Source organism: Histomonas meleagridis (assembly GCF_020186115.1).
Source record: "Histomonas meleagridis strain 2922-C6/04-10x chromosome Unknown contig_36, whole genome shotgun sequence".
Taxonomy (NCBI): domain Eukaryota; phylum Parabasalia; order Tritrichomonadida; family Dientamoebidae; genus Histomonas; species Histomonas meleagridis.
The window spans coordinates 238,569-380,899 of NW_027150879.1; the positions used below are offsets into that span (position 1 = coordinate 238,569).

Genomic DNA, 142,331 nt, shown 5'->3' on the forward strand with positions numbered 1-142,331 from the left:
GCGCGTTATTTGAGCGTGATGATTGATATATAATTATTGCTTTTTGTAATTGTTCATTTAAATCAAGTTTTGATTTTAATAATGAACTTGTTGATTTGCGTGAGAAATGAACATAGATATGAAGGAGCGAATAACGTAGTGATACATAACTTGTTGGAATTAATGTAAATAATTTTTGAATTTGTTTTGCTGATTCTTCAGATTTACCAGAATCATCTAAAATACATCCATGAAGTATGGAAAGTGAAATGTAAAGTCGTAACGTTGAATCAAATTTATTCGTAAGATGTGTTTCAAGTAATTGTATTGCAATGGATGTAATAGGAGATAAATGATGACGTTGTTCTTTGATAAAAAAAGGAAAAGCTATTTGATAAAGAATAAAAGATGCACGAAGAGAAAGTGGATTATATAGAGAATTTGATTGAATTAATTTCATTGCTCGATATAAAAAATCAATGGATTTTAAAATGCACTCAGTTGCTGGAACACCTCTTTGTGACTTTGATCGATGATAACAAATAAGAGATTGACAAATTAAAGCTCTTATTTGAAATTGATTTATTGGTTCTTGGAGTCGATTATACATTAATACCATATTTTCTGCTTTATCGATAATATGTTTTTGAATTGGTTGTGGTAATTCAAAAAATCGTTCTGCTAATAATATATAAAGATCAGATCCATAAGAATTTCCATTTGAACTTAATTTATTATATGTATTAAGTAAAGTTTGTTCATTGAGTTTAGTACTTTCTGTCAATAAAAACCTTATAGATTGTTCCATAACAGAAAGTATTAAATTTCTTGTAACGTATAAAAGTGACAACCTGTTACGAACGTTTAAAATTAGAAATGAATGAACAAGAAGAAATTAATCATCTCATTCATCAAAATAGAAAATTAAAAGCAAAAATCATTGAACAAGCCTATGAATATAAAGAAGAAAAAGCAAGATTAAAAGCAATTAATAAATCGCTTAGGGAAGAATATGAAAGATTGCAAATTAGAAACCAAGAAACCATTGAAGAACTTACATCTAGAATAGCAGCACTTGAAAGTGAACTTAATAGAACACAATACGAAACAAATTACATAACTTCAAGTGGAAGTTTTAACTACAATAGAAAAATTTCTTTTGCTGAACTAGAAGCAGAAGGTGCAAGGCTAGCAGAAGAGACAAACAGAATTATTCGTATGTGTTCAACTCCAAATACATCATATGATTTTTATACCACAACTCCTACAAAACCAAGAATTCACCGAACTCATGCACCATCAATTCCCTCTTATCCACAATCTGCCAAAAAGATTTCAAAGCATCGGAAAAAGAAGAGATTAAATGATCATTTCATTGAACCAAATAATGAAAAAATCAAAACACAACCACCAAAACTCCAATCAGATCTCAGCAGCACATCAAAATATAGCACATCTAGTATCCCTATATCTCCTAGGAAACATGATTCTTCGGTCTTACATGAAAAAAGGGATGCTCAAACACCCACAAAACATCGAAAGCTAAAAACGCAGCCCAAAGAGGAAAATTATAAGGTAGAAGAAACAAAGAAACAAATTAAATCCGACCCAGAAAAAATCGACATGAAACCAATTCAAAAAGAAATAACCGAATTGAAAAAACCGATTCAAAAATGTGAAAAACCAGAAAAACCTATTCAAAAAAATGAGAAACCGGAAAAACCGATTCAAAAAGAGCAGCCTTCCCAGAAACAAGAACTCAAAGACAGCACAGTTAAGAGCGTTGTGAGTTTCGAGACTTCTTCACAAAATGATCCATTTGACCCATTGAAAATATCATTCGAAGAAAACAGCACTATAGAAAAAGAAAAATCTGATATCCCAACTCGAAGCAATCCACCTCCGGCAGAAACAGTTCAAGCTCAAAGCAGTGGATGGGGCTCAGAGTTTGATGGTGGAAGCATCGATATGAATCTTGATTTTCAAGAAAGCATCATTGGTGAACCTAAAAAAGCGGATGAAAAGCTTGAAGAACGGGCTAAGCCCAAAGAGGAAGATAAAAAGATTGAGGTTTCTGATCACGAAAATGATAAAAAAGAAACTCCGAATTTTACTTTCAATGATGAAGAACATAGTTCATTTGAAATTAACCCGGACGATATTGTTTTCGATTTTGGAGATGGCGTTGATCCATTTGAATAAAGCAAGAATTAATTTTTGTGTAAAAACAGAAAACATTTTGAGTGGTGTGTTCATTGAAAAAGTACTGCAACGTCTTTTCATTTTTTTGGAAAATGGGACAAAACCAAAGTCAGGCTCCAGTCCAAAATAAAAAGCCTTCTTCGAAACAAACGAAGGAAAGCACACCACGGAAAGATCCAGAAATGCGTTTAAGTGCAGAATATATCAAAAGTCTTCAAAATCTTGAACAACGAATTTTTGAATTAAATGAAGAAAATGTTGAACAAATTGCGGATGGTGTCATGGAATTATTTAGTGATAAGTTCCCATGTACATCCAATCTTATTGTTTGTAAATTAATATTTTCATCTTTTGTTACTCAAAAACTTGATTTTAATCTTTATTTCAGATTAATAAAAACAATTGATTCAAAAGAACAAGACATAATAAAAACGAATTATAAATTACTTGATATATTTACATGGTATTTACTTCATTCTGAGACACAAGAATCTTATTATTTACTTGAAATGTTAATTGAACAACGATTACTTGATCCAAAATTTGTTAAGAATAAAAAGTCATTACATTTTGCACATTATAAAACGAGAGAAGAAATTAATATCTTAAAAGATAATGCACCATTTCATGAACAATTCTTTTCTGTTTATGACGATCTTTCACATGATAATTGGAAAATGCATTTACAATTTATTCATGAAGGAACTAATCCATTAGAAATTGCTAAAATTATTCGTAAAGATGACGTCGCAAAACTCAAAGAAATGGCCGAATTTAACTTCGATCAAAATCAAATAATTGAACCTTCACTTTATGAAAGATGTTCTTTTATTAATAAAACATATGAAAAAATAACATTAATGGATTACGCCGCATTTTTCGGCGCAATCGAATGTTTTAAATTTTTAATGGAATGTGATTGTAACTTAGAAAACTCAGCAAAATATGCTGTAGCTGGTGGACATCATGAAATTGTTCGACTTTGTGAAAAAGGTCATGCAACATTTAAAGATACTTATGAGACAGCAATTGAATTTCATCAAAATAATATTTTTCATTATTTATATCAAAATCAAATTATTAAAGTTGGCGATTTAACTCAATTAGGAAAGAAATGTATTCAAAGCGGAAATTATACAATTTTGGAGTTTTTAATTCAAGAAGGAATGAAAGTTGATGATTCAATAATTGTTGAATTAATAAAAGCTGGAAATTTGTTCTTACTTGATCAAGGTCTTAGTTCAAAGCATTTCCCTAAAAATGCTATAGTTTTAGCAACAAAATCAGGAAATATTGAACTTGTTAAATATCTTATTGGGAAATATAGTTTTGATATCAATGAAACAGATATTTAATTTTTTTGATTTTATGTTTATTGATTTGTTTTAGTGTTTAAATATATTTTTTGGAATTTATTTAAATATTTTAAAACTGCACTTATTTATGCATCTGAAAATGATCTTTTCGAAATTGTCGAATTACTTTTAGAACAAAAAGAAATCAACATTAATGCAAAAAGTATTTCTATGGTTTTATTTAATGTTTATTTAAACTTTTTTATGTTTTAATGAATTATTTGGAATTTATTTCTATTTAATGAATCATCAATTTATTTTGCAAGTGCAAATGGAAATATTGAAAACGTCGAAATGTTACTTAAACAAAATGGTATTGACGTAAGTCAAAGTACTGTTTACTTTTTTTATCTAATATTCATTAAAATAATTTAATGTTTTAACGTAATTTTTGGTATTTATTTAATTTGTTTTGGTCACCACTTATGAGGGCATCTGAAAATGGACATTATGATGCAGTTAAATTACTTCTTAAACAAGGTGATGTTGACTATAATGCTATAAATATTTTTTTGTTCTATTTAATATTTATTTTAATATTTTAAAGTTCAAATTTTATATTTGGTATTTCTTTAAGTTATTTGAATCTGCACTTTTACTTGCATGTAAATTTGGATATAAAAAAATTGTTAAATTACTTCTTTCACAAAATGAAATTTATGTAAATCCACAAGATATTAATTTAGTATAATTGCTGTTTATCACAGTTTCATGATATTTCATTTTAGTATATGGAAATTATTTAAAAAATATATGACACCGCTTATGTATGCATCTCAATCAGGTTTCAAAAAGATCGCCAATAAACTTCTTAAAAGAAAAGATATTGATATAAATGAATCAAATGTCTTTCTTTTTTATTTAAAGATTATTTTAATCACTTTATGTTTTAAACAAATATTTGGTATTTGTCACAATTTTTTGAAACAGCATTAATGTTAGCAGCATCATTTAATAGCGTTGAAATTGCTGGATCACTTCTTGAAAAAGATAACATCGATTTCAATGCTAAAGATATTTTTTAAATAATTTTGATGTTCATATTTTTAAGTTGAAATTTCATAAATTCATTTGAAAATTATTTTTAATGTTTAGAACAGCTCTTATTTGTGCAGCTCAATATGGGCATGCTGAGATTTTTAAACTACTTCTTCAACAAAATGGAATTGATATTAATGTTCAAAATATTATAAAATTATATTTAAAATTTGATTTAAAGATTTCATGTTTTAAAATTCATTTTGGTAATTATATAAATTATTTTATACACCACTTATTTTAGCAGCTGCTGATAATTATATTGATGTCATGGAATTACTTCTTCCGCAACATGGAATTGAAATAAATACTCAAAATGTTTAATATATTTATAAGAAATATGTTTTCTTAATTTTGGATTTAATAATTTTATTTGGAACTTATTTTATATTTTTGAAACAGCTATAATATGTGCAACTAGAAATAATCGCGTTGATGCTGTTAGATTACTTCTTGAACAAGAAGATATTGATTTTAATTCTAATGATATAATTTTAAGTTATTTAATGATGATTTTAATTATTTAGAATTTTTTGATTGAGTTTGGAATTTAATATAATGTCATAATACCTCAATTTTAATTGCTGCTAAAAATAATTGTGAAGAAATAGTTAAATTACTTGTCCAGAAAAAAGGACTTGATATCACTGTGAAAAATGTTCAAACATTTCATTCGACGTTTTTTATACTCATTTGAAATATATTAAGAAAATTTGGTGTTAATTTAAGAGTTTTAAAGTAGCAATGTCTTATGCAGTTGCAAATGAAAATGAAGAAATCATTGATTTACTCAAGGGAGTTGATTAAATAGCTAAAAGAAGAAGTTAAAATTCTCTCAATAAAAATTCAATCAAAAATTTTTTCACATTCTCATGAAAAGTAAATAGAAAAAACACATATTCTTTAAATATATACAAAGTACATTATCTTCTATGATTTGTAACAGAGGATTTTGATTGATATTTCTTCACATTTGCTATTATATCGTTTAGAAGTGGAAGCACTGGAAAAGGACATTGATATTTTGAACAATTGTCTTTCATTATTTCACTGAATAATGAATATGCTTCTTTAGCAGATTTTCTTCCACCAACTTTATTAATATTTATTACTGCATTATGAAATATTGCAATTAATCTTACATCTCTGTTATTGTTGTTTTGTATATGTTTTTCATCAGTTACTTCTTTTGCTCTTTCCTTTTCAGCACGAAAAGATTCTGACATTTGCAAAAGTTCTAATCGTTGCTGATCAATTAATTTACTTCTTGATTCAATAAAGTTTTCTTCAATTTTATTTAATCGCTCCTCGACATTCTTTTGAGCGATTGTTCTTGATAAATCTTTTAATTCCAATGCCTTTTCATAGTTACCTAAAATTGCTTCTTTTTTAGCTGATTCAAGAATTTTAAGTTGTTGAGGAACTCCTCTTTTATTTTGCTTCATTTTATTTTCTGTATATTCCTCTTCAAGTGCAGAGAGAGATTCAAGATGCTTTTTTTGAATCAATTGGAATTTTTTATGGTATTTTAATTTGATATCTTGCAAATTTTGTTGATAATATTTTTCTATTTCTTTTGTATTTTCAATGTGATTCTGAAGGTGTTTTTCAAGCTCGTCTTCAAAGGCATCATAAATACGACTAATTTCTTCTCTTTTTTCAAATAAATGAATTTCTTGAATTCTTTTGTCAATTCTTTTAACTTCATCAAAATTAAATCTGTCTAGTTCTTTTTTCCTTTTTGTTCTAAGTTGAGCAATTTCTTCATTCTGTTCTCTTGATTTCATTTTGTTTGTAAATATCTGTATATCTTAACGTACAGATGGCCGTTTATTAATTTTGTTTTTTGTTTTTGTTCTTAACAAGCCAGACAATATCAACTTCTTCAGTAAAACTAATATCAACATGGGTGCATTTGATTAAAGTATCATATAATGCACATTTTTAGTTCAAGTAATAAATATTATCAATTTATTTCGAACTCAATCATTTTAACAATAAAGAAACCACCCAATGTTCTATCACAACCAAAAAATACTTATCTTTTTTCCCAAAAAACAAACATAAAACAAAAACAATATATTTATTAAAGATCTTTAAAATAATTCTAAATCGCAAAATAATAGAAAAAAGCTCTCAAGCCGCTTTCATATTTATCGCCCACAACAGTTCTAAAGTTTGGGTTATAATTATAATTTAAATGATCCACAACCATTGACACTAATCCCGCTTGAGAAGAAGTGAATCTAAATATGTAATCCACTTCATCAGTGACGTAATAAGCTCTCATCAATGACCTCATTGCAGCCATCAATGAAAATGTTGATCGATAAGTTCCGATCATTTTATCGCACATCATAACACAACACATATCGCATATAGCATCAGATTTTTTCCCATCTGCGACTTTGGTCACATCAGATAAAAACATTCTATTCGAATATTTTTGCTGAAAAAGTGAAATGAAATCTGATTTCGTAGTGGTCAAAAAAATATATGGTTTATCATTAAGAATATAATCATCTAAAAATGGAAACAAAACATTAACAAGCTGCTTCCCATCGCTAATGAAGGATGTAGTCGCATAATGATATCGAATGTGAATTCCAAAAACTTTAACGGTTTTTGGCACTTTTTTAAACTGTTTCTTGACATATTCGAGAACCCAATCAGCAAAATACATAATACGATTCTGAAGGAAGTAAATAAAATGAACACCAAAATGGGTGCGAACAAATTCATTGAAATATGGATCTGTTAAGAGAAAATGTGGATATATGTAAGCTTGTTTTAAAGGCTTTTTAAGAGTCTTAAGCATGGTAAAATTGGTCTTAGGCCAATTCTCAAGAGTGTATATGTTTTTGGACTTGCGCTTATAATTTTTTGGAATTTGATGAACTTGAAATGACTCTGAAAATAGTAACCCTTCATTTGTAAGGTTGACTCTGCAAAAAATGGAACGATTAAGTGCAACAGCAACAATGGCACCGGTTGTTGCATGCAATAGGACATTGCCTAATCCACAAAACATTGAAATATCGACTATCCTATCATCCATAAATGGAATGTCCTTAACTGTTTGTTCCCATAAACGGACTGTGTCATATGCATTTAATAGCTGAGAGCAACTAATTTCGCTTTTTGGTGAGTTGCATGTATGATAATTTCTTTTCCATGTTGGCAAATGAAAATATTCTGTAGCTTCTTCGATTTTTGTACTTGTAGTTTTGAATGAGATATTTGGATGCGGAATAAAAAAAGAAGCAAAAAAAGGAATAAGTTGCAACTTATCAAGTGAACGTTTATTTGGCCGATCAATTTCGAAAGAAATAAAAAATTTTTATTAAAAACGATAGTAAATTCACATATGTAAAGTATTTAATATTGTTGTCTGTTGTGGATATCCCTTAAGAAAGTTTATGGAGAAGTTTTTAATATTTTTGTTTCTAAATAATTTAAAACAATGTCAGGACATATTTTTTTCAATAATGTCGAATGAACATCAGATGTGTTGGAAGAATCTTTTAACTTTACAGTATAGACCCAGCCTTTAGGAGTTTTTTGAGATTTGATGATTTTTTCAATATTATCACCTGGCTTCTTTATTGGTTTAGGAGGAGTTAGCTTGAATAATGTACTGGATCTTAAAGGAGCTCTCTGTGAAGGTGTTGGTGCTAGCGCTGGCTCTTGCGGAGGCATTTTTGGTGGCAATACATTTTGTTTTTCTTTCTTTTTTTTTAAATATTCTTTAACTAATTCTGGACAATTTAAATTTTTTTCATCTTCCCAAGTATTTTCTGAATCAGGATACCCTTTCCACTTTAATAAAAATTGTCTCCGCCTATGAACAATTCGATCATTAACAATAGCTTCGACTTCATATTCTTCTGCTGATTCTTCTTCATAATTATCATAATTTTCGCTTTCACTGCTACTAGAAATGCTTTTATCGCTATCATCATTATCTTCCTTTCCTGAATTTTCCAAAGATGAAAGAAAAGAGAGAAACTCCATTTACTAAACGGCTTTCTAAGTAAACTATACAAATCCACAGGTACCTAAAAAATTTTTTAGCATGCATCACCAATATCACATGTGCTAATTAATTTTATGTCATCATATGTAATCAGATCAAAATGACAAATCGAAAAATCAAGATTAAGGTAAAATTATATTTTTGAAGTTAATTAAGATAATCAATTTCCTACGAGTTACATATAAATTTTTATAACTGGCTGCATCCCATTACTGTTGTATTTACCATGACCAGCATATTAGATAAGTTATTTAATGTTTCTATATAATTTTTCTTTTTAATAAATTGAATTTCATGCCAATTATACTATACTGCGTTTTTTGTTATCTAGAGGTATTCACCTATAAATGTATATTACTCAAGCTAATAGCGATTAACTAGAAAATTTTTATTTGGTCGTCAAAAAATGTTGAGCTTAAGTACTGAAAAATCGGCCATCGTAATTTGAAAAGTTGTCAGGTGCCGAACGTTCGATATTTTCATTTCAAGAGGGCTAAACTGAAAGATTGCTTCAAACATCATTAAGCAAGTTTATACAATAAATCATGCAAATGTATAAAAGGCTTTATCAAGAATTTTGTTTTCACTAATTTGGTGATTTTGATTTTAATTATGCATAAAAAAAAAAAAAGAAACTATATCAAAAGAATCACAGTAATGTTCAATTACAAATTAATCGGAATAAAAACGATTTTTATCATTTTTTTAGCTTGAACAACACAGACTAAGAACATTTTGTTTGTCAAGTAAAGTATTTAATATTGAAAATTTGTCATTATTGTTGACAAAAAGTGGCATTCTCATGATCCATGATGAAGAAGAACCAATAAACAAAAAAGCAGAAAATTATACGATTGTAGAACTAAACTACTCCCTTTGCATAGGCAATGACTTTATCCTTTACGATAGCTTTTTTTGTGATGGATCTTGCTTTGTGAAGGAATATTTGACAGTATCATCTGACAACGAAAATTTTCAACGGGAGTATAGTATTTTTACAGAGTGTCATTCTAAATACATTCCAAGATCTTTAATGCCGCCTATTGTAGAGAATGGAAAATTATATCTTGTTTTTGAAAGAACATCAGATAATATTAGTTGCATAAGCCTACAGTCTTTGATTCAGAATTGCTCCTGTTTAAGTTCACAAGAAGCATCAAATATAATTTCACAGATTTTTGATGTCATTCGACTACTTGACAGATTCAACATCCACTTTACCAAGTTCAGCTTAGATGACATAGCTTACAATCAAACAGGGCAATACATATTAATATTCAATTTTTTAAATACAATTGAATCTAATGATCCAGAAATTAAAACCAAGGAGCTTAGGTCATTAGCTGAGTTCATTAAGAAGATCATTCCTTGGGTCGAAGACAATTGCCTTTTTCTAACATCAAATGAAAAGGCTATTATTGATTTGTATCATTCTTTGATCGAAAACCCTGAGAAGGTTCTCGAAGAGGAGATGGACCTCAAACTGCAGCGGTACGAGTCACTCTCTGATATATTGGATCAACTTTCCGTTGATGCGCTCTCATAAATATTTGTTGTTCTTATTTGCTTTTTTATTATTTTCAGCAGATGAAATTAATTAACTGTTTCCCTCTAATGAATGGAACAATTTTTTTGGATTAAAATCAATTTTTTTTGTGTGCATGAAGAAGGCATCCAATGCCTTGAAAAACCTTTAGACAGGACATCCTCTAAAAACAACAATCATCACAACACCTAATGTACCCACAAAAACATATTTCTTATAAAAAAATTCACAAGATAATTTATATAAAATCAGCTAGATTCAATTTTTAATTTATGTAGATAAAAATATTAAAAAAATTATGTCTTCTGAAATTTTAGAACGATTAATTAGAGTTATTGCTCACCAATCTGGTTTTTGTTCTAGTATTCACTAGAATGTTGTCATTCAATTTTTTGTTATCGTTTCTATACTTTACGTAGTATTTGTATACTTCACTCAGAATGTCAAATAGGTAAAAACGACGGTTATTTGTCACTTTAGAGTCAATAGTTTTAGGTAGGTATATATACCCCGGCCCGGCTCCCTTTTGGGTTTTCGGGATCAATCCCGATCGCATTATATACCTACCGTTATAAGATCTCAATTTTTTTACAGAGATAGATCTCAGAGTAAAAAAAAAAAAAAACATTCGAAATTCGATATTACTTAGGACATTTTCGGATGCCTATCTTTTATGGAATCGAATAATAATATATTATTTTATTTTATATACTTAGTATATGAATGTTCGATAGGACTATTTTCTGAAGATATTAACAGTATTCTTGATAGAATTGGCGTTCAAATACGTTTATCTTTCTGCATTTTTGACAAAATGAAAATATCTTTTATTTGACATCATTATCACCATATTTATATTAGATATATTGAACATTTTTATATACGAAAATAAATTTGTTTAACAAGATTTATCGAGTAATAATTGAAAATAAATTCTGAATAAAAATTTTACAATTCACAATATATGTTTTACACATATCGTCATTGAAATAACAATTATCAACGAAACAGCACGAATTTGATAGAAAAATATTAATTAGCCTCTATATAATTTTCACATCATGTTGGCCATTTTCCTTTCAAGATGCCCAATCGTTTTATATCATTAATCATAAAATTCAAGATTTAAAAAATCGAATTTTTTTACAGTCAAGCATCTTTTATATTCTATGTTGTAAAATGTCGTATTTATACATTATTTTGAAATATGTATACCCAGATATATACCTCGTGTCAAAGATTTAGAGGCTTTAACAAAAACAATTATAAATGGTGAAGATCCTAATATAGGATCAGCTCTTGGAATGTCTTTAAGGACAATTAGAAGAAGAACTCATCAAATTATGGAGAATAATTTTAATTGTCCACCAATTTTAAATAAAGGTCCTCATCATATAATCATTCCTCCTGAGATGTATGAATCTATATGTAAAAGAAAACAGCGCATCAACACTTCTCGAAATCAAAAATGCTTTATTAGAACACTTTGAAATACCAAATGATCAAATATCTATATCTACAATTTACTGTCATTTGGATGGAAATTTTGTTTCTTATAAAAAGCTTCGTTATGTTTCTGTAAATGCAAATACATCAGAAATAATTAAAACAGCTATTAAATTATATAAATCAAGCGACAAATTTATCAGAAAGTATTCAACAAATTTACATTGATGAATCAAATTTTACAATCTTGACAAGAAGAAATATGGGAAGATCTAATATAGGAAGAAGAGCAGTTCAATCATCATTAATTGGTAAATGTAGAATAATCAAAATTTTAGCAGTTGTTATATATTATCATTGGGAGATACATTGCATCAGCAAAGCCTGATAAAAAGTAAATCTAAGATTAATAAAATTCCAGTGACATTTTGATATTTGTAATTACTAGTTTTCGTATATGCTATGACAAGTACATTTATCTTTTCATATTTTTGGCAAAATATCTTTTCTTTTTAAGATGTTATAGCTATGTTGTTGGTCTGACTCACTTTTTCATTTTATATATTTGAAATAAAACATAAATATATTTATATAAAGATGGAATTACAGAAAAATTTTAATGTAAAAAGAAAAAAAAATTATTATTCTTTATAAATTTAGAGCATAAATAAATTTTATCAGGAAATGCCGAGTCTTATACGTTTTCTCTGCATTAACAAACACCGTGTGCTCTTGCCCCTTACCCTAAAAAGTTTTCGGTTTACTTGTATATATAAAAATTGAAAGTGTTAATGTACATTAAATAGATAAGGTTAACAAATGCTCATTAGAATAAAAAACCATTATATTGTTAATGTTAACTTTTATGAATAATTAATGGTTTCAATATTTTATAAAATATCTTTAGCATTAATATCAATTCCTTCTTGTTCAAGAAGTAATTTAACTATTTCTGTATGACCATCTCTAGATGCTAAAATAAGTGCTGTATTAAATAATTTAAATAAATTCCAAATATTATTTTGAAATATCAAATTATTAAAATAAATATCAAATAAAACAAATAAATATCTTTAGCATTAATATTAATTCCTTCTTGTTCAAGAAGTAATTGAACTATTTCTGTATTATCATTCCAAGATGCATTAATAAGTGCTGTTCCAAATAATTTAAATAATTTTCAAATATTACTTTGAAATAACAAACTATTAAAATAAATTATAAATAAAACAAATAAATATCTTTAGCATTAATATCAATTCCTTCTTGTTCAAGAAGTAATTTAACTATTTCTGTATGACCTTTTGAAGATGCTATCATAAATGCTGTTTTAAATAATATAAATAATTTCCAAATATTATTTTGAATTTCCAAATTATTAAAATAAATATCAAATAAAACAAATAAATATCTTTAGCATTAATATTAATTCCTTCTTGTTCAAGAAGTAATTGAACTATTTCTGTATTATCATTCCAAGATGCATTAATAAGTGCTGTTCCAAATAATTTAAATAATTTTCAAATATTACTTTGAAATAACAAACTATTAAAATAAATTATAAATAAAACAAATAAATATCTTTAGCATTAATATCAATTCCTTCTTGTTCAAGAAGTAATTTAACTATTTCTGTATGACCTTTTGAAGATGCTAACATAAGTGCTGTATAAAATATTTTAAATAATTTCCAAATATTATTTTGAAATATTAAATTATTAAAATAAATATCAAATATAACAAATAAATATCTTTAACATTAATATCAATTCCTTCTTGTTTTAAATCGTATTCAACAAGTTCAATATTTCTTGATCCTGCTGAAAATACCAATATATCATGCGGAATTGAATGCTCTTTAAGAAAATATTCAACTAAAAAAATATTTCCAATCATTGCTGCTTCATTAATAATATCATTATTGATTTCCATTCCTTCTTTAAGTAAAAATGAGAATATTTCGGAGTTATGATATAAAATACAAAGATTTCCTAATTTTTCTAAATTATTAATTTCTTTTAATTTATTATCATAAAAATATTTAAAAATATCATTACGATGAAATTCAATTGCAGTTTCATATGCATTATCAAATGATGAATGATTTTGTTCACATAAATGAATGATTTCAAGGTTTCCGCCTGCAATTGCATATTTACCTGTATTTTTTAAATTTGCACCATTCATAAGTAAATATTTAAAACATTTAACTGAAGAAAAAAATGCTGCATAATCAATTAATGAAACATAATCTTCATCAATGAATGAACATATTTCATAGAGTGATGGTTTAATTTTTTGATTAAAATCAAAATTTGTTTGCGATGATATTTCTTGAAGTTTTTCTATTTCATCATTTCGAATTATTTTTGATATTTCATTTGGATTATGTCCTTCTCTAATTAATTTCTTATGTAATTCCCAATCATTCTTTGAAAGTTCTTCATAATTTACAAAATCATGTTCCCTTAAATAGATTGTTAATTTATCTTTAGACATATAATGTACAAAATAAGCACTCTGATTGTTTTTTACAATATTTGGTTCAAGAAAATTATGTTCAATCATAGCTTCAAGAAGATAAGATGATTCATCTGTATTTTTATTATTAAGAAATTGCCCAAATATATCAAATATATTGGATTTGATTTTATTACTCTCTTCAAATGCTCTTATTTCTTTTGTAATATTCAAAAATATATTTGCATTATTATTTTTAATTACAAAGGAATAATATATCATTTGAAGAATAATTAAATCATAAGATAAAGGATGGATTTCATCAAAATTATTGATTATTAAACCTAAAGTTTTAGTGAAATTTTCATCATTCAAACCAAAAATTGCTTGATTTATTGATAGAAGTGTTTCCCAGTTACAATTTTTTGGATTCATATTTAACAAATTCATTAGAGACCGTTTTTCCATGATCGGTTGTTCCCTCTCAATCGTCGGAGGACGCTTACTGCTTGCCAACAACAAGAACGATACAGTAAACTTTTCTAATTGCTTGTCAACTAATGAATAAGTAAAGTTTCGATTTCCATATCCTGTCCGTATGACTGGATTTAGTGTACAACTACCATATCTTTCATTCCTTTGCATGGAAAGTAAAAACATCATATGATGAAGGCTGTGATCCCACCACGAAATATTTCGAACAAAGAATGATCAATCACTTAATAGCGAAGATAAGAAACTTGATGTTACCTTGATAAAGTCGTTGCTACGAATAAAGTCAAGATAAAAAAATGTTATAATTTGTCCAAAACTAAATTTGTTCGTATTCAGATCTTTGAACTATTTTCGAACCAACCAATGTTTATTGGAGGCGCTTTCGTAAAATGGTTCAAAAAGCAAATGATGATCCACATCGAGCTGATGTTTACAATACTTCATCCAATTTCGATAAACGTCGCTTTCATAATCTATCTCCCACACATTCTCTTTGTACACTGTGTTGACTCATTGTGGTTCCAACGCGAACTCACAAAAGGAAAAGCTGCTGTCCAAGGCTACAGGTTACAATTTCTCATCATATTTCCTATAATATAATTATGGAATGCTTTCCTTTTTAATCGATAAAGATAATAAAAATATAGAGGAACTTATTTCATCTATTAAGACGGGGAATGTGTTTTTGTTTAAATATTTTATAAAAAATAATACAGATTAAATGTTTTAAGTTTGATTTTAAATTCAAGAAATAAAGAACTTTTTAAATATATTTATATTGATTATAAGTAATGATGATAATTCATTAATTTATATTTAGTTTTATATCAATAATTTGTTGCTGTTTTATTTAATTATTTTATTTCCAAATTATAAATAATTGGATAGACTGAACTATACCCGGAAAAAATACACGAGCAAACATTCGCTGTACATGGACGAGAGCTATCAGTATCACGAACTGCAGCTATTGCAATATATATTGTTCCGCAAAGAGGACGTCTTCCATGAATTTGCACAGTGGCAATATGGACAACCCATGTATATTGACAATCCCTTATATGGGATTTAAAAATATTACATCATATGTACTTGAAATTACATGGAAATTTTGTATGCCTTTCACGCTTCTCAAACAGGAAAATATAGATATCATATTACATATACATGTACATTTAGTGGTCAAAATAAAGCAACAAAGCGTCAATCACCCAAATGTGAAAAACGTTTTTAGCTAAAGAATCTTGTTTTTTACATTCTCCTAACATCGATCCGAACTATGTACACACACATATATATTCTTCTCCATAAAATGATGGGGTGTCACCTTCGCGAAGCCAAATTATTTATTTATTTATTTAAAATTTATATGTTTATATTTATTATTTATAAAGGACTATATTAATAACCCCGCACTAATATGCCTTATATATAAACATTTTTTTATTCATTTATTTAAATAAATAATTTTTAACGATTAATATATATAAACAATTATTTAATAAATTATAAATCCTATATAATATTATAATATGACGTAAAATCATATAAAAGGGCTATTCGAAAAACGCTGTCCTTAAACGTCCTTGAAAACGTTAGAAATTTATGGGATGAAAGTATTAGAACAATTAAAGAAAAAAACATCCCGAGAAAATACTAAATTAAATATAACATATTTACAAAATGCATCAAAAGAAATTATACCTAATTCAGCAAAAATAGAAATAGAAAAAAGATCTGAAGAATTATTAGTTATTTATTCAAAAAGAAAAATAACACCAGAAGCCCTTATAGATATTAGCTCAGTATCATTTTTTATTCCTAAAGAAAAAGATATTTCAGAAACAATTTTTAATTTTTTAAATAATATAAAATCAATCATAAATAATCAAAGTGATGACTTTGAAACAATTGAACAAGGAGAAACGTATGATTTGTTTAAAAATTTTTCAATAAATATTCCATTTTGTAATAAAATGATGCAAACAAATTTTTTTGACATTTATAATTTTTCCATTTTCCACAAAGGAAAACCAATATCCAATTCATTGTTTCGAATGCTTCGTAGGTGTATTAAATATTCACAAATTCCAATCAATAATGTATTAGCCAAAGGAATATTTGATAAAATTGATAAGATTGGTTCTAATGAACACTTGCACCTTGTCACTACTTTAATGCGAAAAACCACAGAGAAACCTGATTTCAAGAAATTCAATACAATAATTCGCATTACTAATAATTGTAATATTTACATCAAACTATTTTCATTAAACAAAGTTGAAGCCATAAATTCATTTCGTGACTTATGTGACAAATATATTTCGAGTGAAATGTTAAAATTTACGATTTCGAATCCAAATCTTATTGAAGAAAACACAATTCCAATAACCCTTTTAGAGAAATATATAAATACTTTTACTGATAAAGAGCAAAAAGTTTTATTATCCAAAATAAAATATAAAGATTTATATCATTTAAAGCATAAAATTAACAAAATCGAATATAATGATTCCAACAAAACGAACAATAATTACTTAAAAGAATTAAACATAAATATAATTTTAGGCTTTAAAGAATGTTTTAAACAAATTATTGTTAACATATTAAATAATTATTGTGTTGATTCTCTTTCATATATAGCTAATGGTGGACCATATAAAGAACTTGATGAAATAATTTTAAAGAACTTTACGAATTCTTTATTATATAAAAAATATAATGATGATGAACAACTAATAAAAATTATGTTTGGGATACCACAAAACCATATGTTTAATGATTATAATTATGATATTAAAATTCCATCAATTTTTTGTTTTTTAAAAGATTATAACATATTAAATTTTGGTGTACAATATAAAATATCGAAATATCTTTTTGATAATAAATTAATTGATTATAACTCCGATATTTTTAATGTTCTAGGAAGATTTTATATGAATAGAAAATCTGCATTTAATATAATTAATATTCCGGAAATTTTATATAATTTGATTAATGAAAAATATCCGAATTTTGATTTTTTTCAATTTCATTTTAATCAAAATCAATCATATGTTGTAATAAATGAAAAACAATTTAATTTTTTATTTTATTATGATGAATGTAAACAAAACGAAAAAACAAATTTAGTTTGTATTGATGATAAATTGTTTATTAATCTTGAAGAAAACAAAATCATCATTGATTATATATATAATCAAACATTACCACCAAAAGTTTATCAATGTACTCCTAAAAAATGGCATAAAATTTCAATAAATATTAACAACGAAAATGTAATCATTAAATTTGATTATGAAAATGATCATGTTATTAAAATAGGGAAAACAAATTCAGTAATTATTGGATCAAAAAGTCAAAATCCAAGAACTTCTTATCTTATAAAGTTTAATGATTTAATAAAATATAATTTAGGTAATGGAATTACAAAAATCGAATATAAAGGAATTTTATATCATTTGAAATATATTAATGGTATTCCAAATATATTAAAAAATGTTTTGGATACACAAAGTAAAATTGATTTTTATCATTATTTTGTCTTTATTATTAATGGAATATGTAATTATCACCCGAATTATATCGATAAATTGTTGCCTTATTTAAGAATATTATTAATACAAAAAATCGAATTTGTAAATGAAAATGTTTTAAATTTGATTTTTTCGTTAATTGAAAAAAATGGTTTTAATTGGAAATCATTTAAAATCATTTTTATTAATTATGAATTATGGCAAATGTTAAACGAAAATCTTCAAAACATTATATTTCAATATATTTTTTATAATTTGAATAATTTTAATACTGAAATATTAATATCAACTTCATTAATACATTTTCTATTTGATCTAAAAACAAATTTTAATATAAATAATCCAATTCTATTCCAAATATTGGAAAATTTATTCCAAAATAATAACGAGTTAATAAAGAAATCATTTTTAATTCATATTTTTGATACAAACAAAAAATCAGAAGAAATAATACAACACTTAATTGAAAACAATGAAAATTTTTTAGAAGTAATTCCATTAAATTTGTTAATGTTTTTATCCCAAAAATATTCAACAAAATATTTACAAATTTATTCGACTAATTTCGTAAATGGTAAATGTTATATCAATTTTAAAACTCTTAAAGAAAACATTCCATATTTTACTAAGTATTTAATTAATGATATAAATTTATGGAAATTTTTGTTTTCGATTTTAACAAATGATAATTCGATTGATTTATATCAAACAAATTTCCAAATATATAAAATTCGTAATCCTGAAACTTTACATACGATATTTCCTTTAATTTGTTATCTTTATCAAAACAAAAACTCTAAAAACACATTAAAACTAAGAATATTAAATTTAACTTATTATTTAATTGAGAATTCTAAAATTAGTTTAGAACAATTCCAAGATGATATAATATTTTTATCATATTTTGGAATTCCGAATAATATTTATGAACAAAAAAATAAAATCGAATTAAAACTTTTCGGTGATGAATTAATATTTAATACATTTCAAACAAATGATTTGTTTTTTGGTTATTCTACAAATAAATATTTAACAATATATCAATCTGAAATATCAAACATTAATAACATTAATAATAATAATGAAAATAATGACTTAATAAACCATAAAATTGATCCGATTTTACATGAATTTGTTATTAAAATCGTAAATTTGTATTTATGTCAAGTTGATTCTAATAAAATTTCAGAAACATTAAAAAAGTTTTTAGTTTGGAATTTAGATACAAACGATGAAATATTTTCTATTGTAAACAGAAATATAATTTTAAACTTTATTAAAGTTAAAACACCAATCATTGAAACACTTGGATTTATTCGAATTACTTGTAAAACAAATATTTGGGATGGAAATCATTATCTTTTATTTAATCAATTATGTTTATCATTAAAAGATTTTGATTTAGAGTCAAATTCATATGCAGTTACATATATTCGTTCGATATTTAAACGAATTCTTACATATACAAATGATTTTAACTCAATGAACATTATAACATTTTCGAATTTAGTGTTTAATCCAATTTTTTTAATCAATTGGAGTTATTTTATACATTTATGTAATGCTTTTTTAAGAGATAATTTCAAAAAACTTTCATATGATTGTCGTCAAAGTATATGGATCTCATTATTTATGAACATGAATGAGAAAATTGTAAATTCATTAAATAAAAACATCAAAAAGAATTTATATAAAAACCCTGTTCAAGAATTTATTGATATTGCTTATGTTTCATTATTTTATTCAGATATACCACAGAACAAAAATCGATTTTTTAAATGGTTTAAAGATATAATTGATAAGAAAATTAAAATGAACTTAAATAAACAAAAAGATTGTACACAAATATTTTTACAAGGACGAAATTCCACAATAAAACAAATAAATTATCAAATTAATAACTTAAATTATATGAATGAATTAATACATAAATTAAATATGTTTTGGTTTAAAGAAAGATATAACTTAATACAATTAAATAATGAAAAAGATTCATATGAATTGGCAATGTTAATACCTTTTAATGTATCAAAGAATTATGAATTTGTTTCTTCTGTTCATCCGATTTCAATTCCTTCAATTCAAGTTCCTTATTATAATGTATTAAATAACTTACAAACAAAAAATATTTATTATAAAGTAAATGATACGAAAATTCCACAAAATTTACCGAATTTTATTTCGAAATATTTTTATGTATTAAAAGAGAAAAATAAATTTTTAGAATTTAAATTACTTTGTAAAAGTAATATCGAAAAATTATTAAACATTTCATTAATATATGGAAACATTCAAATTAATTCTGTTTTAATTATAACTAAAGATAATTATTATATATTAACTGAATCAAAATCTCTTGAAGAAACTTTAATATTAACTGAAAAATCAAGTAATTTATTAATTAAAGATTTCATGAATCAATGTACATCAAAATATTATGGAAATGTTACAATGTTTTTCGGTCATTTAGTTTTAATTTTTAACAAATTCGATGTTTTATTCTCATTAAAAAGATTATATTATGATAAACCTGCTTTAGAGCTATGGTTTATTCAAGGCTATTCATTATTCTTTTATTATAATAATAATGAAACTATTGAAATTAAACCTTTTTCAAAAACATTTCCAAAAATCGAATCGAATTTTTCTTTATCTTTTTCGAATAAGTTTTGTAATGTTTTAAATATTAATGAGTTTAAAAATTTGTGGATTAATAATGAGATTTCTTCGTTTTTATATATTTTGATTTGTAATATTTCCTCTGATCGAAGTTTTTCTAATTTAATACAATATCCGATAATGCCATGGGTTGATTTTGATAGAAAAATTAATAAACATATTGGAGAACAATTCTCTTCAAAACGTAAAAGAAAAAACATTTATGGAAACAAATTTTATTCAACGTTTTATATTGTTTCACGTTATTTATATCGAATTCATCCATTCGATTTATTTTATAATATCATTAATGAAAATAATAATAAAGATATATTTAACTCATTTGAAACCGATTGGGATATGTTAAAAGATAAAAATAATATAAATTCACTTGAAGAATTAATACCAGAAATGTATTTAATTCCTGAAATTTATGTAAATGTTAATAAACAAAAATTAAATAATTCGAAAATTAAATTAATAGAAAACGTTAAAATTCCAGCCAATTTCACATCACATTTCCAACTAACTTTTTATTTAAGAGATAAACTTGAAAAAACATTTTTATTAAATCAATGGATAGATTTAATATTTGGGTGTAAATCAGGAAATAAAAAAGATCCAAATAATGTTTATAATTCATTTCATCCATGTTGTTATGGATTTGATTTTAATGGGATAAATAATAAATTTGAATATGCAAAAATAAATGGAATAATTCCAACTCAATTATTTACTGAAGAACATCCCACATTAAATAAAACTAATAATTATTTAATAAATACAAACAATAATAATATTTCATATCAATTATTAATGTCATTTCATTCTAAATCAAATGATACAACATTTATATCTGATAATTATATTTATGGGTTAAAAGATAATTTTGAAATTTTTAAGAGTTTTAATACTGATATAATTAAAGCGAAAATTGGTAATTTTATTTATGAATTTAATTCATTTGATAAATGTTGTTTTTCGAATGATAAATTATTATTTGCTGGTGCATTACAATGTGGAATTATTATAATATATTCGGTAATATTTAATGAAACATTACAAATTAAATCATTTAATTATTTAAATACTTGTTTTATGCCTTATGAATTTTATTCATTTACATTTCTGACTTTAAATAAATGTATAATTTCAAGTCATTTAAACATTGTTGGAATCGCTTATGATAAATATTTATTCATTTTTCATGTTTCAAGTTCGAATTTTATTCGGAAAATCAATTTTTATAATAAATGTAATAATATTATAATTAATGATTCATATAATTTAATCGTTGGAGTTGGTTTAAAGTTTATTCATATGTTTACTATTAATGGAACAGAAATTTTATTACAAAAATTTCAAAACGAAATTATTTCTGTTGATATATCCGAAAATGATAAAATGTTTTATTTAGTTTTCGGTGATTTAAATGGTAATGTTTCATTTTGGAATTACGATTTTGAAGCAAATGAATTTATATATGTGAAAGAAATTAATTTGTTTAAACATGTATCAATAATAGCTGTGAAGTTATTAAATATGGGAAAAAGTTTATATGCATTAAATAGTAAAAACGTTGCCGTGTTTTGTAATATTGACGGAAATGGTGAATCAATCGCTACAAAAATGAGTTCTTATGCTTGCGCTATATGCGGAATTAAAACTCCAAAATATGTATGTAAATGTTGTGGACTTTGCGTATGCAAAAATTGTTGCAATGCAAAGGATAATACAAAAATTAGATGTGTTAAATGTTTAAAAGAGAAAAACAAAAAATAAACATTTGTATATAATAAAATTTTATTGCGAAATTGTTTTTGAATAAAATTTATAAGAATTTGTTAGTAATTTAAATTTCTACAATAGTATTTGCAAATATGGAGCGATATTTCCACATTTTTAATAAACTCATCAAATTATTTTGCAAAAATGTGCCGAATCAATATTAATGCCAACACAAGCAAAATCATTTTTAAGATAAAATAAATAATAATTTTTTAACTTTTCATTTAATAGATGAATCTTAAATTTTAAAAAAGGTTAAATCTTGCTTTTTTATTTTCAAAAGCTGACCAAACTTCCAAATCCTCTCAATTTGGTGAAAAATACGATTAAAATGGATTCTAAAAGTGAAATGTCATAACGGATGGAAACTTCGGTACAATTGAATTTTTTGACCGAAACACCTTTTGAATACCTTCCGATCACATATTTGAATGCAACCGCTTTGATCACACTTCACTTTTGTCAATGGAAACAGAAGCACAAGAACAACTTCTTTCGATTGAAGAAGCCTTAAAGGCACGTCACAGTGTTAGAAATTATACTGGTGTTTGGTCTGAAGATAAGCAAAAAATTGTTCAACAAATTGTTGATGAAGTAAATCAAATTCAAGCACCTTATGGTACTGATGCTTCAGTTGGACTTCATGGTCCTGGTATTGGACGTCTTGGCTTTATTTCCAATGAAAGTGGTTGGCTTTTAATTAAAATACCAAAAGATAAAGTTAATACGCCAGATTACAACAAATATTTAATTGATGCTTCCTTTAGAGCACACATTGCCGTTATGAAGCTTACTCAACATAAAATTGGTACAGTATGGATTGGAGGAACATTTAATGAAGGACTTGCTGAGCAATCAAATCCTGACTTCCAAATTCCAGTTGTTGTTGCCTATGGTATTGAAGCTGGAGAAAAGAGATATCGAGATTATTTTATTGGTTTTTTGTCCGGACCAAAGAGGAAACCATTTGATACCTTCTTTTATGATGTAAAAGCAGGTAAAATGATGAAAGAAGAAGAAGCAGGAAATCAACATGATTTCTTAATGTATCTTCGTCAATGTCCAACATCCATGAATAATCAACCGATGAGGTTAAATGTCAAAGAAAATTATGAGTATGAATTATTTGATGCTTCAGGAAAATCCTATGTTGATATGGGAATTTATTTAGCATGTGCATATTTCTTTTCTGAAGGCAAAATCAAAATATTTACAGAACCAAGTGATGCAACATTTTCAACTGGAGGAAAATATGTCTGCAAGTTTACATTAGAACCTTCAGTTTTTCATTAAAAAATTCGAATTTCAAAACGTTTTGTCCACAAAATGTTGTAACGAATAAAATAAATTGTTTCATTGAAAAACTTCTATCGTCAAACTGAAAGCACAATAAATCTTTCAATTTTGTAAGGTTGTTTTGAGGTCAAAAACTTTAAACCAAAAAAATCGAGCCCAAGTTTTTGATAATTTTACGGCGTAAAGTATACAAATATACCGGCTAAGTGCAAAACGAACAAAAAACAGTTTTCACAATACCCGCGCTCGAGCGTCACTTTTATCAACCTCAAATGTCTCAAGAAGATGAAAGGAAGCCTCTAATAGGACTTAAGGCTTCGTTAACATTTTTTGAAAGTTCCTCAACAGACGAAGATGTATTTGGAGACGATGATGCATCAGGAAGTCAAACATGTACATTATCACTTCGACCTTGTTTAATTGAAACTCCAAAAACATTATCACCAAAGCAAAGTAAACAAAATCCTAATGAAATTACATCATTTGACGAAGCTTTACCAAAAATAACTACTTTATTATCAAATCTTCAAGATTATACTATACCAAAACCTTTTACTGGAGAGATGGATTTTGTTCCTGAACATGTAACATCTAAATCATTAGCAAGAAAACTACTTTCATTTATTAAGAAAACTAAGCCAGACATTAATTTTCGAAGTGAAAATCCTAATATTATAGCACAAATAAATATAGTTCGTTATTCACAAGGTGATAAAATTGATTTAAAAGAATTTGTTAATGAAAATTTAGATTCAAGAGTATTATCATTAATTTATTTCATACTTTCAAAAACAGATAATCAAAACAGATCATTATATTATTCCATTGAGAGTGCCACAGAGTTTATTAAATCTCCAGATGTAGCACCAATATCTACATTATTTCCAGATTTTAATTTCATTACAATTATCCATAAAATTGCAGTAAATCTTATAGGTTTATTTCCACATAATCCTATATTAGAATCCGTCATCAATAAGTTATCTAAATATGATTCTAGTGCTCGAGATTTATTTAATTTAATATCAGATTCAGATGATGACGATGATTTTGATTTTGATTCATCATCCTTTTTTGAATCCATTCAAGAAATGCAACAACGTCCACCGCCATTATTATTCCAATTAATTGGCGAAAATATTACGAATCCATTAGAAATAGGTCAACAATCAGTTTCAACATTATTTACTGTAACAGTCACAGAGCCACCATATACTATTTCATATTTACTTAGTGATGGTTCATATCAGATGACACCAAATCAATTTTTAGATTGGATATCGCAATTATATGACACATCAAAGAACGATAAAGCGTCAAAACACCGATCGACCAAAATTGACAGAGGTCTGTTCAGAAACATCGTTCATAGTTTATCATTTATTCAAGGGACAGAAACTGATGAACCATCATCTAGTTCATTAGCAGAAGTAACATCTGAGACGTTAATTTCATTATTTCGATATTCTCAAGAAGCTAATCAAATCATCTCATTATTACCACAATCATTACCAAGTGAATTATTTCCGATATATTATCCATTATTTCAAATTGTTAATCTTACCACATTAAAGCCGTATAAGAAAGGTTTTTTATATCCACAAATCATTGAAAATGAATTTGAAGCACATCATTCATTAAAGAATTCTGATTCAAATCGATTACAAAAATGTATTAATAAAATGCTTGAAAACATTAATATCAACAAAATCAAGACCAAAGAAATTATACCTTTAACAAAGAAACGGATTTTTTCATCTGATGAAAAATGGGACCAAAATATTATTGAAGCATTAACATTATCAGACATCTTAATTATAAATTATGGTCGCTCCCCATTAACATATGAAGTGTTTAACACCCAAATAATCATAAAATTACCATTTAATATTCAAACGTTAAAAGAAACAATTTATTATCTCTATACGAAACATATTTATCCACCATATATATTATTTCGATTATCATTTTCATTAGCGTTAAGTTTACTTGAATTTAATCCACGACTTTCATGTGGTTTTTTATTTGAAGGATTATATATCTTAAATCAATATATCCCTGAGATATGTCAAGGCGAATTTTGTCGAAGTTCATTTTTATTATTTGCGGAGACATTAGAGAAGATTGATTGTTATTATTATTCATCATTATTATTTGATATTTATTTCATTAGTAATCCAGATGACATAAAATTTAGTAATTCGATCGCACAAATATGTCAAAGACATCGTGACATGACACGCGCAGTATTTCATTATACGCAATCGATGAAATCATTTGTATATAATGATAAATATGATGAAGCATTATATATTTCACATTTGATTACAAACATTTATGATGAATATTCATTGTTCTTAAGTTCAATTAGTTTATTATCATTTTTATTACAACGTTCATATAAAATACCAATTTCAAGAAAGATCGAAATGAATAATGATAATAAATTACAAAATAGAACTTTACCGGTAATTAAGAATGATATTAAAGTTTGTAATTTTGAACCTCAATCTTCATCGATTAATACAATGTTAACAGCAATTTATTTAGTCGATTTATTTATTAAGAAACATTACTTTAAATTAGCAAATTCTTTATTAAAGAACTTAAAGTTATCGACAAATAATTTAACATTTATTAAAATCATTGAATATTCAATATCGAAACGTTATTATTATAAAAATAAAATTAATAAATTTTTCATGTCATTACCATTAATCGAAATTAAACAAAGGAAAAATATAATAAATTCGAAAGTGTCAATGTTAACAGCTTCAAATTTTGATACTTCAATTGCTACAATTAAATTATTAATTAATATCTTTAATTCATATGAAGCATTTCGACATTCGTTATATTTCTCGGAATATTTAATACAATGCATTTCCAAAATCCATTTAAAAGATATTGGGTATGCATTGTTATATCGAAGTAAGTCATTAGAAATTGGATACAATCGAATTTACTCAATAACATTTCCATTTTCATGGCATATTAAAAGTATTCCATTTATGAATTTTATACCGAATTATAAGAACAAAATTATATTTAATACATCAAATGATTACATATCAGAACTTTTATCAACATTAAAAATTACAATTGATACATTTGATAAAGTCGGATATTTACATAAAACTATTGAAGCGACATTAATGTATTTGAATGTGTTAATGCATTATTTCATTGATCCTTTATATTTAATTGATGAAAAAATAAATGTCGAAGATATCGAAATAAAAAATATAAATTTATCAGTGATTATAAATGGAATTGACTTCCAAAACATTGATAATTATCAAACTTTAACATTAACAAAGAATAACTTTGAAGATCATCTTACTTCGATTATTAAAAACTTGGAAATTTTGGTGTCAAAGTTAATGATACCGATACAGATTATATTCATTCAAATTCTATCGGCGAAGTTATATTTGTATCAAAACAAAATCGAAAATTTTAAAACAAAATTTGAATTCTCATTCAATAACCTACAGAAATATTTCATTTGTACGAATTACTTCGTTTCGCGTAATCTATCGTTGAACATTCTAAAATTATTTCAAAAAATTTTAGAAAATATGTGTCAAACATTATTATTTTATAATGATAATAAATTCATTAATTCTTATTTAATAATATTTGATTGGTTTAATGATATCCAAGTCATGATAAATAATAAAATTCGGGTCACTGAAAACGAGTCACAAACTATGATTAATTCTTCTTTAGATGTATCAAATTATGCTTTAACGAATTTGTCATCATTAAAATTTCCAAATTTCTTTACGACGTTAACAAAAAGTGGACTGAAGCTATCGACAACCGAAAATGTCGAAGAAAATTCAATACTCACAAACCTTAAGAAAATTAAATCGAACGTACGATTATTTGAGACTCAAAAAATCAAAGAGGATGAAGTGTTAGATATTAATCGAGAGTTATGTAAATCGATTGAAAACATCGCAGAGAGTCGACGACAAAAGTCAGAAATTAAATTACCGAACAAGTTTACATTTGAAGATATCATAAATTCAAATAAGCGAAATGAGAATTTAATATTAATATATCGAATCTTTGACTCATTATACATATATATACCTAATTTAGGGTATAAGAAACGAATTATCTTGAAACCTAATTCGAACAAATACACATTTAACATCAAAGATAAAACATATAAAACGTCATCGAATATATTTCCAGGCCAATTCATTGAAGTTATCTCATTATTAATCCAAAACAATAAGAAATCCAAAACGATAATTAATGAAAATCATAAAATTATCTTTGAAGCTATTGGTAATGTATTATTTGATGATATTATTAATACGCACTTTAACCAATGGAAAATGATCAAAGATAACAATGAGAAAATCTTTGGCAAATCGAACAAAGGAAATTTAATCTCATTAAATATCGAAGAAAAGCCATTACTCTTCAACACGAGTATTGATATCATTGGTCTTCCATTCGAACTAATGTTTCCACGTCATTGTATCTTTCGCTGTTACAAATATTCGAATTTATTATTACATACTGAACCACATAACAAAACACCGAAGTTAACAATCTTTAAAGTCAAAGGCGAAATTGAAGAATTAAAGCAAAGTTCAACGCAACGAAGTTATGATTCCATTAATACCTTCATTAAATCATTAGGTGGTTCAATGACGTCGATCATATTAAGTATCAAAAACAATCAACGAAAGTATTGCGATATATTTCCATTATTTCTCACGAAGAAGAAACATGAAAACGCGTTTTACTTAAACAAATATTCGTTCTGTGACATAATCGATACACAAAATAAAGTGAAAATCAAAATGAAGAAAATGTCAATTTACTTGTTCACGTACGGAGATATGTGCGAAATGCCACAAATGATCGACGAGTTAATGCGATTGTGCCACGCGTCGTTGTTCTTGTTCGTGCCGTCGATGTACATGAAGACGGCGTTGAAGAAAATGAAGGAAATGTTCGAAAGAAATAAAGTAAGAGGAGAATACATAAGGAATAATAAGGAGAGGAAGGAAATAGAGATACATATGGAAATGTTTAAGTCGCCGGTTGTGTTCTATGGGCTCATTAAGGAAACACTCGTCAGAGAGCTAAATTGCCCAATTCCGTTCTTCGTAACGATGCATTAAATTTGTGTTTTATAGATAAAATATATGTAAAAACGAAATTTTAAAGAAGAAAAATGTATAAATGTAATGGAATTTGTATTATGAAATAATAATTAAATATGAAATAGTGATTATGTATTATGAAATAGTGGTTATGTATTATGAAATAGTGATTATGTATTATGAAATAGTGATTATGTATTATGAAATAGTGGTTATGTATTATGAAATAGTGGTTATGTATTATGAAATAGTGATTATGTATTATGAAATAGTGATTATGTATTATGAAATAGTGATTATGCAAATATTGAAAATACTTGAGATAAGGCTAATAAGAGAAACTATTTTCACATCTAGAATTTATGTTTTATATTTTAAAAATTAAATTTATATATATATAAGATATGATAAGAAACGAAAATATTAAAAATTCACTTGGTACTCTCTGCGTTAATTTACTATAAGAGCTCCTTCATATCAAAGAAATGAAAATATTAAATTTTTATCAGTTAGTTAGTTTTCAAAAGAAATTCATTCTACCGATAGAACGATACATTCAGAAATGCATTTGAAAAAGTTCTTAACGTAAACCAAAAGTGACTCGGGTGCACCCAATGAACTGTAGCTACAAAGGAAACAAAAAAAGCAAAAAACAAAAATTCTCTGAGTTATTACAAAAAGGTGATGAATCTGAAAATTGTAATAACTTACTACTTGAAAAAATTTCAGACATATTCAATCAAGTCCAAATATCAATACAAAATCAAGATGAAGAAAGTTATGTAAATTTATGTCATGACTTGCACAACTCTCTCAAATACCAAGACGAAAAAATATTTCAGTATATTATCAGAAATAACTTTCACGAAATTATCCTCTCACAACTATTTGAAAATAAATCTATAAATGTGTTAATTGGCTCGGCTGAAGCACTAGCCAGCCTTCTATCATCTCCGTCTCCTATATTCACTCAATTATTACTTCAAAATCAAGCTTTTCTTCAATTAATGAATGAGATTCTTCCTGATCCAGAAATTGTTCCCAACTTGAAGTCAATGCTTTTGGTTATATTTGGTTTGATGATATCTGATTTAACAAAATTAGGAATTAAATTTTCTAATGTTTTCCCTTCTGTTAGTATTGACTGTTTAGATGCTATCTATAACATTTATGGAGGTAAGTGCGCTCAATCTTTAGTATTTGCATGTCAATCTATATATAAAAATTTGGATTATGACCAAAAACACATAATTATTTTTTTCCTAATGGACATTTATTCACGACCTGAATCATTTTATCTTGTTCCTTCTTACTTATTGAATTTACTTATTGACATTGTTGATAATTATTCAGATCATGCATATCAAATTTTAACAAAAAACAAGTTTCTTTTTAACACTGTGTTTCAAAAGTATCTAACCATTACCCTTCAAGCAGAACCCGAAAGAGTCGACAAGAAAAACGAAAAAACATTAAAACTTTCAATGCGACTTATTAATAAATGCTACAAGAAGATACCTCGAATTCGTGAAGCAATTTGCATGAATTTACCTGTTGATAATCTTGTAAATATTTTGTTCAATTCAAGACAAGAAAAAAACCAAATTTTGGCAATAAAATTGATAGAAATTAAAAATGACAGCATCCTCCCAGAAAAGTGGCTAATACACTACCTCGACGATAAGAAAATTGTAATTGTTTTGATCCACGTTTTCCAAGAAGGTTCTTATCGGATCAAAGTTGCTTCATTAGGTATTTTGAAGACGATCCTTTCACACTTAGATCCTACGCCAATTCCTCTTTTAGAAAATGATTTCATTTCATCTCTTTGTGATTTAATTGGTGATGATCAACCAAAATTGACAAAACATATCATCGAATTTCTTTCAATTGCAGCAAACAAAGTTGCGATAGAAATGGTTCCAGAGCTTATGGAACTGTTTAATGAAGATTATCTACATGATAAAATTGAAATGTATGCGCAATCGACTGAAAATGACGAAATTGCTAGCCTTGCAAATGAACTTCTCACAGATATACGAAGTTTGCAAGAATGTTTGGAATAATGTATTTTTTGAACTTAATAAAATAAATCTATTCTAAAAGAAATTGTTTATCTATTTTTTATTTTATAAAATGTTATTCAAACAATTATTTCCCAATATCAAAACTTTAATAAATAATTTAAATTATATAACCTGTTTCAAGAAAATGATAATGCTTTTTGAAATTACACAAAATTAAAATAGTTTTATTAATCAGAAACATCATCATTTAATGTATCTTTCTCATAGTGTAACCCATCAATCGCAGGCTTCAAAGGCACAAAAGGGATTAACCAAAACAAAATATATTTCCTCGGTCCGAATATTTCTTCCCAATTATTCAAACAGCCTCTATTATAAAATCCCAATTTTCTATGTTTTATCTTATCTAGCGTGAGATCGTTTTTGGAGATTTGCATTACTTGTGATACAAGTTGATTCAAAAACAAAAAGCAAAAGAAGCCAGAGGAGCCGAGATAAAAAATCTCTTCCAAAACTCTATAGCGATGAATTTTAAGAAGAGTCACAGAACAAACAGAAAGAAAAACTAAAAGAAGATAAACACCAAGATATAGTATGGAATTAAAGAAGTAACGGTGAGTATAAAGACCTATAAATTGGTCAATATAACAACAATAATGATCACCACGAATAACAAAATATCCAACTCGTTGCGAAAAACAAACACGTGGATGTCTGGGAAGCGATCGGGCAAAGGAAATTTGTTCTTCATCAAGTGCTATACCACTTCGTAATTCATCAGTTGAAAATGAAACTTTGTTAGTAACTGGATAATAAAATGGTAAGTACCCAGGATTTGTGATAACTGTTTTAAAGAGACTAAAAAGACCTAAAATAAATGTGATTAAAACAGGATATAAATACCAATGATAATTTGGAGAAAAATAAATAAAAGCATGTTGATACCAGAGATAATACGAAAAAGTTAACAAAAAATAAAGTGGGAATGTTGGAAAAATGGTAAGAACAATATGTTTAAAACGTGGTATACGATCGTAATCTGCATGCCATATGTTTTTAGAAATACTCTTCCATTTTGTAAGGTGAGGAACACCTTTTTCTTGAAGATTATTTGCAAGAAATGGCTCTGTTTCTTGGTGGTCTGTTTGTTCCTCCATTTGGAAGAAACGATATATGTAAACGTATGAAAATCGCAAAGCTTCAAAATTAGAAAAACAGACATGATAGCTTACTGAATAATGATTAAGCCCATCAAGAATTGGAAATATTAAAAAGAAATATTTTCAATGCTAAAATTGATTTGTCAAGATATTAAAAATAAATACTTATTTATTTCAGTTGTCTTGGTTACTGCGATTTTGATAATGATTTCCATTTTTGTTATATCCACCACGGCCTCTTCTTTGTTCATTATATCCACCACGACCTCTCATTTGATGACCACCGCCTCTCGCTTGATAACCACCACCGCGACCTCGATGCCCGTAATCAGAAGAACGTTCTTTGTCAGGTTTAGGTGTTCTTCTTCTTTCTTTAACATATTGGGTAACATCATTTGGCATCAATAGATACTTTACGTTCTGACCTTTGATCATTGCCTTTGACAACGTGATTTCTTTTTGGTCAATTATTTGAAGTTTAGATACAGATGAAAGATAAAGATTCATATGGTTATCACAATTTATGAGAACTCCTGTATAAAGATCCCCGTTCTTTGTTCCCACTTGGACGAGATTATTTAGAGAAGCCTTTAAGTAATCTATTGGAAACATTTAAATTTAAATTTGCGCCATTCGAACAAACATAGCCAAATCAAACGGTCGTGAAATACTTAACGGTCTCCTTTCAATTCAAACTCAAAAAAAAACGTTAATTTAAAAAACATTCTTTCTGAATAAAACGCAAATATTTATTGCTATTTATGCATTAAATTCGTTTGATGGGTACATTTCAAATGGATATTTCCCATCAGAATTTTTTTGTGATTTTGTGGAACAATCTGTATTAGTTTCAAGCCAATTAACAAGATCTTTTCGGTTTTCATAACATGCCAAGTGGATCGGTAGATTTCCTTCATTATCCGTATAATCAAAAGGTGCATCATTTTCCTTTAACATTTGTAATAATTCAATTGAACATTTTGGATTGCATATAGCTCTATGAATTGGTGTTGATCCAACAATATCTTTTTTCCAACTTACTATTCCATTTTGAAGAAACAAATCAATGACTTGAGTGTGACATTTTGATACAGCATAAAAAAATGCATTCCGTTTTTCCTTTGTTTCTAAATTAGCCTTTGCCCCAGCTTGAAGAAGAGCATCTGCAATTTGAGCAAAACCAGCTGAAGCAGCTGTGATCAAAGGAGTCCAACCATTTTCATCTGCTTGATTCACATCATCACCCATCGCAATTCGTTCATTTACTTCTTTGAGATCTCCTTTCATTACAGCCCAATGTAAAGGTGTTCTTTCGTCTGTTTCTCCCATTTTTAAAATATTAATTTAAAATTGGTCGGAGAAATGTGATGTGAAATTATGATGAAATGTGTAAAAAAAAAATTCATTTTTATCGATATAATGAAAGTTAAATTTCTTCTCTTGGATCTGGTGCTTTGCCCTCTCTTAGTACGTTTGGATCAAGCCCTTCTGCTTCCATGTTCTTGGCAAGTGACATTATTGGAACACCAATGTCCTTAAGCCTGAACCAACGTGCATAAAGTGGATCATTCCTTGGTGAATAAGGAGCATTTTCTTCTGCATTAGGTGTGGATTCTGTTTGTGTTTCTTCACCTTGTGGAGCTTCGCCTTCTGTTTGAGGTGGTGGAGGTGCAGGTGGAGGTGGTGTTCCACTTTCAGCTTGAGGTTCTTCTTGTGGAACAGGAGGTGCAGCTGGTTCAATTCTTTGTCCTGGTGTGAAATTGAGGTCTTCTACGGATTGGAGTTTCTTTTCTAAAATAGCTGTGAGGATTTCTACGTTGTTAATTCTTTCTGAAACTTCTAAAAGTTTCAAATCACAAATATTGGAAAACCTATTTAAAAAATCAACCGTCCTTTCGGCAAACTGATTGACACTTGCTATTATACGAGCATGCCCAATGGAATCAGCGTTTGAATAGTCAATTGGATCGTCCATTTTGCCTAGAATAATAAAACCGCTTTCTTAACCAATGAAATAACCGTCGCATTGTTTCGAAGACCGTTTATTAAAAAAAAAATCGAATTCTAATTTAAAACATTCTATTTATTAACAGTAACATATGTTTTTACTTCTTATTTAACTTTTGCTTTAATAAATCCACTATTTGTTGATTATCTGTAATTTCAAAATTTTCATCAATTTCAATTTCTTTTTGTTCAATAAGTAATTTAACAATATCTATGTATTTACCTTTACAGGCCTTATATAATGCTGAATGAATTTTTTTGAAGAAATCCCTTTAATTATTTTAAAACTTCAAATAAAACATGTGAATACATAACAATATCAAAAAACATTTTTAGCGTTTATATCTATTCCTTCTTTTTGAAGAAGTAATTGAACAACTTCTTTTTTACCATTTCGTGCTGCGAGTATTAAAGCAGTATTAAATTAATTAAATAAATTCCAAAAAGTTATCAAAATAAACTTGAATATAAATTAACAAATGTTTTTTGCATTTATATCGATTTTTTCTTGATTAAGAAGAATTTTTACTATATCAACATGACCATATTGTGCTGCGACCATCAAAGGAGAATGAATTTGACTTAACAAACACCAAATTAAAAATCAAAATATGAAATATAAAAAATAATCATTATGAATAATAATATTAATATTTGAAAGATTAATATCAGTTCCTGGCTTTTGAACAAGTGATAAAACAATATCTAAATTCCTATTTTTACATGAATGCATTAATGGAGTCCAAAATAATTTAAATAAATTCCAAATGATATATATTAACCCAAAATAATTTTAAAATACATTATATAAAACATAAAAAACATCTCTTACGTTTACATCAATGTTATCTTGTTCAAGAAGAAATTTGACAAGTTCTGTGTGACTTTTTTCACATGCAAACATAAGTGCTGTTTGAAACTATTTAAAGAAATTCTTAAAAATGAGAATTTGACGCAAAAATACTTATAAAAAAATATCTTTTGAATTTATTTCAATGCAATTTTCTAAAAGGAATTTAACAATTTCTACTTTACCATATTTTGATGCAGCTACGAATATTTTCCAAACATAAAAAAATCTAAAAAAATATTTTCAAAATCTAAATCATTTTCTTCTTTCTTTAGAATTGGCTCAATAATTTTTACGTTTTCCATCCTTTCATACCCTAAAAAATGCTTTATAAGGAAAATATTTCCAACCATTGCTGATTTTTCAAGAATGAAATCATTTATTTCTATTCCTTCTTCTTCTAAAAACAAGAAAATGGAAAAATCACAATATTCGATACAACTCATTAATAAATCTGTATAATCTTCAATTTTAATGATTTTGTTTTCATAAATATAATGAAAGATATCATTTCGATGATATTCAATAGAGACTTCATATGCTTTTTCAAATGCTGCCTGATTTTGTATACATAAATGAAATATTTCGAGATTGCCGCCTGCAATTGCAAATTTTCCTGTGTTTTTGATGTTTGAGCCGTTCATTAACAAAAACTTAAAACATTTAACTGCAGAAAAAAATGCTGCATAATCAATTAACGAAACATTGTTTTTGTTAACAAATGTATATCTTTCATAAAGTGATGGTGCAATTGTTTGGTTAAAATTAAAATTTGTTTGTGCAGATATTTTTTGAAGTTTCTCGATTTCATCATTTCGAATTATTTTCGCAAGTTCATTTGGATTAACTCCTTCTTTAATTAATTTCTTATGAAGTTCCCAATCATTCTTTGATAGCTCTTCAAAATTAGAATTAAAATCTTTACTAAATTTAATGAGTTTTAAATTTTCAATTTGTTTTTTGGGATTTAAATGAGAAAAATATAATGTTCTTTTAGTTTTAATGAAACTTGTATCAATTAATTCTTTCTCAAGCATTTTTTCAAGTAAATAATTTGATTCATCTGAATTTAAGTTATGAATATATTTGCAAAAATTTCCAAATAATTTTGTATTACTTTTTAGAACTTCTTCTTCTTTCATATCAATAGCTATTAAAAAATTAAAATATATATTCGGATCTCCCATTCGAGAAACAAAAGAAGAATATATCATCCTAATTAATAACAAATTAAATGATAATGGAAAATTTATATCAAAAAAATCCATTGTTGCTTGAACTGATGCTGTAATTGTATTCAGATTTAAATTGATTATTATTTCCTCTAATTTTTGTAAGATATGGAGATAAGGCTTAGGACGTAGAAAAAAATTTTCCAAAGCAGACATTTCTTCAAAAGCGGTATCAAAAACTGACAAAATTAATTTTATTTAGCTTTTAAAGCAAAAAAACTTATAATTTGAACTTACTGAACCATAACATAAGTTTATAAATTTCTAATTGTTATGTAAAAAAACATTTTTATAATTTAATTAGTATTTGCATTTTGCATTATATAAGGAATAATAAACTATGAAAATATGAGGGGAAAAAATATAATATTAATGAGGTTATTTTATAAATATGAAAGACACAAAATTTTTGTATTGATTATCATTAAAATTTCTTTTTTATTCGAATATATCAAAAATATTGATGGAAAAAAGAAAAAAAGTCAGAAAAATTTATTTAAGCAACAAAATATTGAATAATAGATATTAATAATTTATTATCTTTATTATTATTGTTCTGTTTCTTTCTCTAAATAATATTTTGCAACAACACTTGGTGTTTCCATAAGTTTTTGCAAATCAATTTTAGTAATCATACCTTTCTGATAACAAACATATGCGCAACCTTCATTAATATCAATATGATCTACGTAAAGCGGACAATATCCAGGAGGAGTGATTGATCCGTCGTCGCTTGTCTGTAGAAGTGATGGAAATTGTCGAAATGATTTTGTCCAAATATCGATAAGATTTGGATTAAACTGAAAATCAAATGTGAAAGATGGATCTGTTTGTGATGAAGAATCAACAAGTTGTGTTTCTCCATTTGTCCAATAACTCATAATTTGATTTGAATTTTCTGGTATATCAAGTAAAGAGCCTTTAACCCAAACACATTTTTTATTTGACATTTGAACTCTATATAAAATTTCATCATCCTCCTCTATAATTCGATGAGATAAAATATGGAAAACATGTTCATCTTCCATTTTTTAAAAAGATAATGCAAACAAAGATAGTCAAATATATTTTGAAGTGACATAAATTATTGAAAGGAATTAATTGACATAACACAAAAAATGGCTGAAGAAGCAGTTTCTTATGTAATTGAGAAACTCTTAAGACCTATTGGAATTGATCTTTCGCCAAAAGTTTTTTATGAAGCTTCTCTAAATAATGATGAATATGTTAATGAAATGAAGACTTCATTATACACTTTTCTTGCACATTTATTCATTGCTAATCGACAAGATGCAAAAAACTGGATAAGGAAATGTACAATCCCTCAAGCCGAAGAAGTTTTAAGACTTTATGGGTTTGATCCATTTTTATTTGATCTTGAAAATTCATCACAACATTTATTAGTTACAATTTGTTGGCTTATATGGCGTTCAGATCTCTTTCAAAAATTATATGATCCATTAATTCCACAAAATGATGTATATCTTCCACCATATGGAATTTTCTGTAATGATGGTGAAGAAATTCAACAAAAACCTTTACGTTCTCCACCCAGTAATCCAGATGAATTAACACTTGGAATTCAACGTTTAATTGGGAAAATATCATATCAATTACAAGTTCTTAGTGATTTAGAAATGACTCGTGAAACACTTCATTGGAAGATCCGCTCTATTGATCCCGACACTTCACTTTATGCTCTTAGTCTCAAAGCTAAACCAAGTATATTAAATGCTCATACTGAAGCCTTACGAAAAGCCATTCAAAACTCTGACAAAATCAAAGAGATTGCACGTATTGAACAACTTTTTTGGCGTTGGGCCTTTTCTGTTGTTGATAATTTAATTGTTGAAAGTGATCGATTTGATGAAACTCGATCAATTCCAATTGATTGGTATCCTCCATTTACTACTTCTCCATATACTCGCCATAACAAAGGAGTAGATGATCTACAATTCGCGATGAACGAAATGAAACAGAAGCTGCAAAAGTGCCGCGTCAAATTTGGAAACAAAAAAATTAACGAAAAACAAAGCGGACTCAATGGAAGACAAATCGATCTAATTAAAAGAGAAATTGATGACCTGATGGAGAAGCTTGAGAGAACAGAAGAAGTAAAGGAAGAAGTTCAAGAAGAAAAATCCATAAATTTAATTCCGGAACTTCCTTTCAAAGAATTTAGTGATACAAAGCTACAAAGAATTATTGCAAAGTCACAACAAAAGAGTGCTGATATTGCAAAAAAAGCATGTCCCGAAATAGCATCTATTGTCAATGAGATATGTACAGAACTTAACTTGCAACCACACGGATGGAAATGCGACAACAGTCCAAAAGTCAAAGAATGAAAAACATTTCATCGAAATTTGTGTGTAAAAACTTTCTAATTATTTTCAAATATATTTACAATACGAATTTATGGGAAAAATAACATTTAAGCAGCAATAACAAATCTTATGAAATCAAATACTAAAAGAGACATCCTCAAAATAATATAAGAAAAATAATATTTTTCGATAATCTGTAAGCATAATAAATATAATGAAAATAGATATGTAAAGTGATACACAAATTCAGTACAATAACACATATGTAAAGTGATACACAAATTCAGTACACAAACACATATGTAAAGTGATGCACAAATTCAGTACACAAACACATATGTAAAGTGATACACAAATTCAGTACAATAACACATATGTAAAGTGATACACAAATTCAGTACAATAACACATATGTAAAGTGATACACAAATTCAGTACAATAACACATATGTAAAGTGATACACAAATTCAGTACAATAACACATATGTAAAGTGATGCACAAATTCAGTACAATAACACATATGTAAAGTGATACACAAATTCAGTACAATAACACATATGTAAAGTGATGCACAAATTCAGTACACAAACACATATGTAAAGTGATGCACAAATTCAGTACAATAACACATATGTAAAGTGATACACAAATTCAGTACACAAACACATATGTAAAGTGATACACAAATTCAGTACAATAACACATATGTAAAGTGATACACAAATTCAGTACAATAACACATATGTAAAGTGATACACAAATTCAGTACAATAACACATATGTAAAGTGATGCACAAATTCAGTACAATAACACATATGTAAAGTGATACACAAATTCAGTACAATAACACATATGTAAAGTGATACACAAATTCAGTACAATAACACATATGTAAAGTGATGCACAAATTCAGTACAATAACACATATGTAAAGTGATACACAAATTCAGTACAATAACACATATGTAAAGTGATGCACAAATTCAGTACACAAACACATATGTAAAGTGATGCACAAATTCAGTACAATAACACATATGTAAAGTGATACACAAATTCAGTACACAAACACATATGTAAAGTGATACACAAATTCAGTACAATAACACATATGTAAAAGTGATACACAAATTCAGTACAATAACACATATGTAAAGTGATACACAAATTCAGTACAATAACACATATGTAAAGTGATGCACAAATTCAGTACAATAACACATATGTAAAGTGATACACAAATTCAGTACAATAACACATATGTAAAGTGATACACAAATTCAGTACAATAACACATATGTAAAGTGATACACAAATTCAGTACAATAACACATATGTAAAGTGATACACAAATTCAGTACAATAACACATATGTAAAGTGATGCACAAATTCAGTACACAAACACATATGTAAAGTGATACACAAATTCAGTACAATAACACATATGTAAAGTGATACACAAATTCAGTACAATAACACATATGTAAAGTGATACACAAATTCAGTACAATAACACATATGTAAAGTGATACACAAATTCAGTACAATAACACATATGTAAAGTGATACACAAATTCAGTACAATAACACATATGTAAAGTGATGCACAAATTCAGTACAATAACACATATGTAAAGTGATACACAAATTCAGTACAATAACACATATGTAAAGTGATACACAAATTCAGTACAATAACACATATGTAAAGTGATACACAAATTCAGTACAATAACACATATGTAAAGTGATGCACAAATTCAGTACACAAACACATATGTAAAGTGATACACAAATTCAGTACACAAACACATATGTAAAGTGATACACAAATTCAGTACAATAACACATATGTAAAGTGATACACAAATTCAGTACACAAACACATATGTAAAGTGATGCACAAATTCAGTACAATAACACATATGTAAAGTGATACACAAATTCAGTACAATAACACATATGTAAAGTGATACACAAATTCAGTACAATAACACATATGTAAAGTGATACACAAATTCAGTACAATAACACATATGTAAAGTGATGCACAAATTCAGTACAATAACACATATGTAAAGTGATACACAAATTCAGTACAATAACACATATGTAAAGTGATACACAAATTCAGTACAATAACACATATGTAAAGTGATGCACAAATTCAGTACACAAACACATATGTAAAGTGATACACAAATTCAGTACAATAACACATATGTAAAGTGATACACAAATTCAGTACAATAACACATATGTAAAGTGATGCACAAATTCAGTACACAAACACATATGTAAAGTGATGCACAAATTCAGTACAATAACACATATGTAAAGTGATACACAAATTCAGTACAATAACACATATGTAAAGTGATGCACAAATTCAGTACACAAACACGTAAATATTTAAATGGTCGCTCATAGCCAGATTTTCAAAGGAAAACGATTAACAAGCAAAGTATTTTTCCAAGAGTTTATTTCATATGTTAGTCATACCTTTTTATAAAGAAAGAGCTTCATCATCAAGTGTAAACTCTTGTTTTTGTGTAGCTCCGCCTTTGTTTTCAGCTTGCATTTCAAGTGCCTTCTTTCTGTTTCTAAAGAATGTAATTAATATAACAGCTACGCATGCAACTACAACAACTACAGTCACAACAATAATAACAATCTCAGTAGTACCAAGACCGCTGCTTTCTGGTGGATGCCATTCAGAATCATCGTATGTGGGTGCAAATGAATATTCATATAATGTTACTGTGGCGTAGTATTCGTGAATTGTGTAATTATAGACTGTAACGTAATTAGAATTAGAAATTGTCTCTGTAATAAATGATCCAACGATTTCAGATGAATATACTAATGATACTGTGGTATATGGCACAACTGTCAATGTCCAATTTATAGGTTGTGATGCTGTGAAATTGTTTGTAGGTTCGAATGTGTTTGATACTGTGAATGAATCTGTTGCTGGTATGCACTCGGACATAGAGCCTCTGTGAACTGGCATGCCATAAAATGTTTCGCCTTGGTAATCACCCAAGCATTGAACGGTGGTTGTTATTAAATTCGTAAATGCTTGTGTACCAAAAGAAGGTTCTGTTGTACCATAATAAAACAGACATCTAACTGCTGTGCACATATAAAATGCATAATCGCTAATAGTTTTGACATTGGATCCGATGTAAAGAACACTCATGTAAGCGCAACTATCAAATGCATGTTGACCAATGGTTTCGACTGCATTAGGAATTGTTATATTGATGAATTGTGCAGAATGAAACGCATATTCTTCAATAGTTTTTAGTGCGACACCACCAGTAAATTGTGTTACATTAATGTTTCCTTCGAATGCATAATGTTTAATTGTTGTAACAGTCTCTGGAATAAAACATTCGCCAGCTTTAGATCCTGGATATGAAATAATTTCTGTTCGACCACTGTTATAAAGAACACCATCGTTTTTATAATTACAATAACCAGCACATCCTGAATCAACAGTAATTGACTGTAATTTTGGTGTGTTTGCAAATGCACAATCGCCAATTGTTGTTGTTGTGTTCGAGATATGAATGGATGTTAAAGAAGTGCAGCCTTGAAATGCTTTATCGCCGATTGATGTGAGTTTGTTTCCAATTGTACATGTTGTTAAATTTGAACAGAGATAAAATGCATTTTCGGAAATTATTTGAACATTTGTAAGATCAATCGATTGTAATTCCGTACAACTATTAAAAGCATATTTTCCAACTGATTGAACGTTTTGTCCAATATTTAGTGTTTTAAGTGCTGAACACGAAGCAAATGCACTGTTACCAATGGATTGAAGTTGAGGGAATGAAAGTTCTGTAAGTGAACTGCAGCTACCAAATGCATAGTCTTGAATTTCAGTTATTGAATCATCTATCTTAAGTTGAGATAACGAAGAACATCCATTGAAATAGCTCATGGGAATTGAGGTGATAGTACTTGGGAAATTAGCTGTTCTTAATTGTGTACATCCTTCAAATACACTATCTTCAACTGAATCAACAGATGATGGAAAAATAATTTCGGTTATTGCTGAATATGCGAATGCATAACTACCAACAGTTGTTAATGCATTCCCATTAATTGTGAATTGAGTAAGCCTCTCACAATAACTGAATGAATAGGTTAAAATTGATTGTACACTTGAAGGAATTGAAATTGATGTGATTGCAGTGTATTCAAATGCATGACCTCTAATCCTTTCAATTCCTGATCCTAGCGTAACTGAAGACAATGATGTACAATGGCTAAAAGCGAATTGGTCAATTAAATTAACTGAATCAGGAATTGTAATACTTTGCAATGAGATACAATATTGAAATGTGTATTCTAGAATTTGAACTAATACTTGATTCATTGTAATAGTTTGTAATCTTTCACAATGTTCAAATGCATTGGTTCCTAAATATGTTATCTCAGAAGGCATTGTAAATGAAGATATAGAAGTGTATGAAAATGCTTGAAGTTGAATCTCATCCACTTGATCAGGTAACGTTATGCTTTGTAGGCTTGTGCACGAGTAAAATGCTTGGCTGCCAACTAATGTAATTGTTGAAGGAATATTTATTGTTGTGAGATTGGAACAATAAGTGAAACAACTTGTTGGAATTGATGAAATGGTGATGCCATCGCCAAATTTAACAGTTTTTAAATTGGTACATGTACCAAAAGCAGTTGATCCTATTGAAATAGTATTCTTTGGAATAGTCACATCTGTCAATGAGGAACACTGGTCAAATGCATTCGAGTCAAGTACAAGTTCTGTATCAGTTGGTAAGGTGATGGATTGAAGTGAATTGCATGATTGAAACCCACAAATTGCGATTGTAGTTAATCCAGTACCGAATTCCACATTTTTTAATTTGTAGCAATTTCGAAAAGCATTACCTTCAATTGTTTCAACTGTGTTAGATAATTTCACGGATTCAATTAATTGTGCTCCATCAAATTGACCGTTTGGAATAGAGGTAACACTATCTCCAGTGACCTCGAGGACAATTACTTGATGTTTAATAGATGATATGTATTCGAAATCTTCTTGAAGTTTTATAGTAAGTTTTCCTGTTTCATTCTCCCATTGCTCTTCCCAATCAAACCCAAACGAGTTCTGAAAGAGTGCGAAGACAAAAGCCAAAAAGACCATCCTTAACGAAAATATGTATGTGATCTCAATTCTCAAATTTTTCACAATTTTTCAAGTAAAGTTGTCAAAAGCAATATTTATTCTGAAAAACTTGTGGTTCTAAGTGAACATCGGTAAGGCCGCTTAGAAGTCTGATGTAAATCATTTAATTTTATGATTATTTCATTCAATTTTAACCATAGTATATTTAAATCAAAGTTTTTGATCCAGCACGGTCCTTCAGCTGTTTTTTTTTTTCGGTTATTTATCCGGAACATTATAATATTATTTTGACACCGTGCTAGTAACGCGAATCAATGTATGTTATTCTTTATCGATTTGTCAAAGTCAAATTTTGAATAATTTCAAAATTATTTTTTGATTGGCTATTTAACATTAAACTTTCATTTGCCTCCCCAAAGGCGAGAGAAAAATCTACACCAAACTTTTTTTTTTTCATAAAGATTGATTACACAAGCGCGACTGTAAAACTGTAAATGTTGTGAATTGCCGATAAGTATTCAAATATTACGGTTATTATCGGGACCCTGTACTCATCTATTCTAATTAGGCGGTGAATCATAATGATAGAAATACATCTAAAAAACATATCTTTTTCCATGTACGAGAGAATACATTAATATAATATGAGGGATTCAACAGAAAAAATAAATCGAATTTGATATCGAATTATAATTCATTAATTTAATTCAATTTAGAAATTTGTTTACTTCCTCGTTTGATTGTCAGCATATTTTTATACATAAAAAATATTTTCGCTAGTATGATCTTATATAAATATACACACAAAGCATATTTTGTTCTAATGAAAGTATGCATTCACATGTGTTTCGGTAAGCATTCATTTGTGTTGGTGTTATAGCATTTGTTAAATAATTATAAATAATTAATTTTGTTATATATAATCATGTGATTTTATTAATTCATTTTACAAATGTGTGATTGCTTTAGATCTTATATTATAATGATAAATTTATTTTATGCTTGCATTTACACTTAATTGGGACATAAAATTAATGTTAAGAAAAGACCTACAGTTTTTAATAAAATACTCCAAAAATCCAATTGTTATTTTTATGATCTATGAATTTTTGAGAAATTTGATTGTTTCCCAACGTTGTGAAATACAAAATTGTGAAAACATTGGAAACCATTTATTCTTTATGACTGAAATTTGTTCAACACTCCGTAAGAGATTTTCCAAACAAGAAGACAAGATCTTGAAACATGCTGTTGATGAGCAAGGCCTACAAAATTGGGATGAAATTGCACAATTTTTACCAGGAAGAACTGGAAGACAATGTAGAGATCGTTATAATAACTATCTTTTTAAGGAAATCAGTGGAAAGCCATGGTCTCCTGAAGAAGATGAAATCATACGCCAAAAATATCAAATATATGGTTCACACTGGGTGAAGATATCACAATTTTTAGATGGAAGATCGGGAAATAATGTAAAAAATAGATGGTATAAATATTTATCAAAACATGATCCAAATAATGTAAAAAGTTCAAATGAGCGTAGGTTTCAGAACATTACCAAAGAGAAAGAACAACACCAAATCCCAAATTCAAAGCAAACGAATGCTTCTGGAATGCAATGGGATAGAACATTGAATGAGGAAGATTTACTCTTTGACCTTATTCAGGATACATGTGATTGGAATAAAGAGAAACAAAATTGTTTTCAAGAAAATTGGTTTTATTGATTTTAATAAAATATGATAGTTTGCATGGCCAATTGTTTGTTTAATAAAGAAGTAAAATTTTTAATGAAACGCATTTGTCTAAACAACATAAGAAAAATATATTTATATATAATTTCAAATCTAATCCTAAAGTTTTCAGATTATATAATAAATTTGAGTGAAAAACACATAACTAAAAAACTGATGATTTCATTTCATGCAATGTTTTTATAAATTATGTTATTTAATGGATTAATTGTAAAATGTTTTTTATGAATGATAATTGTAAAAATGTGTTCCCACATTTGTTCTATTTATAGTAAATTGATAAACCTTTGGCTTTAATACTTTGATAATTATTACACTAGGAAAAAAAATGGAAAAGCTATATTATATAAAAAGAATAATTATATAAATATTTTTTTATAATTAAATAATATTATAAAAACAACAGTTTAACAACGCATTTTAATAATGTTAGATATATCTTAAAATTTTCAAACAAATCATATTTAATATTAAATCTTTTAACCAAATGCAAATTGGTGTTGAAAATAAATTAGCTAACCCCGTGAACAATAGTAAATTTTTTATTATTTACAAAGCAAAAATTAAACAAATTGTCGCACTCGAATCTTGTTTCTGGTAAAAATTAATTCAGAACATTAAAAAAATACATTTAATTTTATGAGAAAACATCGTAATTTAAACATCAGAAATTGTACCCTCCTGCGGCCAGTACGACGTGTAGCAAATAAACCAACTTTCTGACCTGGATGAGCTTTACGTGAAGCAGTTGATTGCTTGCCGATATGTTGATGTAGGCCACCACCATATGGGTGATCAACAACTGGCAATGCCTTCCTATTTGCAGCATACCTGTTTTGAGGAGTGGCTTTTCAAGATAGCAACCACTAGATACAAGGCATGCGCTGCAATTACTGGAAACAACGACTTTACGTCCTGAAAGAAGTTGAACACGTGCGTAGCCATCGTCATTGCGTGTGACAACACGTCACCAATCGCCAGAACATCGACTTACGACCACCATCATCTGGATGATTCTCAACATTGCAAACCTCAAAACCTTCTGGGATCTGTCCGAGTGGGAAAATATTAGCAACGTGGAGGGGGGCTGTGGAACCAACACGGATTAATTGACCAGAATGAATTCCTTGTGGCGCAATCAACAAGATGCTTTTCAAGACCTGCCTTTCTGGATATTTGAAATAATAATTGTGCTAATGGAGCTCCTCTACCAGGATGATGAATAATGTCTTTAACAATACCAACAATTTGAAATGATCTTTGGAGCATATGTAAGTGGTATCAACTTTGGAGCGCCTTTCTTGTGGTGTGTATGGGGGCGCTTGTTTCGTAGCTAATTTCCAAATTAGTGTTTCTTCCTTGAAACTCAAATTAAATAAACCATTTGACAAGAAAGTTATAACTCTCAAGAATAAATTTATTGTTGCGTAAATGATTATGATTTCTATTTTTTGTGTTGTACATAATAAAATATTTCATAAAAAAATATCTATCGAATCAACAATACATGACTTTATTGAAATGAAGAAAATAGGTCAGTAAATTGTTTCAACGTCAGGAAGTCGAGTTCAGTTCCATAAAATGCATATATGGCATCAATGAATTCACCAACATCAAATGGAAGATTCGTTTCCTGATAAACTCTGCAAAGAGCAGAAAGTCTAAGATTTGTATTAGGGCAATTTGGTGGATTTCTTGAGAGCATAGAATTCCACCTTTGTGTTATTGTATTTCCAAACTTTTTTGATAAAATCGCAATAAACTTTGAAAGAAGGAATTCTTGACGTTCGGTAAGTTTGTTAACTTTTGGAGGATTTTCATAGCATGGAAAATCATCATTAATGAATTTTTTCCATTGAATCCTATTAATAACAATATCATCTTTAACTCCATATGGGGCCAATATGTTTTCCAAAGAAGCTGCAGGAATTAATTCTTTTTCACAAAATCTTTCAAGATCGTCAATTGTTATATATTCGTCATCATATTCTTTATCTTTGCATATTATGTTAAATATTGCATCTGGTTGAAGTCCAGGAAATTCGTGGCAAATTACATTTCTTAATTTTTTGCGGAGGTTTATTGTTGCTGGAGTAAACATTTGATGAAATTTTAACGTCTTTTAAACGTTCGCTATAAAAAAATTTCTGAAACAGAATGCACGAAATTTCTCTAATTATTAATCGTAAATAATAAAAGCAGAGAGAATAGTAGCGACAATACATTGGTTTACCAAGTTTTAATTATTTTTAGAATGATGATACAAATTTACCAATTGACAATTGTCTTAGATTAAAATTACCAAGACATAATACTCAAGGCTTCTTTTAGATCAAAATAAGAATTGAAGTCTTTTTGTGGAGATCTTTTAGTATTCTATTTTTGAATTACAGATTTGCAATGTGAATATAAAAATATTTTCCACAATTACTTAATGATTTTAAAGCTTTATTATACATATGAAAATAAAACTTAATTTAGGAATTAAATTCAGTAACCTTATTTTCGTGAGAAACCAGGAGGTGTCTTTGGCGCTGGATTACTTTGTTGTGAGTTCGCTGCTGCAGCTCTTAAATGTGGTGGTACATATGCAGACGGAGGAGCTTTTGGTTTTGTCGGAGCTGCAATCTTTGGAAGAGGCAATGGATTCTTTAACCCAACCCATTCACACTGAGTCAGTTCGTTCATCTTTAAAGAGAAAACAATTTGACTCATGTGATTGAAAATTCGAATCTCATTAGATACCATCATCTTTGGATACAAAACTGCAGACAAAATCAGCCTTCCACAAGGGCTCCAATCCCATTCACTTGTACATTGTGCCCTACCGTCAGAAATCTTTTGACGAGTTTGTGTATCGAACACTTGAAATTCACCAGTGAAGTTACCAAACCCACCAATGGCTATCAGGCTATTCGTAGGTGAAAATCGAATCGAATTATACGAGAATTGCCCGATTTCAAGTTGTGACCCAATCTTGTCGAAATTAACCGTAACCGCCGGGGGAACATCACCGGCTATCGTCACGAATCGGTCGCCTGTCTGAGAGTATTGGACTGCGTGGACAGGTCCGGATTTTTTGAGGTTGAGCCTTTGTTGTCCTTGAACGTTCAGATAATATGCAAAGGTTTCACCAAAATATGAATCGTTGCTTATATTCTTAGTTCCAATTGCAATGGCTGAACTGCCATTGGGGCTGATGGTGATTGTAAATGTTTCTCCAACCATTACTGGACGGTATGAAAGATGGCGATTAAAATTAGGGTATTCAAAAATTTTCATCTTTTTGGCTTCGCCTGATTTATCATCATAAACAACAGCAAACCTTGTAACTCCTCTATTACAACTGAAGCTTGCTGCCAATAGGTTTGGTAATTCAATGTTTTGGGTTTCTTCGTTTCCATCTGGAAGAGTTTTGATGAATCTAATGCCACCTGAGTATGTGGAAGCAAACAAAAGTTCATCATCAGACCAATATAATTCTGGTATCTTAGAATGAGAATAGTTGAAAGATCTGACGAGTTCACCACCTGTTTTATAAATTTGAATTAAAGGAATCTTTTGCTCATCTGTTAAAGAATTCTTCCTTAAAATCAAAGCGAAGTATGTTCCCTTAGGGCTAAATTTAACTTGAACGATATTTGGAACTTGTATGTTTTGTATTTGACTCATATTTCCTGTATTTGGGTCAAATGCAAAAACGTTGATCACCTTGTCAGAAAATTCTTTTGACCTGACATTGCTTCTTGTATAAAAAGCGACAAAATTGAAATTTGGTGCAAATGTAAAATTACGGCAATTTGGAAGCACCTTAATTGGATCCCCAACCTTTAGTATTGCCTGGCCGTAGCTTACTTTTCTCAATTCAATTCCATCAGCTGATCCAGAACAAACAAACATGGGGGCAAAGTAAACGATAGAATTGAAATTTTTTTGGCCAAAGTTAACTAAACGGTCTCCAATTTCACAAGGCCTTGTTTACAAACAACCCTCTGAACTTAAAACTTTCGAATAATTGTGTAGCAAATTATTTCTAAAGAGAATATGAAAAATTTAATATATGTAAAAATTTCAAAAGAGAAAAGTAGATGTTGTTGAAAGATTTATCAAAATTTATCAAGATACTTTTTCAAACAAAAATACCAAAAAATAATTTATATATTTTGCTTTAATAGCTGTTAAATGAATAACACTATTTTAAATATTAATTATTTAATTTAAATATTTGATGCTTCTGTGCTGAAGATCTCAGCAGATATTCTTCACATATGGATAATTCTTCACAAACGTAACAAACAAAAGAGCATTATTGATTATGATATATTCGACATAAAACTGGGAAAAAATTGATCTTTTTAACCATGAATAATATGTTTTAGAATCAATGGATCAACTGACTTTTATAAAGTTGTTTAAGCTTATTAAAATAAAATGAAAAAAGGTACATTTTATTTGCTTATTCATTTTGTTTATACGTTGAAAAAGTAAAATAAGATAGTTATATGCTGACCACTAATTATTTTACATTTTACAAATTTTAAATATTTATATATAAATTATTCAGAAAAATATTCCTGCATATGAAAAATTAATCTTTATGTCCATAATGCTTTATAATTGTTTCTGCAGAAAAATTTAGCAATTATTTGCCGCTGATCGTTAAAAAATACGTTACAGGGGGTTACCGTTGACCAATCTACTTTGAAATTTTGAATCGAATTCCGTTAACCTTCCAATTTTAAATTGAATAATCACTTCAAAACTCGTTAAACTTTTGAGTGGGAATACAAAGCCAAATACAACCAAATTTTTTTATGAAATCATCAAGCAAAGTGTTGAATAAATATCAAGAAATAATAGGCCTTGATAACAGCCAGTTTGTTGACTTCGGAAAAAAGATTGCAATTCCAGAGTTTTCAAAAAATCGAATCATAAATGTGTGTAAAGAAGCACTCTCTGTTCTTAAATCACAAGAAACCCTTTTAAGAATTGATGAAAATTTGACAATTGTTGGAAATCTGAATGGGAATCTTTTTGATCTAATAAGATTATTAAAAATATCTGGAAATCAGAAAATTCTCTTTCTAGGAAACTTTGTTTCTGATGGAGGTTATCCTTTGGAGACAGCAACTCTCATTCTCTCATTACTTGCTCTTGGAAAATGTTATGTTATACGTGGACCAAATGAATTCCAAGAAACAAATAAGGGCTTCAGCTTCTATAAGGACATCTTGGGAATGTATGGCACCAAGAATTTATGGGAAAAATTCAATTCTGTATTCTCATATTTACCACTTGCTGCAATTGTCAACAATTCAGTATTTTGCGTTTGCGGTGGCCTTTCACCATCAGTCAAATCCATTCCACAAATATCAAATATTAAAAGGACTGTTCATTCATGTAAAGGAAATACACTAATTCATGATTTATTATTCTCCAAACCCACAACATCTTTTTTCCAAATGAATCAGAAAGGAAACGAAGAGTCAGTAATGTTCAGTAAGGATGATGTTGAAACATTTCTTCGAGAAAATGACATCAAAGCAATTGTAAGAAGTAGTCAGCCGTCCAAATACGGAGTCACAAAACAGTTCTGTGGAAGCCTGTTTAGTGTGTCTTCGAGTTGCACTGAAAAAGATGGGATCACAACAAGATGTGGAGTTGTGAAAGTCGACAATTCAATCAACGGCTTTTCGCTTCCTCTGTTCATTGGGCCAAAACGGACTGCTGCTAAATTGGCCTAATTTTCAATCCCAAAAAATAGAATAAATTAGAATACATTTAAGTCACTTTTTTCTATCCTTTTCATGGCCAACAAATAGAGTTATTCACCTAAACTACAATTATTGATTTATGCGATGATTTTCTTGGTTCTGGTGATGGAATATAACAAGTTTGAATTTACTTATTTTTATCCATCAAAATGTTAATTGGATTTAAAATTTGCCTAATTAAGCATATCTTTTACGGGCTACCATGAATATATTCTATCTACCATCTTTTGCTGTACGTATGTGCTAAATCTTATTTTGTGAAATAAGTAAAAGCATATAGTTAAGTTACCTTGAACAGCTGTCAGAAACAACAAAAAAATTGTTTCATCCATCATTAAAAAATGAACATATACATATATTTATTCATTAAAGTATTTGTATCCCATCTCAGCAATGTCTGCTTCAATCTTTTCAACAGGGTCTATCGGCTCCTTTTCTGTACTCAATTTTGAGAGCGCTTTCCCAGCAACCGCCGTCAGATGCGACAGGTAAAGTAACTGGAAATTGATCTCATCCTTAAGAGATGCAATTGATTCATCGCCACTACCATAATTTGCGAGCTGTTGAGCAATCATTTCTTTTTCGGAGTTCAGGGAGTTTACTAATGCTTCGTATTTTTGATGATCTGATTGTCTAACATTTTCATTCAGTTCTTTCAGAAGCATTTTTAGTGGCTTCTCTTGGATAGAATTGGTGGCTTTGTGGTATGAATCAAGAAAACGACCAAAAGAATCGGAAACAATTGCTTGTGTTGAAAATGAATTATGATAATCAGATCTGCTAAGATAATTCTTTACGGCCTCTGAAAGTTCTGCGCTAAGTTTTTGGTTTGTAGCTTGTGATTTATGAAGTTCTTCTTTTACTCTTCTTATTCGTGAATCTAAATCAATTATTGGTTTGAAAGGAGATTGTGGCTTAACGCCATGCTGAAGAGCAATTATAGCTTCAAGTTGTTTCTCTAACATTGTTTTTTCGATTATTCGTTCTGGAACAACATGAGATTTCTGTGTTGGTTTGATTGATAAAATGTTGGCAACCGTAGGCGATAACATTTGTATAGATTCTTCTTGGTATTTATGCTGCTGCTCTAAAAGTTTTGAATGTGCAATTTCAATTCTTTGAGATAATGTTTGATGAGCATTTTTTAATCTTTGATTTTTCTTTTCGGACAATAAATATTCTCTCCTAGCATAAAAATATTGTTCAACCAAGTTTTGATCTGGAGTTTTATATTGATTTGGAGGAAGAGGTTTGACTTCTTCAAAATAAGAATTTGCTTTAAGAAACTCATTTCTTCGAGAAAGTTCTTCAATAACATTTTGAAGGGATGCAGATTTATTTTGAAGATTACGAATGGTTTGTAACTTGATATTTACTTTGGCCTCAAGCTCCATTTTATATAAAAAATTCAGTTGTTTATGTAAAAGTAAAAACTTCCCCAAATTAAAAAAATAATTAAAATGTTATCTCAGCATAAAAAAACATATCATGTTAAAGATCGTAGAACACTCATTTTTATTGCTCCATTGAAAGAGTTTTCCAGACAAGTAAATCTGATTTTAATTGTTCAATTACAGATGTTTCAACTTTATCTTGTGGCTTGTATTGTGCAAATTTATCTCTCCATTTATCTGTCAAGTCTTTAACTTCTTGTTTCGTTTGTAATATTCCAATACGCATAAGTCTTCCCTGGATTTTTGTGATAATATTTATGTATTGGGTAGCATCCTGAATTCCAAGATGACAAAGGTCAGAAAGAGTAGCAAAGTCCGTTCCTAAATCGAATGCATCTTGGAAATTAGCGTTTGACTTTCCACTGTCTCCTGAACCCTTGAAATCAGAAAACAAAGCAGCAATTGCATATGGGACATTAGTTTGACAAGCTTTGCAAAATGATTCAACATCATTTTTACCAAGATTAAGAGTTGCGAGCAAACGTGAAAATTGTGAATTTAAATCATCAAAAAATTGGCTGTGTTCTTCGGAGCTTATGTTACCTTCACAGTATTCATTCTCAATTTGTTCGACAGCTATCAGAATACTAAAAAGATTTGCGTAAAGTTTTTCTTGTTCAATAGGAATTGGGTACTTCGAAAAGAACTTTTCTTGATGGAAGGTAGTAAAGTTATCTACTTGAGCATAGGGAGAAGGATACATAATTTTATTGGAGCTATTAGTTCAACGGTTATATTTTCAATCCAATGACGATAAATACAAACACAAAAAGTTTAATCAGTCAAGTTTTTGACACTTTTTTACATGTGGAAAAAGGAATTTAAATAAATTTTAATTAATATATTTATATTGTTTGGTCATAATACATTTCTAAAAAACTCGAAATAGCACTAATTGCATCTTGATCGAAAATTATACATAGAAGCGATTGAAGAGCTTCAAATCCATCAAATGATTCAAACATATCTTTGGCGCCTTGCACGGTGAACAATTTAGTAAGCTGGCCTAGTGTCTTTAGAACCATTTCAATATCTTCTATTTCAATGATATCTACCAAAGCTTGAATGATTTTATCTAAAGGGATCTGAGTTAACGTGTTCATTTCTGCAACCGTCACTACCGATAAAAAACAATTCAAAATATCCTTTTTGACACTAAACGGGCTCTCGCAATTCTGTAAAGAAAACTTTGCGATTGAAAATTGTAATTCAGGTGGAAATGAAAGTGGTGTAAGAAGAAGTAATCTAGAAATAACTTTAGATGCTCCTTGTGTTATTTTTTTTGATGCTGATTCAAAAAGGAATTGTATAAAATAATTAATGTAATTAGAAATATTTTCGTATTCATCATCAATAATATTAAGTGTTGTACCAATAACATATTCAATGATAGCATTGTTTGTAGATGTAATAAGTGAATAAAAAATTTCAAATTCATTGAATTGGTTCATCATCTCTACAAAATTCGGGTGGCCAGAGAGTAAAAATACACTTTGAGCAATTGCTTTGGATTGAGATTCGGATCGAATAAATTCATCCATGACAGGATGCAAAATAGAAAAAATATATTCGAATTGCTCATCATCGAATATGTCAAACATTAGTCGATTTACAAATTTCATAATGATTGAAATGTTCCCTTCTGTTGTTTCTTTACGTTGGAGGTGGAATAGTATTAAATCGGGTGATACCAATGTGAATAGATTATCTCTCATGGATACAGAAAGAGTGGCAAGATTAGATAAGCAGAAAAAGCAATAATATATAGGCTCTTCTTGATCGTGATATTTTTGGAGTACGAAGTTAATTTGTGCAAATAACCCATATTCAATCAAATCATCAGCATAATCAGTAATCTCCGAATTGGAAACAAGATTACATGCAATCTGCCACATAAGGACTTGAACGTCTGTGTTATTTGATGTTAAGTTTTGAACCAAGAGATTACAAAGCCCAGAATTTCGAAATTCCCGAAAATATATATATCGCAAATAAAATCCAGAAATATCACGAAATTCTTCGAGGTGCTTAATATCTATTTGTTCATTATTTTCAATCTCTTCGACTAAAAAATTAAATAATTCTGGATTCATTTCATAATCTTCTTCTTCTTTATTTGAATAATCTCCTTGGAAATAGTATCTATCTTCATCTGTAATATCTTTTAGTATATCTGTATTATATTTGATTTGCTTGAATCCAGACATTTCTTTTAACGTACGTCTAAAATTGGAATTTAAAATTTGCACAAACTTATTAAACCAAATGTGAAACAATAAGTCTTTCATCCATATTTTAAAATTTCTCGTTTTTAATTGGAAAAGAGATTGGAGAAGCATATAAGTTAAAAAGAGAGATGTTTTAGTTAAAACATTAATTATATATAATTTAATCTTTTCTTGTTCTTCTAAACATACCTATTAATTTCTTTAGGAGCTCCTTTTCAAAGACGATTATTATTCCAGCAACAATTGGAATTGTGATAATCATCACAATTGCTCCTAACATATTTCCGAAAATAGAGAGCAGCAACAAAACAGCTAAAACAATAGCGGATGGGAATATTGTCTTCACCGCTTGACCACATTCCAAATATATTACATGAATTGCCATACAACTTCTTATTGACATTGCAACACCGTTTGCGTAGACAGCTCCATGAGGTCCAAATATCTTTCCAAGCCAATACATCATTGTCAAGTAAATAACATTGACGATCAATAATTTTCTGTTATACACTTCTAGCTTATTTCTTGGTAGCCTAGCATTTGGAAATGCTTCTGTTACACCATTTAATGCCATAAATGGCATTATTCTACAAAATGCTGAAAGAACAGATTTCACATCATCACCAGACCATTTAGGTCCATAAACCTTACGGAGGACAACAGGCCCTAATACAGGTCCATATGAAGATGCAAGAAGTCCAATATAAATAACAAATCGACAACAAATTTGAAGCACCTCTATCGGCGGATTTTGGCTCTTCGCAAAAAGTGAAAAAGCCGATGACTCTATTGGAGCAAAAATGATGCGCGCAACAAGAGAGCAAAGATCGCTAACCATTCCGTAGACACCAATTTGGTCATCGTTGTATGAAGAAGTTAGAAGAAGCCGCTCTCCTTGTGAAAAAAGCCATTGTATAATCGTTTGAACCACAAATGGTCGCAACGAAAGAAATTCGACTTTAGTAGGTAATGAAATAAGTGGCTTCCCACACCTAAAAAGAAAACCTACAACAATACATAAGCTAAATAGGAGATTACAAAATCCAAAAATTATCATTAATGTGACTGTTGAATTGTAGAAAAATTTTGTCAGTAGAACAGCTACTAAGCTGCGAAGTAAATAAGCTGGAGCAGTTACTTTTGCAACAATTCCACCTTGAAGTTGAGATAATTGAGGAACACACCAGAATTCTCCAACTAGTTCTATAAGAGCTGCAACACATGTGAGTGTAGATGCATACATATACCCTTCAATGTTTGGAGCAGATCTAAATGAAATGTATAATATTATTGGTGTAATTATAATTCCAATAAAAAATGGAATTATTGCATACCTTTTATGTGATTCTTGGTCTTCACTTTTAGCTGCAGCTTTTCTTACCCCATCTCTTGCCCAAAAAACAATTGTTTCTGAAATCAAAGATAATCTGATACTCCAAACACCAAAAAGAGCTCTATCAAGAAGCCTTACTAGAAACTGGTTTGATATGAAGCTTAATAATCGAGAAAATAAGTTAATAATAAAATTTGATGACCAAAAAGATAAAAAAGATTCCATTCTTTCACGACATGTTATATGAAATCAATTTTTATTTTTGAAGTGGTACCGCGGCAGAAAACGGTTATTGACATTTTGGCCTCATGGCTAGTTAACATAATATGATAAATTATATAAGCTTTATTTGGTAAAAACGTGCTTTTTCCCGAAATTCGTCCTGACAATTTTGTGATATTTTTATTTTTATACTTGAAACGATACAATAGAAAATTGAACGCATTTTTCGGTTATAAAATTTGAAACTCTAGTAATGTCAAATTACTAAGGAAGCCCTAATTATCAAAAAAACAAGTAAAATATTAAAAATATTATGTTTTATACTATTGACTAAATGCTATTAATTGGATAATATTTGATTACCAGATAAAATTCCAGGAATATTAATAGTTTTACTGGGATCTTTTAATATTATTTGTGATATAATGCTTATAATCCATTTTAATCCAAATTTTAATTCATTATTTTTTTTAAATTCATCAAAACTATGAACCTTTGCAAAATTTTCAAGACTGTTTGCAATATCCCATGATGATACTTGTGAATCATCAGTTATTTCTTCAATATCATAATCGTTAATTGTTGTTCCAGCGATATTCATTCTTGTTTTGATTGATGTATTTAAATTTAAATCATTCATGAATGTTACTGATATCGAACTTTTTGCGATATGGAATTTTATTTTGTTATGATCATCATCATTTTCACACACCCTCCTAACATTTCCAAAAAAGTTTTCTAATGGATGTGATGAATGCCTTTCTGTTGCAAGATGATCTAAGCCTTGTTCAAGTAACCAGCGAAAAGAAACTAAGGTATTTAATAATTTCATCAAATAATATTTTTCACCAAATGTTGAAATATGTTGACTACCTCTTTGAAAAACATTGGGAGGATGTTTTTTGTCTTCCATATCTGATAATCTATTTCGGAATAAAAAAATAGCTATTTCTGACAATTTTAATTTTATTATAAAGAAAAGTCACTATTACGAAATATTTCTATAAATATAAAAAACACCAAAACATAAAATGAACCACTGTATTGTTCATCCATCAATAATTGACAAAAATTTTGACAAGTAAATAACCTAAGTGGATATGCATCTTTCATCATACCTATAGGAGAAGAATCTGTTAAAACTTTTCCCAAATTTGAATATTTTATAAATTTATTTATAGAAACAGTATCGACAATATTATTTGGATCTTTTGCGACAAAACGTTTTAATAATATCGCTTTTGACTGCATGAAGCATATCAAGAACCCAAAAATCTTTTATATGATTAGAAATTGCATCCAATATATCACTTATTGATTCACAATTATTCCAAATCTTATAAGTTATTGAATGATATGAATTATATTTCAGTTCTCCATCAGCATTAAGAAATTTTATTTGGATTCCATTATTTTCACATTGAAATATTATATATTGTAGTGTTTTTATGATTTCATCAGTAGGATGCCCATCTTCTGAAGGACATATATGTAAAACCTTAGTTTTATAATATTTTTTGTAGGGATTTAACATTATTGCAAAGAAATTTGTAAATGATTTTGAATCATATTCTTCTTCTATTGGAATCTTCTCGTTGTTTTTTATACACTCTTCATATAATGCTTCAAAATTTTTAAATATTTCTTGGATATTTTTGTTATTTTCTTTAATATATGGTGTCAAAATCATTGAATGAAAAAGCTTTACAGCAGCATCAATACTTATACTTGAAATAATAAATAGATCTTATTTTTTTATTCCATTTTGATAAAAAAATTCCATTTATTTTATTATCAATTTTATTCTTATCAACAAGATCATCAATTTCATTCTCAAGCATACCTTTAAAATGTTCTCTTAATGATGTTTGAGACGGAAGAGGAACAACTTGTCTCATGTGATTATAAGCATTTGGCGATAAGGAATTTAAAATATATGCAAATTTATATATGTCAATGTCATAACTTTGTTTAGAAATATTTTTATATAGATTTGAATGACAGATGGAGAGAAAATGTTGAGAAAATTCAAAATTTTTAACATTTGGTTTTGTTGGAATAGTTTTTGTAAATTGGTCTAAGTCGTTTTGTATCTTTTCTATATATGCACCTAATAATTCATATTTGGACTTTCATCAGTTATTTTCTTGCTCAAGATATAATTGCTTTTTTAAAATTGTATTTATATGTCTTTCAATTCCTATAATTTGTTCCAGTTTCGATATTTCTCTTTGGTGTTGCGCCTTTAATGATCCAATTAATAAATTTAAGTTGTTTTTTTCTCCGAATTCAAAAAAAAATGGCTCAAAAAACCGTTTAAAAGCATATTAATACAAACAGACACTGTGAAAAAAATGCTTGAATTTGCATATAAAGAAATCAAAATTTTGGAAAATTGTCAGGATCATTTTTCGCGAAACCAAAATAAATCAAAATAATTGCTATTTTGGTCTATGATGTTAGATTCTTGAATTCTGCAGTCAATTTTTACGGCAGAAATACATGATGCAATATGTATGTCAAAAAAATAATTCTGATAAATTATCTCACTCAATAATTAATTTTTTCCATTTTACTTAGCACAGTGATAGATTCCAATTATAGCATGGTTTATTTCATTAAAAAAAATTCACTTTTAATGAGATTTCAAAAAAATGATCAAAATCATTATTTCTTTAAAATTTCATCAAAATTTAAATTTATGGTATACATATATATTATAATTATTTTATTTAAGATAAGTTTATTTTATAATTTATATCTTGAGATATTTATATTTTAAAATAATTTACGGTTTTGACATTCTGCCGCGGTACCTCTATTTTTGATGAAATTTCGAAATTCAGCAGAGAGATCTTCATGAGAACTTTTATTTTAATCTTAAAATGAACATTTTTGCGAAAAACTCTATTTGTACTCAGTAATAAAATAGATTTATTTTACATAATTTATAATCAATGAATTTATTATGGAAAATTGTTCAATTCCTTTAATGATGAACCTTATTATGAAGCAAAGAGAACTTATGCTTAATTTTATTTTTTCAACAATAAATTTGGTGAATTTCATCAATTTAAAACATTTTGATTGATTTATACAAAAGGTGACACCTGATTGTCTTTTAAAATTAATCAAAAAAATTACCTTCTGGTATAATTCAATTTTATTGGCACTCGGCTAGAAATGCATTTGCGCGTTCTTTTATTGTTGGAGCTGATGTTTCGACAAGGTTTTCAAGGATTGGTTTTAATTCGTATTGTCTCCTGAATGGGTGAATTGACTCGTGGTGCTTTTGGAGGAGCTCTATAGCCAATAGTACGACGTTATGTACAGGATCTCTCAACATACGGATCATTGGTTGGAATACATAATTTGATTGATACTGAACTGGGAAGAATGACACCAATGCGGATATAGCGTAGAGGTAGGTCTCACGATGTAAAAAGTTTTGGGATTGTGCCAATTCTTGTAAACTTGATATCAATTTTGTCTTTAACCATTCGTCACCAAAATGTGAAGCAAGGGTTGGAAGGGATGAAAGCGCAAACTCTCTGACCTTGTTGCAAGGGTCTTTGAGGAATTGCATCAAAAATTGGAAAAGATTCTGATCGAAAAATTCCGGAGTACAAACAATAGAAAGGCCTAAAATCAAATCAACAGCATTATTTCGAACTCTCCATTGAGTGTCAGTGAGCATGTGATGAAGAGAGTTATATAATTTTTCAAATACGAAATCATATCCAAATTGATTAGTTAATTCCCTGATGTTAAGAGATGCAGCTACTCTGACGTCATCATGGCGATCAGAAAGAAGCTTATCAATGAGTGGCACGATTTTTTCAAGAACAATTTCTTTGGCTGTTTCACCTTTCTCTTCTTTGGAATGGAGATGAAGAACGTGAGCAAGAGCACAACGAACCTCAGCAACAGAATCGTTAGCGAGGGTATCGAGTGACTTTAGAAATATGTCTTGATCAGGAAGAGATTTGCGAATTTCTACAGAATTGTTAATAATGGCTATACGAACTTGAGGGTCAGGATCCGAAAGGAACTTCTGGTAATATGATGGGCAATAACATATAAGCTTAGCAGCGGCTTCACGAACTTCATGATTAAAATCTTCTGAAATTTTGCTAAAAATAGCTTCACGCTCACTTGCATCAACTGTTGGGATTTTCGAAACCGCGTCAATGCGAACTAAAACATCTTCGTTTGATAGTGCCTCAAGGATTTGCGCTGACATTATTTGTACAAATATTTAAAAGTTTATTTTTTCATGTCACATTTCATATATCGGTTATTTCGTGCGTTTATCGTTCTTATTTTTTAATTTTGGCAGTTGGAGAAATGTATAACAAATATTTCTTTGTTTGCTGAATCAACAAAAGTGCCTGACAGATGCACATCCCATTTGTTCTCTTGAATGAGATACAATAAAATATAATTTTGATTCAATGTTAATTTATAAAAAAAGTTATATAAAAAGTCCAAAAGTAAAAATAATTTAGAAATGATTTTCTTATTCCAAAATAAGAACTTTTTATATATTCATATCAATATTATTTAAAAAACAGTTTATTGTTTCTTTAGAAGAGGAGTTTTAATTTTTCATTCGTCCAATAGCCCCATTTCAAGTGATGTACTTTTCGCGTTTTTCTTATTTTTATTTTTCTTAGAGCGAACAACCAAAATCGCCATAATAGTAACTATCAAAGCGTCAGCAGCAGACACACTAACGATTATTAAAAGATTTTTTTTGTTGTTTTTATCATAATAAATTTTCTGTTGCAATTGTAAGTATTAGAGAATGTTATACTTTTTTGTAGGGATTCCAATTGATGGATCAATTGAAGACAAAATTCCTTCAAAGCATTAAGACTTGGAAGTATACTTGATTTGGAAAATGGTTTCCTTAACTGCTCATTTTAGATCATGTACACAAAAAACGACTGAGTGAGGTTTAAAATTTCGGAGTCGGTCTCTATGATTTGTAAGTTTTTGGGTTTGTTTCAAAAAAATAAAAAACTTTTTCGCCACTTTTTATTTTTTCAATGCCTATACAATAATTCACATCTTTATCTAAAAGTAACGAATACTATTGGCGAGAACGTTATGAAATCAACCGTCAAATTACATAATGCTTCTTCTTGTTTTGATTGGAATCAGAGCTGAATATGATTATTGCATTATCCCAGATGACTTTGAGGGTCAGTGCCCAACTGGTTCTAAAAAAATCAATTCAATATCTTTAATTAATGAATCAGAAATTCAAAGCGAAACAATTTCATTATATATAATCAATAATGAATCAACATCCTATGAAATAAACTTCCGTTTATTTGAAAAAACTTCATTTGATATCAAAGGAATTGGAAGTTCATTTCTCAAAATTTTAGATATCAAAGAAAACATGACCTTAAATTTCGAAGAAATTATACTTGAATCAAGTGTTACAAATTGGGATCTTAGGTATCTTACATTTCGTCAAGTTCATCTTCCCTCTCATGATATTTCTTTAAAATGCGATACTTTAGATAGTGACTTCAGTTCTATATCCAATCTTAGCTCCATTCTTATATCCGACAGTATTTTTTATTTAACAAATGAATCATTTTATCCAACTTCCGATATCCATATCAATTTAACCAACACCACCAAAACCTATTATATTTATGGGTTTGCACATGACACCAATCTTTGTTTTGGTCCTATATCAGACACATTAACATTTCCAAATATCCCATACACGATTACAATATTCAAGACGCCAACTCGCGATAACAGAGTTGGTTTATTCCTCACTAATCCAGTTGGCCATGTTAATGTCAGTGATCCCAGCACGTATTTCATCAGCCTAATTCCATATTTGACCGTTTACATGTATGAAAACAGTGAATTCACAATCCCTAATTACATTACACCAATCACTCGTGAAATGTTTTATTTTATTATCGAAGGCAATAGTACGCTTAATGTTAATGAGAATGGTCAATATAGTACAATCGAAGTTAGTGAAGCAACATTAAACATAAATTTAGTTTCGTTAAATTCACGAATTCGAACATTTTCATCCATCTTTAATAGTTATATTTATGTTTACACGACATTACAAACAACTTCGAAGTTATCATTATCAATTGACACTTCATTTATCTCTGCTGCAAAGCCACGTTTCGAAATGGAATGCCAAAACGAAAACATTTCAATCACATTTACTGAAATTGGATTTGATGCTGATGAAGAAAACACCGAAATATTATTCTCAGGCAAAGCTAATTATATAATCACTAACACAATCGAATTATATTCTGGTTTCGTACATTTTCATAATTTACATTTCGGAAGAATGTTCCAATTAGATTTCGTATTTACACTTGATATTATGGGATCAATTCGTGTCGACAAAACAAGTTTCATATCACAATACCCAAAAATTGAAATAATCACAAGTTACTTCGATGACTACATTCCAAGTGATGAACTTGTGGAACCGTTTTTGACGAAGCCGTTTAACATACTTGACTTAAACGGTTACAAGGGTAATATTGAATTCAATATACATTACCCTCAGTTTGCGAACGTTTACGGGTTTTGTATCGACTTATCGTTGATGAATACAACGTACGATAAGGAAAGTGGCATAGTTTCATTCAAAATGATTGATTACCCATCTATAGTAGAGACGAAAATTCTGTATGGTGATTATCATACAAAAGATGGTTATAAGTTATTTAATGAGAATAATTTCACAAATTGGAAAAATAGATTTAGAGATTTCACAAAGAAATTATTTGTTCATTTGGACAAATCAATGAATAATAATTTGTTCTTTGATTTAAACGAGAAGAAAGGTGATGACTTTGTTGTCGTAGCTAGTAGTTATAATAATTATCAATTAAATATTGATGCTGAGGATTTGGGCAACAAGAATTCTTTGTTTGACATCGAATTAAATAATGTTGTGCTTCAAATCAAAAACGAAAAAGTTGGAATCAAACCAAATATCAAAAAAGTGGCACTATACAACAACTCAATAATACACAAAAGTGTCGCAGAAAAAGTCGATTTCAGTAATGTGAATATTGAATTGGATATTGACTCCCTTCAGAATTTTGAACTCGCGAATTCAATGAACACCGATTTGATTTTAATAGATTTACATAGCAATACAACAAAAATTGAATTCAATTCAAATAATTGGGTGGTTTATGATGATGGTGTTAAAAAGGCTCAAATCTCAAATATAAATAATTATAATTTACAAAAAGCTTCAGCACTGGAAATACTATGCCATGGAAATACTTATAATAATGTTGATATTGATGCTTTAGGTTCATATTTTAATTTGAAAATTTCTGGTGACTGGAGTAAATATGATAAACAAGCAGTAACAATGGAAAACAAAAACATGAAGACATTTGATATTGACTTATATGGTAATATTGTTCCAATTTCATTAAATAATAATTACAAAGGTCTTAACATTAATTTAAGGCAACAAAAAGAAGGTATCACTGAGGTCTATTTCCCAAGTAACTTAAGCTTCTTTGATGGCAGTACTTCATTTTATATATCGAATACAAGCTATCCAATTACAAATGTTTATTTTGACAACATTTCCATCAACGCCACCAAAAGTGATGTTGGCCATGATGAGTTCAATTTCATGGGCTCGAACTATTCTGTCAAAAGAATTGAAATTGATTCTGGATCAACAGCATTAATCACCAACATCAATGTCACTGAAAGCGTTGTGTTGAAATCTAACTCTTTTGGTGTCTTTTTGTTTTCAGATTTTCATAATACTTCTGTAACAATATATTTCAGCCAAGAAGGAGTTGGAAGTATGTATTTCGAAAATGAATCCTCATTACCTCAATCCTTTGACATTTATGGTGAGTCATATAAAACTAGTTCTGATTTGCCGTTTGTTTTTGGCTTCAGCAAAGCAACTTGCAGTGAAATTCTAAAAGTGTCAACTCTGCACAACGATAGAGTACTTGTTGACAACGTTACGAAAAGTGTCAAGCTTGAATGTAGCACAGGAAGTCTCTATTTGGTTGTTATAGATGACAAAAAGAAAGAAGGGATATCAAACGTAACACTTATTTTGATCATTGTTTTTTCTTTAATTGCAGTGATGTTAATAGCTATTGCAATATCATATAGATTTGCAAAGAAGAAAAGATTTTTAAGAGAATTTTCGGATCGCGAAATGAAATCAGCTTCTCTACTGGAAGCAACATCATTCACTAATTGAAGTATTAGTAAACAAATTTGTAAGATTTCAAATGCATTTTGTGATTTTAATTTTTTTAAGTGCTTTTTTGTTATCGGGTTAAATCAATATAACAATTTTTGAAAAAATTGTTTTGCAATATGTAATAATATTATAATAGAATCGTTATAAAAAAGAAAATCCAACAAATTCCTAAAAAAAAACACCAAATACTTTTTCATTATTGGTATGAGAAACAAGATAATACTGATATATATATATATATATATATATAATTTGAATATTCATGCATTAAGTGTGGAAATTTTGAATTATTTTCTTTTTTGGAATAAAAAAATGAACATTGATTTATTATATTTAAAATTTGTTTTATAGATATTTAATTACAAAATAATATTTAATAATTATTTAAATTACTCAAAACAGCATTAATGTTTGCATCTGAATATAGTGTTCCGGAAATTATTAAATTACTTCTTGAGCAAAAAAAAATTATAGTTAATGTTAAAAAAAATAGCTGTCAACCAAATAAACGGTCGTTTTAAAACAAAAAATTAATTTTTTTCATTTTCATCTGAATTAAATTTAAAGAAATTAAGAAAAGAAAATTATATATATCAAAATCAATAAAATTAATTTGATCAAATTTTGCCACATTATTTTTTTATGATCAATATCGAAAATTTCAAAATGCTTTTTTGGACTTTCGAATTAAGAACAAAAGTTCAAATTCAAAATATAAATAGAACTAATAATAGTCAATATAAATTTTTTTCAATTTTTTTTAATCTTCATTTTGTTTTTAAGTTATACAAGATTTTCTCTATCTAATGACCAGAGCAAAAATTCAAAAATCTGTTTTGCAAATTTTCATAATTTATTTGTTATGTAAATAGGATAATTCTTGAAGCAATTTATTCATTATTGGATGCTCTGGACAAAGAAGAATGAATAACTTTTTGAATACATTGCGGTTACAAATCCATCAAGATTTGAATGAGTAGTCAAATTTAAATACTTTACAAAGAAAATTTGAGAGCAAAATGTCTATATTGAAGAAGATAGTAGAAATATATATTATTATATTGACGAAGATATTAGAAATCTATCATTACGATGTAAAAAATTAAATAGTTAGTGCTATATAATTTAATCAAGGAGATTATATGACATTATATGCTCCAATTGCAATAGTACATATCTGATAAGAGTGAGATTTCTATCGTTTAATTTTGGGGTGGCCGAACCGTCTCTCATAAACATTTTTTCACTTATCCGGTTACAATAATAAGATAAATGGGAAATAGTCAAACGCAAATCAAAGAAGAAAATATAGATCCGATAGGAATGTTACAACAAATAGAAAATTATATCTTTAAAATGAACGAAAATAATATTCCAGAAACAGTTGAATCAACATTATTTATTAAAACTCGCCAATATCCATATTCATTTAAGCTTATAATTTGTCAATTACTTTATTCGTATTTTTTAATGGGAAATGAAAATATTCAATTAATTTTCGAATATATAAAATTATTTAAAATGAAAGAAGAAGAATTATATAATCAAAAAAAAGATACAAATAATGAAACGAAAGAAGATAATATCATTAATATTTTTACAGATTTTCTTTTTAATAATAAAACACAAGAATCGAATTATATTCTCGAAAGATTAACTGAAAATAAAATAATTGAAGAAAATAAGATCAGATATATAAACTCATTGTTATTTATTCATTATAAAAGAAAAAACGAAATTAATGATATAAAGTCTGATTTTCTAAAATCAATTTTAGATAATTACAAAGAGCTTTCGAGGAATGATTTTGAACTTCATAAGCAATATGTTAAAGAAGGACATAATCCAAATGAAATAGCAAAAATAATTCGAAATGATGAAGTAGAAAAACTTCAAGAAATATCATCACAAACAAATTTTGATTTTAATCAAAAAATTAAACCATCACTTTATGAAATATGTTCATTTATAAATGAAGAAAATGTTTCATTAATTGATTATGCAGCATTTTTTGGATCAGTTAAATGTTTTAAATATTTACTTATGAATGGTGCAAATGTAGAAAACGCAGGTAAATATGCAGTTGCAAGTGAGAATGAAGAAATTATTCATTTATGTGAACAAAATCATTCTTCATTTGAAGATGCATATGAAACAGCAATTATGTTTCATCGAAATGATATCTTTAAATACATTTATGAAAATAAATCAGAAAATATTATGCATACTGATTTATTAATTGAATGTGTTTTTTATTCTAATTATGAAATACTTTCATTACTAATCGATAAAGAAAATAAAAATTTTTATGAACTTATCAAAACTTCGATTAAAACTGGAAATATATTTTTATTTAAATATTTTGTAAATAATAATATAGATAAAATCCCTAAAAATGTTTTAAGTTTTATTTTAATTTCAAGAAATAAAGAACTTTTTAAAGATATTCTTAAAAATAAATTTATATTGATTAAAAGTAATGATGATATTTAATTAATTTATATATAGTTTTATATTAATAATTTAATGTATCAAAAATTTAATTAACGTTTTATTTAATTATTTTATTTACAAATTATAAATAATTTTAATTTTAGTTCTACAGAAATGTATAAGTTCTTATTTAAGCAAAATACAATCGAAATTAATGCTAAAGATATTTCTAAATTTTATATAATATTGATATTAATAATTTTATATTTCAAAATAATATTTGGAAATTATTTAAATTATTTTATACAGCACTTATGGTAGCATCTTCAAAAGGTTATACTAAGATAGTTAAATTACTTCTTGAACAAGAAGGAATTGATATTAATGCTAAAGGTATTTATTTGTTTTATTTGATATTTATTTTAATATTTTTATATTTCAATATAATATTTGGAAATTATTTAAAATATTTAATACAGCACTTATATTTGCATCTGCAAATGGTAATACAGAAATAGTTAAATTACTTCTTGAAAAAGAAGGAATTGATATTAATGCTAAAAATATTTATTTGTTTTATTTGATATTTATTTTAATATTTTTATATTTCAATATAATATTTGGAAATTATTTAAAATATTTAATACAGCACTTATGAAAGCATCTTTTAATGGTCATATAGAAATAGTTCAATTACTTCTTGAAAAAGAAGGAATTGATATTAATGCTAAAAATATTTATTTGTTTTATTTGATATTTATTTTAATAATTTGATATAATAAAATAATATTTGGAAATTATTTAAATTATTTAATACGGCACTTATATTTGCATCTGAATATGACTATACAGAAATAGTTAAATTACTTCTTGAACAAGAAGGAATTAATATTAATGCTAAAGATATTTATTTGTTTTATTTAATATTTATTTTAATAATTTTCTATTTCAAAATAATATTTGGAAATTATTTAAATTATTTTATACAGCACTTATGGTAGCATCTTCAAAAGGTTATACTAAGATAGTTAAATTACTTCTTGAACAAGAAGGAATTGATATTAATGCTAAAAATATTTATTTGTTTTATTTGATATTTATTTTAATATTTTTATATTTCAATATAATATTTGGAAATTATTTAAATTATTTAATACAGCTCTTATGAAAGCATCTGAAAAAGGTTATATAGATATAGTAAAATTACTTTTTGAACAAGAAGGAATTGATATTAATGCTAAAAATCCTTGTTTATGTTATTTATTTTTTATTTAAATAATTAGGAATTTCAAAATAATATTTGGAAATTATATTAAATAATTAGAACAGCACTTATATATGCTTCTACATACCATAAAACAGAAATAGTTAAATTACTACTTGAACAAGAAGGAATTGATCTTAATGCTAAATGTATTTATTCTTTTTGTTTAGAATTTATAATGACATTTTGATATTTCAAAGCAATATTTGGAAATTATTTAAATTATATACAGCACTTGTAATAGCATCTTATTATGATTATACTGACATAGTTAAATTACTACTTAAACAAGAAGGAATTGATATTAATATTAGAGATATATATTTGTTTTATTTAATCTTTATTTTAATAATTTTTTATTTCAAAATAATGTTTGGAATTTATTAAAAATATTTAAAACAGCACTTATGTATGCAACTATAAATGGTTATATAGAAACATTTAAATTACTTCTTGAACAAGAAGGAATTGATATTAATATTAAAAATATCCAATTACTAAATAAATTATTTCTTATATAATTTTGATATAGTTTCATTAAATTTGGAATTAAATTTCAATAATTGAAACATCACTTACATTGGCTTCAAAAAATGGACATATAGAAATAGTTAAATTACTTCTTGAACAAAATGGAATTGATATTAATCCTCAAGATATTAAATTGAATAATAACGAATATCAAAAAATATTTTTATGATTTTATTAAATATTATATGAATAAATTATATAATCAAAACACCACTTATATGGGCATCAGAGAGAGGTTTTATAGAAATAGTTAAAGTTTTACTTAAACAAAAAAGAATTAATATTAACATGAAAGATATTTCAATACATCAAGTAATGACTTAATTAATCATTTTGTAATTGAAAATAATATTTGGAGATTATTTATATTTTATAATACAGCACTAATTTGGGCATCTATTAATGGAAATGTAAAAATAGTTAAAATATTACTTAAACAAAAAAACATTGATATTAATGCTAAAAATTTATATATTTTTCAAATAATATTTATATAAATTATTTTGGATTTCGCTATAATATTTGGAATTTATTTATATTTACTAAAACAGCACTTATAAAAGCCATTGAAAATGCAAGAATAAAAGTTATTAAATTACTATTAAAAAAAGATAATCTTGATATAAATATAAGTGATATTAAAATATTTCATTTTTATTTGCTCTTAAATAATTAAAATCATATAATTTAATTTGGAATTTATTACGCTTAAATGAAACAATTTTCACACATGCATTAAAAAAGGGTAATAATGAAATCATAAATTTACTAGAAAAATATAAATAAAAAATTTATATAATCTGTTTTTCCTAAAATTCAAAATATTAATCATCTTTGTACATAAACATGCAATAATTGAAATAGATATGAAACACATGATTTAGCTAATAGCTAACATATACAAGATAAGGTTGATTATCCAAATTTATCGTTTATTAAACACGACATGATGAATACTATCACAAAGTGAATAATTGATTTAGTTTAGTTAACTATTTTTTGTTTCAATATTCTGTTTATTGGAAATTCCTTGGAAAATTTGATACAGCACTTATGATTGTAATTAAAATAACATGATATTTTAATGCATTTAATTCTCTGGCAAAGGTAAATGATTAAATAAACAACTAATTAAATATAAACGCAAAATGAATTTGAAAATTTTAAAAAGAAATAAAGAATTTAAAATCGATTTCCAAACTCTCCTTAAGATTTTTCCATTCTTTTACGCTTTGCGATTCTAACAAATGAGAAAAAAATGTATCAAAACAATTTATTTTTATTTATTAACAAAGCCAATCCTTATAACTTCTATAACTTATCTCCTCTTAACTTCCGGCTCCAACAAATTTATCACATTTTTCACTAAAAAGTTTCGCTGATTCACATTTCACTTCGATGAAGTTTCACATATCTTAACATCAATTTTATCTTTTGAAGTATTATTTCACAAATATATTAAAATGAAAAAACATTATAAGTTTTTCCCCTTCCTTCCTTTTAACAAAACGATTATTCGCATTTTTCGAACTTTATAAATTATTAATATGATTAAAGTCTTTAGCGAATGGATCTTCTTCAATGCATGAAATGTTATTACACATTTCGAGTTTGTTCGATACTCCGATTTCGTCATTACTATTTATACTTTCGCTGTTTTCTTTCGTTTTCGTTTATGATATAATATCATAACAATTATTAATGCAATGACAACGACAACAATCACTACAACACAAACAATTACAATAAGTATAACATTATTATCATTCTGTTCATTTGGATTAAAATATATATAAAATCTAGCTTAAAATTCATAAAGCGAATAATATCGAATAACGGTATATTCATAATATACAAATTCGTATACGAAATAACATAAGTTGAATGATATATTGAGTATATCAATGTATTCGATATAAACGAATTATTTATAATAATAGTTTCCGTAATTTTAAAATATGTCAAAACTAAAGAATATGTTAATGAAATACTTTCTGTAACATATTGCGCTATTGCGAGTGTATTTGACTTAGTAAATGAATTCGATTCAGTAAATGTATTCGAATGAGAAAATGTATTTTATTCAGTAAATGAATTCGAATGAGAAAATGTATTTGATAATGAAAATGTTAATATCGGTACGCATTCTGCCATTGTTTCGTGTCGAGCAGTTAGGCCACAAAATGTTTCTTTTTGATAATCCCCTAAACAATTAACAGATGAAGCTAATGCACTTGCAAAACAATTTGATCCGAAAGTTGGTTCTTCTTCACCAGAATAAAATAAACACATAAGAGATGAGCATTGATAAAATGCGTAATAGCCAATATTTGTTATGTTTGGTCCTAAGTAAATTGTATTCATATAAACGCATCTTTCGAATGAATGTGTTCCAATGGTTTCAATTGATTCGCGAAGTTTCATGATTGTAATTCCTGATGAACTAAATGTGTAATCATCAATTGCTTTAAGATTTGTAGGTAATGTTATTTCTTTAAGGGAAGTGCAACCAGAAAATGCATACGCTCCAATTGTAGTTAAATTACTTCCCATTATTGTAAATGTTTTAAGTTTTTCACAATCACTAAATGCATATGTTTCAATTGTTTGTGTACTTGAAGGAAGTAAAATTTATGTTATTCCACTGTACTGAAATGCGTTACTTCGAATTGTTGTAATTCCAATACCAAATGTAATTGTTGATAACGATGAACAATAGTTAAAAGCATTTTCACCAATTGATTTAACTGTGTCAGGGATTGTAATACTTAGTAATAATTTACAATTTGAAAATAAATTACTTGAAATTGAAATCAATTTTTGATTCATGTCAACACTTTGTAAAGATGCGCAAGAATCAAACACTAATGGACTTATGAAATATGTCTCTTTGGTCACTTGGGATATAAGTGACATTATTGCCAGTAAATACGAGTTCAACGATCTGATTTTGAATGAGCTTTATATTTTCAAAATCGAGTTGATTTTCGATAAAATAAGTTTTCCTGATTCTTTGATCCATTGCTTTTCCCAATCAAATTCAAGTGAAATCTGAAAGAATAAGATGATAAAATGTAGATAGAACAACTGGATTTTAAACGGTCAAAAATCTGCAAAGCACGTTATTTATCACTTTGCATGTCATCAAATAAACGGCCTCTTAACGTGCAATTTTCTTGTGTGTTTTTGGTTGAACTCCATCAAATTAAAAGTTATGATGGATTCTAGAAAATTTCAACATCGTCCATCCCATGCCGATATAAGTGTTATAACAAAATGTTTGAAAAGGATTTAAATAATGATCTAAAATCTAATATTAAATCAAACAGAACTGCATAAGAAATTGGTTAGGAAAAATCTGGGACACAACAAAATGAAGTATGTTAAGCGAAGAATTAAAATGTGGAAATCAGGAAAACCTGTAAGAGGGAAATTTCTCACGTTGGTGTTTCCACCATAAATTGTTATACCAGCCAAACAATAATGAAAAATGACATCAAAAATTTAGCAATGAAATATATTGTTATAAGAAATCAATTTATTCAGTTTTAGTTTTTTTGGTTTGCTTTGCTTTATTTTCCGTTTTTGGAGAAAAAATGGATTGTATACATTTGAAAATCAGATAAAGTGTGATCTGAAATCCAAATATAATCAATGCAAAATATATAAATTGTTTGTTCTTTTGGATGAAAGCAATGGCTTTGATTATTGCATTGTCTAGCATGTCTTCTGGTGATTGATTATTCTTTTGTGGGTTATTAATTATTTTCTCGAATTTTGGATCAAGTTTTGCAACTTCAATTTCTTCTATTAAAAATGCAACGTACTGATCTACGTCATTTCCAACTCTGTCTGTGATTAAAATTTCAATGACTTTTTGAGATATAAAAATTATGTTATAATTGTAATTGTTATATAAAAATTGCGTGGAATAATGGGAGAAATCATCTTCGGTAAATGTGAACTTAGTTGGTTTCTCATCTGTTTTAGATTTGAATGTTCCTGAATTTTCAGATTCGTATATAATTTCAAACTGTGCAACACGTGGGTTAACCTTTTCTTTGATTCCAATATTTGGTTTCTCGTTACTTCTCCATATTGTTATAATTGTATTAGATGATGTCTTGTTTAAATGAAACTCAAAAGAATATAGAATTTCATCTTGATATTCAACAGACGATCCTTTGTGTACATCCCACTCTTTTACAAGAGCATCTTTTGCAACAATACAAATAGTTGCATGAATCAAACCAATAAACAGCATTGGAAACCGAAAAGTGACACTCTTCTGTTTTAGCTAAAATCTAAATTCCAAGAAACCACATATCTAAAAATAAAATCAATTCAATATTTAGTATTAAAATAACCACTATTTGGAATTTAAGTGAAATATAAATTTTTAATTTTCACAATTTAATTATCTTATTAATTTTAATTTTTTTTGCCAAAGAATTCTACAAGTAAAATGAGCTGTTTTAATGCTTTCAAAACAAATTTATCATAAAAAAAGAATGCTCAATTGTTTAGATCATACGAAGAACGAGCTGGTCAATGAGGTTTTCACGGTTGCCGTAGTCTCCTCCTTCGACGTAGTGACGACGTGGTTGGCGGAATCCGCCCTTTGGTGTGTTAAGTTGGAATGGCCAGAGGAACCTGTTGGCAACGGTGAAGTTTGGACCGCATGTGTAGATTTCATGTGCAACATCTTCAACTGATTCAATTCCAAACTTTCCTAATGTTGCATATACGATATCATTTGTTGTGAGAGGAAGGCGTTGACCATTAACAGCTGCATAGCCACGCTTGAAAATGAGTTGGCGAACAACTTCTGGTGATGGATAGCCATAAGCAACATATGATTCTACACGCTTAAGCATTTCGAGAGTTGCTTTGTTGATGCGGATGAAAACAGCGTTGAGTCTTTGACGAAGGCGGAAGAGTTGGAGGATCTTACGAGTTCTTGGATCAATTCCATTGAGACCACGGATACGGATGACAAGGGCAACCTTAGCTTCAGCTGGAACATAGAAAGCACCTTCGGCAGCAGCCTTGTTTTTGGCTTCGATTATTTCCTTTTCCTTTGCAACAAGTTCTTGTGCATATTGCTTTGAACGTGCTAATATGCGTTCAGCACGAGCTTGGGCTTCTTGTGCAAGAGCATCGCGTTTCTTTGTGTATTCAGCTGATTCCTTTTGTTTGCGTTCTTGGATCTTGCGAAGTGTTTCTGGGAGTGGTTTGGACATCCAATAAAAGGAGCGACCAAACCGCCGACTTGAAACAAAATAAAAAAGTGACTGCATGGGAATCGAACCAATTCCCCTTAAAATTGTGAACAATTTTCTCATAAGATTTTGCCTAAGACTTAACTTAAGTTTTCTTATTTTTAACTGATGCAAAAAATGAAAGAGGAAAAGGGATAAGGAAGAAGTAGGAAATCATGATACAAATAGAATATATCATGAAATTTCAGAATTGAAACCAGATTCTGATCTCCAAAATGTTTCTGATATTTTGATAAAATTAATTACACACATTATAAAAGCGTCATCGATATCGGCTTGTCATTATGTAGTCCAACGACACTTAAATTGATTCATAATAATATAGGATCGAAAAATAAAGAAGAAAAGTACATAAAAATTTGTTTCTCTCAATGCTTCACGCTGTGCAAATATATGGAAAGTGATAACATGATATTTTTATTCAAGAATTAAAACATTGTTATGAAACCCATAAAATTTATTGAGTTACATCTATCTAATGAGCAGATTAAAACATTTGTAATGTTCATTTAATGCTTTAGAATTTTTTTTATTCGTAGCAACATATTAAATCAGATAAAGAAAATATTTTCATTGAACTTTAAATACAAAACAATCTTTGCTTGATTGAACCTTTTCGACTGTAGAAAAGATTCAAAACAAAAAAACGTTTTGTGAAATGCGATTAGTGAAATCTGAAATTTTATTATTTGGAAGCAAATATTAAATAAGTTATAAAGTATAGTCAAATGATAAAATATTTGTTGGAATATATTCAAACAATAACTTATTCAAATAAATTTCGTTCAAGTTCATTTAGAAAGGAATTCATAATGTTCATAAAATTTTAGTTGTCATTACCAAGTTTAAAATCAAATTTCATGAATAGAAACCGAATAAATAATAAATGTATTTGAATACTAAAAATTCAAACCCATTGATCAATATCTTTTTTAACAAGACTTTTGATTTCGTTGTCGACATGCTCTGTTTGTTCTGCTTCGTAATTTATTGACATATGAGTTGATGCATCTGATGATGAATTGGTTTTCGCTTTGTTATTTTTTTTAATTAAAAATATTATAATTCCGATAATTATCAAAACAATTGCAACTGAACAACAGACAATACTAATGAGAGCACTTGTTGAAATTTGATTTTGTTCATCATTACCATTTTGATTATTTAATATTGTAAAGAAATTACTATAAATTTGGGAATAAGTAGAATAAATGATATTACCGTGTTCATAATGAACGAATTTCGTATTAATATATGTAAATGAAGAATTGATATAAGAAATTGTTAATGAATTTGTCATATATGAATTATAAATCGAAACTGTTATAGTAATTGACAAAATATTTGATAAAATGAATGAATGCGTTAAAGATGAATAATGTGAACTCTCATCTGTTAAAGAAAAGTCATTCAAATCAGTAAATGAATTTGATTTAGTAAATGTATTTGATTTAGTAAATGTATTTGATTCAGTAAAAGTATTTGATTTAGTAAATGTATTTGATTCAGTAAAAGTATTTGATTTAGTAAATATTTTTGATTTAGTAAAAGTATTTGATTTAGTAAATATTTTTGATTTAGTAAAAGTATTTGATTTAGTAAATATTTTTGATTTAGTAAAGGTATTTGATTTAGTAAATGCATTTGATTTAGTAAATGCATTTGATTTAGTAAATGCATTTGATTTAGTAAATATTTTTGATTTAGTAAAAGTATTTGATTTAGTAAATATTTTTGATTTAGTAAAGGTATTTGATTTAGTAAATGTATTTGATTTAGTGAAAACATATGATTTAGTAAATGTATTTGTGAATGTATTTGACTTAGTGAATGTAAGTGTTGGATGTATACATTCGTCAATTGTTCCTTTCGTTATCTTTAATTCACCAAATCCTTCACTTGTATATGTTTCATTTACCATAACATATTCTGTTGGAACATCTTGAAAACAATCACTTCCAATTGCTGGTGAAGTTTCGCCATAAAAATAAATACATTTCAGTGACACACAATACGCAAATGCTTGATTTCCAATATTTTCAACACTTTCGCCAATGATAATCGTTTCTAATTCATTACAAAATGAAAAAGCACTTGATTGAATATCTATAACAGTGTTTGGAATTATGAAATTCGTAAATACACAACTTGAGAATGCAGCACTTTTTATCGTATTTAAACTTTTCCCAATTGAAATTGATATCAAATTTGTACATAAATTAAATGCATCTGATTCAATTGAAGTGACTGAATCTGGAACGCTGAATGTTTCCCTGAGATTTCCAAGTGGATAACTAATGAGTTTAGTAATCAATTTATCATATAAAACTCCATCGTTTTCATAATTAGTATAATATGAATTATCTTCTGCAATTTTGATATTTTGAAGGCTACTACAGTAAAGAAATGGATTTGTTGATATTGAAGAAACTGTACTTGGAATTGTAACATTTTTAAGATTAATACAGTTTTGAAACATAAGAGATCCAATTGTTTGAACACCTTTGCCAAAAATTACACTTTCAAGTTTATCACATCCATTAAATACATCATTACCAACTGTTGCAAGAGGACTTTTAATTGTTACATATTTTAATGCAGTGCTTTGAAATGCACTTATTCCAATACTTGTTATACCTTCTCCAAATGAAACTTCTTCTAAATTAGAACACATAAAAAATGCATAAAATCCAATTGAAGTGACTGAGTCTGCAATCTCTGCTGTAAGCAATGATGTCCATCCATAAAAAGCGGAATATTGAATTTCTGTTATTCCACTTGAGATGATAACATATTTTGTATTGCTTTGATAATCATTTGTAAATTCATTTGGATCTGTTATAGTTAATGTTGATGTATCTGTATCAAAAGTTTGTATTGAATGAGAAAAAAACAAAATAAATATGAAAACAAATTTAGTGTTTGCTTTCTCTTTGATTTTAAGATTTATTTTAGATTTTATATAAGAATTTATTATTTTAATGTAACATATAAATTTTTCTAAAATAATGAAATTCAAAATCAAATACAATTTGAAATTTTTTGATGATAAAGCAAAAAGATGTTTCAAATATGAAAAAATATAATTTAAACATTTGCATTTAAGTTTGAAATATAACAAAAATATTTGATTAAAAGTTGAACTTAAATTTGATAAAGAAAACAAATATTGTACCAAAAAGTATTGGAACGTCCTGAATATTTGCAACAACTAAGAGAGCTATCAAGAATCCAATATCATTTTCTGATTTTTTTGAAAAAATGTTGTTTTTGTAAAATTGATTTTTGTTGTAGACATAATCCCCTTCGATTGTTAATTTTTTATAGAAGCCATATATGGTAAACGAGAAATATGTTAATTTTTTTTTGAAATGTTTGATAAAAGCTTGCAGCATCCTTTTTGAAAATAAAAATGTCAATCTCTTTTTTCTTTCAAATCTCAAACGAAACATCCATAAAATCATACAAAAATTTGCTTTGAGATGTTATCGTTATCATCTCCACAGAAAAAGTGTATTAACCGGTTTATTTCAATGGGTGTTCCGTTTTACGATAGACAAATTAAATGACAATAAAACAGTTTTTTACAGAAAAAAACTATCGTGTTTGTCATTAGGATTTTCGATGCTAACGTAATATGAGTGAATTCGATTCAACACGCAATCGTTTACTTCTTAGCATTAATTTCATAGGTTAACATTGAATTTATATATTTTGAAATATTGGTCTATGTATATATTTATGTCGACTATGCAGATAAAATTTTGAAACATTTGTACAGTTTTGATTAATCAAAATATGTTTCGTTTAAATTAATGCAATTTTTTAATACAAAAATTTTACATATTCAGTGACAAACTAATAAAGAAACTTAGCATTACGTTTATTTTAACAATAGAAATAAATTCAAACAAATTTATATTGAAGCGCATTATATCAATTAATTTGGAAAAATTGTTGGACGATTTTTGAATTTGCAAGCACAACTTTCGTATTTAATTTTTTCTTTATGTTATCCCATTCTTGCATAAATTCTTCTGTTGTTTGAGGATTTGTTTTTGCAATAAACGGAATCTCGCCGATAAGAAAAGCCGTTATAAAGCATTGAAAAAATTGTGTTAGACCTGAAAAAGTGAAACTCGAAATGAAAATTTTTTGGATGTCAACACTTGGGAAGCAATCAAAAAACCAGTGTAAAGCATCTTTGTATATGAAATCAAGAGTGTAAACATGTTTTTGGTGTAAGAATTTCAGGAATTCTGGAAATTTTTTCTCGATCATTTTTCCAATTGAATCAAATATTTCTCTAAATTTTGACTGAAGGATTACTGTTGAAACATCTAACTTGAGATTATCAATGAAGTGTTCAAAACACCAGAATATATCGGATTCAACGTCATCGATCATTACATTATTTCCTTTATGGTCAATAACTGAGTTTTCATTAGCATCCTTAACAAAAAACTGCATGAATGTAGACAGTATCGGCAAAAGGTCATATGTTAATTTCGACATATTCCAGTTCCAAAATGAATATGTCATTAATATATCAAAAGCGATTCTTTTTGCACAATATTTGTTACTGTATGACTCAAACAGACTCTCTGATAAATCTACTGTGTTCTCAAGCTGATCAACTAATTTTTGAAAATCAATAAAATTCTCAAATTGTTTCTCGGAAATTGTTAACCATTGATCCCGAATTTCCAAATATTGTTTCCTTTGTTCAATGATTTTTTGGTTTCTTTCTGCTTTTGATTTTTGAGCTTCTTCGGAATACATTAACATTGGCCAAAGTTCTTGGAAAACTTCTGGTGCTATATCCTTATTATAGAAATTTGATGCGAAATTTTCAGATTTTGCTTTTCCATCTTCATCAATTAACTTCAAAAAGTCAGATTCTGAAATCTTATCAATTGTTAAATCAAAGTCAAAACTTATTCCAATTTCTTTAAAACTTTCAATTATAGGGATTATTGAAACTTTATTTGAATTTGGTTTACATGGTGGTAAAATTGTAAGTGTATAACTTCCTTTGTAACTTCCATCTGATAAAATTGGACTCATGGTAAAAAGGTTTGGGTTAGATTCAGTGTTAGTAAGACAAATACGATTTTGAACGAAATTAAGAAATAAGTTAAAATCTGATATATTATCAAAAATCATTTTAACTGGTGGATCATAAAAAGTTGCTGATAAGTTGTTTTCCCAATTTAATTGGAGAATTGAAAAATCACCTATTTGATATACATAATCAGGAATTTGAGAAAATCGTTTGATTTTTTTTCTAGGTGTTTCTTGTTCAGGAAAAAAACTCATAGAAACAACTTCATCAATAACTTGTAACTTCAATTGTCCTGTTTTAATGTTTTCTTCATCATATTCTGATGAAATATATATATTTGTATCAGGAATCATCATTTTTCTATGCACGTTTATTTTTGGTACACCCCAAAAGTAATTATGTTCATCAAAGCTTCCTCATCATAATGTTATAACAAGCATTCAATTGAAATGCCTTCTGATTGTTATCGATTCCAGTTGATTATTATGAAATATTCATGAATCGATATTAAAAATGAAACATTTAATATTTTCAAAAAATGATTTATTATGCATAACACTTCCTCAGAAGTTATACAGCTAAAAGCTTTTAACACTAAAAGTTAAACCCACAACAATGATTACAGTTATTTACTATATTTGATACAATTTTTAACCTGTTGTTTTGGCCGTCGACGTAGACGATATGTTCAAAAACATGGTTTCTTTCAAATATTCAGAGGCTACAGCGTTATTAAAGTCAGATACTTTCAAATCTATTCAAATACAACATCACATCACCAGTCACTTCAAAAACAAATTTAATCTTACAACAAATTTAATGAACAAACATAAATATTATTTCTCTTCATACCTCGGGAAATTATGGCACGAGATTGACACATTTAATGGAATTGGCCTTGCTTGTTGCAAGAAATATGTATAATCCATTTTCCCATTTTTACATAATTCTTGTACAAAATCGAGCCACGTATCCTCAGGCACACCCACAATTTCATAATCTTTGTTTTGATATTTCTTCAAAGTCTTTTGTATGATGTCTCCATTTCCAGAATTATATATATTCCACAACTCAAAAAACAATTGTTGAGTTTTCAGTGTTATTGGCATTGGGTTAAAGTCCTTATACAGCTTGGAAAAAGCAACAGCAGATGCAAGCGTTGCAAGTGTTGTTTCAATCACAGAATCAAAACATCCCTCACGTATCATAAAGATACCAATTAGGTTAGAAAGTGTTAAAAGAGAGGCATTCGGCTTGTCAATTGACCCAAGAATTTGTGTTATTTCTGATATAGGAAATACAATTGGATACCCACATCCTGGAGCATCTTCTGGTAGATCAATATCAAACACAACACGAAGAGGATCATTAATTTCGTATGAAAGGAAAGTCGCAATCTCTCGAATTAATTTTCCAATCACATCAAAGATCTTATCGAAGTCAAGATCCTTCATGTAACTGGTAGGAAGTGTAAAAATGACATTCTCGCATTGGATTTCTCCAATTGGAACATCAATGTCTTTGGTCGATTCCCATATACTTGGATCGCCATAGACAACGCGTGGATATTTAACAAAACCTTTGAACGTGAAGTCCAAAGTCTTTTGCCCTGATTGAAGTTGACTGGTTGCAATGTAAACAGGACCTCCAAATGGTGATACGACATCAGTAGTATCTTTGTTAAGAGAAAAAGCAAAAACAATAGATGGCCAACGCTTCCATGGTGGTTGTTTTAAAGCCAAAGATTCATGATGAGCGCCAATTTGTAAATTGAGAAAATCAGATGGATCACATTCAACAATGCTAACTTTACCAGCTGGAAGATAGAGTCCTGTAGAAGTCCATGTTTCATTCGATATATTAAGTTTCATTGAAAAATCAGCAAGTTCAACATCACCGCATTGTCCAGGAAACAACTCATAGCCTGGAAATGGAGTAACAGCTTCCGGAGGTAACTTTGGGAATATATCGAGAAGAATTCCAGAGAGAAGGTAATTCGCTGTGAACGATTTGTCAAAAATTTGACTCCCCGACTTTTTGAGATAGCCGATACACATTTCTGAGATATCCGTTAACTGTTGAATTTGACTTTTTGTTGCGCCATAATTCATATATTGGATGCCTATTGCTGTAGAACAAAGCTCTGGTGAATCCTCAGGTGTATCTGAGGTAATAATCTGTTTAAGTTTTTCTATCTGTGGTATGAAATGATGTGAGTAAACAGTTTCAAAATCTTTACATAAAGATATGATAAAAGGTTGTTGTGCAGTCTTGCAAAAGGTATACGCTAGACCAAACCTGGAAAGGATTTGATTAATGGGGAAATAAAAAGAATTGTTATTGTCTGGGAAATGAAATGTTGCAATTGATCCGCCTTCTTTTATGAAGTTTTTGAGATCTGAGACTATAGAATCATCAAATAAATCAAAATTGGTTGGCAGAATAATCATTTTGTAGTTGGAGAGCTTACGACTAAGATTGGTTGAAAATCGTAAATCAAAACCAAAACTTTGAAGGCCAGGCCTCATGGAATCAAAACACTCCTCTGGAAACCCTGCAATGAGAACTGGTACTAAAGCTGTTTTTTGATTTGCTAACCACTTCAAGCAAGATTTCATGAATTCACAAGTAGGCGTTTGTTCATTTAAATTATATAAAAGCTGATAATGAGGGAAGCACATTATCTTTCCAAATTCATATAGAGCGACTGAAATAATTGGGAAACTTTGGCTAATATTATATGTAGGGAAATCAAAATTTGCACAAACAAGTGGGAAAGAGGCTTCTGAAAGGCACACCGTTGGAACTATATCCAAGCTTGAACAGTCTATTTCTGTTAAATCATCGAGGATAAATTCAAATATGCACCGAATGATGTTTTTGTTAATAATTCCAAAAACACCACTAGCCTGGGATTGATTTTTGGCTTTGCCATGAGATATTTTGTATGACTTCTTGTTTGAAGAGGATTGGCATCCCATTCGGAAAGATTCTCTTCTAACGAATATTGTAAAAAGACTTTCTGCTCAAAAAGTTAAACTTGAAACAATTTTTTGGGAATTTCACTCAAAAGATATTTTACAACAGATCATTCACAAATTTCAGTCGATTTAAACGTTGATATTTTGAATTCAGAAACAGTCATTTTCTTTCATACAATTCTTGGCAAATGCCGATGAAAACGATCTAATTCTATTCAAAAGTATTTTTTCTCAATATTGAGTACTTTTTTGAATCAATAGGTATCGGTAAGGTAGCTTTTTGTATCAATTTTCAATGCGTTGATGGTTCAGTTTTCGTTGCCAGAGAAAATCATTTTTATCTAGGTGAAGTGAACAAACGACCGCTTCGAAAATAATTCTTTAGTTTATTCATATCGTTCTGACCGTTAACAGGTTGCTTGATGAAAATCTAAGTTTGTTTTTAATGAAATTATTTGAAGAATATGTTTGATCATAAAGATGTAGAAGAGCTGAACACGAAATTTCTCGCACTTACTTCTCCTGACCCAAAAGTTCATGATTCAGCTTCGCAAATAATTTAACAAAAAAATGAATTCTGATCCACTTGAATTAGCAATTATATGTGGGTGGTTCTTAATCAAGCCAATTACCCAGTATCATCTTCCTCGAGTGCTTTACTTTTTATTGATTAAATAATCACTCCTGATGAAAATAATAAAATCGAATTTATCAGAGAAGAATGGATGAACTATGACCAAGAGAAGCGCAGCTTTATCAAAATTTCTATCCTACGTGCGTTAACTTTACCAGATAGAAGTCTTGCCAATGAAGCATCACAAACATTAATCAAATTATTTGTAATAGAAAAACATGAAATGCTTCCACTCATTGCACAATTATTTGTTATTATTGAATCATCAGAATACAATGATGATACGCATCTCGCAGTCATCAATACTCTTGATTTGTTCAGAAGATATCCTTGATGACATGATTCAATCAGAAGAAGTCAAAGTAGTTCTCGCAAATATTTTTTCTTTTATTGGTACGCTTTTTCTTAAGAATAATTCTGAAAACATGTCTTGTACAAGTTTCAATTTGTAATGTATTAAACTCATTAATTTCAATAGCTACGCCACTCTTTTATCCCCCGGATGTTTTTAATAATTTTGTTACACTTATTGGTAATTATCTTTTTGGTCATCCTTCTCAATTGCTTCATCAGCATTTGATGCAACTTTTGACTTCACTCACATTGAAAATTTATGAACACGACGGTTTTAATTTCAGTGGTATCGGCCCTATCGCCCTCAAATTTCTATTCAAAGACCAAAAACAGAAAAGATCTCTAACGTTCTCAGTTTTTGGGCTAAGCTCACAAATCTCGAAAGGAAAAACACGCAAGCAATTCTATTTAAACAAAGATATGAAAATCTATTGCAAGAACGTCAACACTCAATTTCAACAACATTACCACCACAGTTCAAATGAGAGATTTAATCAACCCAATTCTTGACAATATAATTCCTTGTTTAATGGACATGTTAGCACTTATGCCAGACGATGAAAGAGAACCAGAAAATCCTGGGGACCAAACCATCCATGGGAAAGCATTTCAAGTTCTTTCTAACATCTATGAATATCATTCTGATAAAGTATTCTCTTTTATTTTAAAATATTGGCAGACTCATGAACCTTATAGTTCTACATATCCAATTCAAAATTCCTTATTATTGACAATAGCAATTGTTTCAAGACCACCTCAATCACCTCAACAAGCAAATGATATTTTTAACTTTTTAACAAGAAATCTTTTATCAGAAGGAGAATTTTTTATCACCAAATTTTTAATTGAAGCAATTGCACATCCATATAAGCGAATGACAGATACAGCACTTTATGTTATAAGTTTGTTGTTAGAAAACTTTGATCTATATATGACAGACGAATATTTTGATATTTTACTTGGACAAATGCAAGCTCATTTTATGGATCATAATATTATTACAGGACGAGTTTTTGCTGTTATTAATCAACTAATTTTAAGATGTTATAATTTTAATCATGTGTCACTTTATGAAAAATATTATGAATCTTTAGGAACCTTTTGTGTAAAATTTCTAGGTTTTTTTTCTCAAACATTTAATGCTCCACCAAGTTTATTACAAACATGTTCTTATGTAATGATAAATTTAATTAAGTATGCACCAGACAGTAAACAAGAAAGTGTTGGAAAAAATATTTAACCAATCAATGTCAACTATAGATAATTTTAAAGATTTTCAAAACATGGATAATAACAGCGAAAACTTTGCCCTAGTATCAGATAGTATTTATTTTGTTATAATGTGTTTCCATCGATTTCCTAATCATTTTCAACATTATGGTGTACCTGTAGCACAAAAATTATTAAGCATAATCAAATTTAGAAATGTATTATTAGAAGAATGTTCATATGGTTTAATATCTATAATATCTTCATTAGGTATAAATGTTACAAATATATTTAATGATATGCTTCAATGCATTAGTTTCTCATTAACAAGTGAAAAACCTTCCGTTATACGAGCTAAAGTTGGAGTACTTGCGGCACTTTATAGAACTGTTTTAAGTGAAGGGGTTAACAATGAGTGTGCAATAGAATTAATAAATAGATTTCCGACAACTTTACAATTAATCATCGATTGTTTAGTAAAAGGAAATTTTGAAAGAGAATTAAATGTTAAAATTCTTATGAGTCTTTCAAAAGTTATTAAATCTATTGCTCCTAAGATAAGTAAAGATGAAAGAGACAACTTAATGCAATTATATCGTATATTTGAATACGCCTATTAACTTTAGCAATAATAAAAACGAAAAATTCGTATCCGATTTATATACTGCTGTAATTAGAGGTTACGAAGCTTTGCTACATACAGTTAAACCTGGAGAATTAAGAAATAGAAGTTTAAAGAGATTTTTCCTTATGAAAACTGTTGATAAAGTATTGGAAATGAAAGAACAAACATTCGATTGCTTAAATGCGATACTTGATTTATTTATAACTTTTGATGATGTTTTCGGTAATAACTTCTTTCTATGTAGATCAAAAATTTTTCAATTAGTATCATTTGCTTATTGTTTGTCTCTCCCTGGTAGAAGAAAAGAAGAACTCGAATTAAAACATAAGTCGATGCAATTATTTAGAAAATATCGATATAATTGGAAATTAAAATACCAATGCATTACTTGGAATCCAATCCCATTTATGACTTCTTCCATTTTCTAAAGTTAGAAATAAACCATACTTGTAAATCAAATATTTGATTATTGATTATCTATTTCTGTAACTGTTAAAGCTCCTTCCATTTTTAAACGCCAACATTCAATGCAAAAGGTGTAAACAGAATTACTTTACGCAAATGATGAAAAGATGGAAACGCTTTTCAACAATATCTTTTACTATGTGCGTTATCCCATTGGAAAAACATCTTATGGCAATTGGGATATTGTTTCTTAGCATAAAGTTTGGGAGGACAATGAAATTCGAACCAAAATATGATATTTTCCATGCAGTTCATCCATTTGTGAAAATATAGATAACACATAAAAGGCTAAATGAATAAAATTTAATTTTTCATATGAGTAAAGCTGTTTGACGATTTTCAAATGATTTCTTTTAATCATTTTTTGCCCAACATTTGTTTGATGGCTTTTTAAAATGTGTTAGAATGAATGATACAGATTTTGAACAATATTATGTGCGATTACAAATTTGGTTTATGCAACTAATGAAATTGAAGTTATACAAATTATGGAAATGTTATTAGATAAAAGATTCGATATGAATTTAACAACGAAAGTAGATGGCAAGCAAACAAAGCCACTCCTTCTTGCTTTTGTTTTTAATATTAAGAAATAATATAAAGTGATTGATTGGATGTTAAATAATGGAATAGACCCATACATGAAAGCAAGTAATTACAATATATGAATATGTGATGAATATATCTGACAAAAAAATGAAAGAAATTTTCAAATAAATAACAAATGTCATATATTTTATTCCATATCTTAAGTTGTGCTTGAATTATTTTTTCTGTAATAATATTTTATAATTTATATGTAATTAAGTATAATTTAAGAATATATACATTTATATTATTAAACAGTTTTTATATGTTCTTATTTCAAAAAAACATTACAAATGATTTTATGTGTTATAAAAATATTTAATATATAAAAACATTTATTAATCAACACTTTCAATTTCATTACTGTTATCGTTGCAATATTGTTCTTCGTCGTCATCTGATGACTTTAGTTCTGGATATTCGTCAATGTTGCCGCCTTTAGAAAGTAATCTTTCGCGTTGCATTCGTCGAACTTCTCGAAATGATATTTCTTCTTTTTCGACGTTTTTTCTTCTTTAATTCGTTGACGAATAAATTGTTCGCGGCGATGTCCGCCTTCGTAATAACTTTCAACAAGAAGACGCTCATTAGTATCAACTGTTGAATCATCAAGATACGTGAGGATTTTTACATAGATGTATAACAGAACGTCGATAATGTTGACATTGATCAACAATCGGATTGTTTTCAAGTCGAAGAACTCGAAGTTGACTCATATGACTCAATATTTCAATAATTCCGATTTCATAAAGTTTATTATCGCTAATATTAAGGATTTCAAGTGATTGACACTGTAAAATTCCTTGAATTGAGTTGATTGTATCAAGTCGATTATGATCAACATCAAGTGTTTGAAGTTGTTGACAATGTTCAAGACCTTCAATATTTTGAATATAATTATGTGATAAATTTAATAAATGAAGTTTTTGAAGTTCTTCAAGACCTTCAATTTTACTGATAAAATTATTTTGTAAATATAAACTTTCTAATTGTTTTAAACTTGAAAGACCTTCAATTTTAGAAAGTTGATTATCATTTAACCAAAGAACTTTAACATTAATATATGGATCAAGATGTTGAATTTTCGTAAATCCTTCAAAAATGAAGATATAAAAACTTCGTTAATTTCTGGAATACTATATAATTTATTTTGACGACATAATTCTTGAATGATTTGTGGTGTCATTTCATAATTATCTTCTTCTTCTTCTTCTTCTTTGTTGTTGTTATTATTATTCATTAATTTTATTGATTTATTTGTGGAGTGGCCGTTTAAAAATAAACTATAGAAAAAAATTAAATTTTTTTTTCTTTCTTTTATGAATTCAAGAATTAAAAAAATGCTTCCACTTGGTTGTAAATCTGTTCAAGATTATATTCTTCATTATCATCAAAAATCATGTTCAAAACAAGAACAAAGTTTAAATCTTCATCAAGTTAATAAAAGTAATTATCTTCAAAATTTACCGACAGAAAAAAACTCTTTCTCATCAAATTAAAGGCAAAACACCAGATAATAGCAAACGTATATCTTTTTATGAACGATCTTTCCCAAACGATATTCCTTCGTCTTCACTTCTTAAGCCTTCTGATATATCTTTTTCTTCAACTTATCAAAACAATAAAAAAGATGATTAAAATTTTACAAATATTAATTTTATTCTTTTTTTTTATTACTTTTCATATGTACATTAATGCTAACGCTGTAATTCCTTTTGCATGCGATTTATCATTTAAGTAAACAACATTTCCTTCATTCACATTCCAAGTTCGATAAGTTTTATCTGTTCCACCTGTCACTACATAATTTGAGTCATTAGTAAAAGCTGCATCCCAAATCCATTTGTTTGTGTTATGTTTTAATACTTTCTTTTGTATTAATGTGTTTTTGTCCCAAATTTTGGCTGTCGAATCTGCTGACGTCGTAATAATGTTTTCTTCATTAGGCGAAAGTAAACATCGAAGAATGACATCGTTATGCGCTTCAAACTCATTCGCTTTATGAAATTCATCGTTATAATGATGAACAACAATAACTTTACCGTCATGACATCCGCAATAAATTTCTTCCCCATTTCGACTTTGTGAAATACTCCGAATAGGTTTAGTACAAAGACGAATCGAATATAAAAGTTTATGCTCACTAATATCCCATGATTCAAGATATCCATTCTCATTACATGTAATTAATAATTTCTTATTCGGATGAAGACAAATATTATTAAGTGGTGATGACGTAGTAATGGTTTGTTGTGGTCGAATTGATCCTTGTCGTCGATCCCAAAAATTAATCGTACGATCTTCACTACATGTATAAAAAATTATCCCCCTGAAAAAAACAAGATCATTAACGTTTGAAAATATGTCACTGCATATTGTGACGGTTTAGAATTTTTTAAAACATCATGGATGATAACATATGGATTTAATGCTAACGCAATTTCGTTGTTTTCTGTGATAACAATTCGATTAACTTGTGAATTACCAGTGCTAATTTTGCTGAACTTTGGAATATCTTCTTTATCTTCAAAAATTTTGGTAAAATTAACACTTAAATCATATCCTGCTGTTACTAATATAGGATATTTCGTGCTTGAATTCATATGAAATTTAAAAATACTGTCTCGTGACGATCAAAAGTGGCATTGTATTTGGCCGATTTAAATGTAAAAAAATTTTTATTAAAAATGCTTTAAATAATTCTAAATTTATATGTATCATGAAAAAAAATATTAATATTTTTAATAATTGGATATGATTTATTTCTAAAAAGTATCCGAATCATAAAATTAATTTAATATTATTTATCATCATAATTATGATAATATGTCCAAATATAAGTTCTAAGGATCATTATATTAAATAATTCTTAAATTTTACAACCAAATATTTGATACATTAAATAATTCAAAAGTAAATTATGAATTAACTTTTTGAAGTAACGTAACAACTTCAGTATACCCATTTTCTATTGCTTTTATAAAAGCCGTATTAAATAATATTAATAATTTCCAAATATTATTTTGTAATTTCAATTCATCAAAATAAATACAAAATTGTTATAAGGAGCATCTGTAGAATTGATATCAATTCCTTCTTGTTTAAGAAGTAATTCAACTATTTCTATATTCCCATTTTCAGATGACCAAATAAGCGCAGTTTCAAATAATTTGAAGAATTTCCATATATTATTTGGATATATAAAATTAATATTACAAATTTCATAGAAAAATATAACAATATTTTTGGAATTGATATTAATTCCTTTTTGGTCAAGAAGTAATTTAACTATATCTGTATAACCATTTTTAGATGCACAAATAAGTGCTGTATAAAATGATTTTAATAATTTCCTTATATTATTTTGAAATTCCGATATATCAAAATAAATTTTAAACAAAACAAATAAATATTTTTGGCATTGACATCAATTCCCTCATGTTCAAGAAGTAATTTAACTATTTCTATATAACCAAAAGATGATGCAATAATAAGTGGTGTGTTAAATGTTTTAAACAATTTCCAAATTTTAATTTCAATCAGAAAGACATCAAAATAAATTTCACACAAATCAAATAAACATTGTAGTCATTGATATTAATTCCTTTTTGATCAAGAAGTAATTTAACTATTGCAGAATGATTAGTTTTAGATGCACATATAAGTACTGTATCAAATATTTTAATTGATTTCCAAATATTACTTCGAAATAGAAAATTATTAAAATAAATATTAAATGATATAATTAAATATTTTTAGTATTAATATCAATTTCTTCTTTTTCGAGAAGTAATTTAACTATATTTATATAACCAAAAGAAGATGCAATAATAAGTGGTGTATTAAATATTATGAATAATTTCCAAATATTATTTTGAAACAGAAAATTATTATTACAAATTTTATATAAAACAAATTAATATCTTTGGCATTGATATTAATTTCTTTTTGATCAAGAAGTAATTTAACTATTTCTATATTCCCATTTTCAGATGACCAAATAAGCGCAGTTTCAAATAATTTGAAGAATTTCCATATATTATTTGGATATATAAAATTAATATTACAAATTTCATAGAAAATATAACAATATTTTTGGAATTGATATTAATTCCTTTTTGGTCAAGAAGTAATTTAACTATATCTGTATAACCATTTTTAGATGCACAAATAAGTGCTGTATAAAATGATTTTAATAATTTCCTTATATTATTTTGAAATTCCAATATATCAATATAAATTTTAAACAAAACAAATAAATATTTTTGGCATTAATATCATTTTCTTCTTGTTCAAGCTCGGCCGATTTAAATATTGCACTTTATCTATTTTATACGAATTCGAAATGAAAGCATTACATTAACCATTATGCTGTAATTATATAGATGATGTTTTCCAAGTTTAATATCCAATTAATTTCAAGATATTTAAAATATTTACACAAATTCTGTTAAATTTTATATACAACATTACTTCACAATTAAGGAACCACATTTTATTGTTAAATTATTATTTTTGATCAAGATATTTGTGTTTAATTAAACTCACTTACCGATCAAAAGTATTCAAAAAGCAGCCGTTTTTGTAGACGAACGATAGACGAATAAAATGATCAGGAAACATTTCATAGAAAAAAATTACCTTCGTTTTGAATCTAACAGATTATAATATGTTATTATTATTAGTGGAGCTGTCTATTAATTCACAAAATTGCATTGCATCACACATTACCAAAAAAACACAAATCTAAATAAAATTGTATTAAATATTAAATTTACATTTATATACATTCTTTACTATATATTAAATTTCTTCTTCTTCTTCATTGAACAAAGCAATTTTTTGTGAATCATTTTGTGGCTTCCTATTGTTAAGTTTTAAGATTCCGTACCATAACGATCCAAACATTGTAACTACAATTCCAACGACATTTAATTTTGTTAATTTCTTATCAAATATTATCACAGACAGAACTATTGTTATTATTTGCTTCAAGCATCCGACAATTGTCACCGTAAGCGGCGATGTATAATATGTCGACAAGAAATTTGTCAAATTCAAAAAGAATGCAATTAAACCGGTGAGTAACACAAGTAATATCCCAACTGTAGAAACTGTGTACTTTTCGGATGTTAAAATTTTTTGGTTTTCGCCTGTAATTAATATCAATGAAAACATTTCGATCGATGAGATTGGTGACATGCGTTCTAATAAACTAAACGAATGGAGCTCATACTTGCCTGTGAGCGTCTTCTTGACACTAATGGATTTGGCAGAACTTAAAAAACAGCCAAAAATTGTTACAAAAAAACCATATCGAGTAAGATTGATCTCCCCAAAACAACTTAGAGCAACTCCAATACAAATGACAAAACACGAAACATAAAGTGTAGGAGCATATTTGTCACGGAGAAATATGACTGAGAGAATCATTGTGATTAAAGGAATGATTGCTCTGACAATTTGAACAAAAGCTACCGAGCAATACCTTAGAGAACTGTTTCCAAAAATAATGTTGAGCGTAAATAAAAGGGAAAGCATTAAAATTCGTGTCATTACTTTTCTTTCATAATTGGGAATTATCATGGATTTTTTTTCTTTTTCGGATTCTGGATGATAACGGAAACAAACCGCACAAATGTATGTGCAAAATGTGGAAATTGCTTGATGAATAAAAGAAATTGTTATTGGAAATCTAAAGTTATTAAATTCCATAACACTTTTGTTAAGCAATGTCAATGCAATGTTTAACAAAAACCATATTGAAATATATAATCGAGATGGATGGAGAATAAATTCAAACATAATATCAAGCTAAAATTCATTTTAACAATGTTTGTTCGATTTTAAACTTATGACTAACCAGATGCACTTGTTGAAGAAATGTTTTTCTTAAAAAAAATCTATCATGAAACATATACTTATTGAATATTTTCATCAATATATAAATCTGATATACCAAAAAAATGATATTATCTTGTAATAAACAGATAAACTAAAGATAAAACGAAAATCTGCCACTTAGAAAAATCAGTTTCCAAACCGAAAATAGTTTAAATTTTCCATCGTATTCGCTCAAAAAAACACAATTTAATCTAAAAGATACTAACTACTTGCTTTTAATCATCATAGTCATCATAACCATCATAATCTTCAGTGTAATTTCCATTCATTCTTTCTTTCGTTTTAGCAAGATTAATCATATTATAACCTTCCACCTTGAGATTAGCCAAGAACTTAATAATCGGAACGCATTTTTGGTACAATTCTTCATCATCTGGTGATGAAGGTCCTGAATTTTCGAAAAGTATTTGAGTAATATCAAAACGTTTAAATAATCCACAGATTGAAATACATGCAAAAATTTTATGAATAAACTACGAAATTCAATAATAAATATTCATTATAAAGAAATAAACTACAAATAATCAAAACGAACTGGGTTAGTTGCGAAATCGCATGATGGATGTTCCAAAAGCATCTGAACAATTTCAATTGATCCAACTCTACATGCTAATAATAATGCAGTAATATTAATTTTTAAGAAAATTCAAAAAATTATTCAAATAAATTTGGAACATTAAAAACAAATATCTTTTGCATTTATATCAATGTCATCTTTTTCAAGAAGTAATTTAACAACGTCAGGATGATTACATAGAGATGCATTCATTAATGCAGTAGAAAACAATATGAAAAAACACCAAATATCAGTTTCAAACATAAAAACATTAAAACAAATACATAACAAAAGAAATAAATATCTTTTGCATTTACGTCAGTATCTTTTCTTTCAAGAAGCATTTTGACAATATTTGTGAATCCGAATTTTGATGCAAAAATAAGTGCTGTAATAATTACTTTCAATAAACATCTAATTGAGCCATGAAACACCACATTAATGATATAAACTTTGTGATAAAAGAAGAAATATATCTTGCATTTACATTAATATCTTTACATTTAAGAAGCATTTCAACAATTTTTTCATATCCTTTTAATGATGCAGTAATAAGAGGTGTCGAAAATAATTTGAGTTAATATTAATTAATATTCAAAAACATCAAAAAATTTGATTAATCTGGAAATAACATAATAAAATATTTCCAGCATTCACATCAATATCTTTTTGTTCTAAAAGTAACTTTACAATATCCACGAAATTACGAGCAATTGCTATTAATAATGCTGTTTCATGAAACAAAAATAAACGCCAAATCTTTCATTTGAATATAAAATTATTAAAACAAATTTTATATACATCAAAAAAGCATTTTCAAATTTATATCAACTTCCTTTTGTTGAAGAACGAATTTTATTAATTCGATATTATTCGAAATAACACATTGAACTAAAGCATCTTTTGGAACCTGGTGCGTTTGTATGAAATCTTTATAAAGAAATATATTTCCAAGATCTAAACACACATGAATCATAGAATCATCAACTTCCATTCCTTCATCGAACAAAAAAGAAAGAATTGTATAATTATTAAATTCGACACATTCCGCTCCTAACTTAGCAAGAGGAGGAATTTCTATTATTTTATTATCATAAAAGTAATGAAAGATCTCATTTCGATGGAATTGAATTGCAGCTTCATAAGCGCCTTCAAATGATGAATGATTTTGTTCACATATTTTGATAATTGCTAAGCTTCCTCCAGTAATTGCAAAATTCATCGATGAAAATAACTTAGCTCCGTTCATTAATAAAAATTTAAAACATTTAATCGAACCAAAATATGCTGCAAATTCTATGAGATGTATACCAAAATCATTAACATATGTACATCGTTCATAAAGCGATGGTACAATTGTTTGATTAAAATCAAATTTCGGTTGTGATGAAATTTGTTGAAGTTTCTCAATTTCATCATTTCGAAGTATTTTAGTAATCTCTGATGGATTAACTCCGTCTTTATTAAGTTTTTTATGAAGTTTCCAATCATCTTTAATAAGTTCTTTTATGTTTGAAGCAAATTCACTTGAAAACTTTAATTGTATTTGCGATTCTGGTTCAATTGAAGTTATTTCTTTAAATGTCATATAATGCGCAAAATATACAGTTTGCTTTAATTTAACTACTTGTGGACTAATTAGGTTTTCCTCGACCATTAACTCAAGAAGATAATTCGATTCATCTGAAGGTAAACGAAGAAGTAATGATGAAAACGTTTTTATTAAATCATCTGGAATTTTTGTTAATTTTTCTTCTTCTGTTTGTAACAAACCAATATATTTAATACATGCAATTGCTTCAATTTCTTGTGTCATGAATGCTCGACAAGCTAGTTGTGAAATAATTTCATTGTAAGATGAAATTAAACTTACATTAAATATTTCAATTGTAGTTTTCACAGATGAATCAATATTGTTAACATTTAAGTTTAAGATAATTTGCTCAAGTGGAATGAGCTTTTCCCTGAGAAAACTCTTTGTTTCAGACATAAAAAAATGTTATCAAAATTGAATACTAAGCGGTTTTTTATTTGTCACAACACTAAATAGTTTCATATAACATTTCCCAACGGTTATTATCAGAAAAAGTTTCCAGTGTTGTGGAACAATGAAAAGCAAGTATTTCGATTTGCTGATGGAAAAGCAAAAGCTATTTTTAAATAATATCAAATTACTCCAATCGATTCATCAAATTATTTTTTGTTTGAACAAGGAAAATATTTCTCGATCAGTACATTTAATTATTGAACTATTTGATAATATTTACTCATACACTTTTAATCTAATAATTAGCCAAATGATATATTGTGCAGTATTTTGTGAAAAATTTAATGATGTTGATATATATATTGAATTTATAAAAGAAATCGAATTATTTGAAGAAAAAAGCAAAATTAGATTTAAAATATTTGAATTTTTTCCCAATTTTCTTATTCACATTAATACATGTGAATCAAATTTCCTTCTTCACAATATGATTGAACATAATATCCTTTCACCAAAAGATGTTAAAAATTGTTTATATTTTGTGCATTATGGTTTAGGTGATTATAAACAAAACGAAGAAAACCTTTTACAGAATAATTGTGAACTTCATAAGAAATATATTAAAGCTGGTGTTAATCCAAATGAAATTGTGAAAATAATACGAAATGATGATATTATAGAACTTCAAGAAATATCATCACAAACAAATTTTGACTTTAATCAAACAATTGAACCATCACTTTATGAAAGATGTGAATTTATTAATCAAAAACATGTTACATTAATTGATTATGCAGCATTTTTTTCTGCAGTTAAATGTTTTAAATATTTGCTTATGAATGGTGCAAATGTAAATAAAACAGGTAAATATGCAATTGCAGGCGGAAATATTGAAATCATTCATTTATGTGAACAAAACCATATGGCATTTTATGGATTATATGAAGCAGCAATTAAATACCATAAAAATGATATTTTTAAATATATTTATGAAAATAAAATCGAAGAACTTTATGATTTAGAAAAATTAGGGATTTTATGTGTTTTACATCATAATTATGAAATTTTTTCATTTTTACTTGGAATTGGAATGGATATTAATGAAAATATTATTGTTAAATCAGCAAAAATCGGAAATTTATTTCTCATTAAACATTTTCTAAAAGAAAATTTAATACCGAAAAATATTTTGTTTTCATCAATAAAATCAGGAAACATTGAACTTGTTCAGTATATTTTAGAACAAGAAGGAATTGATATCAATAGTAAAAATATTAATTTGTTTTATTTCGAATTGATTTTTATAATTTAATATTTCAAAATAATAATTGGAATTTATCCAAATTATTAGCAACAGCTCTTACTCTTGCAACTAAAAAAGGTTTCGCTGAAATAGCTCAATTACTTCTTGAGCAAAAAGAAATTAATATCAATGCCAAAGATATTAATTTGTTTTATATAAAATTTGTAATAATAATTTTCTGTTTCAAAATAATATTTGGAAATTATTCATAATATTTAATACACCACTTATTATTGCATCTTCTTTTGGTTATATAAATATAATTAAATTACTTCTCGAAAAAGAAGAAATTGATATTAATACTAAAAATATTTAATTATATCATTTAATATTTATTTTAATAATTTTCTATTTCGAAGTAATATTTGGAAATCAATTAAAATATTTGATACAGTACTTATATGTGCATCTAAAACTAATCATTCTGCAATAGTTAAATTACTTCTTGATCAAAAAGGAATTAATATCAATGACTACAATGTTTATTTGATTTGTGTGAAATTTATTTTGATGTCTTTCTGATTGAAATTAAAATTTGGAAATTGTTTAAAACATTTAACACACCACTTATTATTGCATCATCTTTTGGTTATATAGAAATAGTTAAATTACTTCTTGAACATGAGGGAATTGATGTCAATGCCAAAAAATATTTATTTGTTTTGTTTAAAATTTATTTTGATATATCGGAATTTCAAAATAATATAAGGAAATTATTAAAATCATTTTATACAGCACTTATTTGTGCATCTAAAAATGGTTATACAGATATAGTTAAATTAAAAAAAAAAAAAAAAGGAATTAATATCAATTCCAAAAATATTGTTATATTTTCTATGAAATTTGTAATATTAATTTTATATATCCAAATAATATATGGAAATTCTTCAAATTATTTGAAACTGCGCTTATTTGGTCATCTGAAAATGGGAATATAGAAATAGTTGAATTACTTCTTAAACAAGAAGGAATTGATATCAATTCTACAGATGCTCCTTATAACAATTTTGTATTTATTTTGATGAATTGAAATTACAAAATAATATTTGGAAATTATTAATATTATTTAATACGGCTTTTATAAAAGCAATAGAAAATGGGTATACTGAAGTTGTTACGTTACTTCAAAAAGTTAATTCATAATTTACTTTTGAATTATTTAATGTATCAAATATTTGGTTGTAAAATTTAAGAATTATTTAATATAATGATCCTTAGAACTTATATTTGGACATATTATCATAATTATGATGATAAATAATATTAAATTAATTTTATGATTCGGATACTTTTTAGAAATAAATCATATCCAATTATTAAAAATATTAATATTTTTTTTCATGATACATATAAATTTAGAATTATTTAAAGCATTTTTAATAAAAATTTTTTTACATTTAAATCGGCCAAATACAATGCCACTTTTGATCGTCACGAGACAGTATTTTTAAATTTCATATGAATTCAAGCACGAAATATCCTATATTAGTAACAGCAGGATATGATTTAAGTGTTAATTTTACCAAAATTTTTGAAGATAAAGAAGATATTCCAAAGTTCAGCAAAATTAGCACTGGTAATTCACAAGTTAATCGAATTGTTATCACAGAAAACAACGAAATTGCGTTAGCATTAAATCCATATGTTATCATCCATGATGTTTTAAAAAATTCTAAACCGTCACAATATGCAGGACATATTTCAAACGTTAATGATCTTGTTTTTTCAGGGGATAATTTTTATACATGTAGTGAAGATCGTACGATTAATTTTTGGGATCGACGACAAGGATCAATTCGACCACAACAAACCATTACTACGTCATCACCACTTAATAATATTTGTCTTCATCCGAATAAGAAATTATTAATTACATGTAATGAGAATGGATATCTTGAATCATGGGATATTAGTGAGCATAAACTTTTATATTCGATTCGTCTTTGTACTAAACCTATTCGGAGTATTTCACAAAGTCGAAATGGGGAAGAAATTTATTGCGGATGTCATGACGGTAAAGTTATTGTTGTTCATCATTATAACGATGAATTTCATAAAGCGAATGAGTTTGAAGCGCATAACGATGTCATTCTTCGATGTTTACTTTCGCCTAATGAAGAAAACATTATTACGACGTCAGCAGATTCGACAGCCAAAATTTGGGACAAAAACACATTAATACAAAAGAAAGTATTAAAACATAACACAAACAAATGGATTTGGGATGCAGCTTTTACTAATGACTCAAATTATGTAGTGACAGGTGGAACAGATAAAACTTATCGAACTTGGAATGTGAATGAAGGAAATGTTGTTTACTTAAATGATAAATCGCATGCAAAAGGAATTACAGCGTTAGCATTAATGTACATATGAAAAGTAATAAAAAAAAGAATAAAATTAATATTTGTAAAATTTTAATCATCTTTTTTATTGTTTTGATAAGTTGAAGAAAAAGATATATCAGAAGGCTTAAGAAGTGAAGACGAAGGAATATCGTTTGGGAAAGATCGTTCATAAAAAGATATACGTTTGCTATTATCTGGTGTTTTGCCTTTAATTTGATGAGAAAGAGTTTTTTCTGTCGGTAAATTTTGAAGATAATTACTTTTATTAACTTGATGAAGATTTAAACTTTGTTCTTGTTTTGAACATGATTTTTGATGATAATGAAGAATATAATCTTGAACAGATTTACAACCAAGTGGAAGCATTTTTTTAATTCTTGAATTCATAAAAGAAAGAAAAAAAAATTTAATTTTTTTCTATAGTTTATTTTTAAACGGCCACTCCACAAATAAATCAATAAAATTAATGAATAATAATAACAACAACAAAGAAGAAGAAGAAGAAGAAGATAATTATGAAATGACACCACAAATCATTCAAGAATTATGTCGTCAAAATAAATTATATAGTATTCCAGAAATTAACGAAGTTTTATATCTTCATTTTGAAGGATTTACGAAAATTCAACATCTTGATCCATATATTAATGTTAAAGTTCTTTGGTTAAATGATAATCAACTTTCTAAAATTGAAGGTCTTTCAAGTTTAAAACAATTAGAAAGTTTATATTTACAAAATAATTTTATCAGTAAAATTGAAGGTCTTGAAGAACTTCAAAAACTTCATTTATTAAATTTATCACATAATTATATTCAAAATATTGAAGGTCTTGAACATTGTCAACAACTTCAAACACTTGATGTTGATCATAATCGACTTGATACAATCAACTCAATTCAAGGAATTTTTACAGTGTCAATCACTTGAAATCCTTAATATTAGCGATAATAAACTTTATGAAATCGGAATTATTGAAATATTGAGTCATATGAGTCAACTTCGAGTTCTTCGACTTGAAAACAATCCGATTGTTGATCAATGTCAACATTATCGACGTTCTGTTATACATCTATGTAAAATCCTCACGTATCTTGATGATTCAACAGTTGATACTAATGAGCGTCTTCTTGTTGAAAGTTATTACGAAGGCGGACATCAACGCGAACAATTTATTCGTCAACGAATTAAAGAAGAAAAACGTCGAAAAGAAGAAATATCATTTCGAGAAGTTCGACGAATGCAACGCGAAAGATTACTTTCTAAAGGCGGCAACATTGACGAATATCCAGAACTAAAGTCATCAGATGACGACGAAGAACAATATTGCAACGATAACAGTAATGAAATTGAAAGTGTTGATTAATAAATGTTTTTTATATATTAAATATTTTTATAACACATAAAATCATTTGTAATGTTTTTTTGAAATAAGAACATATAAAAACTGTTTAATAATATAAATGTATATATTCTTAAATTATACTTAATTACATATAAATTATAAAATATGATTACAGCAAAAAATAATTCAAGCACAACTTAAGATATGGAATAAAATATATGACATTTGTTATTTATTTGAAAATTTCTTTCATTTTTTTGTCAGATATATTCATCACATATTCATATATTGTAATTACTTGCTTTCATGTATGGGTCTATTCCATTATTTAACATCCAATCAATCACTTTATATTATTTCTTAATATTAAAAACAAAAGCAAGAAGGAGTGGCTTTGTTTGCTTGCCATCTACTTTCGTTGTTAAATTCATATCGAATCTTTTATCTAATAACATTTCCATAATTTGTATAACTTCAATTTCATTAGTTGCATAAACCGAATTTGTTGGTCTGAATCCCCAAATAAATCAAAACTGTTACCATTGATATTTTTTGCAAACAATTTTATCAATTTTTGGGTTTCCTGATACGCACGCATAATATATCTATTTTATACTTTATCAACAATCTTCAAAATGAAAAAACTTTTTAATTTTCCATTACTTAATTCTTCAGGTTAAGTCTAAATACAGCAGTATATAAATCGGATGCGAATTTTACATATTTATTATTATTAATTAACTTCTTGAAATACCATTAGTATGTTTCCATCACCAATACATATAACAGGAGCAGTAGACCCAATAACTTTCAAGGCATATTAATATTTAATTCTCTTTCAAAATTTCCTTAAAAAAGATTCAGATTTTTTTAGATTGTATATTTTCTATCAAACAAAACATTTATTTACAATTTTATATTTATTCTATTATTTATAGTATTTCCATTAAATTTTGGAACATTTCGTTATATTCAATCAGAGGGAAACTTTCCTTTTCCGCTCTAATCAGTCTGTCTGCAATGATCGCAGTGTACCTCACCATAGGCCCCAATGCTTTCGCGGTGACAATTGAGTCGTGCGGAAGCGGATACAGTTCGAGCGAATGGTTTTTCTTGTGCACTTTAACGCGGAACAAATGGTCGTTATATGGAGTAATGACAATATGCGCGTCATTAAAATGTGATGATATGGTATACTTGTCATAGCCAATGGGGTTTTCACACCAAACAATATGAACGTTGTCATTGCCAATATGTCGTTTTTTAATTAATTGTTGTGGATCATTTGGATCTGTGGGTAATAATGTAGAGACATGAAACATTAGTTCTAGACGTGGAGTCGAATAATATATTGAATGTGTTCCACACGATTTATATGATAAACCACCACTATAAAAAGTATGGGTTTTAAGATCACAGACACGTCCTAGTGATAAAAGGAAGTCATTAAAAAGAGGTGACACGTCATTTTGTGTGTTAGCTAAAATTGATTTTTCGTCAAATTGATTATTTTTGACATAAACAACTCCAATCTTAAGACACTCATGAGGATTTTGCGTAAAAAGTGGTTTTATTTGGCGAGTAATATTAGATGTTATATGAGGAATTTCAAAATCAGCAGATATATCAATAAAATTAGAAATAAAGCTAAAACATGGAGGACAATTTATAGTTGCTAATTGTAAATCTTTTGATAAAACAGAAGTAATTTCTTCAAGTGCAGTGTAATTTGTAATTTCTTCTTTTTCGACACTTTTCTCGTAAACATTTAATTCCAAAATTTCCGGCAAACTTTTTGTTTGATTTACATCATCTATTTCTATATTAAAATTTAATGTTTTGTTGTTATTACCAAAAAACATATTTAAACAAAATTCAAATTCATCACTTTGATCATCAAAATCGTCATTGACAATTTCATCATTAACATCTGGGAATAAAGGATTTTCGTTAATATTTTTCTTTTGTTCTATTTGCGAAATATTTGACTTGAATAAGTAATTTGGCCCACGAATGTTCACAATGAAATCATTTTCATCAATAAAATCGAACGTATAAAACAATAAATTCCGAATACATAATGCTAAATCTACTTTTCTTTGATCGAAAATGAAATTTTTCTCATTATAAAATGAGAATGGAAGGTTATTAATCATTTCGATGCACATTGTTTTATATGCATTTGGTAAATCGTCCAAAATTCTTAAAATGAACTTGAAAAATCCCTTCAAATGTTTTTGGCTGTATCTAACAGTATCGAATATTGAGTAAAACACTAATTGTAATGAATATAAATCGATATTTTGTAACATCATAATCGTTGATCCTAAAAACATATCCAAAAACTTTGGGAACTTTTCGTCTAATTTTAAGTACATTTCAGCAAAAGATGGAAATATTCGAACTAAACTATGCAAAGTTTCATTATCATTTCTAATCAAAACATCTTTTAACGTTAGTTTACACCATTGTGAACATAATGTAATTTCATCCGAACAAATTTCTTCAAATAATATTGGAATGAAATAATTAAATGGTATATTCGAGTTAAATGATTTCGGATATAAGTTTTCTAAAATAGGAAATATAATTTCGCTTTGTTTCCCATTAAATATTAACATTGTAAGATCAACTAATTCTTTATCTTTCCATTTTGTTGTTAACTCTTTTAATTCCTTTGTTAAATTAAACTCATTATATGTGCGACAGATAGCAAATGCTGATAATATAAATGATTGAAGTTGTTTATATTTGATGTTATTTAATATTTCATTGTTTCGTGTTAATGTAGTTGCAATAAATGGTATCATGAACATTGAGTTTGGTGAGAATTGTATAAACGCGGATATTATTGATGGAAAGAGACTTATTATAATATCGTTTGATGAATTACATAAAACTTTTAATAATATTTCTAAGTATAATATATTAATTTCATTAGGATTCGATTGTAACCCAATTTTTTTCATCGAGAAATTAATTTCATTTAATAAATTGATATCGGAAAATTCTGTTTTATCATTAAGCATTATGTGAAATAAATCTTCAAAAAAATTATTTCGTAAAAAATCTTCGTTTCTTAAATATGAATTTGGCATTAATTTAATTATCGAATTAATATTATGTATAATAATATAATAAACATGTAATTCATTTGGTGCAATTGTAATTATCAATTTAAAAAACATTATAACTTCTTTGAAAGTAAATCGTTCTATATTTAAATTAAAGATTGGTATATAATGTGTTTTAGATAATTCATTAAATGTCATTTGAAAGTTTTCATTATTTATTATATAACTTTCAAATGCTTGTGGATTATTAAATAATTCTTCTAATTGTTCAACAGAGATATTATTATCATTGTTGTTGATATTAATTCTTTTGTTCTTTTCAATCGATTTTCGATAATTTTCGAGAAATTCATTTTTCGTTATATTTAATAAAATCGGTGAAAAGTTTATAGTTATTAAAGAGATAAACTTTAAATAGACAATGTTCATCTCTTTATTATTATACATTTTATCAATTACATATTGCCATGTCTTTAAGTTTTTTATTTTCATCTCTAAAACACATGTTAAAGAGAATATTATTCCAATTAATGGAAATAAATTGAACAAATCTTGTGTTGATAAATATATTAATTGTCTAGATATTATAGAATTAGAAAATAATTTATATAATACATTTTTAAGAAATAGTAATTCATTGTCATTTCGTTCATTAATGGTTAAACAATGAATGGTATATTTGGATAATAAGTAAATGATTAAATAGTTATTGTTTTGCTGATTATTTTCATTAAAAGTTGTAACAATTTGTAACAAAACATTTTCTGAAGATAACGATGTTTTAAATAAATTAATGAACCAACAAATAATTTCAAAGTGTTTCGGATTGCTAAAATTTAGAGAAAGAAGAATTTGACAGATGGCAATAAATTCAATCAGCTGATCTTTATGAATATGATAATTATGCATGAAAAGTGGTGTCTGAACAAATAAAATGATGTCATTAACAACTTTTTCAGGTTTATCTAAGATAATTGGAATTTTAGAATAAATATATTGTTTGTCTTGTTTGATAATATTGAAACTGTAAAAGAATGTGTATATCCGAAGAACAAAAGCAATCAAAATTTCTTGGTTATTGGTATTGTTCTTGGTCATATATTGAATCAGAAATTTGACTTTTTCTTTATATTCACCTGAAAGATCGGAAGTAGAATGCATTAGAAACGCTGTCTTTAACACATCATTCCATTTTTGAATTTCAATAATAGGCATTTGAGAAAAGATTTGAACAAACAATTTCCAAAACTTGAACACAAGTTTCTCATCAAACATTATCTGGATAGTAATATTAAAAACTTGAACAATTTCTTCTTGAAAACAGTTTTTTAAGGATTCACTGAATGTATTAAATTCAGGTGTCTTTAATAACTTAAGTATTGTATTTAATGACCTAATTACAAATGTGTCTTCGCTTCTTGTTAATTCAGTGATTTTAGCTTCCTTTAATATGTTTTTATATAATTCCATGAATGGAAAAAAATGATCAATTGCCCTTACCGCGTTATTTTCGGATATCCATTGTTCAATATTGTTTGCATAAGAAATAATGGTATTTGATAAAGCCATGATTGAACTATAGGGAATTTAAATCAGCGTTTATAAATCCGCTATTTTCAAAACATTGAATGCAATTTGAAATGAAAACGACCATTAAAATATTCAAAAAGTTAATTTATGAACGTTTGACCTTTCTTCAAGTGAAAATTGACAAATGACCATCAACATGTTCATCTATCGAAATCAGCTTTAAAAATTAAGATAAAGAATTTTTTAACAATACAGTTCTAGTGCGACACTTAATAAAATTAGAATTTCCAATAATTTTGCAGCTATAAAAATTTTTAAAAATTTAATTAATAATCTAATGAAGAATTCATGAAAAAACTTTTAAATATTTTTAAAAATTATAGAAAGTAAAAAGCTACACATTAGCTATCAAAATTAAAGTCTTTTTAGTTGGAACAGGCAGAAACAAAAAAAAATAAAAAAAACATTGGTGCAAGGAATCGAACCTCGATCTCGCAATTAAAACTTTCAAACTTTGAATGTTTTTAGACATGCGTATTCTTCCCATTAAACTACACCAATTCCTATTAAAAATGCAAAATATATAATTATAGTAATCAGCTGATATTTTGTAAAATAGATTCATAAACCGTGGTTTGATTCATCTGTTATTTTTTTTATAATACTAATACTATTTTATCTTTATTTAGCTTTAAAATCTTTGTTTGTGTTCCTTTTATTTTAAAGTAAAAATCCAATTTGTTACATTGTTTAACAGAATCAAGATTTTCAACTTTTTAAATATAATTTGACTGTTTGTGTGATGTGAAAGGAGAAAACTTAAGCATCATCTTCCTGTCAATAAATATGGAATTTCTATATCTAATAAATCTGAACATGAATAAAATGCACAAATTCCAATTGTTGTAACGATATTTGGAATAATAATACTTCGTAAATCTGAACATTATTAAAATGCATAATTTTTAATTACTTTCAAATTTCCCTTAAATTAGAACTGTTTCTAAACGAGTACATGAACTAAATGCACATTGTTTTAATACTATTTCCAATAGTTACAGTAAATAAATATATTTTCTTCAAGTAACAGAATTACCAATCACTATGGAAAGAGTTAGCCTTCTCAATACCTACCATAATTACAGCATAAAGAGTTCCACCTTTAGATACGATCTTTCCTGAATATTCTTTTTTATTAAGTATTTTTAGTGTTTGAGTTGTAGAATCAAATGTTTCTATTGATTGCATAAAAAAAAATAATTAAAATTTATACATCAATTATTAATTTATTAATAAACAGTTTTTTACCACCACGGTAGCCAGCACCCGTCCATTTTCGCCTGGTTTTCGATTGCCTTTGCTTTCTTTATCAAATTTTCGATTTCATCATTTATGTCAATTTCGTCATCTCCATTAATTCTTTGATACAAACAGTCCACCTCTTCATTTCCCGAATCGTATTCAGTATATTTACTTAAATATTTAGTTGGCACCACTTTATTTTCGAATGGTGGCTTACACAAAAAGAATTGTAAAATTGGCGCCAAAACATTTGAAAATTTTCTTAAGTCGCGTAAAGCGTTCAAAAAGGCGTGTTTGAAAGGACCGTTTACGCCGCTAATTCCGAATGTATACTTTATCATTTTTGTCAGTCTAAACGGCACGGGGTGCTCCTTTCCGGAGACGTTAAATTTTGTATAAGTTGTTGAACCGCTAATTTTATCAAAAAGTATTGCAGAAGGAGAAGTATCCACCAAACCGAACAAATAAGAAGTAAAGCTTAAGAAACCCATTGATTTTCCGAACATTGAGCTTCTATTAATCCATGACATTGAGTTATTTGATGAAACCAAAATTGCGTATGATAAGTCATATAAATTAATTTCATTTTGATATTTTTTAATTTTTTTAATTCTTTTTTCTATATTTTTACAATTATTAAATTCATTAATCATTAATATTAATTTTGGTTCTACTATATTATTTTTAGATTTATTATACATTGATACTAATTCATATAATTGGATGTGACCTTTTAGCAATTCAATTAAAGTGGTTTTCTCCGATAATTCAATGACCGATCGCTGTTTCAATTTGTATAAGGGTGAAATTCCATTGACTAAATTCATTAATTCTTCGCTTTGTTTTGTTAACATGTTTTTATAATTCGTATGTAACAAATGATAATTAAATTTCTTCCCATTTGATCCAATTATTGATATTCGGAATCCATTATCTAATCTTTGAATCGAATGAAAGAAACGTGAAATTTTTATATCATTTTCGAACCCTTTATTTCCTAATAATGATAACACCCAATTCGTTTTACGTTCGATGGCTTCATCGAATGAAGTTAAAGGTATTACACGTATTGAGTCTTGTTTTTTAATTATTAAATTTAATAATGATATAACTTCATCTTTATTATAATCTTCCGAATTTATAATATTTTCGATATCTTTTTGGAACATATTTAAGAATTCGATATCATATTTACATATATTTAATTGTTTTAAAATATATTTCTTCGATTTTATTAATTCTTTTGCAGATTTAATATCATTTTTATTATAATATTCAAGACTTTCATTTAAAATATTTATCCATTGTTCATAATAATTATTTGATATCATTGTTAATTTAGAAGATATTAAATTCATTTGTGAAAACATTATCGGATTATCACGTTGAATGATCGAAATCATTGAGTTAATGTTTGGTAATTTAGGATTATTAATTAAATCATATGCTATAGATTGTGGATAATCAGTACATAAACAACCAATGATATAATGTACTAAATTAGTTATTAATTTAGATGAATGTGAAAACATCATTATCGATATATAAGAAATTGGTATAAATGATTTCGTTGGTAATTTTTTAAATGTTTTAATTATATGTTCAATAGTTTTATTATGTTGATAAAAGTTTATTGATAATGATAACAATTGATATATTACTAATGAATTTAATTTCTTTTTAATTAATTTACTGATGTTCTTGGATGATAAATATGAATATTCTTCTAAATTTGTGATATGTGATAATATAGTTAAACAATTTATGATTTTCTCTAAGTTTTTATTCGCTGTTTGGAAATATTTTAATGATTGGATTAAATCATCAACATTTTTAGATGTATTAAATAATTCTTTTCCAATAAAATTATTAATTCGTATCTTTAAAATTTGATCATCATTTTCATCTTCATTAATTTGACTTAATAATTCTAATGCTGAATTTAATGAATTTTCTGTTTTTGTATTTAATCGAATTTTTGCATATTTATATTTATTTGAGTTTTGATCATTAAAAAATATATTTATTAAATAAGATGTCATTGAATAATTTGATTTAATTGATGATGAAAGTATTTTATATGAATATTCATCAATTTCTTTAATGTTTGGAACTAATTTCCGTATTTTTAATAACTCTTTTTGTGCATATGGATTATTATTTAAGAATTGTAATCTTTTATTCCATGCGTTTTTATATTTATCATATAAATTTGGATCATTAATTATTTTTATTACATTTGTTAATTCATGAAGTTGTTCAGCTTTAAATAATCTTTTTTTTAATTCCGTTTTATTATTCTTTTCGATAGATATAATTGAAGAACCTAAATATCTCCATCCTAAATGTATTGATTTTTTAGCTTCTTCTAATTGATTAAATTTTATATATAAAATTGATTTTTGTATACAATCATCAATCGAATAATCAGATGTTAAATTTGTATAACTAATTGCTTCTTCTTTATTCCCTAAATAAGCTTCTGATATCCAAAAATATTTAGCTAGAAAACTTTGATCGACCAAATTTTGTTGATATAATTCAGTTTTATATTTATGAATTTCATTCCATTGATCTAATGTAGCTAAACATATAATTTTATCTTTAAAATATTTGTTATTATTCTCTAATGTATTTATTTGTTTTAATGCTAAATTAAATTCCCCTAATTCCATCCATACTTTATAATTAATTTGTTCTTTATATTTAAATGCTATAGAATATGATTCTGAATTACGTCCTACAATTTGATTTAATTTAATAAGATTTTCAATTTCATTGATATTAATTTGATGATTTTTCTTATTAAATGATAAATAAGTTTCTAAGAAAAATAATGCTTTCGAATAATGTTTCTCTTGAATACAACGTTCAACAATTAAATTATTATTAAAGTTTAAATTAAATTCACATAATATAGAGAACTCTAATAAATCAATAAATTGATTTAATATAATTCGTGATACATTTTTACATTTAAAAACTTCATTAATTATTTCACTAACTTGATCTTTTTGATCATTATTTAATATGAAATAAAATTGAATAAACGCAAATTGAAACGTAAACTTTGGTAATTGTGGTAATTCAATTAATGTACGAATTATTTCTGATTTGGAATATATTAATAATATATTACGTAATTCTCTAAACCAATGATTAATTTCATTTGAAGATTTATCTTTAATATCTTTAAATTGAATAAAACTATTTAGAAATGTATTAATTTCATAAGTCGCTTGTTGATTTTGTTGTGAATTTATATTTTGTGTATTATTATTTTTTTGGATTTCATTTTTGTTTTCATTATTTTGATTATTATTATTTTCTAACATTATTAATAATTGCTTTGCTCGATCTTTCCAACGCATTTGTGAACGAGCAGCCAAAGAATTAATACAACGTTTAATAGTTGAAATATATATTGATGATTTACAATATTTAATAATGAATTCTAATGTATCTAATGAATATTCTTGAATATAACTTGGATTTGTTGGTTGTAAGAAGTCCATCATTCCAGTAATAATAGTTGGTAAATATGATGGACAATATTTTGATATTTCATTTAATAATTGAAATATTTCATTTGAATAACTTAAATTCATTTGATTATTATTATTATTATTATATGAAGTCTTACTTTCTCTTAATATGAAAAATGATTCAGTTACGATTAAATGTAATATAGTTTCACATTTTCCATGTGTTGCAATAACTATAGACTTTAATACTTGTGATACTTTTTGCGTATATTTCTTTTCTTTAGATATCCAATGATCATAAACCGAATCAAAGATTCGTTTGGAATATGGTAATATTAAATGTCCTGAAACAGTAATAATTTCAGTCAAATTATCAAAGAATTGATCCAAGTTTTCATTCGACGATTTTTCAATGAATTCTAAAAAGATATTTAAAAATGATTCAATATATTGTGGTATTAATATTGGCTCTAATTTATATATCTTTGTAATAATTCTAGAAATCGATTTTCGTGTTGAATCAATTCCAATCATTTGGAATTGTTTATTTAAATAATCTAAATATATGTTCATGAAATAATGTTTAAATTGTGTCGGATTCTTTAATGATGACTTAAATACCATTGGTAATGAAGTTAAATTATATGGTACATCAATAAAACCTATCGCACCTATAACTTTTAATGTTTTCGTAACTAATTTCATCGAGTTATGTTCATATAATAAATTTAATAAAACCGGTATTAATTGTGGAGTCGTATCAAGTAAATAATCTTTCGTTCCTAAGTTTTTTAATGATTTTAAGACATATATCTTAGTCCATGGATGAACTGGTTGTTTTAATATATCACAAAATAATGAGATAATTGGTTTGATCGGAATTATGTCTGGACAAATTTGATGAAGCTTACTTAAGGATTTGATTAATGCTTCATCAATGTTCTGGAAAATGGCCGAGTTCATATATATTAATGATTCACCTTGAATCTTATTGTTCTTAAATCGTTGGTTTAAAATGGCCATAAATTGCTTATAAATGGCTTCCGCATAGATATATATCCATGATTCAGCGGCTACTAATAACGATGGAAATACTATCCATATTGGCATAGTTTCTGGTAAGATGATATTAAAGTTAAAATTCATTTGCTTGAGCGAAGAAAGTATTAAACTTCGTAAGATGGTACCAGTGACAACTTTTAATGATCGAAATATGTATAATGCACGTTTTCGAATATCGGTGGATTCGTCATAGATAAAATGACAAAACAATGGAAAGACATCAGGTTGGGCTATATATTTGTATGTATTAGGTGTAAATGCAGATAATGATTTTAATCGAACTGACCGAATTGGATCATTTAACGCAAATTGTACAAGCTTTGAGATGGTGCCTAATGGCATTTTATTAGGAAATGATTCAAATAAATGGATTGATGCAGATGCAATAATTTCTCGAACTTGTGTATCTTTATTAGTTGAAAGCTTTAAGATCAATGCGTTAAGTTCAATTGCGTCGTTAAATGAAGTGATTGGAATGTTTAATAAAGCTTCAAGTGATATCAGAATTTTTTCAGTTTTAGTAGATGGCGATGTTAATTCTTGTCTAATTAAATGGATCATTTGTGTCTTGAAAAAGATAAAGCTAGTCGTCCATTTTGGTCGAGCTTTATTTAATGTTATTAATAAGTTTTGGATTGGGATGGGTACAACCGACGACGATAGAATGTATGGGATAATTGACAGGAACTGTGAAATATTTGACTGTATTGGTAATGATTCAATTGATGATATTGTAATGTTAAATGCTATCATTGGACCAATGTCTGCTGGCAATTTCTTACAAAATATATTAATTTGTTCTGTGATAGCTAATGATTTGGTTCCAATATATTTCGGAAATGCTAAAATTAATTTTGAAAATAATTTCACAGTTTGTTTGGGCATTGTTAACATAAAAGAACAACATATTTTAAATAAAGTTTCAAATAATTCTAGTTTGACATCAACGGCATTAATTTTTTGAAGTTTTATAATAATTCCTATTGATGATGTAACAATGTAATAATTTCGAGATTTCAAAAATTCAACACATTTTGGCAACAAGAGAAATTCTGCAGATTTCTTTTGAACATATGGTTTGATTTTTAATAAAAAGTTTAACAGTTGAAAATTGATAATGAGATTATCAGTATTTGTAATTTCGGTGAAGTTTTTTGTTGTGGCTAAAAGTAATATTTCGCGTAGTTCTGCAAGAAATTGAGATCCAATACCTGATTTCTCTGTTTGGGAATTAAATAAATTTCGTAATAATTTGATGAGAATTGGACAAACTATACGATCTCCTGTTTGAAGGTTTTCCGTGATAAGTGTTGTAAACTTTGTCCCGAGTGGAAAGAATAGATCTGGTGATTCAATAGAAAGTTGTTTTAATATATAACCGGCTGTGTAACGGTAGTCTGGTGGCTGAGAAACAGCTAATAAGCTCATTTGTTTTTCTACAATTTGTATTAAAAAGGCATCTCGCTCAGGTCCTGAAATTCTTGCTAAACGTGCTAAAACTTTGGCTCCTATTTTAACTATTGGCTTATAACCAGGAACAAGCAGTTTTTCTACAACGGGTCTATATTGTAAAATATAATCATCAAATGGAAATAAATGAATTAAACTCGTAACACAAACGGCAGCATTAAAGCGTCGTCTTTTTTCTCCTGACTTTGCTTCTATTTCTATTAATTTAAGCATTCCACTCAGAAAAGTAGGAACATATTGTAATGAAGAAAATCTAAAGAAATCAATGATTTGATTTTGTGTATCATGAACGTAATCAAAAAAATCCGAGAATATTATAGACTCATTCGTTGGTGTTGCATATTGAATGAGTTTTCCTATGTATTCTTGCATCCAATCATCCATTTCGAGTTACAGTTTTCAATCAAGAACGATCACAACCGCATTCTTGAATTTAAAAGGTTTACTGTAAATTGAATGAAAAATAATGAACACGATTATTATAACAGAATAAAAAATTGGGATTTTAGCGATATAAAGTATGAAATAGAAAGTCTAACTGATTGGGATATGTACAAAATATTAAATGAAAAAGCTACAAAAGAATCTAGAATACTAGATTTAGGAACAGGTGGAGGAGAAAAGGTAATCAAAGAATTTCCAAATGCACTAGAAATAATCGGAACTGATTTTTCAGAAGAAATGATTAATACAGCCAAAGAGAACTTAAAGAAATCTAATAAGCAAAATATTCAATTTAGAGTTATGGATAATTTAAATATGGATACACAAGATGATTATTTTGATATAGTAGTAGCAAGACATACATGCATTGATGCAAAGCAAATTTATAAAACATTAAAATTTGGAGGCATGTTAATACTTAGAGGAGTAGATAAATTAGATTGTTGGCAACTCAAAAGGCTATTTAATCGAGGTCAAGCTTTCCATGATATAAAACCAATAAGTCAAATTGATTATGAAAATATATTAGATGCTGGCTTTAAAAATGTCGAACTAGTCCCCATATATTATAGAGAATATTTCAAAACCAAAGAAGACTTATTAGCTTTATTACTAAAAACGCCAATATTGGATGATTTTTCTGAAGAACAAGAAAATGATAATCTTGTAAAAAAGGAAATTGACATGCAAAAGTTGGATGAATACATAAGCAATAACACAACAGATAAGGGAATTTTACTGAGAAGAAGATATTATGGAATAGTAGCTAATAAATAATGTAATAAAATATGATTATAAATATAATTGTAAATAATGATTGGTGAATTATACATAACACCGCTTTAATTATAAGATAATTGGAGTTGATCGCCTTGTAATTATATGAATTTTTTTATCATTTACATCCAATTATAGCCTAATTTTACTTTCAATTACAATTAAATTGGTTTTCGAAAATTAGAAGCACTTTTTGATCGGTTTTTATAGAATTACGTTCAAAAAGTGGAATCGATATGTTGATACATAAATCGAATTTAATGAAAAGAAGCTTTACTGATTTGAACCATAAATGTATCATATAAAGTTAAAACGGTACATAAATACAAAAAGTGGAAGCAAGAATAATCGAATTTTATAATATATTTGTTATCCAAAAATTAATTTCTAAATCAAATATAACCAAAAAATTTCAAGTTGTGTTTTACCTAGTTGACACTTCAAAGACTGTCCTTAATCCAGTAAGGCGATGATATGCGTTAGCGAAAGATTTAAGACGATCTTCAACACGTGTCTTATCATGAGAATCAAGGGTAACATATGTTGTTTGCTTTCCGTCAGTATCATAGTGAATACGTTTTGCAACAATTGCTGTTGGATAAACAACATCATCAAGAAGACCTTCGTGGACAGCACGAAGTGTACGGCCAGCATTGCGGATTGCCTTGTAGCGACGTCCTGGTTCTGGGGTCTTTGGAAAAGCACGACGCTTTCCAACAATAACAACTTGTGAATTTTGAAGCTTCTTTTCAAGTTCTGGAATGACAATGGTTTGGAATTGATGCCATGCTGCGATTTGTTTGTATGGAACTTCGATGATTATTGTCTTTAAGCCATCGGATTCGACTTCTTTAGCTTGAGTGATTTTGAGGTTTTCTAAAACCTTTTTGATTCCTGGTTCTGCACCGGCTGTTACTTCGTTGATTGCTGTAGCAACTTGCTTTTCGAGTGCTGTTGCTTCACCTTTCTTTAAAATGGTGTTCATTTAAAAGGCCAAAGTTAACCGTCATAACCGCCACGTAATATTCAATTAAAATACCCAAACAAACCTAGTCATTTTATTCTAATTGTTTTTGCTTGTTGAACAAGACTATTTAATCATATATGCGTAATTTTATCAAGATGTCGTTATTAATAAATGATGTTGTTATTATCTTGATCTTAATAAATGATTATCATATGATAAAATTTTTTATTTGGATTTTTTTTTAATATATTAATACGAATATTTTTATGAAAAATTATGTTATTTGATATTATAACAGTTGTTGTAGCTATGGAACTTCAATATTTATTCATATATTAATATAATTAAATTATATATGTTATATATAGATATGTTATATAATTAAATTATTAAATTTATAATAAAAAATTTAAAAAATAGTTTTTCGTAATTTATTTAAAATAACTAAAATTTAATCTTTTTTCACGTATTCAGGCATGAACCAATAATACTTCAGACATTTTTCATCTTGGCTAATCTTGCACCAATTATCAGGTATGAAGTCATCAATTCTAAACTTTTCAACTTGCGGGAACTTAAATTCTTCTATAATATATTGAGATTTCTTTAATTTATAATGTTTCTTAAACTTATTTGGATTTAATTTCTTATTCATTTCTCTATCTCTTTTATATTTACTTATCATAAATAGCACAATTTCATTTGGTAAACTTGGTGAAATACTATCTTTCAATTGCGGATTATCACAAATATTACTAATCATTACTAAAGAAGATACAACTTCTCTTGTAAGGGGCAAAGATAATCTCGCATCATTTTCGAATGCTGAAAGAAAAGAGTTCCAAATGATAGCATTACTCATACAAAATCTCTCAGGGTTTGTAATTATCTTATTCGCAAGCATAATATCGAATTTCTTAAGATATTCTCTCATCAAATAATAGAAAATAGGCTCAGGAAAACTCATTACTTGTTTGTTTTGTTCAAGAACAGCTAAAAAGTCAACCAACAATGAATAAAACTCAAACGTGGCTGTAGAGAATCGATTAATTAGAAATTCTGTACGTGCTATACATGGCGCTAACAATGTTGAAAGCATTGTATCATGGATATAATACAAATTCTTTAAGAATTTGGAGACACGTTTCGGATAGAATTCATATATTGGCGCATAGTGCTGTGTTAATTCTATCAAAACAACGACCGTAGTAAATCGATCTTTAAATGTCGACCCGGGAATCTTTGGAAAGTCGGATACAAATACAGCTAATGTGGATTCGAAATGTTCCGATTCCTCTTTAAATATTTTAGATTCAATAAGTGTGGAAAATATTGGAAATACATAGCGTGTGGATACAAAATTACGTGCTAAAATTGGTGGAGAGGTTAATGTAGGCCATTCACGTGTTAATACGTCATGGATTAAAAGTTCAGGTGAAATACGCAAATAAGCTTCCATTTGTTTACGCTCTTGAGTATTAAATTCAGAGTCGGAATCTGAGACATCAGATGAATAGGATGAGCCGCTGGATGAGGAATGACGTGTGGCGTGCGTACGATCGGAGTAGGATTCACTGCCCGAATAGCTGGAGTCGGATTCGGAGGATTCGCTTTTGGCTTTGTTGGAATCAGAAATTGTTGTGTCACGAGCAACAAGCTCTTTCTCACTGGCATGCGGCTCGTCCTGTTCTTTAATTTCCTCTTCCTCTTTCCTTAGTCTTTCTTCTTCCTCTTTACGTAATCTTTCTTCTTCTTCTTTCCTTAATCTTTCTTCTTCCTCCTTACGTAATCTTTCTTCCTCTTCTTTACGTAATCTTTCTTCTTCTTTACGTAATCTTTCTTCTTCTTCTTTTCTTAGTCTTTCTTCTTCTTCTTTCCTTAATCTTTCTTCTTCCTCCTTACGTAATCTTTCTTCCTCTTCTTTACGTAATCTTTCTTCTTCTTCTTTACGTAATCTTTCTTCTTCCTCTTCACGTAATCTTTCTTCTTCTTCTTTTCTTAGTCTTTCTTCCTCTTCTTTCCTTAATCTTTCTTCTTCCTCCTTACGCAATCTTTCTTCTTCTTCTTTCCTTAATCTTTCTTCTTCCTCCTTACGTAATCTTTCTTCCTCTTCTTTACGTAATCTTTCTTCTTCTTCTTTACGTAATCTTTCTTCTTCTTCTTTTCTTAGTCTTTCTTCTTCTTCTTTACGTAATCTTTCTTCTTCTTCTTTACGTAATCTTTCTTCTTCTTCTTTCCTTAATCTTTCTTCTTCCTCCTTACGTAATCTTTCTTCCTCTTCTTTACGTAATCTTTCTTCTTCTTCTTTACGCAATCTTTCTTCTTCTTCTTTTCTTAGTCTTTCTTCCTCTTCTTTCCTTAATCTTTCTTCTTCCTCCTTACGCAATCTTTCTTCTTCTTCTTTTCTTAGTCTTTCTTCTTCCTCCTTACGTAATCTTTCTTCCTCTTCTTTACGTAATCTTTCTTCTTCTTCTTTACGCAATCTTTCTTCTTCTTCTTTTCTTAGTCTTTCTTCTTCTTCTTTCCTTAATCGTTCTTCTTCCTCCTTACGCAATCTTTCTTCTTCTTCTTTTCTTAGTCTTTCTTCTTCCTCCTTACGTAATCTTTCTTCCTCTTCTTTACGTAATCTTTCTTCTTCTTCTTTCCTTAATCTTTCTTCTTCCTCCTTACGCAATCTTTCTTCTTCTTCTTTTCTTAGTCTTTCTTCTTCTTCTTTACGTAATCTTTCTTCTTCTTCTTTACGTAATCTTTCTTCTTCTTCTTTACGTAATCTTTCTTCTTCTTCTTTACGTAATCTTTCTTCTTCCTCCTTACGCAATCTTTCTTCTTCTTCTTTTCTTAGTCTTTCTTCTTCTTCTTTCCTTAATCTTTCTTCTTCCTCCTTACGCAATCTTTCTTCTTCTTCTTTTCTTAGTCTTTCTTCTTCTTCTTTCCTTAATCTTTCTTCTTCCTCCTTACGCAATCTTTCTTCTTCTTCTTTTCTTAGTCTTTCTTCTTCCTCTTCACGTAATCTTTCTTCTTCTTCTTTTCTTAGTCTTTCTTCCTCTTCTTTCCTTAATCGTTCTTCTTCTTCTTTACGTAATCTTTCTTCTTCTTCTTTACGTAATCTTTCTTCTTCTTCTTTCCTTAATCGTTCTTCTTCTTCTTTCCTTAGTCTTTCTTCCTCTTCTTTACGCAATCGTTCTTCCTCTTCTTTACGTAATCGTTCTTCTTCCTCTTTTCTTAGACGTTCTTCTTCCTCTTTCTTTAGTCGTTTCTCTTCTTCCTTATTTAGGATTTCTCTTTCCTCATTTCGGAGACGTTCTTCTTCGTTATTTAACATTTCTTCTTCTTTCGCTTTAAGTTTACTCATTTCTTCTTCAAGTCGTCGTTCTTCTCCTTCTTTCCGTCGTCCTTCTTCTTCTTCGTTACGATGCCTTTCTTCTTCTTCTTGTTGAATTCGTTCTTCTTCTTCACGTTTAACTCTTCTTTCTTCCTCTTCTTGAACTTTATCTTCTTCTTCTTTGAGATGTTTTTCTTCGTCTTTTTCTTTTCGCTTTCGTTCTTCTTCTTCCTCTTTAATTCTTTCTTCTTCTTCTTTATGAAAACGCTCTTCTTTTTGATGAAGTCTCTCCTCTTCTTCTTTATGTAATAACTCTTCTTCTTTTCTCTTTGTTTCTTCTTCCTGTTTTAATTGTTCTTCTCTATCTCTTCGTTTGCGTTCTTCTTCTTCGTTGTTGAGAAGATCTTCATATTCTTTGATTTGTTCTTCATATTCTTCATGTTGTTTTCGATATTCTTGTTCTCTTCCTTTCTCTTCTTCAATTTCTCGTTGTTCATTTTCTTTACTTTCAATCATTTTGATCGAATTTTCTTCATCTCGTTGTTTCTTCTCTTGTTCATTTTCCTTATCCAATTCTGTTTCTTCTTTATGTCGTGTTTCTTCTTCTTGAAGTTCTTTAGCATGTTTTTCTCGCGTTATTCGTTCTTCTTCTGCTAATTTCGCTTTATATTCTTCATACTTTAATTCATGTTCACGGGTTTGTCGGTCTCGTTCTTCTTCTTCTTTCCTTATTCGTTCTTCTTCTTCTTTACGATCACGTTCTTCCATTTCGTTCTTTAATTTTTCTTCTAATTCTTTACGTATTCTCTCTGCTTCCTCCCGACGAAGTCGTTCTTCCTCTTCTTTCTTAAGTCTCTCTTCTTCTTCTTTCCTCAATCTTTCTTCTTCTTCTTTCCTCAGTCTTTCTTCTTCTTCTTTCCTCAGTCTTTCTTCTTCTTCTTTACGTAATCTTTCTTCTTCTTCTTCTTTCCTCAGTCTTTCTTCTTCTTTCCTCAATCTTTCTTCTTCTTCTTTCCTCAATCTTTCTTCTTCTTCTTTTCTTAGACGTTCTTCCTCTTCTTTCTTAAGTCTTTCTTCCTCCTCTTTACGTAATCTCTCTTCTTCTTCTTTCCTCAATCTTTCTTCTTCTTCTTTCCTCAATCTTTCTTCCTCCTCTTTACGTAATCTCTCTTCTTCTTTCTTAAGTCTTTCTTCTTCCTCTTTACGTAATCTCTCTTCTTCTTCTTTCCTTAATCTTTCCTCTTCCTCCTTACGCAATCGTTCTTCCTCTTCTTTCCTTAATCTTTCTTCCTCTTCTTTACGCAATCGTTCTTCTTCCTCCTTACGTAATCGTTCTTCTTCTTCTTTCCTTAGTCTTTCTTCCTCTTCTTTCCTTAATCTTTCTTCTTCTTCTTTCCTTAGTCTTTCTTCCTCTTCTTTCCTTAATCTTTCTTCCTCTTCTTTCCTTAGTCTTTCCTCCTCTTCTTTACGTAATCGTTCTTCTTCCTCTTTTCTTAGACGTTCTTCTTCCTCTTTCTTTAGTCGTTTCTCTTCTTCCTTATTTAGGATTTCTCTTTCCTCATTTCGGAGACGTTCTTCTTCGTTATTTAACATTTCTTCTTCTTTCGCTTTAAGTTTACTCATTTCTTCTTCAAGTCGTCGTTCTTCTCCTTCTTTCCGTCGTCCTTCTTCTTCTTCGTTACGATGCCTTTCTTCTTCTTCTTGTTGAATTCGTTCTTCTTCTTCACGTTTAACTCTTCTTTCTTCCTCTTCTTGAACTTTATCTTCTTCTTCTTTGAGATGTTTTTCTTCGTCTTTTTCTTTTCGCTTTCGTTCTTCTTCTTCCTCTTTAATTCTTTCTTCTTCTTCTTTATGTAAACGCTCTTCTTCATCTTTTCTTATCATTTCTACTTCTTTACTTTGTATCTCTTTATCTTCTTTTCTTCTTCTTTCATCATTTTCTTTATTTAATTTTTCTTCCTCATCTCTCATGAAAATTTCTTTCTCATTTCTCAATTTTTCTTCTCCTTCTTTCCTTAATCTTTCTTCATCTTCTTCTTTTCTTATCATTTCTTCTTCGAATTTTAATTTTTCTTCTGCTTCTCTTCGCTTTCTTTCTTCATCATCCTTCGTCAATGTATCTTCTTCATCTTTACGCTTTCTTTCTTCCTCTTCTTGTATCAATCTTTTCTGCTCTTCTTCCTGTTTTAATTGTTCTTCTCTATCTCTTCGTTTGCGTTCTTCTTCTTCGTTGTTGAGAAGATCTTCATATTCTTTGATTTGTTCTTCATATTCTTCATGTTGTTTTCGATATTCTTGTTCTCTTCCTTTCTCTTCTTCAATTTCTCGTTGTTCATTTTCTTTACTTTCAATCATTTTGATCGAATTTTCTTCATCTCGTTGTTTCTTCTCTTGTTCATTTTCCTTATCCAATTCTGTTTCTTCTTTATGTCGTGTTTCTTCTTCTTGAAGTTCTTTAGCATGTTTTTCTCGCGTTATTCGTTCTTCTTCTGCTAATTTCGCTTTATATTCTTCATACTTTAATTCATGTTCACGGGTTTGTCGGTCTCGTTCTTCTTCTTCTTTCCTTATTCGTTCTTCTTCTTCTTTACGATCACGTTCTTCCATTTCGTTCTTTAATTTTTCTTCTAATTCTTTACGTATTCTCTCTGCTTCCTCCCGACGAAGTCGTTCTTCCTCTTCTTTCTTAAGTCTCTCTTCTTCTTCTTTCCTCAATCTTTCTTCTTCTTCTTTCCTCAGTCTTTCTTCTTCTTCTTTCCTCAGTCTTTCTTCTTCTTCTTTCCTCAGTCTTTCTTCTTCTTTCCTCAATCTTTCTTCTTCTTCTTTCCTAAGTCTTTCCTCTTCTTCTTTCCTTAATCTTTCTTCCTCCTCTTTTCTTAGTCGTTCTTCCTCCTCTTTTCTAAGTCTCTCTTCCTCCTCTTTCTTAATACGTTCTTCTTCCTCTTTACGTAGCCTTTCTTCCTCTTCCTTCTTGAGTCGTTCCTCTTCTTCTTTTCTTAGATCCTCTTCACCATGATCAATCTCAACTGATTTTTCGATAATTTGAGGTTCACTTTCTGATTCCTTCTCTTCTATTTCAGATCTTGTTTCAGCTTCTTCATTTTCTGATTCTGATTCAGACGATTTCTCTTTTTCTGATTCAGATTCTTTTTCTTCGTTTTCTGAATCAGATGTTGACTTCTCTTTTTCAGAAGATTCGGATTTCTCTGATTCTGTTTTCTCTTCATCTGATTCTTTCTCTTCATTTTCGGATTCAGACTTCTCTTTATCTGATGTCGATTCTTTTTCGGATTTCTCTTCATCTGATTCTTTTACTTCATTTTCGGAGTCAGATGTTGACTTCTCTTTTTCGGATTCAGATTTCTCAGATTCTTTTTCTTCATTTTCTGATTCTGCTTCGGATTTTTCTTCGTCTGATTCTTTTTCTTCATTTTCTTTTTCTGATTCAGATTTCTTTTTATCTGATTCGGACTCCTTTTCTTCATTTTCATTTTCTGATTCTGACTTTTCTTTTTCTGATGTTGATTCTTTTTCAGATTCAGATTTTTCTTCGTCTGATTCGGACTCTTTTTCTTCATTTTCTGACTTTTCCTTGTCTGATTCAGATTCTTTTTCTTCATTTTCTTTTTCAGCTTCAGATTTCTCTTTATCAGATTCTGACTCTTTTTCTTCATTTTCAGATTTCTCTTTGTCTGATTCTGATTCATTTTCTTCATTTTCTTTTTCATATTCAGATTCTTTTTCTTCATTTTCTGATTTCTCTTTATCTGATGTTGACTCTTTCTCTGATTCAGATTCTTTTTCTTCGTTTTCGTTTTCTGATTCAGATTTCTCTTTCTCTGATTCTGAATCAGATTTCTTAACCCTTTTCCTTCTTTTTCTTCTTTGCTTTTTTCGCAACTTTTTCTCTTCTTCTTTTCTATGTCTTTCCATGTCTTCTCTCTTTAACTCTTCTTCTTTCATTTGCAACTTTTCCTCCTTCTGTTGTAATCTCTCTTTTTCCATTTTCAATCTTTCTTCCTCTAACTTCAGCCTGTATTGTTCTTCAAGCCTTAATCTTTCTTCTTCTTCCTTACGTTCCTTTTCTTCTTTCTTCTTTCTTTTATGCTTTTCTTTTCCTTTTTTCAGCTTCTCTTTCTTTTTCTTAATTTTTTCGTCTTCTTTTCTCAATCTTTCTTCTTCGTTCTTTAATCTTTCCTCTTCTTTTCTTCTCTTTTCTTCTTCCTCTTCTTTTTGTTTTCTTTCTTCCTCTTCTTTTCTCTTTTTCTCTTCTTCCTCCTTTCGCTTTCTTTCTTCTTCTTCTTCTTTAACAGCTTTCTCGTCAATTATATCAATAACATCAATACTCGCATTTCGCGATTGATGTTTACTTGAATGTTTTTTCTTTTTATGTTTTTTACCACTTTTATTACTCATAGATTCTGATGTGGAATCGGCATTTTCATCATGTTTATGATGCCTTTTCTTTTTGTGTTTACTTTTTTGTTGCTCATTTAATGGTTCATCAAATGAAATTGCTTCTGAAACATCCCATGCAGAAAGTGGAATATGCGCTTCAGGACGTCCAATAAATGAAATATCATCCATATCGGCTTGATCAACATTGGCTTCTTCTCCGATGGCAACAAGTTGATAAGATGTATATAAAAGTGGAGGAACTGATCTGCCACTTTCCATTTCTCTGGAAACATAATTGACATTCTTCATCCCATAAAATGGTGCTATATCTATATTCAGTTTCCCGTAAATTTTTTTCTTCTTACCTTTGTTTAATGGAACATACCGCTTTAATGTATATGTAACTAATTTTGGACGAACAGATCCATTTGATTTGTTAACATACATAGTACATGGACATTCGAATTTTGCGTTAAAGAGTAGTTTGTTTTCTTTTGATGATGATATCTCTTCTGTCATTCCTTTTGATTCACCTCGTTCCCATTTTAGTATAAATTTGCTATCATTTTTTGTTCTTAAATCAACATATATTACCGAGAAATGAAGAGTTGCTTTAACTTTTTTCCACTTATTCATTAAACCCCAACAAAAAAAACCGGCCTATCGTTTTTGAATAAAGAAAAATTGACAGTATTGTCAATAGAAAAAGTGAAAAATTTGAATTTAAATTTAAAAAAAACGATGGTGTTTTCTGTATCGCCGATGAACTCTGGTTATTTTGGAATAATTTCACCAAATTTATTTCATCCGTAAAAATTGATATTTTTTTAAAAAATAGTTGATGCTTTAAATTTTTAAAGTCGAAAAGGTATAAAAAATTCATGTATACGATTTACTTTTCATTTTTATTAAAACAATTACTATGATATTTCACACAATTTATTCGTTTTCTTTTCTTGATTTCTATCAAGTATATTACTTGTCATTTCTAACAATGTTGAAATTTTCTTTTCAGGTGTTGGTGGCTTAAATACAAGCAACGATTCTGACGTATCGTCGCCTCTTTCAAATTTACAATACACAAAGAAATCGTTACTGTCGGGGAACCCCAAAGTGGCTGACTTGTCAAATGTAACCGTCCTTTCATGTGCGTTGATGCAGTCAAAATCGATAACTTTTTTCGATGCTGCATCAATTTCATTACAATTAAATCCCATAACTTGTTGATTTGGACTATTTGTAAAGTGTGTAAATGATACGTTTTCAATTCCAGGTGGATTGATTATATACATGGAATTAATTACTTCTTTAATTTTTACCATTTTCCTTGGAATACTGAGCAAAAGTTGTTCGTTAACGCTTAAGCTCTCTGGCATTGTTAGTACGATTTTGAAAATTCGAAGTTTAAATGCGATAATGAAATGTGTTTTCCCGCCATAATAAATTGGATACTGAAATACAGATCGAAGGCCATTACGATCAATATATAACCCAACAATCCATGACAATTTATTTGGATTAGGTACAACATTTGGTAAATATAAAAGTTTAAATCGCTTTCGAATTGCATATGAAAGTGCCCTAGTAACACTATTACTATACGTAGAATATATAACAGATCGTTTTTGGAAAATGGCAATGCCTTCAATTATATCATGATTATCTTCAATAAATGAACGACATGCTGTTTCCAGGGTATCACGTCCTTTGAACATAACAGGTTGATGCATGATGGAGTTATATTCGTAGGAAAAGTCTAGATGTGTCCAATTTACAGATCCAACAATACAGTCAAAAGCAAGTGGGATATTGTGAATAACAGAATTGAGTTGTGGTTCGACAACGTTAGCAATAGAATCTTCGGAGGTATGGTCTGATGTGGATGGATCAATGTATGAAGGTGGCAAAGGTGGAAGTTCAACAAAAAAATGAGAAAACATAATGCGGCAATAACGGAGAATTGAATGAAGAATGAATCGATCGTTACTAGTGCGGGATTCGATGGAAACACCCATCCATATTGGTCCATACAAACAAAGTAAACTACATTCATGGAGGCTTGTTGAAATGTAGTCGCACTCAGCTTGTGGTTTGAATTTCTGACAGAATCCTAAAAAAGTCATGTATATTCCTGTTTGATTAAGAAGAGAATTAGAATCTTTTTCACCTTTAGACCAATATGTTATTGGAGGGCTGCCTTCTTCCTCTGGATTTCTTATGTCGAAAACAATGAAACTTTTTAATTTGGACCCGCTTTCCTTCATTTAAAAAACGATGGATAAACATTGAAATTATAAAAAAACAAACAAGTAAAGTATGCAATTATGTCAATTTTTGGAAAAACTAAAAATGAATTTTTCTTCGCTATTTAATAAAATTATGGTGAACGCTTATGTTAAAACAGTTTAATTTTGATTGTTATCAATAAAAAATGTTGGTATCATGACGAGTACAATTTATAATAAAAGATCTCCAATTAAAAATTTTCTTGTGAACTTTTATCGGAGCCCGCCGTTTTTGGGGTGCCTCATAACAATACGTTTGGCTTCACTTTCATTAATACCAAAAAATTGGATTCTGATATCCCATTAATTTCCCTTCCAAAACAAAAAATTAGCATTCTTAATAGTTGTGTTAGCCCCAGGTTTTACATTTATATCGAAAACTATGCTATGAATTCTACCAATAAATTTATTTTTTATACAATAGATGTAGGAATTCAAAAAGGGCAAATAATTCATTCCCATAAAATCTTTAGACGCTTTTCTCAAATAAAAAAGTTTGATCAGCAGCTGAGGCAGAGTTATCTTATTTCTCAATATTTAAAACAATTTCCTCCAAAAAAAATCATTAATAACAAAAGCAAAAATTTCCTTGAAGAAAGGTTTCATGATCTTCAGGCATATTTTTCTTCACTTGTTCTTATTCCAAATATCCTGTTTAATTTTCTCTTTCAACAATTTTTCGAAGTAAATCGTTCATACACTTCATCAATATAGATACTGTAACGCGTATGTTGTAAGTTATTAACTTAAAATACAAAGTACTTAATTTGTTTAAGTAAACTATGTTTCTATTTCTAATTACTATTTACAAAGAACTGATTTTTTCCCAAAGTACATCCTCACAATGCTTCTTCGGAACTATTTTCGAAGATAAAAAACTTCAAAACATAATTCAATACGTTACACCATTAACGTTTTCTTTCATCAAATTGAATAAATTAATAAAATCTATAAAAACTTTATTAAATCAAACATTTCTTATCATTATTCCTCGCTCTGTTCGTTTTGTTGTTCCAATAACTTCCTTCTCAACTCCATCTCTTCCTTAAAGTTTTGCTTCTTTTCAACTAATGCTTTTCTCATTTCCGTAACTTCTTTCTCCATTTCATCAAGCGCAGCATCATCAATGTTTTCCATATTTTGCATTTGTTCCTTAACATCATTTATTTCCCTTATTATCTCAGAACGTTTTGTTGCTAAAAGACGTAACTCATCAAATTCCTTCGTGTATCGCTCTTCTTGTGAATTTACTTGTATTGTAAGTGCATCGACATCGCTTATTATTTGTGAAAGTGATTCATCAACTTGTTCTTCCTCTTCGCTTGAATACTTTTGTTGAAGTAATTCAAGTTTATTGGAAAGTTGATTGATTTCTTCAAGAAGAACAGATCGTTCATATTGTGTTGGATCTAAAAGTTCATCAATGATTGATAATATATGGCCGGTATTAATGTTCTCACGTGGTTGTGAAACAGGAACTTTTCCGACTGTTGGAATTGGAGGTGTGTCTAAAGATGTCATCGTTCTGAGTAAAGTATTCAACTGTCCCGACCGAGTATGAATTGAATTGTTGAATTCGTTATTTTCACTTTCGGATAGAATGGAATCGATTGAAGATTGTTGTGGGGATTCATCCTCAAAGTGAGGGATGGTTAGAGAGATTTGCGGTGTACTAAGAGATGCTTGAAGTTCATCAGGCATCTTGGATAAGAATATCTGCTTGAAATGAGTGATTTCGGGTGATTCTGTATGTCCTCGTTCATGTATTGGAGTTAGCTTTTGTGGGGTAAGAGTTAGGTCTGGTTCAAAATCTGAAAAATCAATTTCTGATTGGGTGATTGAAAGAGCTTCGCAATGTGTAGAAGCAAGTGATTGCAAAATCTGTAGAGGAATCATTTGGGAAGTCCTTTGTGTGAGTTCTTGAAGTTTACAAGAAAGTTCTATTAAAGAAGAATTTTGGATTGATTTTTGCGTATATTGTGGCTTAGTAGGAATTGAAAATTCAGGGAAAGATAAGTCTTGTTCAGCAAGCTTGTGGAGTGATTCTGAAAGAGATGAATATTGATTGGATGAATTAAGATACTCACATAATGAGGTGAACTGCTCCGATATGGATTCGAGAGGATTTTGATCGTTCGTGGGGTGGGGTATGACGATAGGAGAAATTTGGAAAATTTTGGACATTAGTTTCAAACGATCTTGGATCTGTTGTTCATATAAATAAACATCATCTTCTGTTATTGGATTAGAGAGAAGTGTATCTTTTAAGGATGTAAAAAAATCGAGTTGTGCTGAATACAATGAATTTGAAATAAATTCATGAGATTGAAGAACACTAACAATCTTTTCTATCTCTAGTTGGAGTTGTTGAACTTTTGATCGAGGTGGATTAAATGGGATAATATTATTAGCTATTTGAATTTGTTGTTGTGGATCAGAAAAATTTATGCTCGATAACTTGCAGAAAGAATCTGGTTCAAATGGTGGTCCTCCAGAGTAATCATTGATAAGAGATGAAAGTGATTCATCATTTTCCCATTGACCATCAACTTCTTTTAAAATTGTAATTTCCTTCTCTATTTCCGATTTCATTGTGCATAGTTTTTTTGCAGTTTTTTCAAGTTCGTTTAGGTTTGGGACATTATACTCATTTGATATTGTTTGAACTATCTCTTCAAATTTTTGATTGATTTCTGCTTCTTGCTGCTCTGTTAAATTTGCTTCATTTGAGTTTTGGAACTCTGCATTGGATTCTTCGAAAATGTTAATTAATTTTGTTAATTGCTCTGTTTGTTCATCATATTGTTTTCTTTCCCATGCTTTTTGTGTTATTTTCTGATGCATATCGTAATTTTGCTTTTGCAAAACCTTAATTTGATTTTTTAGTTGAGATACTTCTTGTTTAATATTTTTAATTTGATCAGATTTCCCTTCTATTTCTTGTATTTGTGCATATATTTTGTTAGCATTATTTACTACATCTGAATGAATACGCCGGATGATTTCATACTGGTTTTGTCCAGTATCCATTTCGACTATAGTAAAATAATTGACAGTCTCTGTGAATTTTATAATTAATGAAACAAAATGCTGCTTCAAACCAAAAGAATTTAAAAGAAAGCCTTCTCAAAGAAAAAAGAGAAATTTTAATAAAGCTGAAAAAACTTGAAGAGGATGAACTTTTTCTTGACGAAGAAATGTATAATGTTCTTTCACAAATTCAAGAGATAATTTTTCAAAATCCACCAAATGACAGTCTCTTCCTTCAAGAAGGTGAATCTTATGATGGTGATTAAAGCAAAACTCTGGATAATAACTTCTTAAATTACAATTTCAAATATGCATATTAATGATTATGAAATTCCGCGCTTTATCAGATTCACTTTAATGTAAAAAACTTAAAAAAAAAATAATAATAATTTGGTGAAAAAAATAATTAATTTTCAAATTGAAAAAATAATTCTTAAAAAGCACAAAAATACAGTTGTTGTTGCATAAGAGTTCCTCTATTTTTCCTTTTTTACAGTTGCGAACAATTTTTTTTCTGTTTTTGGATCGCTACACTGTCATTTTTATTTTAATTCAAATTATGTTGACATTTTGATTTTATGAATACAAAAGACACCATCCTAGCCAAATTAAAACAGATAAATGACGAAAGAGCCAAGAACAGAATACTGCGTTTCCAAAGCACATCCAATCAGAGCTCAAATAATTTTTTCGAAATCAGCGAAAATGAAGATCCAATTGAGAACTATGTTCAATCTTCTCCGACATGTGCTCAAGAAATCACAAATCCAATAGAGACATCATTTTATAAGGATTCACCTCCCCCACCAATATTTATTGAAGATAATTCAACAATCAATTTTCTCAATGTACTATATCCCATTGGACAAACAGCTAATGGTAATTGGTATATTGTTTCTGAGTGTTTTTACATTGAACCTCTTTGTGAGTACCATAAAGATTGGGAGAACAATGAATCTCGAATCAAATCTGTCCTTTTCCATGCAGCTCGTCTTATCGTTGACCTTTCCAAAGTACTTCACAAAGACCTTCCATGCGACATTAAAATAGAAGGGCCAAAAGTTTTGATCCAATCCAATAATCAAGAATACGATTTGCTCAACTTTTCTCCTCTCCGGCAATTTTTGATTGCAATAAAGCTGTTGAACAAAGATGCTTTTTATATTGGTAACTTTGGTGAGCAAGCACTCCTTCAGAACTTGCATGCTGCACTTAATCGGAAAAATAATGTCGAAACTGTGAGTTCGATACACTTAAGCAACATTCTTTAATTGTTATTTGTTAAAAAAAAATGTTTTTCGTGAACTTTGGCTTTTTTCATTGACAATAAACGGGTTCTTTTGTGTTCAAATTAATCGTTGTAATATCCATTTTTCAAATGGAAACACGTGAATTCTCTTATAATTTTCAAAACGAAGACCTTTATATTGAAGAAGTTTCTTTTGGTAAGAGTCGTTATATCTATATCGGCGACAAATCTAGACAGTTCAATGATTTATCAATGGCCATGCCAAATCCTGTTACATCAACACATTTACTTGGAGATAAGCCCAGTGACGAACTTACCTCATTTATTTCAGATCTTACTAAGTCACCTATTCTTTTATCCTATTCTTTTCCACTTGACAATGAGTCTGATCTTCATCGATTTGATTTTGTCAAATCCAAACTTCGCGCAATATATTCCACACAGAAGTGAAACCAAATAAAACAAAAATGTTTTTTTCATCTTATTTATTATTTGCTATGAGTAAAATTCCTGAAATATCGAACCTTTTCAGGTGAATTGACCAATTGTTCAAGTGGCTGACTCCGGAGATAAGGAACTTGAAGAATCGATAATATGAATTTGTCGAAACAGGGAATGTGGCAAGGGCATCCTCTTTGTTGAGATCCTGGTTGCTTGACTGATCATCAATTTTGTGGAAAGATACATTATCGTTTGATCCATATAAGATCCATGAAGATGGACCTCCTTGTGCTTTTTGATTCATGCGTGGTGGACCCCATAATGTGTATGAAGTGATTTTGGCTGTAAGAAATGGTGGCAAAGCAATTGTAAATGACGTATTTTGTAATGGGGCTGATGAAAAATAAGTATTATCAAGGCTGAAAAGCTTGGAAATGTGATGTGTAGGATCAGTGGATGCATTTGAAGCTTCGGCATAGATAAGACCTTGATCAAATGGATTGATATATGGACGAGATTCACCAGCAGTACCTATTTTCTCTAAAATGTTCTCTATGACAAGCTGGTTTTCATCATGTTTTGATGGTGCTTTGATACCTACTGCATATTTTTCAAGTTGTGCTTTATTGATTGTGGGATTTAAGAATAGAAAAGAACGGATTTGAAGAAGGATTTTATCTTGCATACGCATCCAGCTTTTAAGGATTTCAACGGATAAGTCTTTTGGGATCCAATCTTTATTTAGAAGTGATGTTGCTTTTCTAATATCAACCATATTAAATTCTTGAAAAGATATTGATTTGATTTCCTTAAGAGCATCATCTGTCTTCATTTCCTTGTTGTCTACTTTCTCGCATATTTCATTTAGCTTTTCAAACTCTGTCATTAAAAATGTGCTCAATAATTGGCAAAGAATTTACTTAACAATTTTTGGTGTCATTTTTTTGTGAAAAAGTGAACTGAATAATTTTAGCAACCGTTGATTTTCAATGAGAAAACGATTAAAATGCGTTGAAACGTTATGTGAGCTCACTCCATAGAAAGAATTGCTTCAATCTGAAATGAGAATTTATGTTTAAGTGTTTCAAAATCTTCAGATATTTTTTGTAAAAGTGTTTCATGTGATACAGAATTCCAAATTTTATTGAGATGGATTTCAATCTTTTCCCATAAATTAGATGATTCCTTGCCAAAACATTGAATAAAAATCATAACATCTAATCTTAATATGTGAATTCCAATCGAATTAATTCGATTTATCTTAGTGAGATTATAATATATACTGCTTGCAATTCCATCAATGATTCTGTTTTTCTGAAGCTGAAATATTTCACCCCACTTACATTTGGCACTAATAAATTTATTTAATAAATAAGATACCCAACTATGATGAAATTTTTCCAAATTATTTGATTCCCAATCAAATGATACAAATATAGATGAAATAACAGGATTAATATCAATAAAAAATTGTTTTATTAACATATCAATAAGTAATTTTTCTAAATATATTCCAACTATATTTAAATCATTAAAACACTTTTCTTTTAACCCATGTTGTAAACAATGATCAATTATATTTTCTAAATTTTTCCCTGTGTTGTCTCTTAGTTTTTCTAAAATATGAATATGATTTATTCCTTTTATACTTATCATTTCATGTATATAATCATAAAATGAAAGAATTGAATTTTTTATAATTAGTGTATCTGCATTTGGACCAAAAATACTATCATTATCAATAAAAGCAATTAAAAATTTATCTAATTTTAATTTCCAATTTTTATATATAAAATTAGTTTGTTGCTTCAAATGGTTTCTATACCATAGAATAATGTGTTCGTTAAGTCCATTAATTTTCTTGTATGATGATTTTGGAAAATTAGCATTCTTTAAAACATTTACTATTTTATTGATTAATAAATGTAGTTCTGTATTAAAAATACCCTCAACTGTCTTTTTATTATTTTCCTCAATTTGAATCATAACAATCTCTTCAAAAAAATTTATCATTTGAAACATAAGTTTTTCAATTTCTGATAAACATCTTACATATTCTTCTAAGTTAAATTCCTTGTAAAAAGAGCAAATAATATTAAAAAGTGAGAGTGAATCTTCAAATTGTTGGCACAATAAATCAATTGAACTTTTATTACTTTCTACTCTTTCCACAAGTGATTGAAGAATCTCCAAAATTAAATTTCCTTTATGTTCAATACTTAATACTAATTTTAAATGGTTTTTATTGTATGTACTCATTGACATTTTTTTAAGATCTTCTTTCAAATAAAAATATAATTTCCGAAGTGATGAATCTATTGAATTAAGTACATTAACAAATAATGGAAGAGATTGCAAATATGAATACGAATTAACTTTTTGTATTATCTTTATGATTTCATCAAATTGTCCCATATTTTTATAGTTTTCGATTTCACGAGGAAACTTGAATAAAAATGCATATTTCGATAAACTTGATAATAAACTGGATGCATTTGATGCTTCAAAAGATTCCTCATTAAGTGGATCATAAAAGATTTTTGCCTTTTCGATAATATTTGTAATTAAATGAAGTAGTTTCTCAATTGAAATTTCTAACATCTCTTTGTTTTTAGATTTTTCATTATCTTGAATAAGGTTACTTAATGCTTTTAGAAAAAAATGAATATTTTCTGAAATGAGTATTGTTTTGTTATTCGAAACATTTTGAGTTTCTTTTTGTAATAAATCAATAGCAAGAATAATTTGTTGTAGATTTTGGTTACCAAATATTCTTTCAGCATAATGAACTTCATTAAAGCTTTTAGAGCGCAATGACTTTGTAGATTTATCAGATAGAATTAAAGCTGATCTATTTCTTAACGGCATTACTAATCTATCTAAATCATCTATGGTGTTTTGGAATTGTTCTTCATTTGAACATTTCCCTGGAATTCCAAACAAAGATACAGCATCATCCCATTTCTTGAATGTTTCATTTTTAAATTCAAAATACGCGTTTGGTAAAAACGAAGACTTTTCATCTATAATTATCTTTGTATTGCTTGGATATATAATTTTCTTTCTTATTTGCATAAAAAAATAATTTTTACCTAAAGTAAAAACCATTTACATGTCAGGAAAAAGCAGAAAGTAAAAGGTAATTCACACAAATTCAAATTATCTTTCAATTTCCTAAATTATTCACCTAAAATTTGAAAAATAAGATAAGTCATTTTAAAACACATTTTTGAAATCCGCATGAGTACATTTTCGATTAGTATATATTATTATTAAATCAAACGAAATAATTATATGAAGTTAATTAATGATATTTTTAATTATAATTATATATCAATTATTTAGATTTAAATGCTAAATAAATTTCTAAGTGAAACAAAAATATTTTTATTCATCAATTTCTTCTGTATCGACCTGTACAGTTTCTCTTCTCGAGAACCCTAATTCCCCGAATGTTTTATCCGCGTCTTCTTCCTTCAGTTCTTTTGGTGGGAATCCGAACTTTATTGTTGGCTTCATCGGCGCAAAGTCAACCCAAACAAAATCAAAAAGTAACTGCGCAGGATCCGATTTACTGAAGCCGCGCATCTTCGCAGGCTTGCCAGTGATCATGCACCTTATTTTTATTGTTTCGGGTGAATCTTGTGGAGGTTCTGGTGGTAATGAATTAAATCGGCACAATGCGGTAAGTCTAACATTTTCCTCATACTCTTTCTCCGCTTCTTCTTCGGCCTTCTTTTGTGCAACTTCGGCTTCTTCGCGTTGAACTTGAGCCAAAATTTCATTGTATTCTCTATCTTGATCTATAATTATATCTCTGGATTGTTGTGAATTCTGATATCGTCGCCTCCTTTTTAGGAGTTCATTTTGTAATGGACGGGAGAGTCTGTAAAGACGATTGAGATCATTTTGTGATGATATTTCAAAAAGCTTTCGAATATCAGAAACATTAGAAGAGGGGCAAAAAAATACGCCAAGGAAAGGAAGTGAGTTGATTGGAAGACTGCGAGATATTTCATAGGCATTTTTGGAATTATATGGTGCTTTGAAAATAATATAATCTTCATGTGGCGGATCAAAAGTAATTTGTGATTCTACTCCATTGTATGTTAAATGTAAAATAAGAAGTTTTCCTTGATTTGAGCAATCACATATCGAGGAACGAAGCGTTTTATCTGTTTCGCAGAATGCTTGACTTGGAACGTAGGATTCTTTGAACGAACGGAAAAGAGATTTTATACCATGGCCAACTTTGGATAAGAAGACAGCCATTTTTCCAATTTGGCCAGAAAGTTCTTTCTGGCAATTTTTATTCTGTTGAAATTTGATTTTTTTGATAATTTTAAAATGCCATAAATTTAAATCAAAATTTACGATCAAAATGCGCAGAAAATCTCTATGAATTGGGGTTTCATAAAAAATAGAATCAAAAATTCTTATTATAATAAATATATGTATATAATATTTTCATTTTTTCGAAAAAAATTTCCATACACTTGTTATTTATTAAAAAATTTTTAAGTGAATTTATCTCATAGTCAACAACCAACTTTCCCTCTCATAGATTTTTTTTTTTTAAATTTTGTAATTATTTATAATGTTCAAAGTATATATCAAGCATATAAATAGATGTAGACAAGTTTAGATTAATATATAATGATTTTTAAAAATCTTAATTTCCTGAATTTGGTCAAATCTGTTTACGATCAGACCGCGAGCTCGTTTGGGCTTTTACTGATGGTAGCGAGAAATATCTGATAATGGTATTCTATTATTTTAACTTTATTTTTTAATATGTTTTAAAATATGATCAAACATATTATCAACACCTTCACCTGTAATTGCACTTGTTTCAAAATAAGCAGCTTTTATTGTCTTTGCTCTACTAATTCCTTTATCGCGTGATATTACTCTATATTTTGTATCAATCTTATTTGCACATAAACAAAGAAGACCATGGAATCCCTTAAGATAAAGTCTTTTGAATATTTCTACGTCCTGAAATGATTTAATATTTTCCACAGAAAAAACAATAATAACAGCATCACAATCAAATTTTTTTCTTTCGAACAAATCAGGGAAAATTGTTTCATAATCTGGTTCATCATCACATATATCAAAATGCAATTCAATTTTAAATCCTTTATAAATTATTTTTTTCTCATTTAGAAAATATTCATTTTCATTATCAATTGTTGATTTACATTCATCTAAATCAAAAATACTTTTCTTTAAAGTTGATCTACCAGCAAATTGGCATCCGTAAATATCTATTTTTAAAGTAGCACTTATTGATTTAGATTTTAAAGATAATTTTGGATTTGTAATCATTAAAAGCATTGAAAGAATTTCATCAATTGTTGGGCGATTTTTTGGATTCTTTGAAAGCATTTTTTTAATGAGATTTTGTATGTTATTGCTATATTTATTAGAAATTGATATATACTTTCCTTTTGTTATGGATCTTTTAAGTTCTGCTCTTCCATTCCCATTAAACGGAGGTTGAAGTGTACATAACTCATAAATAATACAGCCTAAAGACCAAATATCTGTTTTATAATCATATGATTGGAAATTAATTTGTTCAGGAGACATGTATAATAATGTTCCTGCGTATGTTGTACCACATTGCTGATGAATTGTTTCAAGAATTTTAACATCATCAAGATCACCAATCTTGACAACATTTGTCTGAGTAAGGAAAATATTTTGTGGCTTTAAGTCACGATGAATAATGTTATGATGATGCATAAATTGAATGCCATGAGCAATTTGTATGAAATAATGTATAACTTCTGCTTCTGGAATGTTTGTTTTAGAACTTTGTGATGCTTTTATCCTTTGCGATAAATCACCACCATCTGCATATTCCATAACAATATTAATAGCTTGGGATTCTACAAAGCAATCAATATAATTGACAATGTTTTGATGAGAATATGATTTAATTATATTAAATTTATTTATAATATTATCTTTTTCTTTTGGTGTAAAATATATATTTTCAATTTTTTTGAGTACGATTTTTTCCCTCGATAAAATATTATCTTCTACAAGGAGAATTTTCCCTAAATAACATGTTCCGAGTGTCTTAATCTTTTTATATTTTTCCATTTGGGAAAATGTGCCCACAATTAAAATTTTAAATACAGTTCACAAATTTTAGTGAAAAGTGCACAAAAACGGGAAGAATATAAAACAAAAGTATTTGATTGATTAAATGCTCTAAAAAATGTGTATGATTTTGCCTATCGCATTTACTTACACATACCCAACAGCCTCCAAATCTTTTAACAAATGAGTTACTTAATGCATTAAAAACAACAGAAGTTCAATTATCATCAACATTACGCTATCGGTTATTATTAATGTAATAATGTAATTACAATTTAAATAACTGAAAATTATAATGAAATGTTAAATAGTTTATAACCACCATGGTGAAATTATTGGTATAAATAGAACATGGAGCAAAAACACAATAAGCAGCTAATAAACTTCTCAAAACGGGCTATTTCCACCCCCTATATATATTTCGATAATTTTAATTATTTATTGAAATATTGATATTTTGAAGATCAAAAAGTGATCAAAAATGGATTTTTTAAAATTTTTTTATTATGTGATGATTTTAAATAATAATTTTTTTAATTAAAAATGTTTCATTTTGTTCCACGAATGTATCGCTTGAAAAAAATTTAATTTCAATTTTTCGAATTAATAATTTAGAATTCTCATCAAGCCACTTTTTGAAATGAAAAAATTAAAAAAAAATAATTTGGGTAATCGTTTTCGCCATGAACCGCCCTTTCAAAAAGTGTAGAAATATTTTCAGGAAATTGACGTTTATTTTTAAAGAAGGTAATGGAACAAATTATTGAAGAATGCTCTCAGATCAAGATGACATTATTTCCATACAAACAGTATTTAACTATTACACAATTTATCACAGAAATTACAAGGAACATTGGTATTCCTTATTCTGCATATCAAACGCATAATAAAAATAGAAATCATGTTTTCTGTTGTACTTTCCATGGAACAAGATCTGGTTTAATTTGTTGTAATTCAAAATTGGTTTTTATGATAGTAATAATTGATAATATTATGTTTTTTTCTGCCAATAAAATTCAATCAAAATTAGAACATTCACATCCATTAGATGTGGATTTTTATTTAGCTCATAGGAACTTAATGGATTCCACTACAATTAAAAAAATACGCGATCAACAATTAATTGATGTTCCACCAGGAATTATTCGGTCAAATTTAAATGTTACAATAGATTCAAATATTTTCTACAATATTCGAAGAGATGTTATTCGTGAACAAAAAACCGAAAATTTAGACTTATTAATTAATAAATTACAAACGTTTAGATAAATTAAAATATATTTTGCATAAGGATAATGATGGTAATATTTATTCATCGACAGCTATTTATTTAAAAGTATCATCATCTTCATATTGGAATGATATTATAAATGTTGATGATACATCTGTTACTAATATTTACGATTTTCCATTGATCGTAATAGTTACTATTGATCCAGATGACAAAACTCAAATCCTTTCGTATGGGTTTATGAAAGATAAAACTTAAGAAGGCTTTACTGTTTTTTTTTAAAGATGTCGGCGATTTCATAAAGAAACCAATTCGAGTAAAAACCATGGACAGATGCATAGCACAATTTAATTTAGTAAAAGTAATCTATCCAGAATCTATCATTGGATTTTGTTTGATTCACATCCAACGAAACCTTACGACTCTTAATGATATGGAAATCATGCATGTGTTTTTCAAAATGATATTAAATATGGATTATTGTGAAGTTTTTATAGATTCGTTTAAGAATTAATGTAAAGAAACACAATCAAATGGAAGAGATCTATAATCAAATATGATTAAGCTTAGAGAGCACTGGCTTCCATTAGATTTGGCTCTTCAAGGAGTATATGAAAAATGTATAAATACATAACGTGTAGATAATATTTTTTCTCGCTATAAAACAAATTATCAATTTTCACAGATGACTCTTATTCAATCAATAGAGAGATTAAATAATCTCGCACACATTTTAATTGTCAAATTAATAAGTCACTCATTAAACAATCATTTTGCACATATCTTGCTTATAAAGGAAGAAGACAAAAATATGATTGGAGACATATTTGCAAATACACTGACTGATGAGTATTTAAAGGCACAAATTGATATTTATGAACCTACAGTTTGTTGTTGGTGTATTCTCCGCAATAAAGCACCAGAATTTTCAATTCCTTGTCGTCATATTTTGATGACAATTAATGAAATTGAATTAAAGAATATCTAATAGGTATCTTAGAGAAATCCCTTCTGCTGAACAAACCAAAGTCGATATTATTGAGGATATGAAGAACAATGAGAAAAAAAATTCTACCTCAATAATGGCAATAGTATCGTATTTGGCTTCTCTTGCTCATCAAAATCAAAAGGTTTCACAACCTTCTGATGATATTTCTGAAAAAGCAGAAATCATCAAAAAACATATTAACATTGGAATGCCATCTGCAATTGCAAGGAAAGGGCAATTTTCAAAACATCTCTCTAAAAATGTGGTTCTTGGAGGAAGGCCAAAAACCACAAAATCATATCAATGTAGCATCTGTCATTGTTTTGGGCATAATGTGCGAACATGTCCAAAAAAAATAAGTAATAACAACTTAATAAAAATATTATGAAACGAATTTTCTGGAAGTTCAATAATGATAATATGATAATCTAAATGATGGATATGAAATTATGAGAATTGAGAGAATAAAAATGTATAAGTGATGATGATATAAAAAATATGAGATGTTGTTTTATTGAGATATTGTTTGACGGGTTTTCCATAAAATTTTAGAAAGATTCTCTGGAGTAAATTTCTCCACTTTTCGAGAGGGCGGTTCATAGCGAAAACGATTATCAAAATAATTTTGTTCACAATTATCAATTCAATTTAAAATCACAAAAATTGTATTGTTTATATAGAGAGTGCTCCTGAAATTTCCATACCAGCTATGCTAATGTCTACTGAGACATATCGAGTATATGCAGAAGTTTTCCACCTTCCATGGGCTTTTATGATACAATCATTAACATTTTTTGATGAGGCATAATATGCTGCTCATTCACGAAAACTATGAAATCCATAATTTTGATATTCTTCAATTCCAATAGTTATAAGTACATATAGAAGATGAGCTCTGAGTGTATATTGAGTTCAAGATTCTATGTGATCATTACTAGAAATTAAGTTTAAATAATTTATAAATTGAAATGGACTATAATCTGTCTTATTGTCATAGATATTTGTAAACGTACCATTCCCGAACTGATCTGTTTTATAAGTCTGTATGTTGAGTTTTATTAAGTTTTCGCCTTCAACTACAATATCGCTTTTCTTAGAATTTAGCGCTTCACTTATTCTGAGAAATGCTGCAAACATTAACGATATCAAGAATATAAACTGTAAATTATCAATATTTGTTGGTGGAAATTTTTCAATTATTTTCGGAAACCATTTTGGATCAAACGGTGGTAACTTTGCATTCGGACAAGAACCTGAATATGATGACCTTCTCATTCCACTTCTAAATATTTTGAATTTTATTGAATGCGTTAATATTTCCGAGTCATTTTGTTGTAAATAATGTGTAAAACTATCAATGTAAGCTGATAACGTACAGCATTTCATATTCTGATCGTTTTTAAATATGAATTTTGAATGTGTAAAATGATCTATGATCAATTTGCTTTTTTTCCACATATATGCTTATTTATAATATACATTTTTGATGAAAAAAAAATGCTTCTTTCTCATTTTTTTTGATAATAAAAAAAATTGTGCTATAGTTTTTTTATGGGACTAGATTAACTATAAAGTGCACAATTTTTTTATGTGCGATACTTTTTGGGGTGTTTCCCTAAAAAAATAAATTGAATACTTCACAAAACAGGAAGTCTTTTGAATCAAAAATTATCCTGATTTGAATTCATTTCGTTGTTTTTAATTCACTGCCATTAAAATTCTGAGAAAATATCTCGTTCACATCATTTTTATTTTTTATCATGTAAAAATCAAGACAAGCCTTGCAATTAGAGAGAAAGACAAAAGCGTATCAAGGCAGAAAGACAAGCACGTATTTATAGACGACTTTGTGAAGCTAAAAGTGTCGAATGTTTCAAATATAGAGAGAAATGAAGATATTGATACAGAAAATGAAGAATATGCTGATATTTTTGTTCAATAATATTGAGAAACCTCGGAGTTTTCTTTTAACCAAGGTACCCCCTCCCCCAAAGAGAGCCCTAATGGCGTATGAGTGCATTTATCACAAATATGCCGTAGCCTGACTCCGCGGGCACTTTTTTTATAAAAGGGCGTAGACAGGTGATCAGTATAAAGTGTACGAGAAATGGGGGTTAAGGTTAAATTTTATAGATCAATTTCGACCGTTATTATAGGACGTTTAAAAATACAAATATTTTCACATTTCCTGTCATTTCAAGGAAGACGTTTAACGGCTGGTACCTTGCGAATGATATATTACGTGAAAATATAAATTTTATCTCATATCGTTCATTTCAAAAAGTTCGAGTACCTTAAATAAAATTTTAGGGAAACTATTTTAAGGCAAATGAATTGTTTATTTATTTGAGTTTAGATCTGATTGTAGAAATATGTCATCAGGCGACTTGATTTCTACTTCATTGAACCTTTCCTTTACTGCTTCAATATCCTTCGATAGACAACCTTCGAAAGACTGTTCAATGCTGTGGTTTGCTGTTACTATGAATTTAAAACTTACCGGGTACATACCTATTGAACTTCCTTTGATCTCATCTAAGAAAGGGTATCTATCGCTCCAAATTTTAATATGTCGCAATAGTGCACTTCCATTATACGGGAAATCGTCAAGTATCACTACTTTATGATTTCCTAAAATGTAGCCATCCCACCACTTATTAAAAGCTACGAAATAAATTAATCTTCCCGGTACTTTGTGTGCCCAACGGGACTTCGCTACCCCTGCCGGTCCCCATATCCAATAATTTTTAATTTTAAGTTCTCCCTGGAATGTCCCTGACTCAGCCATATTCCTTAACATATGGGCCCTTTTAACTGCTAAAATTTGATTTCGATGTATTATTAAATCCTTAGGATATTTTGATTCTATATCTTCAATTGAAAGTTCTCTAATATCATTCATCAGATTTCCGTAATAATTGTCTTCATCAATTTTCTTTAAAATTGCTTGTGACACTTGACCAAATTCTCAATAATTATTTTCTTTTCTGCAATATCTTATATTTATGACTTCTGATGATCTTGCAAGTTCTGAGAAGAAGTTATCTATATTAATTTTTGAAATCAACGAATTTTTTCTACATTTCTTTTTTAAATGTAAGTAAATTTGCAAATGATGAGTTTCTGTAGTTGGAACGATTTCCTTTCCTATTATTCCATATTTACAATGATTAGTAATGAATAATTGTAATTGATTATTAATATTATCGTTGTAATTATTGATTTTTCCTGCCCATCTGATTCCTTCTGGATTGACCTGTTGTACCCTGTTTTGAGCATTTTCTCTTGTCCTAATTGTTTCCATTGCCTCGACGCTTCTTCTGGCCATTTTGATAAGTGATATTAGTTTATTGACGATTATTTTTTATTGAAATCTTATTATATTATTTGAAATCTCATACATTTTCTGACTTTGGAATTTTTATCATTCAATTTATTGTTTTTTAGGAAAGTATTCAATTGACATGTTGTGAATTTATAGTTTTTCATGTAACATCTCATTAGGAAGTTCTTAACTTGACACTACTGTGGGAACCTCATATTTATTTATAAGTCAGATGGAATATGACGATTCTTTTGATACTTTTGAATCATGTGATGATACATTTGATTATACAATACCTAATGCTTTACCTGAATCAATGTTGTCTGAATATGAAGAAAAACCGTTCCAAGTACCTCCTCCGGTACTATCCTACAACCGTGGAAAATTTGAATACTACTTTCTCAAAAAGTGAAGGCCCTATTCAATCATTATGAAGAATTTGAATTTTTGAAGGTGTAATTTTCATTCAAAAATTGGCTTTCAATTCGTTTTCTGAAAAAACATTCTAATTCTATATTATTTTGAATAATTTACAATTTTCGTCATGTTTTTTTCGAATAAAAATTAAATTTGGCGAAGATGGTGTGGAATGAATGTTGTAATATTTCATTTTCTGCTAATCGAGTTCTATTGTATTATGTTAATTCTCATCTATATGTGCTTATTTGCACCTATATGTGTTACTTTTCATCATTTTATGTACCAACATTTGCTTAAATCATTCAAATATAATTTGGCAAATATGTAATTCGAACGACTTTCATTTGATATAGATAATACATAGTGAACATGGGGTTTAGTTAAAGATGGATTCAAACTTATTCTAATATCAGACATGGAGCTCATATGATTAATTATATTCAAAAAGTTTACAAATCAATGTTTACATTATTATTTCAATGAGCAATTGATTTAATTATTTCCATCCAACCTCCACAAAACATCATATATTTTTTTCTTTTTATTTTAATTGCTCTGATCGTCGTAAAGATTAAATTTTATAAGATTTTAAAGTAATAAAACATAATTAATATGTAGAACATGACAATTCATAAACATTTGTATGCGAAGCAATTGATTTTATTGATCAATTTATAAAATATTAATTAAGTCAAAAATGAATTTTAATGTAACATTTATATAAAATTTGTGTTGTAATACAGAGAAGATTAAATATTTTACAATATCTTAATTCTTGATCGTCATTTAATATATAATAATCGTTTCTTTTGATTCATTATAATCAATGCAATGTATAATGTATGCAATGTCGATAACTTGCTATATAATAATATCTGTTTCAGCATCTTTGCCGAATTTAATTTATTTTTGTTCAAAAAACATGGCGAAAATCGTAAATTATTCAAAATGAAATTGAATCAAAATATTTTTGCAAAAAACGAATTTAGAGCCAATTTTTGAATGCAAATTACGCCTCATTTAAATTCTCCATAATGATTGAATGAAGCCTTCACTTTTTGAATACAACTTATCCAAATTTCTAACGGGTTACTCTCTAAGCAAAAGGGAAAATTTGAATACCTTGCTATCGAAAAGTGGGAACGTCTTTCAATTATGCGTGATTTTTTAAATAACATTGAAAAAATCTCATTCAAAATATTTTCGTGAGAAAATATCCCTTCTCTAATTTGATTCAAATGTATTACATTTCTTGACATGTAAATTTCTGAAAATTTATAAAATGTCACCAAATAGATTTGTTCACAAATCAATTTACACATGTTTAAATGCAATCGATTTAGAGAAATTGAAATGATACAAGAATAATTACATTTCAAATGCTTGATCCAAACTCACAACTAATTGCAAATCTGCTGTATCATTTTGTGTATTTTGTGGTTCTCCTTTAGATATTAATAATCAATATTATACATTAATATCAATCAAATGATTTATGTATTTATTCGGAACATCAAAAGTTAATGAGGGTTAAATAAACATTCAGGTTGTACTCCAAACGGTCGCCACAAGAAAAATATTGTTTCTATATTCTATGGTAGGTATATAATGCGGTCGGGACTGATCCCGAGGAACCCAAAAAGGTCCCGGCCGGGGGCCGGGACCCTTTTGGGTTCCTCGGGATCAGTCCCGACCTTTTCATTTAACCGAGGGAGCTGATAGCTCAGAAGCATCCTGGGTCCCCTTCGAGTCCCCCGGATGCTTCTGAGCTATCAGCCCCCC

At 28.0% G+C, this 142,331-nt stretch overlaps 28 protein-coding genes across 28 annotated transcripts; 10 read left to right on the forward strand and 18 right to left on the reverse strand.

The window, feature by feature from the left end:
* Nucleotides 1-855: 855 nt before the first annotated feature.
* GO595_005620 (uncharacterized protein) lies at nucleotides 856-2,181 on the forward strand (the record flags this gene model as incomplete). The annotated part of the gene is made up of 1 exon (XM_067918883.1): nucleotides 856-2,181. The coding sequence occupies one exon, from the start codon at nucleotides 856-858 to the stop codon at nucleotides 2,179-2,181; it is 1,326 nt and encodes a 441-aa protein (XP_067774252.1).
* Nucleotides 2,182-7,991: 5,810 nt separating this feature from the next.
* Nucleotides 7,992-8,588, reverse strand: GO595_005621 (chromobox protein-like 5; the record flags this gene model as incomplete). Its single annotated transcript, XM_067918884.1, has 1 exon — nucleotides 7,992-8,588. The coding sequence occupies one exon, from the start codon at nucleotides 8,586-8,588 to the stop codon at nucleotides 7,992-7,994; it is 597 nt and encodes a 198-aa protein (XP_067774253.1).
* A 14,419-nt stretch (nucleotides 8,589-23,007) lies between these two features.
* Nucleotides 23,008-23,835, forward strand: GO595_005622 (nitroreductase; the record flags this gene model as incomplete). The annotated part of the gene is made up of 1 exon (XM_067918885.1): nucleotides 23,008-23,835. One exon carries the CDS (start codon nucleotides 23,008-23,010, stop codon nucleotides 23,833-23,835), a length of 828 nt encoding a protein of 275 aa, XP_067774254.1.
* Nucleotides 23,836-28,190: 4,355 nt separating this feature from the next.
* On the forward strand, nucleotides 28,191-28,988 carry GO595_005623 (uncharacterized protein; the record flags this gene model as incomplete). Its single annotated transcript, XM_067918886.1, has 1 exon — nucleotides 28,191-28,988. The coding sequence occupies one exon, from the start codon at nucleotides 28,191-28,193 to the stop codon at nucleotides 28,986-28,988; it is 798 nt and encodes a 265-aa protein (XP_067774255.1).
* A 1,466-nt stretch (nucleotides 28,989-30,454) lies between these two features.
* GO595_005624 (uncharacterized protein) lies at nucleotides 30,455-31,036 on the forward strand (the record flags this gene model as incomplete). The annotated part of the gene is made up of 1 exon (XM_067918888.1): nucleotides 30,455-31,036. One exon carries the CDS (start codon nucleotides 30,455-30,457, stop codon nucleotides 31,034-31,036), a length of 582 nt encoding a protein of 193 aa, XP_067774256.1.
* Nucleotides 31,037-32,331: 1,295 nt separating this feature from the next.
* GO595_005625 (uncharacterized protein) lies at nucleotides 32,332-32,664 on the reverse strand (the record flags this gene model as incomplete). Its single annotated transcript, XM_067918889.1, has 1 exon — nucleotides 32,332-32,664. The coding sequence occupies one exon, from the start codon at nucleotides 32,662-32,664 to the stop codon at nucleotides 32,332-32,334; it is 333 nt and encodes a 110-aa protein (XP_067774257.1).
* Nucleotides 32,665-32,916: 252 nt separating this feature from the next.
* Nucleotides 32,917-33,486, reverse strand: GO595_005626 (26S proteasome non-ATPase regulatory subunit 10; the record flags this gene model as incomplete). The annotated part of the gene is made up of 1 exon (XM_067918890.1): nucleotides 32,917-33,486. One exon carries the CDS (start codon nucleotides 33,484-33,486, stop codon nucleotides 32,917-32,919), a length of 570 nt encoding a protein of 189 aa, XP_067774258.1.
* A 97-nt stretch (nucleotides 33,487-33,583) lies between these two features.
* On the reverse strand, nucleotides 33,584-34,132 carry GO595_005627 (WASH complex subunit 3; the record flags this gene model as incomplete). Its single annotated transcript, XM_067918891.1, has 1 exon — nucleotides 33,584-34,132. One exon carries the CDS (start codon nucleotides 34,130-34,132, stop codon nucleotides 33,584-33,586), a length of 549 nt encoding a protein of 182 aa, XP_067774259.1.
* Nucleotides 34,133-37,364: 3,232 nt separating this feature from the next.
* GO595_005628 (uncharacterized protein) lies at nucleotides 37,365-38,594 on the forward strand (the record flags this gene model as incomplete). Its single annotated transcript, XM_067918892.1, has 1 exon — nucleotides 37,365-38,594. One exon carries the CDS (start codon nucleotides 37,365-37,367, stop codon nucleotides 38,592-38,594), a length of 1,230 nt encoding a protein of 409 aa, XP_067774260.1.
* A 2,489-nt stretch (nucleotides 38,595-41,083) lies between these two features.
* Nucleotides 41,084-43,753, reverse strand: GO595_005629 (leucine-rich repeat protein; the record flags this gene model as incomplete). The annotated part of the gene is made up of 1 exon (XM_067918893.1): nucleotides 41,084-43,753. The coding sequence occupies one exon, from the start codon at nucleotides 43,751-43,753 to the stop codon at nucleotides 41,084-41,086; it is 2,670 nt and encodes an 889-aa protein (XP_067774261.1).
* Nucleotides 43,754-47,988: 4,235 nt separating this feature from the next.
* GO595_005630 (eukaryotic translation initiation factor 2a) lies at nucleotides 47,989-49,389 on the reverse strand (the record flags this gene model as incomplete). The annotated part of the gene is made up of 1 exon (XM_067918894.1): nucleotides 47,989-49,389. One exon carries the CDS (start codon nucleotides 49,387-49,389, stop codon nucleotides 47,989-47,991), a length of 1,401 nt encoding a protein of 466 aa, XP_067774262.1.
* Nucleotides 49,390-50,303: 914 nt separating this feature from the next.
* On the forward strand, nucleotides 50,304-51,233 carry GO595_005631 (Ser/Thr protein phosphatase; the record flags this gene model as incomplete). The annotated part of the gene is made up of 1 exon (XM_067918895.1): nucleotides 50,304-51,233. One exon carries the CDS (start codon nucleotides 50,304-50,306, stop codon nucleotides 51,231-51,233), a length of 930 nt encoding a protein of 309 aa, XP_067774263.1.
* A 389-nt stretch (nucleotides 51,234-51,622) lies between these two features.
* On the reverse strand, nucleotides 51,623-52,657 carry GO595_005632 (uncharacterized protein; the record flags this gene model as incomplete). The annotated part of the gene is made up of 1 exon (XM_067918896.1): nucleotides 51,623-52,657. The coding sequence occupies one exon, from the start codon at nucleotides 52,655-52,657 to the stop codon at nucleotides 51,623-51,625; it is 1,035 nt and encodes a 344-aa protein (XP_067774264.1).
* Nucleotides 52,658-52,778: 121 nt separating this feature from the next.
* GO595_005633 (uncharacterized protein) lies at nucleotides 52,779-53,420 on the reverse strand (the record flags this gene model as incomplete). Its single annotated transcript, XM_067918897.1, has 1 exon — nucleotides 52,779-53,420. The coding sequence occupies one exon, from the start codon at nucleotides 53,418-53,420 to the stop codon at nucleotides 52,779-52,781; it is 642 nt and encodes a 213-aa protein (XP_067774265.1).
* A 1,685-nt stretch (nucleotides 53,421-55,105) lies between these two features.
* Nucleotides 55,106-56,188, reverse strand: GO595_005634 (protein RFT1-like; the record flags this gene model as incomplete). Its single annotated transcript, XM_067918899.1, has 1 exon — nucleotides 55,106-56,188. One exon carries the CDS (start codon nucleotides 56,186-56,188, stop codon nucleotides 55,106-55,108), a length of 1,083 nt encoding a protein of 360 aa, XP_067774266.1.
* A 3,475-nt stretch (nucleotides 56,189-59,663) lies between these two features.
* Nucleotides 59,664-60,743, reverse strand: GO595_005635 (HEAT repeat family protein; the record flags this gene model as incomplete). Its single annotated transcript, XM_067918900.1, has 1 exon — nucleotides 59,664-60,743. The coding sequence occupies one exon, from the start codon at nucleotides 60,741-60,743 to the stop codon at nucleotides 59,664-59,666; it is 1,080 nt and encodes a 359-aa protein (XP_067774267.1).
* An 894-nt stretch (nucleotides 60,744-61,637) lies between these two features.
* Nucleotides 61,638-64,760, forward strand: GO595_005636 (uncharacterized protein; the record flags this gene model as incomplete). Its single annotated transcript, XM_067918901.1, has 1 exon — nucleotides 61,638-64,760. One exon carries the CDS (start codon nucleotides 61,638-61,640, stop codon nucleotides 64,758-64,760), a length of 3,123 nt encoding a protein of 1,040 aa, XP_067774268.1.
* An 8,754-nt stretch (nucleotides 64,761-73,514) lies between these two features.
* GO595_005637 (60S ribosomal protein L7-2) lies at nucleotides 73,515-74,234 on the reverse strand (the record flags this gene model as incomplete). The annotated part of the gene is made up of 1 exon (XM_067918902.1): nucleotides 73,515-74,234. One exon carries the CDS (start codon nucleotides 74,232-74,234, stop codon nucleotides 73,515-73,517), a length of 720 nt encoding a protein of 239 aa, XP_067774269.1.
* A 5,940-nt stretch (nucleotides 74,235-80,174) lies between these two features.
* Nucleotides 80,175-81,956, reverse strand: GO595_005638 (uncharacterized protein; the record flags this gene model as incomplete). The annotated part of the gene is made up of 1 exon (XM_067918903.1): nucleotides 80,175-81,956. The coding sequence occupies one exon, from the start codon at nucleotides 81,954-81,956 to the stop codon at nucleotides 80,175-80,177; it is 1,782 nt and encodes a 593-aa protein (XP_067774270.1).
* A 9,041-nt stretch (nucleotides 81,957-90,997) lies between these two features.
* GO595_005639 (putative Ribonuclease III) lies at nucleotides 90,998-91,627 on the reverse strand (the record flags this gene model as incomplete). The annotated part of the gene is made up of 1 exon (XM_067918904.1): nucleotides 90,998-91,627. The coding sequence occupies one exon, from the start codon at nucleotides 91,625-91,627 to the stop codon at nucleotides 90,998-91,000; it is 630 nt and encodes a 209-aa protein (XP_067774271.1).
* A 7,525-nt stretch (nucleotides 91,628-99,152) lies between these two features.
* GO595_005640 (Leucine Rich Repeat family protein) lies at nucleotides 99,153-99,656 on the forward strand (the record flags this gene model as incomplete). Its single annotated transcript, XM_067918905.1, has 1 exon — nucleotides 99,153-99,656. One exon carries the CDS (start codon nucleotides 99,153-99,155, stop codon nucleotides 99,654-99,656), a length of 504 nt encoding a protein of 167 aa, XP_067774272.1.
* Nucleotides 99,657-113,203: 13,547 nt separating this feature from the next.
* Nucleotides 113,204-113,764, reverse strand: GO595_005641 (40S ribosomal protein S7; the record flags this gene model as incomplete). Its single annotated transcript, XM_067918906.1, has 1 exon — nucleotides 113,204-113,764. One exon carries the CDS (start codon nucleotides 113,762-113,764, stop codon nucleotides 113,204-113,206), a length of 561 nt encoding a protein of 186 aa, XP_067774273.1.
* A 433-nt stretch (nucleotides 113,765-114,197) lies between these two features.
* On the reverse strand, nucleotides 114,198-123,730 carry GO595_005642 (Titin-like; the record flags this gene model as incomplete). Its single annotated transcript, XM_067918907.1, has 2 exons — nucleotides 114,198-121,999; nucleotides 122,803-123,730. The coding sequence occupies 2 exons, from the start codon at nucleotides 123,728-123,730 to the stop codon at nucleotides 114,198-114,200; spliced, it is 8,730 nt and encodes a 2,909-aa protein (XP_067774274.1).
* Nucleotides 123,731-124,735: 1,005 nt separating this feature from the next.
* On the reverse strand, nucleotides 124,736-126,595 carry GO595_005643 (uncharacterized protein; the record flags this gene model as incomplete). The annotated part of the gene is made up of 1 exon (XM_067918908.1): nucleotides 124,736-126,595. One exon carries the CDS (start codon nucleotides 126,593-126,595, stop codon nucleotides 124,736-124,738), a length of 1,860 nt encoding a protein of 619 aa, XP_067774275.1.
* A 764-nt stretch (nucleotides 126,596-127,359) lies between these two features.
* GO595_005644 (uncharacterized protein) lies at nucleotides 127,360-128,052 on the forward strand (the record flags this gene model as incomplete). The annotated part of the gene is made up of 1 exon (XM_067918910.1): nucleotides 127,360-128,052. One exon carries the CDS (start codon nucleotides 127,360-127,362, stop codon nucleotides 128,050-128,052), a length of 693 nt encoding a protein of 230 aa, XP_067774276.1.
* A 107-nt stretch (nucleotides 128,053-128,159) lies between these two features.
* On the forward strand, nucleotides 128,160-128,480 carry GO595_005645 (uncharacterized protein; the record flags this gene model as incomplete). The annotated part of the gene is made up of 1 exon (XM_067918911.1): nucleotides 128,160-128,480. One exon carries the CDS (start codon nucleotides 128,160-128,162, stop codon nucleotides 128,478-128,480), a length of 321 nt encoding a protein of 106 aa, XP_067774277.1.
* A 31-nt stretch (nucleotides 128,481-128,511) lies between these two features.
* GO595_005646 (uncharacterized protein) lies at nucleotides 128,512-129,357 on the reverse strand (the record flags this gene model as incomplete). The annotated part of the gene is made up of 1 exon (XM_067918912.1): nucleotides 128,512-129,357. The coding sequence occupies one exon, from the start codon at nucleotides 129,355-129,357 to the stop codon at nucleotides 128,512-128,514; it is 846 nt and encodes a 281-aa protein (XP_067774278.1).
* A 2,501-nt stretch (nucleotides 129,358-131,858) lies between these two features.
* Nucleotides 131,859-132,743, reverse strand: GO595_005647 (UBX domain containing protein; the record flags this gene model as incomplete). The annotated part of the gene is made up of 1 exon (XM_067918913.1): nucleotides 131,859-132,743. One exon carries the CDS (start codon nucleotides 132,741-132,743, stop codon nucleotides 131,859-131,861), a length of 885 nt encoding a protein of 294 aa, XP_067774279.1.
* Nucleotides 132,744-142,331: the final 9,588 nt, after the last annotated feature.